This window comes from Manacus candei, unplaced genomic scaffold (assembly GCF_025592945.1).
Source record: "Manacus candei isolate 608988 ecotype Guabito, Panama unplaced genomic scaffold, ASM2559294v1 h1tg000011l, whole genome shotgun sequence".
Taxonomy (NCBI): domain Eukaryota; kingdom Metazoa; phylum Chordata; class Aves; order Passeriformes; family Pipridae; genus Manacus; species Manacus candei.
Genome location: NW_026138059.1, coordinates 29,831,225 through 29,965,095, shown reverse-complemented (window position 1 = coordinate 29,965,095; position 133,871 = coordinate 29,831,225). Strand labels below are relative to the sequence as shown.

Genomic DNA, 133,871 nt, shown 5'->3' with positions numbered 1-133,871 from the left:
TATTTAGGTTTCTTACTTTTCTTGTGCACCCACAAAATATATGATTTGGAGGAAATTATATGGTCTAACAGAATTGGGAAATGAGAGTTATTTTTTAACTAAAAAATTATAATATTATTAAAATAGAATTTGTGTTTATGTGCAGATTTTGGCATTGAAAAATAGGATTGGATTTATATCAACATAAGTACTTTATATTCTCTTGCAAACCTCTTTTGAAAATATGGTATAGTTATATTAATTACTTTTAAAGCAAACTGATGTCTGAAGACATTATCTGTCATAATATTTATAGGCAATACCTATGCCTCTTAAAAAATAGTCCTTATCCTGCAAATACTGAGGCATGCTATTGCAAAGATTTTCTTTCTAGCTTGAAAAAGATGTTTTTATACTATAGCATCTCACAGAAATAATCCTAGATCTGGAAAAAGCAGATGAAAAAAATTTCAAGTAGACAATTTTACGGCATCAGAGAAAACTGGGCATTCAGATGGCCTTGGTGGCTTTGTCCTTTGTGTAAAAGGGTCACAGAAATTTTTACAGAAGTCTCATAAAATATGCCCTGAAGATTTCCTTGATACAAGCCCTAGGGAATACTGGACTGTCATTATTGCAGGTGTATCAGTGAGCAGATACTAATTCTGCAGTTCTGTTCCCCTCCAAATGGGAAGAAGAGCACAGTATCAGTCTGGCACGTCAGGACAAGTTTTGCAGGCATTTATGTGGCAATAGATGCAGACAGCCATCTGCCATGATGCTTAGGAGGAGTCAGGCACTTAACACCTTGACTTAGAAATAGACATTTAGGCATATCTGAAAAGCTCAGTAGGTGCCTATCTCTACACCTTTAAACTTTTAAAATCCAGCCCTGGGTTGATGTGTTTGCTTCATACCTGTCCAGTGGGGATGATAACACCTCCCCATCTTGGAACAGGGGCTTTAGACTGGCCTTTCCAGTCTTTAAACTGGATAAATAGTGGAGCATGATATCACAATATGATACCAGCCATTACGTGTGTCTGACTACAGCAGGTTTTTCTCAAGGTCTGTTTCCTTTACTGAGATTTGTGAGCAATCACTGACAATTTAAACTGAGGGTATAACTTTTGTGAAGTTTTTCACAGTAAAAAATAACATTTTCCTTTGTGTTTTATGTAAAGGTATCCACATCTCTTCTGGCAGCTAAACACAATTCCCCTTATGAAAATCTTCTTTAATGTAGAAACAAGAACTGTGCCGGTTTTATGCACCAGAAACATGCACTATTATTCTTCTCACTAGATGGAGGTCCAGTGCCATGTAAACTGTAGCTTTCTTGATTTTTCCTGTTAGTGGTGAGATTGAAATAATTGCCACAGTGATCTAGGCAAAGCTTTAAAGTGTATCTGTGTTCTCAAAAGAGGACACAGATAAAGGAATGCGTATTTGTAAGTATCTTAAAGCCTATAATATGCTCTGATAATAAAACATTTAGAAAACAGAATGTAAAAAATGCCATGAAATTGTAAAAATTTAGATGCAGATGTTTAGACGCAATGAAGATTTTATAAAATTTAGTTGTACTGAACGAAATCCTTTTGGCAAAAGCAGAGCTGTTTAATAGCCCTCATCTCCCTGGCTGCTGCTGCATTAATCCTGACAGTAAATTACTGTAACTAAACTGTTTTAATTAGGGAAAGTAAGGGCTGCCATTTATTTTGTTTTTCAATTTTTTAAGAAATCATTCTGCCAGTGCATTTAAGTCACATCAGTTCTGGTACTAGAACTAAAGGAAGTAAGACCCTTCTTGAGTGGTACTTCCCAATTGCACAAATAAGTCCTATTTAACCTTCTCCAATCCTACTTTCAAGCTTTCCCTTTCACTTAACAGAAAGTCTGTATCCATTTTGTTCTCTTTAAACCTCTTTAATGTCATGTTAGACTTCTCTGAGAATTATTTCTAGGACAGGAAATATAAAATCAAAACAAAGAATCAAGCAAGTAGGGAGTGGGTTGGTATTGGTATGTTACAAGTTTTCAGGCTGATGTGCTGTAAGGGTGGATGGGACAGTGCTTTAAGTGATGGGAGAAAGAGGCCTAATTTATTTCTCTCCTCCAGATGTTTTATGACAGATCAAATCATATTGGTTCAAGCATGCAAATAATTTTAAGGCCTAAAATATCATTTTAGTCTGGTATTTAAGCAGCCAAATTCAAAACATAAGTCCTGAAAATCAGATCTTTCTTAGCCTTCCAGTGACTGCAAAGATTTACAAAATTCTTCACACCTACAGCTCTCAGTGTGGGCAGTATCTTCCTGGTGAATGCTACATGGAACATGTCCACTTCATGCCCAAACCCCCAAAAATTTCTCAAATTTTAAGTCCTTCAGTATTTTTTTCTAATGCTCCTGCCTATTCTGGACTTGCTAATTTTTTTAAATCTCATCCATGGAGAGAGTCCTGGCTGTTGTGAATTCCTCACCTGTGGTGGAACTTAGATACATAAACATAAGTGCCAAGTGCCAGTGGAGATGTCCTTGGTTACCAAGTCATCAATGTGGAGCAGACAGAGACAGTACAGTATGTTTGGAGACGTTTGTCTTCCTGGAGTGTCATCTGGAGACAAGACAGGATACCCTAAGGCGTCTAAACGCTCACTGTCTGCCCAAATATGGGCACTTAAATTGCTCAGCTTTGCAGAATAAAAAAAACCAAGGACCTGATGAAGATTCATGGCATCTGAAAATTTACTCTAACAATGCTAAATGGCTTTTTAGTCATCTCCCTTGGTGGAGGTAACTTTAGGAGGTATCTTGCATGTAAACTGTACTTGCCTCTGCACTTCACAGAGATGAAAATAAATAGCTTACAGTTTATGAAGTGCTATCTACCAAAGAAATATTGGCTGAGTAACTATTGTCATTAAAATAACTTAGGTAGTTATTTTAGCTCCACATCTCTATCCAGAACGTTTCAGCCCCACCGAGTCCTGCTGGGCTTGCAGCAGACTCAGTGCTCACTGCAAGTCAGGCTCAAGTTATGAGCTGTGAAAACTTTTTTACTTTAGGAATTAATGAACATTTCATTTTTCTGCATTTGGGATGGGCAAAAACCCATATAATAATAAAACAGAACATGAATGCTTCAACTTATAATCATTTTAGAATTCTTAAAAAAAAATAAAAAATTACTGCTATATAATTTTCGCATTGATCCCTTTGCCAAGACCCTTCCCCCCATTATTTTTGATATTGGATAATTTTAATCAGCTTTTAAAAAGGGTGGAGTACCCAAAGATGTTTTCCTACTGGTCTAACAGAAACAAATATCAGCATAAAGGAGAAATTTATGACTCCTCTGAGGAAGGCACAGCTCAGTCATTGTATTCCTCTTTCATAGCAACCTTCTGGCTAATAAGGCATGCACATAACAGGTTGGCCTATCCACATGGACTCAGCTCCAGATGAGTCATAGTAACTGATATCTTTTTCCCAGTGCATGTGGATGAGTTGGAGTGAGAAGCAGGACAGGGCTGAGACATAATGTAGATTGATGTTTCCAGGCCTCTTCTGTCTCTCTGTTCATGTAGCATTTTCTTTTGTTATTGCTTCAGCAATTATTCTCATGTTTACTCATAAATTTTCTCTCTTGCTAATTATACTGTATTTACTTACAAACAGTAAGTGTTTTCAATTATTTGATATTTAAGTCTACTCTCAAAAATGCAGATTATGCAGCATCTACTTGATTATGAAAGCAGGCTCAGGTAATAGCAGAGTTACCCTTAGTGCTATGTAAGTTATTTTTGCCTGACGTATGTCAGACATATGCCTATAAAAGAGAACACTTCTGAAGTTTTTTAGAAATAGGCAAGGTATATTAGTTTTTATGACCCATTTCCAGTTGCTAAGATTTTTTCACACTTTTCCTGAACCCATTATGTCCTTTTTCCAGATTTATACTTTAACAAATGAATTTGAATTATAACGTTGTCTTTATTAAACAAATTAGTCATGCCTTGCCAGCTGTTAACCAAAAATAATAAAAATTCATGAAAATCAAGGCCTTCATTGTTTTTGACACTGCTTAACAGATCACTTATTCAAATATGAGAACTACTATTTGGGTTAGCACATTGTTAGGATTAATATTAAAAGAATCACCTTAAATGAAAGTGGAAAAAAAATATGCACAGTGGAGCAAATGCTGATTAATCCAAATATGAGATTAAAGGATTATTAATTTTAAAGATAAATTTTCAAAATCTCTTTTGACTGTACACCTAATCTGAGCTGTCTGAAAATTATTAGAACTATCCCAAAACTCAGATAAAACGCACAATAAAAAATGTGAATTATTTCATCAAAGCCATCTGAGATAAATACACCCATCTCCATGAAACATTCTCTATATAAAAAGTTAATAACTGTAACAGGCTTTTTTTACACAAGAAGAAGTCATTGTGGAGTACCCATGTGGAACTTACATCACCATCTTCTGCTGAGATCTGAAGGCCAACACAAAAAACCAAGCACCTAGCTCATGTTACTGGAAAGCAGATGGAATTTCTTTCTGCTTTTTTTTTATGGCATAGTTCGAGAGAGTGTTATGAAGCTAGAGAGAATTGCCAGAACAGTGAGTGGTATCCAGTGCTGAAACCCACACAGCAATAATGGAGAAAAGGGAGATAGTTTCCTTCAGACAGAGAGTGCAATATTTTTTGGCATAATCTCTGTCACATAAAGGGGAAATCTAGGGTCTGGTCCCTAGTCCCAGGCAGTTTTGGAATCCAGGTATTGGAGTACCCTTTAGCACATTCTTGGACAGACTAAATTCTCTTCATCCAACATTGTACATTTAGGTGTTTAAAAGAATTAAAGAAGAAAAGTTGTTATGCACTCAAGCAGAATTCCATATCCTGTGCACCTTCAAACACCTACCAGGGAAATACTAAAGCTGGAAAACCAGAAAAATGAAGTGTTAAGGTCTCCCTCATGTCTCTTACAATTCAACGAGAGTTACAGTAAAAAAAACTATGAAATAATTAAAAAAATAAGAAGTTACATGATTTACATTCAAAGAATGTTTTCATTATACATTCTGTCATGCTGCTTCCTACTGTTCTTCAGTTCACTTTAGGCCAGAAAGGTTTAATTACCTACGTTGATAAAGAAAGGGAACCAGCCTGTCAATGAATGTGCAAGGTGAATCTCCAGGGAAGGAAATGCAATTATTCTGACTAACATTGGTTTACTTTATTTGTAATAAATACAAGGGCTTATATTGCCAAAGGACTGCATTACAGTTGTGTAAAGATTGAGTATGAATGATAAAAGACATAGCAAATATAACAGGGATATATACTGAGCCTCTGTTTTTCCCCAGTTGCTATAGTAATGTTTAGCACCTTTGTTAGCTATTCCAGCGAGCTCTCTCATGCTATGTCCCTGGGAGATTTTTCAGTTCAGGAAGACTGAGAACAATGAGATTGCCTCGGATCTGGAGACAGACCTCATTAGTTTTGAGGATTAGACACAATACCTAACACTGACTCAGGTAATCAGCCCACAAGCATGGAGAGGAATCTTAGGATACTTTTAAGGAGGCCACCCAGCCTGGATATTGGATTGCTCTTGGCACTCCAAAGACAAGTAGTTGTAAGGCTGGTTGGTGAGTCTTTAGAAACTGTCATCCTAACAATAGCTGATCATGGTTAATCCTAGACAAACCAGCTCAAAGCTGGTTTGCCAAAGGGGAGTTGCCTTGATATTCAGAGGACAACAAAAAATGTAAGTACCAAAAGGTTGTCCTTTTGTACCAAATGAAGTCTTTGGACCATTTTTGTTCTGAAAAGTCTAACTTCCAGAGGAATTAAAAAGGAGCAGCTCTTTGCAGGTGTTGGTCCTTTCCTTTTGTCTTTTCAATGTGAACTAAACTGTCAGTGTTTCCATGTAGCTGTGGGAGGGATGAGAGAGAAATGGTAAGCAGCACTGCCACTATTCTCCATTTTCCTGCCCAGCTTGTGGTGTAGGTTTTTTCCTTAATAACCAAGTTTTTGGTTGATTCAGTGAGAAGATCAGATATTTTACAAAAGATAAGGCATGTTTCAGTTTCTCTGTGCTGGAGAGAAGTGTCCTTCCAACTTGTATGAAACTACTGCAGACTTTGAAAGCTGAATGCTAACAAAAGCTACAGTAATAACAAAAAGATCTTTTAGTTCTTGTTTTTAAATCCTTTTAATCTCAGGACCCAGTTCTTACAATTTTGGACTCTCTAACATTGGCCATACTCTGTAAATTTGTATGTTTCAGAGTTCCTTGGCATTGACAGGAAGATCAGTGAGAAAAAAAGTATTTTGAAACCTTTGCTGTCAGAGTTGGCTGCAGTTCAGGGAAAGGTTGTTCAGGGTACTGCCTGAATCTATTAATTTAGATAGAGCTGCTCAGGTCCACTGCATGGTTTGGTGATGGGACTAAACTGAGCTATCTCAACAGAAATGATTGCAAAAGAGGAGGAAGGGAATTAAGGTGTATCATCTGCCTAAATTTGGTGTCCACCTTCTCCCTTCATTTCAGATGCCTAGCAGTGCAGTCCTCCTAGGGTATATGCATAAGATCCCCAAATTGTTGGTGAAATAACTTGGACATTTGTTGGTGAAATAACTTGGACATTTTCCAGAAGTCAGCTGAGGACCTACAAATAGTACTGGTGATTGCAGCCTTAGGTTGCCAACAAGAACTTGCTGTAAATACTGTAAATTTTAGATCTATTCTAGTGTCTGTTTGTTCCCATAACAAAAATAAAGCTAAAGTGCAGGGAAATAGAACTCCACAATCAGACACAGTTATTAAGCATCCAATCCCTCACTGCATTGAACTTGAAAACCAATACACGTTTAAAAACTATCTTCCAAAATGTGATTTCTTGTTCCACAGCCTGTTTAAGAAAGAAACCCAGTTTGGCAACTGAATGCTTCCCATGCTTTGGAGTTAGCCAACTCTGAAGTTTGCTAACACTCATTTGGAACCCAGTTTGTATATGGCTTGGAGAGCATTGCAAGATGCTGCAGGAGGAATGAGGGGATGGTTAGCTACTGGAAGTTAGAGAAAGCTTAAGAACAGCTGGGACCAATATAGCTGAGGTTGGAGAAAAGTGTAGGAGGAGGGACAGAGAACTTTTGTGGATAATCAGAGCTGTCAAAGGTTTAGATTGAACATATTAGCTTAAAGTAGTCTGCTGCATTTAATATAATTGAACTGTATTTATATTGCTCTTCAATTTGTCTAAATGTTTTAGGAAACCCATATATTCTGGAAGGGTAGGCATTTGTTCAGTAGAGCTGAATAAGCTACAGAATATCTTGTTTGACTGAAATGAGATTTCATTTTCTACACAGACTTTTCCCTAGAAAAGTGGTGACAGTAAAAACCTCATTTTGTTGCCCAAACTAATAGTGTTTGGATAGGGTGGAAATGGGTAGGAATGATATTATTCCTCTCCAGAATTAGAATCCAGTTAAAAAACTTGGAAACACTTACAGGAACAAATGTTCTCATATACAAGAGAACATGAAGAATTCTTTTTCTTTTTAGTTCAGTTGTATTTGAGATACATTTTTATTATAGCATTTTGTTGCATCTTTAATTAGGAACTTTAGAATAGAACTCCTTTACTTAAATTAGGAGAAATGTCATTGTAGGTTAAAAGGTACAATTCTCTGAATAAGTGGCTTGAAATGGGTTTTCATTAATTTTAATGTGAACTGAACACCAATTGCCTCTGTGAGTCTTGCCTGAAGCTTGGTTATTCTTGTCTAACACATTTTCTCCTTCATTATATTAAATTTATTCTACAATTTTCAGACAATAATCACAATTTTTCAATTGTTGTTATTTTCCTATTGTAACCATTATCTGATATCTTGTTTCTTTGTTGTTGTTGTTGTTTCCATGTATGCCAGAAAAGACTAAATTGCATTAGACTTTGAAGGGGGAAAATATAAGCCTCAGATTTTATGACAAATATATTATTGCATTGCAACAGGGTTTTTTCTTCACTTCCTCCTCCTTCTTCTCGATGAGAATGCCAGACTTCTAGATGCCAAATAGTGAGATGGTCCTATTGGCTCTAGAAAAGGCCTTTGCCACTATATTAGAAATAAACTGGCAGCTTTCAGCTAGAGCACGTTCAATTGCCTGCCTTAGAGCTTTTCTGCTTTCCTTTCCAGACATCTAGGCTATTGTTTTAATGAGAGAGACTTTGGACTTCACTGTCCTAACAAACACAGGATTAACCACAGGAGATTTTTAAAAAAGTGTTTTGGTGATGATGTAGATCCCTTTAGTGAACACTTACATCCACTGAGAATTCATTTTTCTCATCTACTTTTCCACTACATTACTTTTTCTTGACTAAATTTAGGTACTTCTTAGTGTTAGTTCCACCATCCACCAGGCCTCAGATGTTTATTTCTCTGCAATTTTACGTGGTATATAGCGATGGCTCCAAGCTGTGTTAAGCAGAATGATCCAACTAGACAATGAGTTTTCTTTCGCTTTAGTAAATACATGGGTTTATTTACTCAATACCATATAAACTGCATCCAAGCAAAACTTAATTAGATGCTCTGCCAGAAAAAAACTATGAGAAGAGAGGACTGGAGAACAGCTGTTTCTGTCAGCTTTTGCAGTCCTCAGACATACAAAGGTAAGAGAAGTATGACTGGCTTGTTTCCACCAAGGTTGTAAATAGGTACACAAGCATGCATCTTTTATTCAGGTTATCTAATCTAGTAAAACAGGAAGGAAAACAAGTCCATTTGGTGGTAAGTCATATCGAAATTCATGTGCTGGGTCTAAATTCCTTGCAATTTTATTATATCAATAGATGAATAGTTTTTTATTGTGTTTGTTGTTTTTTGGTTGGTTGATTGGATTTTTTTGTTGTTGTTCATACAGTCCTAAGATGCATTGCATTCGGGTGTACTCAAGTTTTGATACTTCTACTTTACATATTTTACTACATTTCAATCTTGATGACTGTTTGAAAAAGCTGTTAATGTTGCAAATGTCCCTTTCCTCCTCTCCCCCAACACTTACAATGACAGCTGCTATGTATACTTGCTTTTTTCCATGAGTACACATTATTGCTGCCATCCCCTGCGTGGAAAGCTGTCATCTGGTTCTTAGTATGTTGTACCTGATCAGGTTTGTGAGCCAGAGGATCACCAGCTGAGAATTATTCCAGAATTAGCATTAAATTTAAGAGACCAGTAAGTGCTGTTCAGCAATGAGAAAACAATTGGTTAAAACTACATAATTTCTGATGCCATAGACATGACATGACATTACATGACATGACAGTGTAAGTACAGAATTGATGCTCTGGGCTGGTGCAGAAGATCAGCCTCTGAGGCTGGCATGGCTGCAAAGCAAATGTCTCTTATTGACAGATTGGCTATCACTGACATTCCCCCAATGATGCCATCTGAGAATATCCAATATAAACATGCTCCAGTGGTCCATAGTTGTTTACTTTGTAGCTTGTCCCATTCTTCAGTCAATCCTGTTGTACTTCCATCTCAGTTTGGTCCTCACAAGCAGCCTCTTGACCAAAGTTTAAGCCTTTGGTAATGAATTGATTTCTCCCATGTGTTTGTGCAACTGACTCACTCTACAGTGAGGTTTTACATGATTCTGCAGTGTGACAAATATGTTAATGTATGCAGAACAATGCTTCCAGTTCTGGCAGACATTTGCTGTGCTCATACCATCAATAAAGATGAATTTTTTTTTTGTGCTATAAAGTACTCCAATATGACTATAATGCTACAGCTCACTGAATTTGCTTTAAATTGACTCTCTGCCTACTGATCAGACTATCAAAGCCCAAAGAACTGTTCTCTTTGCTTTTCTGTAGCAGTAATTTAAGAAGGCAAAACACCATTAAGTTCAATGAGGCGTGATTAACACTCAAACACACGGAAGTGAGAAGCCCATAAAGATGTGATCTTGCACTTAGTTATTATGTCTCACAGGTATTTAGGTGGTTTGGAGAAAATTACTGGGGAGAGAGAAACTGGATATCTTTCAGCTTTTCTGAAAAAACCTCTGTCTGACCACCTATTTAGCAGCCAAATGTGTATTCACATATAGTGGCAGCATAATGGTTGCTGAGATTTTCTATTTATGGGCATATATGTTTATCATACCAGGCATAATTTATGTCCTTGCATTTTGCATATTTAAGAGAAAATCAAGTTGACAAAGCCTATGGAAAAAAAAAATACTCTATGAAATTGTGTTTCTATGTTGGTAGAATAGCTCTTGAGGAGACAGAATGTTCCCAGAAGATGCTAAAACAAACATGCAAACAGAACTCTAAATTAGGACCAAGGCAAGAGTTCAAGTGCTTTATTTTCTTTCTGAGACAGGCAGCTTAACTGTTTGCTCCAAAGATACGGATCAAATAAATCCAAAACGTTCCATTGCCTTGCTGAATCACTGTCTGAAAGGTTATTTTAAAGATGTTGGAATACAAGCTTGAGGGTAAGGTTTTTACTGTATGGAGGAAAGGCAAGGATAACCCTTATATATCAGTAGAAATTAACTAGAAAAGTTTAAACATAGAAGAAAGAAATGTCCATATTGATGGGCTCCAAATGGCATAGCTTCAGCTTTATCAATGATGTTAAGAAATTTTTATTATCAAAGGGTGCAAGTATGGGTTTAGATGATATTGGCTGAGGTAGCCTTGTAGCAGTGGCTCTTGAAAACACAGGAACTCTACATTATGCATATGTAAATATCTATGCATGCAAGTATTTTTGAGATGAGATTATGTTCAACACAAAAGCAGTTTTCATGGTTTTGTTTAGCGCTCAGAGTTATGCAAGAATTTTTAATCATGTGAGTTTAAATGTATGTCTGTACTGAATGGCACCTGACAAGCTTCACAAATGTCTCTAGGAGCAATATATTTAAAAAAATATGGAAAAGTAATGCATCAGCCTGTGAGGTCTAATACCATCTACAAAAGAGGGCCATAAAACAGCTGCTGGCATGTTCACACTTGCTGTACATGATCAAACGCGTATGTACAATGATTTATCTTGGTCAGAGTCAGGCTGGCTGGCAGTAAACTAAATGCAGCTGGGCTGACCACATAAAAGCCATTTCTCAAAACTTGGGATTTGTGCACAGTTCATTGAGGGCTATGTACTCCTCCTGCCTCTCTCAATGGATTCTCATGAAAGAATCAGCTCAAACTGACCTAATTAAATGTCAAAAGTGGGAGGCTGATGCCTGAGATGTATCTGGAATGAGCTATTGGAGGAAATTATTAATCCTGTCTGTAAGCAGAATGTTTTGTGGCATTCATTGATTTGTCAAAGCTTTCCTATAGCAAGTTGAGTTTTGGGACACAGCAGAGGACATAAAAGGAAGGTTGCTGTCTGAGTGGTTATGGTGGCTATGATCAGTGTTTGAGCTTCTACCAGCAAAACCACTGGTGTTTCCAGATCACGGCACAGTCCCTTAGAACAAATCTCTCTGCTCCACAGAGGATGCTTTCAGTTTAGCTGTGGTAACCACAAGAAGAAAGATAGACATTCAAATGGGAGGATAATAATAGCTTTAAACCCAAAACCTCAACTGTCATTGCTCTCACACAGAACAACTGCATAAAAACCATTTGTTCTAGTCTGAAACAAATGAAAGGCAAGCTAAACATTTTCTCCCTATTTTGAAATGAAAATAAGTATTACCAGGATATTGCAATTAATTTGATTAATTCTTGTTGTCGCTTGGATTAATACTTTTTAGATAAAATAATTCTAGTTCTTGTGCTTTCATTTTAGGAACATATAAGTAGCCCTTTTTTTATTTTTAAGTAAAAGATTTACTAACAACTTTTGAAGCTTCTCAAGGGTTTGATTAGTGGTGCACGACCACCATCAGTGCTGTGGCAGCATGTTTGGCTTGGTCTGTCTGACCAAAAGAAGTCAAGTAATTCTTCCATTCCCCTTCACCTTCTATCCTGGTAAATTCTAAATCTACAAATGAAGAAGAAGAGAAGAGCTGTGGACATCTAATTTATCTGATTCTTTTCTGAGTCTCAGTAGCTATTAAGATTATGGAAACCCTGGCATGAAGCATTCTAAGCTCTGACCACTCTGTGCTACCAGTTTTAGGTGTCTGAAGTCCTTTGTAGTTGAACTGTTTTACTACTTCTGTGTCTATTGTGACTTTTCAGAAAAGAGAACTTCTCTAGTAGTAGTAGGAAAATAAAACAGGTGCCCTTTAATTGGTCTTGAAGTAGCTGATGATGCAGTTCAGCAGCATCCTCTGGCAAGCCATCTGTGGATGTGGGTGTAGTCGAGCGTCACTGACTGCTTCTGTTGGGAGTGGGCTCTGCTCTTTTCTCCTCTCCCACAGCAAACTCTGTTGTTGGGGGACTTAAGTTATTTTTTCCTTTTAGATGGATGTGAAGGAGTGTTAGTAGGAAGTAGAGATGAATTTTGTGGGTTTTTTTCTTTTCCTTTTGAAAGAATGAGAAAATCACATGAAATTATTATTTGTTATGTACCTGGGAAATGTCTTTTTCAGTTAACCTTTTCGGCTTGGGTTGCAGGTCTCTATCCCATTCTTTTCTCTTAAACATTTTCTTTTATGCTTTCTCCCTTAGATTCTTAATTCCATTAGGTGACACAACCATTTTTTCTTTATGTAGAGGGAAGGAGTGAAAGTTTTTCCATGCTCTTTCAAGTATCTTCCTTTCTAGTGTCTGTTTCAGAAATAAGAATGGGATAGAGACCCATTCATTCCACACTAGCATAGTCTCTCTTGTACTGGGAACCCCAGAACTGGTCACAGGACTCTGGGTGCAGTATCACCAGTGCTGAAGAGAGGGCAAACATTGACCTGCTAGCACTAGGCCAAGATGTGCTTGACCTTCTATTGTGCAAGGGTATATTGCTGGTTCATGTTCAGCTTGATGTCCACCAGGACCCTCAGATCTTTTTCTACAAAGCCACAGTCTGGACTCCAGCCTGTACTGGTGCACGTGGCTATTCTGGTCTATTCTGTGTTCCTGCCATTGAATTTCATAAGGTTCCTGTTGGCCCATTTCCCCAGCTCATATAGGCTCTCTGAATGGCAATTCAGCCCTCTAGTATGTGAACTATTACCTTCAATTTGATGTGATCCACAGCTTCTTGGGGTACATTCTCTCCTGTTACTTGGGTCATTAGCAAAGTTAAGCAATACCAGTTATAGTGTTTCAAAATGTGTCTACATCATTTAAAGAATTGTATTTTTATGTGTTGCTTTATTCCCTCTGTGTTTCTAAAGATTTTGATTTTGTTTATGTTGCTTGCTGAGGTTTTTATGAAGGTGAGACTTCTGTTTCACCACAGAATAAAGAATTGCAGTTATGTGTCCATTTTCCCCTGCTTCCCAACTGCCCATGACTCTATAAATACATCAATCAATTTATTTAGCTGCTATTCTGTACCTTGAAAATGTGGTTAAGGTTTTTAAAGCACTGTGAAGTGCTATACTGAAAAACTGCCTAATACCATTAAATAAAGATTTGTGCTTCTGGAATTTAAAAATAAAAGCTTAATGTCTTAGATATAAAAAAGGAAAATCACAGTTAAAGAACTGTGTTTATGAATGTAATTCCAATTCTAAATGAATCAATGTCAGAGAAGCCTCCATCTTCTGTCTTATGATGGTCCTGATAAAGCATTTTCTCTCCTATCCCAAGTGGTAAACTGATTCATGAGCATTTGCTCCTGATGAGCTTCAAAAACAAGCCCAGACCAACTAGCCAGTACCGACAGGCTGAATGCAGAATTTCCCTTGACATTGATTAGTCCTCATGACATGGCCACAAGTCTGCAGCTTTTGAGGACAGCCTCAAACTGTATTTTTCCCTTTCCAAGTAGAATACACAACTAGATCTTAGGTTTGCTGACAGACTGTCAGTAAGAGTTCATCCTCAAAGAGGCAATGCACTTCTTGTCAGTATTAGCAGGACCTTATCTCCGGGCAAAGCTCGAGCTCCTGACTCAGGATAGTTTTATCTTTGATTTTGGCATTAAAGATGGTTAATGTTAGTTACCAAGTAGTATTGATATCTATGATGAACCACTGGCTTGATTGACAATTGATAGGGAAGTGAAAAATATTGTAGTTTTTCTTCTTCACACTGTCATGCAGTAAACCTGTCATGCAGGTAACTGGCAGTGTGCTGAGTTTACAGATGGGTTTGGGGTGATGGACTTTTCCCTGGCAGGCTTTTTGCCAAGTAACATGTAGCAACACCAAGCAACTATGTTTCAAGGGAGATGACTTTCAACCGACTGTAGAAGTGGCAAAAGTGTGTCATATTGAACTTCTTGTTTCCAAAGAAGTGACAAGTGTTTTATGATGAACTTAATGATGAACTCAGTGAGAGTTAGTTACAGTCATCTGGCTTTAAATGATGGAATCTGTGGAAGAGCCTTTTGAGAGAGGTACAGTAGCTGACCTGACTGACACATGAACAGATTCCTGTGGTGGGAGAGAAAAGTACTGCACTGCAGGTGATGCTTAACCAATTCTAATAGACCATCCTTTCAACAGCTTTCCTTAGAAAGTTTTGCATTTCTACAGGATAATGGCAAATTAGCTGCATTTCTGCTTCTTCATGCTGAAAGTTGAGTTTCCAGTCACTCCAGAGGGCTGAGCGTAAAAGGCGCTTGCTCTGGTTTTTCATTACACTTGTCAGAACTGCCATCTCTCTTTCATGACCTGACAAAACAGGCTTTTGAGTTCACTGAAGAATGCACTCTGGAAGGCTTGTTCAGCACCAGTTTGATGTGTAGGACAGCAGGGGGCTGCTGAGCGAGCTTCATGTGACCAGGTCAGGATTGGGTGTGCTTGTCTCTGAGCCATCTCAAGTGGCTGGCACATGCTGTGTGACAGAATACATCTGTCACTGCAGTGGTAAATAATTTATCATAGACTCATTTGAACAGAGTAGAGGATGGATTGCAAAGGTGGATTAAAAGTGCCCTTGTTTAGCTATCCAGCTAACTTTCATGCTTCTCTGCGTGCTGTGTAACAACAGAGAAGCTGTGCAAGCTGCTTGCACCCTGATGGGCCATACTTGCATGCAGTGAGGTAAGGCAGGCTTATGGCTATCTGACTGAAATCTTCCATATGTGAATGAAGAAACCACTTCTTCTAAATTGTGCAAAATCAACTTTCCTGACTTTTTCCAGGTCACTGAGAACTGAATTTGTAACTGCTAGTGTGGCCACAAGGTAGGATAGCCAAAACCTCTTCAAAATTTTGTCCTATTTGTGTTAGGCAGGACTAAAAAACATTGAAGGATTTGCTTTTCATACACCCACTTGAACAAAGAGAACACCATTCTTTGTGTATGAAGGCTATGGGACAAGTGAGAAATAAATATGTACACACATTTACCTGTTTCTCCAGTTAACAAGATAAGGAAATCTGTGTGGTAACACAAAATGTTTTCATCAAGTGAAAGTAATCTTAGCTAGTGTGGATTATAATGATAGACTTCTACACACACTCTATTATGGCTTAAATGATGCAAATACTAAGTATGCTGAAAATATATAAATCATTTATAGGGAGAAATATATTTAAATTTGTCAAGGCACTTTGTTGCATTAACTTCTCACCCAGGCAGGGACTGTTGTGACAATACAATAGACTTTGGCTTTTAGTTAGATATTTCCTTTTTATTTTCTTTTTTTTTCCTCCAAAGATTACTGATTCATGTGGCAAGTATTCAGATTTGACATCACCTTTCCATGACTAAATTGCTACATCATTTTAAAATAAGAAAGTTCTGCTTTCAATACTGATTGATGCATTACTGTTATTTTCCTATATTTCATTTGCTTCCTTTCACTTTTCTTTTACTATGCTTGTCACTCTTGGAACATGTTCTGCATGTGTAATATTTGATATTCAGAAGAATTACACATATGCTTTTGGTTCAGTACTTAAAAGGATTATTCTTATAAATAAATCTGGAGGTAGCTACAACAGACCTATTTATTTGTTTTCTGTCTCATTTTGTTAGCTATTACTGTATTTATTTTTTCATTAATGCCATTCTTTTGTTGCTTACACCATACCCTTATATTTGGGAAATTCTCATCCAGCTGGTACTAGTTCTATCCCCTTTAGTACCATCAGAGATTTTACTAAAAGCAGTCAATTTTATCAAATCATTCAGAAGAGTAAAAATAATCCTTTTTAACTTAGCAATTCCTCCAACTGAGAGGTATTCTTGACAGTTTCCATTCTATATAATTTTAAAATTCCCATCTGGCCACATGGAATGAGAAGTGGAAAGTAGACATGTTTAAAAGGTTTCCCAGTTGCCTGATAAAATGTAGGATTTTCCACCTCCAGACTGCCTATAGGAATGTGGTTTAAGAGGAGCTCTCAGGTTGTTTGATCATAGGCAGATCATGACAAACTTCCACCACGGTCAAAGGACCCACCACCCCTTGCCTTGTCATCGTCCCAGCCTCTGGAAGTCCAGCAGCATCTCTGCAAACCCATTTCTCCAGTGCTGTTCAGGAAGAGAGGCAGTTCCTATCATGGCCAGTATTTGAAGTCATAATATTATTGATAGTATTTCTGAATGAGCTAAATTTCTTACTTCCCATGTTTACTGTTTTGAGGAAATAAAGTTAATTGTTCAGAATACTGCAGCAAGTACTACTGATTAATAACCATAGCTGTGAACCACCATGCTGAAACTAGTTCTATGTTGGTTTTGGAGAGTGTCTCAGCTAAATCCACACCATGATGTCCATAGTGCAGCTTCAAGAGGTGAGAAGCTAAAAATGCCCTCACCCTATTGTATGAGTGTTCACAGAGGTAGTCTTTCTGCTGGAAAACTGCATGTGTGATTCTTGGGGCTGGTTGATACAGTCACATAGAGACTTGTCATCTGCTGAAGCTAGAATTGGATACTCCAGATTTCTTGGAGAGCAACATGATTATGAAAAGTAGAGGTCTTCTTACATGTTTGAACCAATGAATGTTTAATTAGTCTACATAATGCAAAATTTTCTTCAGCAAGAAATGTCTTGATTCCAGAATGCACAGATAACCAGTGCTCAGGACGGAACACTTTCTTGAGGAAATTTAAATCCTTAATTAAAATTGCACAAAGAAGAGAGTTTTTCACTTTTCTGGTGACCATGCTCACTGCTAAACACTCACACTTAAAAAAATGGTAATGCACAAATGTCCTGTCAAGATCCTTGAAAAACTTGATAGTCCTTGAATATCTTGGTAGAGCTTTCATGGCTTTGAATCCCAAAGAAAAACATGTGCTGCTTTCCTGTCCTTAATGAATTGGAAATGACTTAGCCTATAACCTTTCCAATTTACTTAATTTTGGATAATTAAGGCACTCCACCATGGGTGTTGTAAATTCTGATTTTGATCATGCAGCCACTCTGTGCCTCTTAAAAGGAAGCCCCTCGTGATTCCTCAGGACAGTGATGTCCTTGTAATCTAGGTAGTACAACACAGACTTTGTAAAACTAGATAAGATGTCTGCAAACAAACATTGGTATTCAGGGTATGTTTTTTCACCACAACCATTGCAGATGGCAGAGTATTTAGCAGTCTTTTCCATTACACTAACTGTCAGATGGTTATCATGCTTGAAAGGAAAGAATGTGCTGCTCTTGCTGTTTTTGTTCCGGGCAGCAAAAAAGAGATGTAAGACAGTAAGGTGTCTACCAGCTACCTTCCCTTGGTGCAAGTGCTCTGTTTGGTACAGAGTGCAAATCGCAGCTTGCTGAGGACTCCTGCTATAAGCAGGAGTTAAGTGTGAAGGGTAGAACAGGGATATGACCTTGCTTCCCTCCCATGATGAAATAACAGCAGTTGTTTCTGTACCATGAATGCAGCAGACTACCTAAGCCTCTGGGCAAGAGGTAGGAATCCTGTTAAGCCTACATTTCTCTTCAAGAATTCTGACAGGTCTAAGCTACTCTTCTTTAACTAACAGACTATAATTGCAGCTGAATCTCCACCCTTCACCGTTGCTTTTTGTCCCACAGACTGACTTTAATTTTAGTACTGAGAATCAATTAGATGCCCATAAAGAACAGTATCATAGCCTGAGTCTTTCCTCTGTAGTTAACAGACATTTATTGTTTCTGATGGGATATCTCCATCTTCCAGACATAGCTCTGTGGAAATCAGAAGACAAGTGGAAAGAGAGGCAGCTGGGTCCAGTGTGCCTCACATCTCGGTGCCTGACAGCACATCAACAGAAGGAGCAGAGAGCATTAATAAATCCAAAAAATAAATATCACTGCATTTTCAAGGCAGTGAACTCATGAGCCTGAGTCCAAAGGCATGCCTCTGCCTCAGAAGTGAGGGAAACTTTATTGGGTTCATGTAACTTCAAGGATTTATGAAGTTTTGGGTTGGTGGCAGGTTTGCGTTGGAATAGCTGCAGTCCAGGAGGCCAACATGCCGTGCTGTGTAGTGGAGGTTAAGGTGAAGGCCTGCCTGGTGCTGTAGCTAATCCTATGTTCTGTTCTTGGCACAGGCACATGGTAGAAATCCTCCTAAAACCCTCTTTTGAAAAGCCGTATGGGCTTTGGTAGGTTACCAAAAATATTAAAAAAAAGTAAAAGTGATTAATCCTGGCAAATTTGGATTAGACTTTTCAGAGCTTCTTTCTGATCCAGATGAAGGAGCACTGAAATTAGAGCTGCCTCTGTGGCATCCTTACCTCTCCTGCATTGCACAAACTTTAAGCAAAATGGCACAAAGTGATTACTTTAATAGGGAACCGTTTCCCACTGTCCATGCAGAGCAGATCATGCTCTCACAATGAACACCAGCCTGTATTTGGGACTCTCAGCTTTCAACACAGACTCCATACTGAAGACTATTCTGAAGACAGAATTGGGAGCTCAGCTCAGAGGCTGACCTTGTCAGATCAGTCTCCAGCAGCCTGCTGTGACAGCGCTTTAGAGGGATCAGTTCTCACAATTATCTAAATTGATTTCTTCAAGGTGGGGACGTATATCCCTTTTACAGCTGAGGAACTGAAACATGTACCCAACCTAAAATGCTTACAAGTGGTTGTCACTGAGCGCATAGTATCTTGACCACATATTTACCCTGTGGGAAATGTGTCTGCAGTTCCTTAATGCAGAAGAGATGTGATTGGGACAACTGGATTATTGTAGGGATGGCAGGAGACATCTCCACGAAAGAAATGTTTCCTTTTTGATGTCAATTCCAAAGCCAAAATCAAACAAAGCACCTGAATTCTTCAAAGAAAAGGATTCAAAGTTTTTAAGTGTAGGGAAAATGTTATATTTTTTCCTGTGCTTTGTTTTGTGAAGTGTAAGGTGGTTTTGACTGATATCTTCTGAGAATAAAAGGAAAAAGGTGAAGAAGAAAGCAGGAACTGGCCTGAGAAAGTCTGGCACAGAGTGCAGCACAAAACATTTAACTTTGACTGTGAAAACATGCCTTAAACCAAAGATCTTGGTAACCAATAATAGACCTTGCCCCCCAATCAGTCAGGGTGGATTTACGTTCCAGTGAGTTAAGACTTAAGATTACAATAACAATTTTTTAGCAATTAAAAAAGAATCAAGCTAACAGGGAATAAGATAGCTATTGTGAAAAAGCCAGGAAATTGAAGAGTTAAAGGCTGAAGAATTCTAAATGTTTAAAAACATTGGAATGTGATGTTAGGGTCACCCAAGTTGTTGTTTCTCCAACTTCTCGCTTCTCCAAGGCCATATGAGAGCAATCTGGCCCTCAAAAGGAAATTTAGTGTCCTGTGTTTGGTCCTTTGGCACAGGCTCATAAACTACATTGCAGGCTACCATTTCTGCTACAGATTTGTTATCAATTTTTTTTCATAATTTGACATAAATCCTATTCTTCATATTAGTAGCCTTTTGTGGCCATCTGCATTCATAGCCATAAATTTCTGCTCAGATTGCTGTCCTTCCAATGAAAATGTTTGACTAAGGGCTTGATTTGCTTTTTGTTATAAGTAAAAAGCTTTTTCTCAAGAAATAAGTAGTCCATTTTTTTCCTTTGGGAAACAAAAATAGCAAAAAATGTAATTTAGCAGAACTTGATAAACTGTTTACATCATTTTGCACTGTGTTTTTATTTTTTTTTAATCCAGGGAAGATGTGCTTGAATGGAAGAGATTTTATTGATTTATTTATTTATTTGATAATTAGTCTAGCAAAAGCTAATCAAAAATCTAAGGTGAAGACAGAGATGGTTAAATGAGGATTTTCATCCAGAAACAATGGCTACCTGAAGTATGTCTTTGCTCTAAAAGTACTCTAAGCTGAGCACTGTGGTTCAAACATGAGCATCTATCTAAGGCTGTTTGGATTTTTGTTACTTCCAGCTGAGCCAATCCTCTATTTAGTAAGCCACCCAGGAGATTTCTGAAGTTGGTTCATTATGCCAGACTGAGATCCTTTTAAAGCAGTCTGTTCTCCTGGCCACAAACGGAAATTATGAGAATGTACTTGAGGACATTTAGGATATGAGGTGTTGGATGCGAGCTAACAAGTGACTTAAGAAAGTGCTGAGATACTGGAGTGAAACATCTGAACACCCAAAAACTTGCTCAGTTGTTTCTTTATTTTGCTAGGTAGTCTTCTGCCTGACTCAGTTCCTTAAACATCTGAGGCCATGCTCCTTTCATTGCTCTGTAAGTGATTTTATCTGAGTATTTTGGTGGTCACATTCATATCTGTGCCCAGGCTACAGACAGGAGCCGTGTGTTTCTTTGTTGTTGTAATGTGATTTGTTCCCAAAGCCTCACATAGACTATGCATGAAAGGGACTCATGGCTCCTGTTTTTCAGACACGTGGTGGTAGTGCAGCTTCTTGTATTCAAAAACTTAAAATTCAGTTCATGCTGTGGAAAACCAGCAGTAAATCAGGTGAGTGTCTACAGTCTTCAATATCTGACTGGAGAGGACAGTAAAAACTGCACAGCAGAGGCACAAGTTAATAAAACCAGATATTGAATTATTTCCAAGACAGAGATAAGGTTTATTAGCTTGGATATAATGCTGTGAAATGGTTGTTCTTCTGACACTGAATTAGTTTTCACTGAATAAATTTGGGTTCTTATGGGCATTGTTTCTCTCTGGCCTCATCTTCAAGGACCCCCAGTAAGGATTTGAGTGGAAAATGCAGGATGAGCATCTACAAAAATGGACACTATTGGACAAATGTTCTTGCTAAAAAACTAGGAAAAGCTTAATGATTCAGGCCAAAGCTGGTATCTCTAGATGCTCCACTGCAGCTGTGTATTGCCAATTGGATAACATCCCTGTGTTACACCTCTGAGTGCAGCCATGTCTGTCCTTCAAAGCACTTATCTCTGGTATTGAACTACTTGTACCTGGTGCTTCTGAATAACATGACTGTACTTTCAAATATGATGACCTGAAACATTGTGGTTATAGTAGTCTATAACCATGCTAGGTGTTTTGTACTTTGGTTTTAATTGCCAGGTTTCCCGTGACTCAGTCCATTCAAGTTTTGGCAATTCCAGGTGAACAAACCTGCATGCACACACACAGGTCTTCTTTGAGATATTATTAACAAGAATGTAGAGGATTTATTGAAGCATGCCTGCTTGATTGGTAAACAAGTTTGTTCAGGCTATAGTTTTGAATCCCATCCAACTTTTTTTGTTTACAGAAATGATCTCTCAGCTTCCACTTAGGCAGTAATTTAACATTACTTTCCTTCAGCTATTGATATCTATCATTGTATAAAAATCACTGTGTTTTTACTTGTCTTCCTAAAATACAATAACCTGCTCTACATCCATTCTATATTGAATCAAGTGAGATTCATAAAACCTTTGACCAGGTGCTGACATTGATGGTCAATTCAGTAGGGTATAAACACATACACATACATACATCCTCCCCCCATCTTGTGATGGGCCTGGCCCATGAAGCATTTGAAACCACAGGTTCAGAAGGCCTTGCAAAACCTTACTACTCCCTTTTTAATGCTCCTCTGATTGCACTGAGCCACTTGTTAGCATGAGGAAAACTTGCTGTGTATCCACTGGTAGAGTACAAGCATCAGTTGAACTTGCATGTGCTGAGATACTGCAGAAGAGCTACATTGTGGTATGACACCCTCTTCACTGACAGGGCCAGGCTATACCTATCTCTTCCCCAGTCTAGGCTCAGAAGGAGGGAGAATGAAGAATGTCTAGGTTTAACCATAGACAGAAACCACGAGTCTGGAGCCTGTGAAGTGTAGAAGTGGTCCCAAGTTACAGAATCATAGAATCAGCTGGGAAGGGACATCTGAGATCATCAAGTCCAACCCTTGATCCACTACTGCTGTGGTTACTAGACCATGGCACTAGGTTCTGACATTACTGTTGCTCTGTGTTGCCTGTTATAGCATCTACTAATAATTTGCCTGGATTTTAAAAGTAATAGTCCAGGAAAAGGCTGATATCTTGCTCTCACAACATGAACTTGCCTCAGAGTGAAAAATGTGACATTCAGAAACATGGGTAAAGAAGGGTCACTAGACAACAATACCCCAGGGCTTATCTTAATATTTTAAACATGTTATTTCTGGGAGTTCTCTGAGAATTAGGCAGTGGTTGAGGAATTTAAACTATAGATGGAGGTACTGAGGGAGGTAATAGGGCACCTACCTCACCCTTAGTCCCGAAGGATAGCCTCTCTGCCAGTCTACTGCAATAACTGTGAGTACAGTGGAGATATGACCAGGGTACTAGAGACATCACTACACCTTAGGGAAATTTAGCTTGATTGTAACAAAAGCGATGTCATTATCTTAGAGCTGGGCTGCTACATGTGCAGGGAAGAATTAGATATATTTTAAAATAAAATAATACAATGTTAAAGAAAAACATTACATTAAAAATTGACTTAAAAATAAATCTCCCAAAATTCCACCCTCTGAAATTTATTAAAGAAAATTGAATTACTCTGGAGTCTGTATCCTGGTCATCCTGTTGCTAACATCAATTCAATATTAGCAACAAAGACTGAAGCTAATAATCTGGTTCATTTTGCCCCGTGCTTTTCTGTACTGGACAGTCATGTTCTATATAGCATTTAACACAGATATCAAGCATCACTTTAAAACTGACCACATAGATCTTACCTCTTGGTTCTGGAAAAAGGCTCCCCTGGAGCATTACTGCTTAGCAGCAGCTGTCACCTTCTAATTTCCAGTTTTCAGTCCTGAGGAGTTTACTTGCCTTTGTTCTTGAATCAAATGTATCCTCTTTGCTTATAGTAGCCATGTAATCCCTTCCACAATCTGCAGTCCTCCACAGAGACACACTGTTCCTTCTTGTAGCCCTTCTCTGCACCTATTTCAGTTGGCTTCATCTGCATAAGAGTAGTTGACCCAAATTGTGCAGAGTTGTATTAGGTTTGCATGACCAGGTTTTAGTAGTGAGGAGCTACAGGAGGGCCTTCTGTGAGAGACTGCCAGAAGCTTCCCTTGTCTCCAGCACAGCCAATGCCAGATGGCTCCAGGATGGACCCATCACTGGCCACGGCTGAGGCCCTTAGTGACAGTGGTAGTGCCTCTGGGATAATGGATTTAAAAAGGAGGGGTTGGGGAGGGTGGGGAACTGCTGTGGAAACAGCAGCCAAAGAGAAGAGTGAGAACATGTGAGAGAAACAGCCCTGCAGACACAAAGGTCAGTGAAAATGGAGCAGGAGGAGATTCTCTAGATGCCAGAGTAGAGATTCCCCTCCAACACATGGAGGTCCATGGTGGAGCTATCTGCCTGCTGCCCCTAGAGAACCCCATGCCAGAGCAGGTGAGTGCCCAAAGGAGACTGTGATCTGTGTGAAACCTGTGCTGAAGAAGGCTCCTGGCAGGACCCATGGCCCAACAGAGAGAAGAGCCCATTCTGGAGCAGGTTTGCTGACAGGACTTGTGACCCCATACAGGACCACACTGGAGCAATCTGTTCCTGAAGGACAGCACCTCATGGAAGAGACCCCACACTGGAGCAGGGGAAGAGTGTGAGAAGTCCTTCCCCTGAGAAGGAAGGAGCAGCAGAGACAACCTGTGATTAACTGACTGCAGTCCCTATTTCCCATCGCCCTGCACCACTATGGGGCAAGCAGATAGCGAATTCAGGGATAAAGTTAAGCCTGGGCTGGGGGGAAGGCAATTTTAAAATTTTGCTTTATTTCTCATTATTCACTCTGATTTGATTGGTAATAAATTATTTTTCCCCAAGTCAAGACTGTTTTCCCTGTCACAGTAAATGCTGAATGATGTCTCTTTCTCCTTATCTAGACCCATGAGCCTTTTGTAATATTTCTTCTCCCCTGTCCAGCTGACGAGGGGAATGACAGAGCGACTTTGGTGGGCACCTGATATCCAGCCAGGGTCAGCCCACCACAAGAGTATCACTCTTTATATTTAGGCATTGGTAGCTGGTGACAGAGACTAAGAAATAGCAATTTGCTATCTAATATAACTTTTATTCAAACTATTTATAGCAATAACATTTATTTCTTACTATTATTCTGAAGTGAAAATGCTCCATTTCAGATTTGACTGTAGTGTATTTACTGCAGAAGAAATAAGTAATTCAGTTGGTATTTCTAAAAATATAATTAGTTGATGAGTCAGAGAAGAATTTCATTTTCATAAATGTTAGGGCTGGAAGACTGGGTTTATCACGATCAGCGTGTCTGACCTGTGACTGCGTCATGTCTTAGGAGTCTGCCTGGTAATTCTTGCGTCAGTTTGTACTTAAGCTGGAATATTGTTCGGACAAGACTGAATAAAGGGCCCAAACCACATTCTTGCAATGTACTGAATGTTATTTCACACAAACAAACAAAAGGTACACCCCACAGACAAGCCTGAATATGGTGATTCATCATTTTAATTAAAAAATTGAAGACCATTAACATTTACTAATAGGCTAATCTCTGATAACTCAGCGCAAACTTTTAGAACATCATACATAACCATGAACCAATAAGTGTGTGTATATGTATATGTATATGTATATATCTGTCTATATACATAATGCAATAAAACATATTTCTATTTATGGGAGTCTAAGCCTTACCAAGAACTTGTATTAGCCATGTGAGATTAGTAAATAGAAAAGAAAGCAGTTGGGATAAAATGAAAAGGCATAAACTCATCAAAATCTAGAATGCAATAAAAAGCATGGAAGAGGAAACTGAAAACCAAAAATGAACACCACGTAGAGCAAAAGATAATATTTTATTGACTGGAAAACAGATTGCTATGTACTTGTTGGTCAGTCATTATCTGTACCGATCTTATGCCACTGCAGTTCAGCCTTGGCTTAGCTATGCACACATATTCTTTTTTTTAAGTCTTTTTTTTCAGTCTCCTATCTAAAGTAATGGCTGTCTTCACTATGAATAAAGGCCACTCAAGTCAGCCAAAAAATTCTATGCACTTAAGGTCGGAGTCTAAAGAAGAGTGACTTAAAGACATGCTAGATGAAGACTCAAACAGTGCTGAGCAGTGCAGAACCTACTATTCTTAACATCACTGCTCCATTCACAATGGCCCAGTACATGAACCAGGCCACTGTAACATACAGTATGGAAAAAGGAAGAAGATATATGTTTGTAACACAGCTCTAGATGACCTTTAATAATAGACAATTGAGTGTTGAAGCTTAGCAAGCAGATAGAACCTTCTTGAAGCCAACTACCTAGAAACCAGGACCTTGTACTGCAAGCAAGAACTGCCTAACTTGCAATGACAACATTACTAATTCTTGACACACTATTGGCAACTACATGTGGCACATGGTAACATGAATTGAGTATTGGTTCTGGAGAACTTATAGCCTGTTGTCCACAAGCAGGCATTTCAAGAAAAAAGATGGACTATGAATCAAAGACCTAGCAGAATTGAAATGGTAAGGCCATTAACAGGGCTTTGATCGCTGTCAAAGAAGCTTTGAAGGGACAAGGTTAAAGGGACAAATGTGAGTGTGCTCTTGTGTCTGCTAATTAAAATGTACACTTTATGCATGTATTTGAAGGCCTAGTGAAGACAATGGAGAAAGAGTCCTAAGGTATATTAGCTATGGGAAAATGTACATTAGCACTATTCAGTCTTGGGCAATCCTCACCTCTTTTTTCAAAATATGAGTTTATTTATGTTCTAGAGCAACTATGTCTGAAAAATTAAGCACAGTTACCCAATTTTGGGAAAGGAACTGTGTTGTAGTGTTTTGAATGCCTGAGGACTATGTTTTTGAGGAGCAATCGCAATCCCAGTAAGAGGAGGAAAATGACCTTTTTTCCCCTTTATCTAGCCCTGGAAGGAGCATCTCTGACTCAGTGGCCCTCTCTGTGGAAGCATCTCCTCCTCACAGTTTCTGCCTGCTTTGTCAGCACCTTTTTGGCCTAAAGTGTGGACGAATATAATATTTATGAGTTGTTCTCATTGATTTTATGATCCAATAGAAAAATGTACATGCCTAGCTCTCCATGCCCAAGTCTGCGTCTGTAAAACAATGTTAATGCCTCATCAATATTCATATACCATACAGACTTTTCACAATCCTCCTTGGTTTCATGGGAGATGAAAGGTAAATTTTTAAGCTTCTAACAGCAGAGTGCAGTGTGTTACAAGGAAAACATAATGTAGTTAGATTTAAAATATATGTGAATCTTTTCTGCATAATTTTCTTAACCAGTATGGGGCTGTTTATATTTTTTTATAAGCAGTTATAGATATTATAAAATTAAACTGCTGAGGGAAAGTTACTTGAATGACTAAATAACTGTTACAACTTTTATGTGGTTTTCTTACAGCAGAGTAATGAACTGTGTTGTTACAGAGTGAGAATAATGCAGCTGTACAGCTTTCCACAGAACTACGAAGCAGAGGCACATTCATGGCAAAGGATGTCATCCTGCCGAGTGAGGAATTCCCTGCTCACCAGTGAGACAGAGCATTTTGCACAGTTAAAGCATTCCCCGTGCCACTGACGCTCTTCAAATGAGATATATTTGGCACTTCCGAGAGCTGAAATAGATTATGAAAAAGATATGAATCCAGTATTTCTGAACATGGTTCAGAAATGTAACAGATTGCTTTCTGATGTGTGATCAGGTTGTCATGCATACAGTGAACAAACAAATGAACAAAAAATCCATAGTCTGAAATATTCTTTGTTGACTGAATTGAAAAAAAACCCATAACTTTAAATACAGTGAGAAGTATTGTAAGTAAAGCCACAAGTCACTTGCTTGCTTGCATATTCCATTATGAGCTCTGAACACAATGGTTTTATCAGAATGTTCGCTCAGATTTGCTGATCTTCCCAACAAACTCTTATGAAAATTATTTGCAATATGCTTATACATATAGTTTCTATACAAGATTTAATGAAATTTATAATTTCCACCTAAGTTTCTTCAAGATGGAATCTTTTGGAAATTACCAGATCATGGAATTCCTAACACAAGTATCTGAAATAAAATCTCGAGGTTTGTGGGGATTTGAATGTTTTTGATTTGTTAGTTGTTGTTGTTTTGTGTTTGTTTGGATTTTTTTTGTAAAATCATGCACATTTGATTGGGTAATCATCGTTTTCTTTGTCCACTGACATATGCAGCATGCACCTGTAAGAATCAGGCAGTATTTTTTTCAAAAGTTTAGTCCACACATAATAGAATTACAATGCAGAACACCAGCAAATGCTCTCAGAAAACTTCAGCTGTCATAGACTAGTGACATATATGTCTAATTATAAATCATCTAAGTACAAAAGGATGCATGTGATAGAGCTTTGTTGCATTTGGCAAGCTTTCTAATTTGACAGGTGTGCCTTACCAGCAGGCAATTAATCTGTGTTCAGCTTGATCACATTTGCATTTAAAAACAAAACTGAAGAAATTACAGACATGAGGGACTTGTGCGTACTGTCCTGGGAAGAGCAAAAAAAAAGCCTTTTCTTATATTTTTAAGGAGGAATTTTAGTGCAGAATCAAATCAAATGATGGAGGAACTCCTTTCGGCACATAAAACGACTCCTCGGCAATTAGGGAACATGTGTAATCAGCATGTCCTAGCAAGGTATATTACATGTGATACAGAGTGTGTCTCTCTAGTAGTGAACTCCTTCAGTCTTTCATTGTGATGAGACTATTTTTTAATGGTGTTTTCTAAAGTAAAGCTTTTGGAAGAGACTGATGATTCATCGCTGTCTAGTCCCCTTTAAAAGATGAGACTCACCTGTAACAGGTTTCTTGCAAGCAGCACACTTCTTTGCATACAATTTGCTGAAACAGTCCACACAGTATGGGTATTCATCTTTGGAAATAAACCTTTGTCCATACAGCTGGGTTTTACACCCAGCACAAACAAAACATTCTTTATGCCAAGGCTGGTCATGGCAGGTCACGCCTCCAGAAGTTATTACCTAATGTATTGACAAAAAAGGATAGAGCAATGAAACAAAGGTGTGAATCAGGAAGGATTGTCCCATCCTTCAAAAGTAATTCCACTTGTTTTCTCTCTTCCCATATGCACAAGAGGTGAGACTGTGGTCACATCAACTGTTTTTCATCTGTATTTTCAATTTGACTAACTGCAGTTGAGCTCAATGAGCTAGTGGTTTGTTTTTCAATTTTCTATCACAATATAGCCTCCAAATTTGTAATAATCATGTTGTCTTCTAATGAAATTTTTCTGTTTTATTGTAGATAAAGGTTTAAAATCAGGGATGCTCTCAGAAGAGAAATTCTCAGTGATGGTCAGTGGGTGAGAGAACTGATGCTGAGGTAACGGTTAATCATCTCCAATTGGAACTGGTATTTTGCTGTCTCACAATTGAAACAGTATTTTAAATAGGAAGAAAGACAGTAAAGAAGTATAAGCAAAACAGAGATTTACACTGTTAGAAGAAGAAAAAATGGTGTTTAGCAGTGTCATCAACTTTCATTCCCAGCCACTCACTCACAGCTCTGCACTGGTTAGTTCTGAAGAGGGAAATTTTCAGTTTTTTATGGCTCCCATATGTGTGGTAAAGAGCTGATTTCACAGAAGTTGTGAGAGACTGTACAGAAAAAATTCTATAAAGATGAGTTGTAAGGTAGTGTTTCTACTGTCAAATCACATGCATGACAGCGAATGAATGAATGAATGAATGAATGAATGAATGAATACAGTTGGAATAGGAGGAGAAAAAGTTGGAGAAACTTAAGGAGAAATAGTGCTATCATCAAATTTCCCTGGGGAATAGAGTTTCAGGGAAATAAAGAATAATACTGCATCATGTCAAACAATAAAAAGACTTAAATAGTTCCTGATCCCTTTAATATTCCAGTTTTGGGCTATTCCAAAGTCACGTTTGCTTTTCCATTAAAATCTAAAAATCACTGGCACAAAATTCAAGGTTTCAGTTTGGCAATTTAATCACTTTGGGCTCAATTCGCATTTATGGGAACTGATGCAAGTTTAAGAAGTACAATTGTTTCAGCTATTATACAGGGGGACACTTTGCATTCCTAGAATTTTTAAGAAGCAAATCTTGATTATTTCACATTGGTGCTGCTAACCTCAATGCCTCTAATAAACATCAAACATAATTACTATAATTGCCATGTGATCATTTAATACAAATTAAAGGCTAGATGTAGAGACATGAAAATATATAAAAGTACTTTCAAAAGTTTAACTACTGAAGAAAAAAAAACAAGTTTACAGGTAAACATTAAATAACTGCATAAATTATAAGTTATTTGATGAAGTGGAAAAAAAAAATCTGTTTTGCTTCCAGAGTGATAGAGGTACTAAAGAATAAGTTAAATTCTACCATAAAAAACAGCTTAAAACAGTTCCCTAGAAAACAGTATCACGTTAGTTATGATGAATAGTATGATGAATAGTTAGTATGATGAATAGTATGATACTCTGAGTTTTTTTATCAAGTAGAGACAATTTTAAAACATGCGAAATCAAGGGAGGGAAGAACTGATTTATTTGTACTTGGGGGAAAAAGGAAAAACTCATTTGAAATCAAGCTTTCTGGTAGCAACAGGGAAAGTGTCATGTATTGAAGCAGTGGGACTCTTGACTACTGTTATAACAGTTGAATGTTACTTGAGCTGATAATTGCCTGATACATTTCAAGGAAAAAAAAGACAAGACTGTGGATGCCTTGCTCAGCTTAGGTGACTTGTACATGTGAACATATGCATAAAAATGATGGAAAGAGAGGCAAGTTTGCCAAGGCAAAAGGAAAGAAGGCTTTTACATAACCTTCTGTTTAACCTTTGCTAAAAATCACAATCAGTAACTAAAGAAGCCCAAAGCATTTGTTTTGGTCAATAAGTGTATTTCAAAGATAATCAGTCTTAGATTAATATTAACCAGAGTTAATATTAATAACAGCTGACACTGTTGCAGTTGGCTTTCAGTGCCCAATGTCAAAAGGAAGACTCTGCTCTTATTCTTAGTTCACCAGATGTTTTATATGACCCAGCCCATTCCACCATGTCTCATTAGGACAGTTTTTACATTACATGTTTAATTACCTTTTTGCAAGAGTAACAATGGTGAGCAAATTGCTTCTCAAAGCAGGGCACGCAGTAATTCTCATTGTCTTTGGTGATTAATGGTTTTGTTCCCAATGGTTGCTGACAATACCGGCAAACAAAACAGGATTCATGCCAGGAACTCCCCTTAAATTCCATTTTACGGGAACCTGAAAAAACCCAAAGTGAACAATCCCCCCCGATACAGCCTTGTAGTATAAGTTTTAAATGTTGAGAATACTCTTGTTTTCAACCTTCGATCTTAGTAGCAGGTTACCCAAGAAAGCACTTATCTTAAATTTAATAGAGCTTCTAAGAATGTACTTGAAATTTCAAGAACATATTCAGATCCATACAATCACCTGGCAAAAGATGTGCTACAATGCCTAAGCTGTGATTTCAAGTCCGTCCTTATAGAATCTTTTGGGGTTTTTTCTTTGTGATTATGCTTCAGTTACTCAGATTTTCTCTCAAGCCAGCCAACCCAGTGATAATGTTCAGATTCACAGCACTTTTATAAATTAGAAATTAATTTCTTGGATGCTTACTACATCTATTATTGTCTTGTCTTTTGTCTTCCTTAACTAAGGCTCCTTCAATTACAAATGCATTATTTATCTTAATTAGCTTAAACTGGCAAGTTTTTAAAAGTAAATATTTTTTCTGTGATGCAGTGTATTACACTGCCTCTTCTTATAGCTCATAATTTCATCCTAGATCAACAGTTTTTTTATCATGTTTAATTAGATGCTTTTGATACAACTCAAGGACAGAAAGTAGTTCAGTTAAATACCTGTCAGAGGAGTTTCAGAGATTTTATCTCTGTGTACAGGTGTCCTGTACACCTTGAGGTAGAAGCATAAGTCTAAGATACGCACAGACAACTGAGAACGAATTTTCCAGTGAATCTCCATCATAACTTCCTTCCCTGTAGGTAGCATTAGATTGCTAAGACAGGTGCAAGGTAATTTACCATCTTTTCCACATGAAGAAGAGAATTGCCAGTATAACAGATTAATCCCACATTACCTGCTTCCTGGACTGTGGGGCTAGTGGAGAAACTACTGGTTGTATTCAAACAGAAAAGGTTTGCAGCTTCATCCCAGTGGTTCCAGTGATCAGAAGGCTAACTTTACTGTCTTTGCCTACTAGGTCTTTTCAACTCAGAGCTAGCGAGCTGATGAGAAGGAAGTTAATGATACAGAGAAGGGCTGGTGTTCCCATGCCCCTTCGGTTCTCTGTTTGCACTGTTACCTTCAGGCACTTGCTGCAAGGATTTATACTCCTAGACTCTGGGGCAATACCTGAGACATGAATATACACCAGAAGACAATTATGCAAACCTGAGTAAATTCTGGTACTATTCTCATCACATCTAGTAAGGTGTGCCTATTTGACAACATTTTTGTAAACTATATACCATTTATACAGTATATAGTCTTTAAACTGAACACAACTATATTGCTACAACATTTATTTCCTCTAATACAGCTTTTACCTGTCATGAAGAGGAAATAAACTGTAAAATTACAAATCAGTGTTACAGGTTGAACATGACATCAGTAACCTAGTATTTATACTAAGACAATAATTCTGCACAGCCTGTACCTTATTGTTTGGTATTAGATCTACTGAAAGAGAAAATTCCTTTGTCACTGCAAAATTTACTGACATCCTTCACCAAAAATTCCCAAGCTAGTAGTCATGAGGCCATAGCAGATAATTTGCAGCTGGTATTTAGAGTTATATGCAGGATCTGTAAAATGTTTTGACCACTGAGGGTAGTTATCTGTTCTGAAAGTTGAGTACTTGCTTGCCTAAGCAAGCAGCTTCATTTTTCCACATTCAGTGCTATGGCTTCTCCTAGATGCCTCTGAAGATGTGTCTTTTGAGCAAACTCTCTGCTGTATGAGCTTTACTGGTGTGGTAGCAATGAAAGGCCTAGAGGATGTCCTGAACAAACGTGATCACAAACTGAGAGGCAGTTTAGTGGAAAGTGTAGAATTTTCAAGTTTGCTGATGGCAGGAAGTAAACTTACTGTAAACACAAATGTATTCTTTTTAGCAAAAATGCTGATAATGATTTGAAGGCAGATTGTCATGTTTTGACAGTTTAAACAAAAATATTTCTGAATGAAAGGAATGGTATAAAGAACATAAGCTCAAGGTCTGGTTAATGTGATAGACAAACATGCAGATGTCCTGTCTCATCAGTCACTCCTGCTCACAATAGCTCAGTTTATCTACCTACTCTCACAGAGGGATATGCTTCCTAAGAACTACAACAGAATCAAGGACATAACACGAACTTGTTTTACCCAGTCTTGAACTCTTGATATTTTTTATAAGGATTCATAAGATCTGTTAGTGCTAGATCACAGGTATCTGCCTGCCCTCTCCTCACTACCACGAGCGTACTACACAGAAAGGAGGAGTAGTCATCTCAAAGCTGTACTGAAAATCAAGGACCTTGTAGCTTGCTTTTCCAAGAAAGTGCTCAAAATTAAAAATGCAGCTCTATTTTTCACACAAGGGTCCCTGTTGTCTTACCAGGCATAATAGTCTTCTGGCAGTGGAAACACTTAGATGAATACTCATCAGAGTAGCATTCTGTACACAGCAAGACCTCGTCCTTGGCAGCAAATGGTTTCTCCACCAGTGAGCGACTGCACTTGGCACACTTGAAGCACCTCTCATGCCAGTGGCGGCCTTTGTAGGCCAGATCCTTGGAGAAAGTAAGTTCATGTTAATGAAAACATTTCTTCACAGTGTTTTTATCCTTCAGCTCCTCACAGAATTAAAATAAAAAATGGAGAGCACTGCAGTGGTGACTTGACAAGATGATAGGTGAATCCAGCCAGGGGTGTGCTCAGGAATGATGTAAGTACTCAATGTCATGCTGTTTTGTAGATCTCTTGCAGAGGCCATTAGGAGCTGCTCTAGCAGATACAATGGTCCTTCCTTCCTTATGTAACATCAGAGAGACATTTTTATGGGAAGAATCATTTTATATCTTACAGTTGGCCTTCAAGGGGAAACAAGTTATAAACATTTTTAATATGCACAGACCACCTGACAAGAAGTCCATTCTCTATAGAATTTGAAATGAACCTCATGTATTTTCAATGTTACTTCTTTTTTTTTCCAGCTGACACTGCATAACACTAAAAGAAAGATCACATTATTGCAGAAAACAAATAATTAAAATCTCATTGAGAACAAAGTGATCATTAGGAAGATTTAAAAAAATCACTGCTTTTGTTTACATCTGATATAAATCCTCCTGAAAACTGAGCAGAAAAATGTTTGTTTAAGGCTCAGCAGGCTTAGGAAATGAAAGAGCTAACAGTGTATGTATGAGACCTTGACTAAGAATTCAAAAAAAGACCAAACAGCATATATAATTTTTCCAAGGTTAAAAAAACAAGGCAAAAACAAACCTCAGCCCTCCTCCCCCAAACATAAACCAGCCTCTTCCAGATCTCCTTTATAAGTAAGAAGCACAAAAGGGCACAAATCCAATGTCATTGTTCTCCTTTGTCAAGTGCCCACCTTTTAAAGTGCTAAAAATGAAAGAAATACCATGCTTCATTTCAGGAGGTGCTGAGCACTTAACATTTTAATTTGTTTTAGTTAGCACTCTGAACCTTGCTGGAAGAAGGCTGTCAGCCCAGACCAGCCTGAGGCAAAGACTGTGTAGGAAGGAGGGGAAGAAAGCCAAGCTCTAACACCTTGGCAGAGGTGGGACATTAGCTGTAGATTTCTGGGGGCCGTTTTTCTAGATTACTCTAACCTGTTGCACTCCTTTCTTGTCACCCCTGCTTTTTTCTCACATTTTTTTCCTTCCACTCAGTCCAAATACACAACTTTTTGCGTATGATCTTTGATAATAGTAATCCTGTCATTAATTTTCAATTTTAAAAGTGAAATTATTGAGTTGAAAGCATATGTTTTCCAGGTGAACCCGACTGGTGCTACGTGTTCAGTTTTGCTCTTGCAAAAATGCTGATGAGAGTTTGAGGAGTGTCTAAATCCAAGCCAGCATTTTCCTTGCATGATTCCTGTACTCAGACAATGTGCTCTGAAGTGCTTTGGCTGGGGAAACCTTCCAAGAGACTTATTTTAGTAACTTTCACCGTTTATTTCAAAAGAATGGAGGCAAAGCGAGCATGGAGAGAAGGTGAACACTGCACACTGAAACTGGCAAGGCAAAGGCTTTTTGCTAGGTTTCATCTGAACTTAAAGTCAAGTATATGTGCTTTAAATTGAAATATGTGGTACTGGAAACCCTGTCAAAGACCGCAGAGGAATTTGTATTATTAATTAATATTGTAAGGAAAAGGAAAGTTGAAAGGAAAGCCAAGGTCGGAAACATTGCCACTAACATGCCATCTGTGAGATGAGCAAAGTAAGCATGGAATTAAGCAAAAATTAAAAAATACTTAATTTCCAAAACCACATGGAATGATAAGTAAATTATAAACCTGTTGTCTTTTCAACTTGGCACCTGCATGTCAAAATCTACAGTAAAAGTAATTTATTCAATATACAAAATATTTTTTCAATGGACATTTCTCAGAAATTCCAAAGTTTCATTCAACCTGATACACTGAATTACATCAGCACCGTATCATCTCTCTGGTACTGTGCAGCTTCTGCAGCCAGTGTGTGACTGGAGGTGAAGTCTAGTTGTGGTCCACACACACAGCCTTGCCGTATGCTTGAGATATATATATGGCAGATTTCCTCATCTTTGGTCCCAGAGCTTTCCTATTCTGGGAAAATAGCACTGCTCCTGTGTGTGGATGTACAGCCGCCGTGCTTAGGTCTCCTCAGCAACACAGGGGTATGCAGAGTATTGGATATAGAATCTGCCATTAAAGAAATTGGATTTGTATGTAATTTAACAAAGAAGAAGAATCGAAAGCTAGATGTTTACCTTGGAATTGCACTCAATAGGTTGCTTACACTCTTCACAGGGGTTGGCATACAGGCTGTCATAACATGCAACACAATAAGCGTATTCATCTCTCAATGCATATTTCCTTCCACGAAGAGACTGCAGGCAGTAATGGCAGTCTGTGTGACTGCTGGTCATTCTGCTGGGGTTCTCCACGTGATCTGGAAAGATGGACAAATCATGTAATTCAGTGGATGGCCATTTACTTGGTCAAATAATAAGTAATGCTGCATTACCTGTGAAAGTTAGACAGGCATTTTTTGGTCATTTGCAGTACCCTAGATTTCTTAATGCTGGGTCATTCTATAATAAAATGGTAGCCTTTAACAATGTATTGTATTGTATTACCAACATGATGGGGAACAAGAGGACTGCTTCAGCTTATTCTAATCGTGCTAACACTATTTCAGGTCAGACACCTGTAAATGAAGCCATCTTCACATTCTCTGTGTACAGCTACTGGTATTATGAGCATTATCAATTGGATTTTAAGACATGGTTTATCCAGAAATCAGGTAATGGACATAGAAGCAATGATCCCAAAATGAAACCAACTGTGGAGTTATAAAAAGGCCAAAGAGAAGGGGCAAGCACTTTATGGTGTTTTCCTGACTTTCTCTTGATATTCCTGTCTTCTGTTCATTCCTTCCTTTTCAAAGTATCCCCACATCTACCTAACTGAACAGAAGGAAGACAAGGGACTCCAGGATATATGCCTGTTTTTCGCATTATCCCAACTGTGCTGCTAATATTTGGTGGCAATGTAAGGTCACACAAATACCCGTGGACAGCAAAAGAGTAAAATATAAAGAGAAATAAACTAAATCATAAGTCAAACAAAATCATAACTCAGAGAAAATTTCCCTTGTTGTTATTGGAAAAGATTGTTTTTTTCTTACATATTTCTTTATTGCTGGGTTCCATGTTGGCAGTACCAAAATAATGTGAGTTAGTTTATATTTCTGTGCCAAACAAGTGCAGGAAATACCACAAATCTATTGAGAGGCAGTTGTACAAATTTCCCATCCTTCAGTTTTTCAGGCTAAAGAGGCTTGGATAAGTATCCAAACCTCAGCTGCTTATAGATCTGCAATGCTGAATGTTTTAAGGATTGTGGAGATGAAGACTTATTTCAGTCTTCTTGTTGCTGATTGGATCATCAGCACTTTGCTAAAATTGGGTCTTGATTCCTGGAAATGAAGGAAGAAGAAACCAGAAAGTTCACAGTGAAGCAAACCCAAAAACATCTGCTGGACTCGTTGGATTGCACTCTTTGTTAAAATCACTGGATGTAGCTGGTTGCAGGCAGCACCAGCAACCACAAATTTTAGAGGAGTTGAAAACAACTGGGGAAGATCTCCTGAAGTATTTACATATCAGTGACTTTGGGCAGCTGAAATTTTTGCACTTTGAATAACAGTGCTAATTTGTTTGTTTTAACCAGATGCAAAGCCTAAGAGTAAGGAAGAGAAGCATGTGGAGGACAAGATTTGAGGGAGTGCTTAGCTATGACAGAGTTTACCTCTAGTCCACTTAAGAGTTATGCCCTCCTACTTTTCACACACTCGCTGCCTGGCTTATACCCACAGTTGAATTTTAAAAAGGCATTTTATGGGTTTCTGTTTCATAAGATCTAAATTGAAATGGTTGTCCAAACTGTGAGAAAAGAACAACTACTGCAGGTCTCCACCAGCACCGATGCATAAGGTCAGGCATTGACTGACCTATTCTGGGAGATGTAGTGGTAAAATGGTGGAAAGGGGCAGGGAGGGAGGCTATTATACTTGTTTTAGACCAAAAGTAATGACTTGATTGTTTGGCACAAGGTATGGAAAACTTGTTGCTCCTGTAAATTGAAAATTTTTAACATTGAATTAATTTACTGTATTTCTTATTGCCCTTAATATTTTTGCCAACCAAGATAGGGTATAGTAAGGAAATAATCTGTAACTCAGATTAGTGGGAAACATGCTTGTTTAAAAATATTTCAGATGTGTTTTATGTGATATCCTTTGAATAATAGTATAATAGAGTTTGAATCTGGACTTCCATTTCCTGAAGATCAAACAGTAATTCGAGTGTGAAACAAATGAACCCACTTATATGAGAAAATTACTTCCATTGGCTTGTACATTTACACAACATGACATATAAAACCCAGACAGAGCTCAGTGCATCTAGTGCACAATTACAGTCATCATCAAAATCAAGGTTAAGATTTTTTTTATATCAGGGAAGGAGTATAAATTGGTGTCTAAGGAGACAATCAAGGAATGTTTGGGGTTAACTGTGCTCCATATTCAAGGTCATATGACAAGCTTGAAACTAGGTTTCAGAGGAATTTTCATTCCTTTTTCTGTGGAAATTAGAGTTACCAACTGCCTCAGAGGATAACCCTGAGTACACCTTCCTGATCTCCTCCTGAATCAGTACTCCAGCTTCCTAATAGAGTTTCAAATCAGCCTAAAAGTTGCAAAAGCAAAATCCTAGCAGGGCGGAGATAAAGAATTTATGTCACTTATAGTGCCTTTTGTTGCACAAAGCTTACCAACAAATAACTTCACTTATCTGCAGAAACATCTCTGTTTTTTCGTTCTAATGAATGTCAATCATGTTTTAAAGTTATCAAAGAGTCTGCATACAAAATAATTTTCTTTAGAAAGTGATTCTCTTGATTACTTCCCCCCCATCCCTCACTTCCACCCCACCCCCCTCCAGGAACTCAATCTGTTCCAGTAAGCCCAGGTTGTATGCACAAACAAGACCCAGTACTGTAATACCTCAGGAACTTCTGAATTTGTAATATAATTACCCTCCTAAAACCCTATATGGATATGGGAGCAAGGTGCTATTACTTCTGTTATACAGATGACAGTGGTTGCTTGAGAATTTTAAAAAAGTACCCCCAAGACCAGAGGCAAATCCTGAGGGTGTCCTTGGGTAAAATGTCCTCTAGTAAAATGTTAGAGTTGCCCAAGGCTTCACTTCAGAAAAAGTCTTCAAAGTTTGATCATGATGATATAAGATCATGTTTGGGAATGAAGCAGTGACGGTATGAAAAAGAAGGAAGATTTTTGCAAATCTTTTAGCAAAGGTCTAGGTAGCCTTTGAGAAGTGCTTTTACCATTAGTTAATGCAATAAAAAAAGCAAATCTCATCTCTCCCAGCACCACTTAGCCTTGCTCCAATAAACAAGTAATGGTACGAGCACCACGTAGTTGAGTAGAATGTTTTTCTTGTGCTTTGATCCTAATCTCTAGAGAAATATGTTTACTTTAAGTTTGCTGGAAGCTAGACTCTGTGTTTTGAAGGTCAGTTAAGAAATCTCTGGAGATCTGATGCTATTCACTCTCATGGAATGAAACGCTGACTCCAGCATTCCAGCTGCTAACTCGTGTCCTAGGCACAAGGAAAGATTCTTGTGTGTCTTCATTCCTTGGGAAAAGATGATTTTGTTATTTAAATTGGAACAAAGCTAAATACTGTTGATTTTTATGTACCTAGTAGGCATGGATACATGATATCATTTCTAGTGTTAGAATATTCCAAGGAGGCGCAGAGGGATGTTGTCAAGGACATGAGGATATTGTAACTGGGGTCCCTGGGGTCAAATTCAGAGAATGCAGCAGTCTCATGGTACGAATGATAAACCAGATGAAAATAAAACAACAGAGCTGGCTAGTCAGCCTGCTGTTATAGCAGATTAATATAGACTCTAGCTACAACAAATAGAACAGGGACTTTCTGTAGAGTCAAATTATTTCCTATAAAATGCAGAGCACTAGAAGACTTCCAGTGAAGAAAGCCATAAGAAAATGGCTGTGAAGTTGTGAATCCTGATAAATGTAGAGTCATCAAGAAAAGAATGCTTGTTTTATCACTGGAGCTAAAAAGCACAGCCACAATATTAATATATCTCAATAATTTATCTTGATGTTTTCTAGAAATACATGTTGATCCCCCTTATGTTATATAGGTATAAAAAGCCCAGAAACATTAATACTACTTAGATGGGACTTAATATATACATCTGCTTGCAGATATATACATACAGGTAAAATATTACATCTTTCACTTCATGACAATTCTAATGGATTATTTCCCAAACTAAATATACCTGCCATTGAACTTCACCATCTTTTTCTTTAAGAACATATAATAATTGGAATAAGGCTCCTTATTAGAGAGGCAGAAAGAAAGAAAAATGATGGCAAAATAAATCCTTGGAACAGGACTGAAGGATATAAAAAAACCAATTTGATCTATTATGAGGAGGACACTCCTGCAAGCCACCCAAGGTACTTGTGCATTTTCAGGTAAGTACATGTTTTTACCTTCTAACATGATTTTGATTATTTGCATGAACTTGCTAACTTCATTTTCACACCTTTTTTTTTTTTTTGTGAGAACTGCTGAACAATTCATCACATACCTTTGCAGACATTAAGGATGCTATAATTTATATGTTTCTAAAATTGGCTAGAGTAGCAAGAGGAACTAGGGGCATATATTACAAATCAAGACAATTATCTACAGGAAAGCAGAGACAGATGCTAACTTTGAACAAGATGTTTTATCTCTGTGGCACGGCATAGGTTCTGGAAGTTTCTGAGTGAGTGCAGAGCTCTCACTGATGACATTCTCCTTGAAGCAGCCAAGATGGATGCCAACCAGGATGCTGCTGTAACAATCCGACTATATTGCTTCAAGGTTCACAAGTGAGACCATTTTGGTTGCCTGTCTAGGGAAAGCAGGTAATTTAGAGGTTGATCTGGTAATTTGTACTGAATTGTACTCTGTTTACACACCCCATGACTACAAGCGAAAAGGACAAGAGTTGTGGCTTAGCTAGGGGATCAAGCATCTCAGGAATTCCATAATTTTCTCCTTAATTGGTATTGCCTTCTGCTTTGTTTACACCATGCAAACTCAAATGTTGGTGTAGTCATCTAAATAATTTCTTTTACTTTTTTCTGATATAATTCTTACCCACATTTTTTGCAGGTTTTCACATAGTGTGGTAAAGCCAGTTTTCTCCTGTGCTCATTATGGAACTCATTCCTTTCTGACTGCTGTCAGATTTATGGAATAAAATGAAGTGATGAAATACTTCAGCTGTGCATTGGTGTACCTTGTAATGTAAAATCCTGTCAGTATTCTCAGTCATACTTCCCATATTAAACCATAAAACAGGCTTAAGGATTGCATCTGGTACAAAAGGGCCATGTGATAAAGTCTATCCAAACTAACTGATGAGTTAGATACTTAGAAGATATTTAGACAGTTTAACATTGATTAGCTTCAACTGCCTGAGTTCCAAAAGCAAAGCAACCATAAGCCCAAGATGTGGATGAGAAGTCATTAGTGAATCCCGTGTACAATATTATAAGAGACAATTTAAAATAATGTTGTTAGTGATGTACCCAGGGGCTGACATGGGGACCAATACTGTTCAACATCTTCATTAATGACTTGGAGATGGGACAGAGCCATGCCACAGAGTCAGGCCACAGCAAATTGGCAGATGACACCAAACTGAGAGGAGTGGCTGATATACTATGTGGGTATGCTGTCTTCCAGAGGGACCTTGCCAGGCCAGAGAAGTGGGGTGAGAGGAGTCTCACCTTGCAAGGGGAGATGCAAGATGACTCTGTAATGGACCACAGAAATGTGTATCACTGCTGAATGACAAAAGAGAGAGGATGAAAAAAACCCCTCAGTATTCCCTTATGGGTGTTTGAGCAGGAGTCAGGTCATTCCCATAACAACAAAACAGATTTTGTGGATGCCTTATTGTGAGTCCCTATCAAAGCTAGATGTGCACATAGTCTAAACACATGAGAAATGCTATTGCTGTCAGCTGAAACAATTACATGCTTGAAGCTGAATGCATGCTGAATGCATATGCGCTGCCTATATCCTTGGAGAACAGGTTTTAAAAGGTATACTTAGAGATGAGTCCCCAAAAGCTGTGTCCTTTTAGATGGAAAGGAGTTACCAGCTTGTTTGTGGTATCTGGTTCACCACAGGAAAGATTTTATTATTTTTATTGTTGCAGAGTCATGCATGTCAAAACTCCTTTTCCTCACTAATCATTTTAAATTTTAAGCTGGTATTAATTGTTACAGACCAGTTTACAGAAGAGATGCAAAGGTCTGGATGCCTTCAGTAATCTTGGCTCTGTCAGAAAGAAATGTAGGCAGTACTCTGCTCTTCTGCCCTATACAGAGGAGTAAAAGAGAGCTTGGGATATGGACATCTACTCTAAACATAGCCCTCACCAGGACTCAGCAGGGAAACTAGATCTAAAAATTATTTTGTGCTGACAAAAACTGTATGAAGGAAAATATCTATCACCGTACATATATGTATATATAAATATATATGTATAATTTTTTTTTCAGTTCAGCAGTCAAAGCCATCCTAAGGAAGATGCAAGAAACTCTACAAGAGATGTCTAGGCAACAACCTGCTCATGAGGAAAGTTTCCTAATCCCTTTTAGAGGATTAAATTCATGCTCTGAAACTTGAAACATTTGTAAGCTTACAAAACTAATATAAATAAAAAGTTATTGCACCTGGGTATTTTTGAAGAAAAACGGAGTTTTGCACTAAGCTTAATCTAAAATACTCTATTATTCTTAAATTTTTGCTGAATTTAAATAGAATATATTTATGAAACACCCCCCACACACACACACACACTTCATGGAAAATGACAGTTTGTTTCAGAAATGTAGGACTCAGAAAAGTGAAACTTGATTTAACAATATTGATCTAAAATGTATTTTAAATTCTCAACAGAAAAATTTCTAGTAAAATTTTAAATTTCATTTTTTATATAAATTTAAAAATTTCATTTGAAGAAGCAATTTTGAAGCTAATTGTGTTTAATTCTAGGAACAGACATGTTGATTTCATTTTGAGAGAAGAAATTTGGTAGCAAAAGGACATTTGTGCTGGGTTACTCTTTCTTAATTAAAATGGTGGGAATGTAGAGAATAACATATTGTACTTATGTGGAAATATTAATGCATTTCCCTTCTATCAATGTACAAGTACTACAAGAGAAAAAGAAACATTAAGTATTTGGAGCTGAACTAGTTAAGATGTGACAATAATAAATACAAGTGACTATGCAGTACAACTTTTTCTAGCTGGGTTATTTAAAACCCTGTGACCTAGTTAGAACTGCTTGAAGAAATAAAATGAGCAAAAAGAAAAAGATCATCATCAGCAGCAATGTTAGCAACAAGCTAAAATTGGAAAGAATTTTCATTACCCTATTTAAAAAAAAAATACCTGCTTCCTCCCAGCCCAAACATAAATCCCCCAAGTGATAATAAAGCATCTGCTGCAGTGGCACAGGCTTTTCCTTTTCTCTCACAACTGTGCTATACCAACCTGACCTGGTTTTTTGAGAAAAGAAATAAACCTAGCCACAGCATTCTTTTAATAAAAATATGACACCTTATCAAAATGAACCGACAGTAGTTTTCCGATCTCAGTCCTGTTAAAAGATTGTGGTAAGTGAGGTGGTATTACAGCTTAGGAAATGCAAAGGCTACTATTAATAGTATCGGCATGTAAGATCCCTACTTCAATTATTGCTGTATTTTGATTTGTAGGCCAAATGAATGGCCAATTTTGCTGCTTACAGTGCTCCATCAGGCTTGTCTGCTACCTTCTTATCAAGCTTTGCACTGAAAACAGATGATATGGTTCTGCAGACAAGCCCTGGGCTGCTTACTACACCAACAGAAATCATAGTTTGTGAAGCCACTGTTGTACTCGGTTTTGCTTTTGGCACTATGATTTTCAGAGTGGATTTATTTCTACGATTATAAATACACACAAACTAAAAGTTGGTTCCAATGTAGGATTGTCCTTTTCTGATTGAAAGAAAATTAAGACTAAAGTTTGTCTGAACACCTAAGACAGTCAACATTTGATTCAGACAAATAAAAATCATCACTAAAATCTTAGAATGCTGGAGGGAATTTGATAAGAATGAAGAAATTCCTTTCTAACACTTAGGAACATTTTAAGAACAAGTTATTAAACTCAAAGATATTGTGAAACCAGTAAAGTCTATTCAAGTGATGATGTGAAGAATGTAGCAACCACGTCGAATGGAATTGACTGGTTTCAGTACAGGATGATGCTCAGAGACCATAACTCTGACCTGCTGTGGGGAAAAATGTTGGTCTGAGGAGGAGGAGAGTGGAATACAGCAGCAGAAATTGTATTAAGGAACAAATACAATCCAAGACCTTTTTGCTAATTTCTGTAAAAACTGGTTAATGTCTTCAGTAAAAAGTCTAAGCAAGCGATTAAACAAATTAAGAATTCTGCTACTGTATTTTAAAAAATCCAACTAACCCAAACAGTTTTTAACTTTTAATTTGAAATGTTTCTCAGGGTTCCTCTGTTTTCAAGCACCAAACTAAACAAAGATTGACAATCAGAAGATCAGCATGAAATAGTTTTTTCTCTATACTTTTTTTTTTATGCAAACCAGACTCACAATTTTCCATGTTTTAATACAAAAATGAATCACGATATGGCTGAATTTGAAACTTGAAGAGCTCACTTGAGAAAGACTGAGCTCCTGATAAGTACATTTACAGCCTAATACTGTTCTGGGCTTCTGATAAATAGAATTATAACCTAATCCTCTGAAGTATTTTACAGGCTTCCTTTCAAAGGTTTCAGAATGTTTTTCTAACAACAATAAAGCAATCTTAAAACACACTTGTCTACAGAAAAGGTTAATAAATTGACTTCCTCAAGGTCAGAGAGCAAACCTGTAGAGTGGGAACAAAAGAAGCCAGTCAGTTCACCTCTGCCACCAGATGGGTCTGCTCATCAGGCTGTATCCACGGCACTGGCCCAGAGTGGTTAAAAGCACTGTACAAAGGTGGCCAACTTCTGGTGCCAGAGGTAGAAAGAACTTCCAAAATTAGCTGAGACAATGAAATGTTCCAGTTGTGAACTTTGCAAGTGTCCTTAATGACTCTGAGGTTGTGATTAATATTCTTACACAAAATGTTCTGTCAACAACTACACTACGCTCTGGCACTTGCTCATTCTTGTTATCCATTCTGCTACCTATGTACAAAGACATTTTACAGGAAGATGAATATTTTTCTGAGCAATAAAGCCTCTAGGTGTGAGGCCAGCAAGTTAGGGCAGTGTGTTCAGATCCATTTTCCACAGTATCCTGAGATGTGCAAGAACTTACCAGTCCTTATATATGGATCTAGAACAAATTCAAACTCAAAGGCAACTATGGCTGAGAAGAAAACTAACATACTAGTATGGATGAAGTAGAATCAAAGAAAACTCTTAGTCAAAGAAGGGGAAACAAGAAGGGACAATAGCTAATGTATGCTGCACAGCATCAGAGAACGCGGATATTCACAGAAACTAACCTAAACCTTCCTGAGGCTAATGAGCAAGGCATGTTTTGTACTTAAAGGATTTCTCTCCGGGGTGATTTCTAGCAGAAATTAAGTTTAGCCATCATTATGAAGGCAACCGAGGCAACTTAGTTAGCCTTTGCAACAGTCTTGTCCTTCACTGTATCTCTGCTACAGAATTTTATGCCATGGGGTTTTATTAACTCGGGTTTTTTTGAGTAATGTTTACATATTTCCACAAAACTCTCCTTATTTCATCCCACTGAAATTTTACAGGAAAAAACAAGTATGAGAAAAAATGTTCTCATAAGAGCTGTGTGTGTGCCTTGTTCCCAGAAGAATGAACTCAGCTGCAGGAGCCCAAGTGGAGCATCAGCAGCATTTTGCCACACCAACTTTCAAAATTAGGGCTTTAGAAATTTTAATAGAACAGTTTAACTGGAAATAATTAATTTTATGAGTGCCTTAGAATTAGGCAATAAGATATCATTTTACCCTAAACTGGCAGGGAAGTGTGCAGTAAAACTCAGCTCGGTTTTCCTCCCCAGGTGATCTAAAAGCCTTTACGGTATCTAGATCTTGAGTTGACAGGAGGGCTGTTTGTTCAAACAGGTTCAGAATTTCACCTTCTTATTTTGGGCTTGACATTTGGAAGCATGTTGGTTAAGACTTTTACATTTCTTTCTATCTGTCCATGGTGAGGTAATACTAAAAGTTTTAAACTATTCTTTTGAGAAATAAAACTCAGGTATGGAAAATAAAGGAAGAAAGCTGGGATTGTTGGTATAGAGCCCACAGAACACGTCTTAGCAAGTCAACCAAAAATACATGTTTTGTAAATTATGATTGCCTGCAAATAACCTCGATACACCATAGGTCTCAGCTGAGAAGCTGAGCTTCTGAGAAGCTCAGAAGCTTTTTCAAGCAGCTCTTGATTTCATTATCCTCTAATCCTACAAGTTGGTTAGTAAGTCATCGAAAGTTTCTACCAATTAAACACCTTTGAATCAAAGTGACTTTCCTAATAGTGTAATGAAATTACATGGGAAGACCATCAGCAATCTGTTATAATGTTAATATATTAAATCCACTACAGTCTGTTCAGTTGCTCAAGAAATGCCAACTTGTTACATGAATAAGAAGAAAAATATGAACACAAATAAAACAAAGGCATCTGAAACTTGCTTTCTAAATGTAAGAGATTTTGTGCCCAGCTCCAGATATACAATCATCCTGTTTTTGAAAACAGGGATGGTTAAAGAAATATATTTTTAAGCATTTTTATTATTGAAGTGAAAATTACATTTGATAGTTTTCTCCAAGTTTAATTTTAAATCTCGTTATTTTTGATAACTGCCATTATGAAATCATGTAGCAGTACAGTTAATATACATAGACTGTAATTTAAGGACTATTGCCACTGTTACCCATAATTTTTTAATTCTCTAATAGAGACACATATTTCTAGCACCATTGCAGTAAACAGTGATATATCCTTTCAATATTACTCTTTCCCTTCAAATTCCAAACATAATTTTGATCATAAAAATATGATAGCTGAAAGCTAAAGTATCTGATGGGGGGAGAACTGGGAGATGATACTTCTTGTTTCCAGCAATATTTTGACTTGTAAAAAAATCAGTTTGGAAACTGGTTTTACTTCCAAAGAAAAAAACCACAAAAAACAAGAACAATCCACATTCGGTGTTAATATTAGTTACGCTAGAAAGAAGTGACTTAACTTGATAGATATCTAGAAATTTTTCTTGCAAAAGCAAATAGCTATGAAAGCTTGAAAGGAGATAAAAATGGGGTTTAAAATGTCACAGGAGACAGCATACACATTGTTGACTTGTTCTTTGGAGTAAACAAAATTCATCCTCATCCCATTACAAAGCAAACCTCAAATAATCTTTCTGTAAATTAGTGAGTGAGCCAATTAATACAACGTAAAGAATTGCATCCAAAGGAAAGGCATGGTATTTCTTTTGGTACACACACACAAAAAAATATTGTTATATGTGTAGGATTCTACATCTAATTTAATTAGCAGTTTTGTGTGTGAGAAAAAAGTTCCTGCTTACTTGCTCAAAATATTAAATTAGGTACCTTGTATACTACCACGTTCAAAGATTATCAGATAAAGTAATAACAGAAAAGAGTCTCAATACTCACATTTTGTTTTAAGCTGCTTCTCTTGGTAACTTGTGCAGCAAAATAAAGGAAGAAATAATTACACGCCTTCACAGAAACAAGCATTCATCAAGTCCAAAAGAAACAGAACACTTTGCCAGAGCTATTTGAGGGTCCCATCAGAATTTGGCTGGATGGGGGAAGGCTGAGGGTCAGTTTGTTTCCCTTAGACCTCATGACATGCAAATAGCTGGCTGCTTTGCCACTGAATCAAATCATTCTTTGACATACTATGTTTACAAATTGCAAATACATACCATGTAGGAGGTTCTTAAAGGAGCATATTTCTGAGAGTTGTCAAAAGAAAAAATGCATTTCTGTTAAAATACCTAAGGAATCAAAACCCCTAGCCCCCAAACTATTCAGTGAAAAGAAAAAAAGAAGGAACATTATTCATCCCCAAATACACTTTGCTTCATGCATAATGAATCCAAAAAGTCTCATGTGGGTTCGTAAATCAGAAAAGTCCCAATTACTAAAGTCTGATTGTTGTGTACAGGAAATGAGGGCCAAGTAGAAGCCTCCTTTAGTTTCAGAGAAGACATTCAGGGACACAGCAGAACTTCTCTGAGACTATTAAAGCAGTTTCTGGGCTGGATCAATTTGCTGAGGTGCTCATACAGCGATACCACCAGAGTGGCAGCAATGGCCTCCTCTAGGCTCTCTCTCAGTTCTAGCCTTTGAATTGCAGTCACCTCCTTTACTTTGTGCTTGGACAGAGCAGGGGCCAGCTAACTTTCACAGACAGGCTCCCACATGCACAGAGCACACAGAGGTCCTTACACTTGGCATAACACTCCATGCAGACCTTTAATCAAACACAGCTGAAAATAAGGATACATGTGCTCATTTAAAAATGCCAGCTGAAGTTAAGCAGAGCAAAAAAAGGATGGCTGCTTGTGGTATGAACCACGACTGACCTCCAGGCAGATTTTTCCACAACCAAGAGCCAATAGATCTGAATCACTTAGTCTATAACGTCAAGTGGGTGGGAGCTGCTTTATATCACAGATAGACAAAAGAAGGAAATGTTTAAATGTTGAAATATGTATTACGTTATCTGAGTACTTCAGTAAAATTGCCAAATCTGGACATGTTCTGGAGGTTATCTGTGTCTAGGTAGTGTCTTGCAGTTAAGACTGATCCTCTGAATATTTTTGCCAAGAATTGATGATCTCTGCTTGTGTATGACTGTCTAGTTAAACCTCTGCAGACACTTATTTTATCATTACTTAAACTAGATTGAACTCTTTTCTCCTATTTTTATATGTGCTGTAAGCTTTATTTATACCAAGCATCTTTTATTTCAAGCCTGTGATTTTTGCAGATTGATGACAGGACAAGTTAGGTGTGAATTTGAGTCCAGAATGAGAATCAAGAATAGTTTTCTCTTGCCTTTGCTTCCAGAAAAAGAAAACTGAAAGTACAATTCTTAATCAAGTACCTTTTCTAGTTCATAAAGCAGATCCAGACAAAAGTACTATCCCAGACAGATCTCTTGAAAGAGCTAATGACACTTGTAACACAATATACTCTTTCCATAAAGGATGAGAACTTCAGACACCTCCTCCAGCACATCACTTTCCTCATGCTTCAAAGACTACCCTCAAATTTGGCTAACAGTAGACAGAGATAATAACTGCATTAACAGAAGACAGGCCCAGAGAATCATTTAAAACAGAATCAGAGTTTTTGCCAACAGTGCAAATTAAGCACAACTGAGGAAGCCAACAAAAGTCTGCTGTTTCTTCAGAGTATCAGTTAGATGTTTCCCGCAGCTCTCGCATCTCTTCCGGAACTTCCTGAAATAGAAAGCAGTTTATTTTGTCTGTTTTCTGACACGACCCATCTTGACCCATGTTCCTCTTCATGTTAAGGATTTGGGAAATTCATCAAACAAATGGTGGTTCTCTTTAAACTACTGAAGTTACTCTTCCAAACTTAGAATATTAACTATTTAAAAAGAAAAATGCAAATAGATGGCATTCCTTAACAACTCCTAAAGAAAATAATAAAAAAATAATGAACTTGTTTTCCTGAGAAAATATCTTTGGCATTTACCGAATATGTTCTGTTATTTGGGCTAGTAGAGAATGGACTCTGGTCTCAAAGTACCTATAAAGTACAATTGTTTTCCAAAAAGTTTGAGTGCTTTTTGAGCCTCCAAATCCATGCTACACAAAGGAAAAATCATTACATGCCTCATTCTTATATTCCTCCCCAAGCGTCCACTTTGGGCCTCTGCTGGAGATACAATACTGGGTTACACTGACTTTCAATATGACCCCCTACAGTCACTCTAGTGTCATCTGCAGGAGTACTAGACTTCCTATTAAATGAGAAAACCCATATCTACCCAGTTTTGTAGAAATTTCCATTTTCTTGGCCTACTGTTACTTAATAGAAAAAAAAAGTTCAAGGAGCAACCACTTCTTGAGTAGCCTTATGACCCTACACAGAGAACAGAACTACTGCAGTTTTATCTGAACGAGCTGCAAGATGGGTTCGTGCTGACAACAAAACTCAGTGACATTATTTAGAAACTTGTGCCAAGTTTTTTTTAGGAAGCTGTGAAACAAGGGAGTTGGAGAGAAGGCTGAAAGTTCTAACAGAGCAACAATTTGCTTATTTCCAGCAGACCTGCAAGTAATCAACTATAAAAGCCCCATTTTGCCACTTAAAAAGAAGGGAAGGCGAGGCTGTTGCTGAGAAAGGTGTTACTCCACCTGTGGCTAATGCACCCATTCCAATCTGCTGAGAGTACCAGCATACAAGGCTGTGAGATGAATGTCTGTAAGAAGTTGTGTATAAATACACACGTGCATCTTATACACATTGGTTTATGAGTCTAAACATATAATGGAGATGTTTAAATACCATAGGTGAAGGGCATGAGAAGGCTGACACTAAATACTTGAAACCAAAGAAGGGTTAATTTGTATACTTTGTAGTGCCTTTCATTTCCCAGATATTCCAAAGGGCAGTTTTGTTTTGTGAATTGCACCTCTGATTAATAGGACAATATTACTCTTCTTCCTGCATACATTTCTCCTACAGAGAAAATAACCCCATGAATTAGCAAAATATTCAGGACTTTGTGAACATTCCTTTTCTTTCTCTTTCAAAATACTTTTATATCATAAAGACTGAATTTCCAAATTTAAGAGACAACAAAAATACCTGTGAAAGTTTTCCAACCTATGTCTCCTTGAATTCTGTTAGTAGCCAGAAGAAATTATCTAAATTTTATTGCTTCCCTTGTATCTACTTCAAAGAATCTATTTTTTTCTTAATTCTTATAACCTTGGCTACAATATAGCAAGTCAAACTTCTGATAAAGTAAATTCTGTAGTAAGTTCATTATTATTTCGCCATAAAAATATCAAACAAAAACAGAGGGACACTCAGAATGGGGTGTTAAATCAGTTGGTGCATATTACCAATTGCTGTCTGAAAGCCGCAAGTTGCAAGATGATCAATCATTGCTGAAGTCAACAGAATGCTCTTTAAATACTTCATCATTTAATGTTATTAAAATAATTTCATATTTGGATACAGAATTTAATATGGCATATTATTTAAAAAATATTTCAATGAAATATAAAATTGTTTACATTCATTATAGGATCTTAATAATTATTCTGGCTAAACAACAAGAAATAAAACCTATTCTCTGTATGCAAACTATTTCTTAAACGAAGTTAAACAACCTGAATATTTTTCATCTTATACTCCTCCTTGTCTTTTACTGTCAGCTAAGATAACCCCCAGCCAAAGAAAGAGGAAAAACTACCTTTACTTCTGCCTTACAACTGGCAACCTGTTTTGCCTTGCAGTTGGTAAAAGGTCAACATTGACCTGAACATTGTTAAACATTAACACCTTTTAATTATGTATAAAATTCTGTTGTTTACCTTACCAAAATAACCTTAACCTTGGTTACTCTGTTACTGAGCTTTCACACTTGGCCTCTTCAATTGCCATTTGTTGCAATTTCAGGCTTGGGTACATTTATGATTAAGCTCACAGAACACATGAATTGTTGGAAAATAGAAATATCTGAACAGAGTAGGGCTTGCACAGAATTTGCTCTCAGCATCAACTTTGGCAAGAATGGGTGAATGACATTTTTAGTGAAAAGAACTCTTTCTTATTATTCAAGCTTGATTTTATGCAACTCCCTGTAATTACACACATGAAATCAATGGGCATTACTGAAGTCATACAACTTAAGTATTTCCCATTTGAAAATTATCTTCTCTTACAAATAAGGTAGAAGTATATTTGCCATAGAAGAATTATGTCATTAATAATGGCAGAACTCTATTTTACACATTTTCGCACTTCCTGAAGATATAAAGTACTGCTAATGTAAAATTAAGGTTGGTAAAAAACTTGAGGGAAACACTGTAGCCAATATTTCAGTCTGTGAAGTTTACGTAGAAAGATCATAAACTAAATTCTTTTCAAGAAATTTGGGATAAACAGAACAAGTTCTCTCAGGAGTTGGAAAATGCAAACAAATGCTTCTAACTGCTATGGGAACTGGATAAGCACTCAACAAGCCTTCCAAATGAACATCTAGCATGTTCAGTACGGCAGGTGTAACAGTATTTATCTGCTCCCAAAATACCAATGCAAAATCACCTCCTCTGTCTGAATCACAAGTTTTAAATGAACATCTATTTTGGACATTAGCAGAATACATTAATAGCATAAGTGTACTGATTTTCCTAAGTTTTCAGTACATTTAGAAACTCACATTAGTACTGGTTCACTTTCTTTTAAGTTTACCAATAAACACTTGCACACAAATGTTTTTACTGCTGCGGTCCAGTGAACAGAAGCCGAAAACACCCACTAATGTATGAGAGTAAAGGTGGCCTTCATTGGTATAGTACTAGGTATCAGTATATGTTTAAAAACTAGTGTTTGAAATTAAGATAGACAGGCCTTATCTCACTATAAATCCAAATCAGAGAAGTGAAACTATTAGCCTGTGTGTGTGTATGGAACAAAATACACTGTTATTTGAAGAATAAACATCTCTTGAGGCCTCATGTGAAGATACCAACTAGAACCCACTAATTTAATACCCAACGTGTCCACAACTGTGCTCTGCCACATCTACATTTAATGTGTGTTAAATGTACACTGTAGTAGCGTATAATAAAACTGTTTGCCACCATCACCCAGCAACTGTGTTCCCTGGCTGTGATTTGCAATTGTTAGAAGCCAAATTTTAAAGTCTGTGAAGCATTTTTTGTTGTTCTTTTCTACGGAATAAAGAAAATAAAATCTGACTATATCATGGAAGTAGATGCACCGAATAATAATTTTATTCCTCTGTTACAGAAAATTTCCTAGGTCTGAGAACAACATCTTTGATAGAGGTAGTGATTTCCTGGAGCTCTTTTCGAATGGTATCTGCTCCTTCCTCCTCTTCCCTGTTATCTGTTGTGTCACTCTCTCCATGTTCAGTTTTCTTAGTCTGACTGATCAATTGTTTCACCACTAATCCCTGGTATTTGACTAACAGAGAATGTTGATCCTGAGGGCAAAAGAAGAGAACAAAACAAAGGGATGTCAATGTTACAGAGCAGGTAGACAGGCCTACAATTAAAGATTAAATTTTTAAAAAAGCATTTCCCCATTCTTGCCCAAAGAGGGTTAGTGATACATATTTTCATCAAGGTATTTGACAACCTAAATTCTGACAGACATTCAAAGAGGCAGAAAAATGAAAGTGCGTCCATGCTGCAAAACCAGGACATTTAACAACTGAAGCAGGAAAGCAATGCAGTTAGTAAACATCACCAGTTTTGGCAGCATAAAATACAGAATTTCAGTATTTTTGCTTCGGAAGAAGTGTATCTTTCTTTAAAACTGAATTAGAAAATTTTAAAAAGGAACCATGCTATAGCTGAGAAAAAAGAGAGTGAAAAATGTTCAGTTATAAGAACTGTAACTTCCCCCAGTGCAGAGCTGCCTCTGTGAGTAACAGCAAAGTACTAATAACAGATTGATTTTTAATTTTATTAAAAAAATATTGATGACAGATCCATGAAAGGAAAGGTTTGAAATACAGTATAGGTCAGAGGGATTGGACATTCTGTACATAAAGTAATGATCAGATATGAAATGCAATGGTGCCAGATTTATGCAGCAGAAATAAATAGTGTCAGGCACAACTTTTATGTTCTGTCATAGATAAAAGGTAATTTCCCCTCAAAAAGCTAGAAAAGAATACCTCTGGGATCTTGCCACTTAGGAAATTAATGATCTGTGGTACTGATCTTCCTGGTGCATGAAGCATACAGTGAGTTGAAAACTGAAATAACAGTACTGATGTCAGGTGCAGAACAAGAGCTGGATCTTCTGTGACTTTCAGCTGTTCAATCAAAGCTTGCCTATGCTGAAACAGGACTTGCCTAAGGAACAAGAATGCATTAAACAAAAATATGATTCTATGATTCTATCATATAGTAGTTGATCATAGACTCTAAGCCATATCTAACATCAATTATTTTAATTTTCTCCTCTGACCGACCATTTATTTATGTGAAATTCCAGAATAATAATAATCAAAAAAAAAGCTAGCACTGGTGTAGCTCAGATTTTTAAAGACCCCTAGAGAATTTATACACTATGTTGTAGCAAGCAGCGAGTCAAGAAAACTAGCTAAATGTGAATGCTCTCCTCCTCTGCTTTCCATGGATTTAGGACTGCTTGACTTTGTATTTTTCCATTAAACAGTTTGGAAAGAAGGACTTTTATACATTCTGTGTGGTTGCTACCAAACTATCTAGCATTTGTGCAGCAATATAGCTACATTTCATAGAATAAATAAAATTAAGGTACCTTTCCTTCTTTTTGTCTCCTTTTTTCACCATAATACCACAAATATCCACTGCAGAATCAAGGCATGAAAGAAAATCTTCTACACTCTATTAAAAAAATGATATAAATATTTAATCTCTGTCAGCAGATTATAAAAAAGTTTAGGCACTGTTCTCAATTAATCACACGAAGAGATGACTGTGAATACACTTGAAATGAACTACAGAAAAAAAGAGAAAGTAACAAGTAGAAATTAACTTAATTTAGTAGAAATTAACTTTGTTCACTTTACAATAGTTCACACACTTAAATACTAACCCAAACTGTAATTCATTAGTCTTAAAAATGGATACATGTTCTAGAATTATTTACAGATATATTTTTCTTAAGAAACGTATTGTCATCTGTATAAAAGAATTAATAAATAACTCTCCTTTGTACCTACACTGCCATAATCTGAATGTTTGTTTTCTTAAAAAATATCCATTATTTTACAAGTTTAAAAAAAACATGGGAGAACAATCAGGAACTTTGGGAACAAAATACAAGAAATATCAACCACTTAACACAGGAAATTCTCTCCCAGTTCTTACTTTTCTCAGCTGCCCATAAAAGATGGCACATATAGGATTCCATCTGGCAGCAAAGAGCTAGGTGACCATCAGTATCAAAACGTAAGATCACCTTTTCACTTCTGAAAATTCAACACACTCTCACTGCCTTACACAAATTCAAAAGATTATTTTGCCTTTATTCTTCACAGCAGCAGGGCTTGTGTACTACACTATGTATGTCAGCTATTTGTTAGAACTGTATCAGCAGAACAGAAAATCTGAACTTTACCTTGCCATTCAGAGAAGTATGCAGTTTAGTTAAAGGACCTTTGGTGTCTTCTGGCAGTTTACCTAAAATCTTGGTCCTGCCCTGTATGGGACCAGAATGGAAATAATCTGTAATATTAATTATAATTTTAGGTATAGGCATATCTAAACAGAAGCAATTAAATACCAAATGAACATCACTGATCTGCTTGAGACTGTTAAAATGCAACTGTTATCTGTGTACCTCACTTGTGATTGTAGAGTAGTTTTCTGTTGTCATCATTGAATCAGATGCTAAGAAGTTGAAAATAAGATTTGTAATGTCTGTACACACAGTCTTCAACAAGTGTTTGGCAAGGTTAGTCTGAGTCTCATCTGTTAAAAGAAATAAGTGATTAAATTCACTTAGTATAGTTATCTGATTCCTATGACATTATCACAGCACTTCCTAAAACATGGAATCAACCATGAGCAGTATGAGAAAGCTATCTGGATACATGAAGCTAACATCCCTCATTTGCTGGTTCTAAAGGAACATTCTTCAGTAAAAAACGTGAGCTTTCAGGTCTGTAAGGACATTGCAATGCATTGTTAGTATTTCAAAGGTGTATCTGTATAAGCAGTAAACTAGTCCTTCTATAATCCTCCTAAACCAGTAATGAACAACCACTGTTATCCATCAAGTAATAAGTATGTAAAGGAAAATTCTGCAGGATAAGCAGTCAAACAAAAGAGCAGACTTTTAAGACTGAAATAGTAGAATTTAAAAAAAAAAGGCTATAGAATACATGTCCAAGAACAAAGGTTCATGAGAAATAATTCCATGTATTCCAAAGCATAGGAATATCAGGGTTTTTTTGCTAGTGTTTCCTTTTCTTAGAAGTTTTCCACTAGGAAAATTCTAGAAGAAAGCTGAATACAGCAGAGAATCTTGGAAATGTCTACAATATTTTCCTAATGCTAACTTTTCTGTCATTTGAATCTACAACTTTTTGACAGACTATCTTCAAGGAGCAGCTACTTCCAGTATCAAACTAAGAGGTTTAAACAGCAGCTTTTCAGAATCAAGTAGTATTCAATTCTTTCAATAGTGGCACAGGTGACAGAATAAAGTGAGCTTACTAAATTTTTTTTTCCCTAGACAATAAAAACTTGGAAGGAATGCAAACACTTGGGAAGGAAGGACAAGAACACAGAATGATCTTGACTTAAGATATAAAAGAATATGGATATGAAATAAAGAGAATGTATTACAATAAGTGTGTAAAGGGATGCACTTCAGCATAAGGGGACTGTTTGGCAGAGTAAACACATCTCAAGTTCTTTCTTTTTAGATTTTCCTTTTTAAACTGTTGCTCCTCTTTGACCTTGAATGTAGATTCTGGAATAATTTTAACAATTTTTACCTGTGAAATGCTTTGTTCCTTTTTCAAATAACCGAATGTTGTTGTACAAGTTTGAGAATTCCTCCTGCAAGTCCTTCATAGTCTGTTTTCTGTTAGCTCCAGAGGAAGATGTTGAAGACGTAAAAACAGAACGCACAACTTCCTGATAAGTTTTTGTTAAAGGTCTTAGAATGGGAAAGAAGAAAACATTAAGCAAAAAGTAAAACTGTAGGTTTTCCCAAATTTATCAGCAATAGAGAAAACTATTTCATTACATAGTAAAAAGGAATGAGATATGAATGTCACACATGAGATAAATAAAAAGCAAATAATAGAAATCAGGAAAAAACACTGGGAAATTAAAATGTACTTTTGCAATTGCAAATGTACTACTCTTACAGTATGCATGGTATGTAAATGCTTGCCATGGTTTTAACTTATAAAAACTCCTAAACGGAAACAAGGTGAAAGATAGAAGGATTTCCAGAAGCAACGCTATTCACAAACTTTCCGGGGTCTGTGGACAGATTTCAGGTCCTTCTAAAGATGCAGTTACTATTACTATTGCACTCCAAGTTTATTCAAGCTTGGCTGTTACAGTCTTACTATGTGCCTTTTGCTCTAAACACACATATTCACATCATCTCTTGTATGAAACATCTTTTAAAAAAATGCATGGATTATCTTTGCATAGATCAGTTTGATGACGTAGGTACTACCCAGTTCACACGGGTAGCAGTGAAGTCACAGAAGGCAGGAAACATGGACATATACCAAAGGCTGTACAGAAGATGGGACTAGTGAAATTCCAGCATGTGTAAGGGGGTGGAAACACACTCATAGAGCTGAAAATAAGCTTGCTGACAAAGATACAGAACCACATACTGCTAAGCATTATTTCTCATTATTGTGTCAGCACAGCTTTCTAACACCTAAGGAGTACGTAACATGAAGCTGTATAGAAAAAGAATATTATGATTCACTTCTATCAACAAATCACTTTTTTCTAAGCGAGAAAACAGACTGAAGATTCATCTGAAGTGAATTAAGAATTTTGTAACTCCAGATGAATTACAGAAATTACCTTCTTAGATGTTCAGCAATTTCCGTAATAAGCTCTTCAGGGCAATCCTGCAGGCGGGTCTTTAAGACATCCTCAATTTCCTCTTGAGACATGAAAGGGAACTCTGGCTGCTTATTCCTACCTGTAGTTGCCATGAACAACATTCAGTGAGAAAACATTCCATTTAGTATTGCTGCAACTACTCTGGCATGAGACACTGAAAATCCAAACATCCACAGAAGAAATGCATTATCAACAGTGGAAAAAAAGGGATGACTATACATGACAGTTAAATTTTACACATCTGAAAAACTAACAAAATTTCTCTTTCCATTACTTAGAAGCTTCTGAAGTAGTGTACAAGGACAGGTATTTTTGACAAGACATTTCAGGCTGCTCGGCCCACCTATAAGTTTAGAAACCATAATCTCTCCAAGACCAGGCAGATTTTAAAGTGCCAAAACTGAACAGAGTGTTCCTATTTGAAGGATTTCACAAGCCTTTTGTTTTTTTTAAACTCCATTTAGTAAGGTACACAATCCTGTAACACAGTATCATAAACTTGAGGTTACAGTATAAAATTTGAGACGTGACAAAACAATAATATTAAACCAGAAGAGATGTTCCAGTAATAAAACCCACTTACATGCTGCTTGTAAATACAAATTAGTGCAGCTGTGTTTTGATTTCGCACAAAACATGAAGTTTGCCTGCATGCTGCAGAATTTACTTTTTACATATAAGAATGAGATAAGGGTGATGACATAGAACCATAAAAGGACAGGCATTCCATGTTCAAGTTGTGGCTTAAAACAGGTTTATTCTGCACATAAAGTAACTGCATGTATGGAGATCAATGATGCTCCTAGTTGTGCCACAGTAGCAATAAGCATACAAAGTTATATAAACAAGTGAAAAAGGAGCTTAAGTCAGGTTTTGAAAGGGTCTTATTTACATTTGAATGGTTTCATCTGAATTTATCTTGAGATTGTGATTCAATCTATATATTACTATACAATTACAAGAAGCAACAGTGGTAACACATGAAAGGTTACACCAAAAAAAAAGTGATTTAACATTGTTTTACTCAGTAATTGAGAAGTCCTGAAAAATAACTTCATTTATATATGAATTACAGCAATCAGTGAGAGCAATATCAAACAAAATTAATATGCTGTACTTCATAACTTCAAATATCATGTTTAAAAGTATTTTTCAGTCAGTATTGAAAGTCCAGGTACTATATATAAAATAGAAGCACACATTTCTAGTGTTCCATTGAATAAAAGAAAGAACACCACTGTTTCATTTGCAACCACTGTTTGCTCTAACAATGCTGGCTTTTACTTCTTAGGAAGCCATCCATGTTCCTTCTCCTAACTGAGAAGGCAGAGAAATGGGTGCCAATAGGGAGTGATTCAAATTCCTTTAAAGAGTCAGCAGTTATAAAGGTAGCTAGCTCAGATGTAAAAGTCTCAGCTAAACAATATGAATATTTTTTAAAATATTAAAACTTAGTTTTGACTTTATATTTTATCCCTATCGAGGAAAACTGTTTGATTGCTATGATTTGTTAATTTAGGCCATTCATTTACTGTACACAGCTGCTACAAAATCAAGTATAACTTTCATCCCAAAATTTAAGGTATTTCCTACTTTAAATAAATAAATAAATAAATAAATAGAAAATGGTCTAATTTCCTTTACTTAAATTTCTTTTTTAAAGACTAAGCTATACTCTTCAGTGAACATGGTATGCCCATTTCATTGAAATAGCAACATCATATATCCACTGATACAATTCTAACTAAATGGTATTCTCATCTTCTTTGACATTTTACCTGACCTTACCTACACAGTAGGAGAAGAACAGACACGAGGAAAAGCAAGTGATAAAAATGCGTTGAATAGACATGAATAGACAGTACCTAAAATAAAACTACAAACCTGTGACAGTCCCCTGTGACTCTTCATCGCTGTCAGCATCCTTTCTTCCTTTCTTCTTGGTTTTCTTAACCTTGATCTCTCTGGCATTGCCACCGCCTCCTGCTCTCACGCTTCCACTGCCCTCTGGTGGGGAATTACTTGCTTAGTACACAGGAAAGTGGTAGCGCTTGAAACTTTTACAATAGTATCATAACTATCTGTGTTATTTGTTAATGCTGAATAAAAAGTCACAACCTGATTCTCAACACAAAGTAGAACACATATTCCAGAATATCAGGACCATTAGTTTCATCCTTAAGAAAACAAAGTAACTGAGTCGAAGCTTTGTTTAAGCCAATGTCATTAATAAACTCAAATACTAATATCAAATGCACATATGATTAAAAAGAAAAAAAAGAGCAATATCTTTCCTCCAGATGAAAACAGATGAAATACCAGTGTCCATAATGCAATGGGAGATTTTCTGTTGGCTGAAAATAGCACCTTAGTAAGCACTTAGCATCTTTATCCAGTGATGCTGAATAACTGAGCTTTTAAAAAATACTTCAGATAATGTAACTTTGTTAATTTTCAGAGGAAGAATGCTGCATGAATAGTAGTTATCCAAAATATTCCTGGAAGCACACACTCAATTAACTAGAGCACTCAATTTTTTTTGACTTTTCCTAGATGACTATAAAGCAGTGAGATGTTCCAGTTCTGCCACATGTAACGAATTACTTTGTTCGGAAGTCCTGTAATCAATGTATTCAACTGCAGACAGAATTTCAATTTGTTATACAGTCCCTCTCCACAAAGTAAGCTGTTCTGCTGTTTGTTCCCTTTTTCATAGTTTGTTGTTATCTTTTCACTTGACAGAAATTTAAACTCCAGAATAACTGGAGTTATGTTCTATGCCTTAAGAAAGTAGGTATTTTTTCCATTTAAATATATGGTCCAAGATTCCAAGTAACTGCATTATGTAACAGTACTATTATTTAAGAAAAGACAAGATGCTACTACTTATAAAGCTAACTGCATCTGTTACATGCTATACATGGATTTTTAAGCATCACTTTGCAGGAACAACAAAAAAAATAATTAGTGCTTTTCACAAGCTTATTTGAAACATAATTGCATTACAGTCATTACATTACATAAACTGTTATGTTAGGTTTTTTTAGGTAATACACCTAACAGTCCATAAAAAAAACATTCAGGGTAGTGCTTGCTGATGGTGCAGCATATGTTACCTGTGGATATGAATTTATCTAGTCACCTAGTACAGGCTCAGTAGAGTCTCACTCCTCAGAGTGCTGAAAACTGAAGCCATTCTGATATGACAGATAATTAAGTTTCAAGCTTCTCTGCCTAAGTTATGGCCTAGAAAAATCTATCGCTTGTTAAGATAGAATATACTGTTTTACTTTGTAGATGAGTATATTCAATTAAGTTAAATGCATCAGTGCTCTAATTCTCTTACTTGCAGCAGCACATAACACTCTGCATGTGAGTTCAATATAGATTGCTCAACTGTGTTGTAGCAACAGAAGAGCCACATACAGTTTTTGGCACTGAAAATACAGTCTCCAATCTGAATAACATTTTAAAAACCAGAAAGATTTCAATGGGTTAAACCCACACATTTTTTCTTCTTAGATTAAAATCCATCCAAACAGCCACCACACACATGGAGTAAAGTTTGGGATTAATTTAATCCAGGATATACCTCAGAGTAAACTGTCTTAATCCCCAAGTAACTGTTACATGAGCAAACAACAGAAAATTCTCTGGCATGGGTTTCTCAGAAAAGATGTCAAATATTCTCCAAAAAAACACCAAGAAACTTATTCTCAATTTACACGAAGTTATTTTAGAATTAATATCTCAAGCCTAGTAAGAAATATTTTAATTTTCCTGGATTCCTGAAAAGTGGAGACTAAAAGTGTATCTGCACTGTGTAATAAAAAATGGTATAGGTCCCTGAGCTAATACTGGTTTTGCTCAGATTTATGTGGCCATACTGTATACAATGGATTCCTTGCTTTTAAAACCAGCTGTCTTGTGTTGGACTCACTCAAGAGATGCTTATGGTAGTTCCTCTGCACTTCTAAATCGGAAATTAGTTCTCATAGACATAGCTCAGATATATCTACATCCACAGTATAATGATAAGTGGTTGGGTTATTTCTCAAATATCTTCAGCAATGGACTGGAGAGTACAAAATACACAAACTTTATATTTGAGTATTTCCAAGGAAAAACAAGGCTTTTTTTTTTTTGGCTTTAGCTAATATTGATTTTTTTTTACCTGTTGCTTTCTTTCTTCTTTCATCCTTTTTGTCTTTTCTATTAGCATATGAATTCTCTAAACCGGAAGCCTGTTTTAAATCTTCTTCAGTGATTAAATTAACAGGGTTGTTTTTCATTTCCTAAAGTGAAGAACATGCATTTAATAGCAAAAAGATACATACAGGATCAAAAGATACATAAGGAAACATTTAAGCTGTTTGACCATTTTCAAGTACACTAACCAAAGACCATGTCTTCCAACTGTAACACACGAAGAGATATTTATTCTCTTAAAAATTTGGCATCTGATCATTCTGTGTGTGTTCCCTGAGTGCACCTGAATATACATTAAATTACACTGATTACATATACATACATTTTCTTCATTTATTTTCATAAGAGATGTAAAGAAATGATAACAGCAAATAGAAAGTTACATAAGTTATCCTCCAACATTCAACGCGCACTGTATCCTGACCACTAAAAAAACTGTACCTTTTCAGCTTTCTGTTGCATCATATCAGAAAAGAGGTCAGCACAGCTGCTTAGAAATTTCTCACTGACTGCAATGGTGTCACTGAAGACTAAACCTGAAGAGTTTTTGTTTAAAGATCTCATCACTTGCTGAAGCAAAATCCCGGCATCTTCTACTGACAATGAACTGGGCAGAAGAGTCTAGGGTAAAGAAAATCAAAATACAATAACCTCACATGTGGATAAACAGAATCCAGAGACGTGCCATTTGACATCTGTTATCTATTTAGAAAACACTGCACTTTTAAAATTAAACTAGTAATTTAAGAGTACACACTATTTGAAATCTTCTAACATCCTAAATAAGCATTGCCCTAAAAATATGTGTTACCTGTGCAAATGCATGGCAACTTCTTGAAAATAAAGCTCAACAGATACAGAGCAATGCCAAACACAAAACAACAGCGAGACTTAAAAATGACAGGGTAGTGCTGTAAGACCTAAAATTAGGGTTTAGTGAGGACAAAATGACTATGATCCCTTTGCTTACTGAAAGTTTTGTAAGAGTTCAGCTTAGACTTTTTTAAAAAAAAAGCCCAACAGAAATATATTGCTCTCTAGCAGAATACTTTAGCACTAATTTTTAAATAAAGTTAGTCTTACATATTTATTAACTGAATATTAGTAAGTCCTTGATGCCTTAAAATCTATATAATACAGGTTTTACAGCTACACCTTTCCCTGTTTTTTTCAGATCAAATCAAAGGCAAATAACGCCCTTTTACTTGTCATTTTAAACTGAATTTTCCTCTTTGACAACATGGAATTTCATTATACATATGTGCAGTTTCAATAAGATATCATTTGACACAAAAATAAAACAAAAGAAATAAATCCAACAACAGTAACTGAAAGGATTGCTTACTGCTACGTCTATCCAGTTTCCAGAGCTGATGGCTTCCTCTACAGAGGCTTCAACTTGATCCACAATTTCTTGACCAACACAAGCTGCTCTCAGAAATAAGAGCTGTGTTGACTTGTATCTTTTTTTAATGTAGCTTGCTGGGTCAGGGATACCAAGTCTGTACAATGCATCAAATTCTATAAAATAGTTAGATGTCTGTTACAATTAAGTTCCTTCATATACATACAAGATCTTAGGGGATGATTTTATTCTGAAAGCAGGAAATGAAGAATTACATATAGTTTTATACAAGTAAATGCAGCCTTAAGCTAATGCTGACCTAAAACTTAGTCCAATACAAACTACACCTGAACACTGTTAATAGAAATATGAAGATTAAATCATGGACATGACTTTGGGTTGAGTTCAGAAAAAAAATGTTTTTTTCCCCAGATTCTTATTCGATTAAGTATATATCTTAATTATATTTTAATTATGTAATTAAATATTTCCAAAGTATTCTAATATAACATGAACAATATTTACAATATATACAATGCCTAAGTGTTTTGTTTTCAAAAGTTACTCCAATATACTCATAGAATCATACAGTGCTTCACAAGCAAAGCATTTCAACTATTTGGCAGTTTATACTTAAGATGTTCAGAAAACATTTAAAGACTTTGACAGATACTCTATCAGTCAAACAACATGACAGAAACACTACTACCACTGTAAATTATGGTGAATCTTTTCAATCTGCAAGACTAACTGTTACTTAGGGACAAGGCCCTCTGGGACATTCCTCTATTTATTCAGGTCCACATTTTCCCATACACATAGGTGTTTTAAAATATCATCATCCAGCATCACTCAGCTTTAAATTACACAGAATTGTCTGGATTTAAATTAGGACACTACTGCTACTCACTCCAGTTCCACAGATATTATTTTGGAAAAAAAAAAATTCTTCCTGTGCACCGCAAATTCAGACTATTAACAGTCAAAGTTTGGTTGTAATCTGGACACCTGCCATGATCATCTGAAAAGTCTACAATGAGCAGTCTAAGAAATGTTTTCAAAGCAGTAATAAAAGTAGCATTTGTAGCTCTGTCTGTGAGATATATACAGTTTAGCAATATGGTTCAATCTGCTGAAATAGTTGTCATAAAGTAACACACATCATTATAAACAAGATGGTCTTTTAACAAAGGAGTATCAACTACTGTATTGATTTTTATTTATTCTTGTGAGGCTTCACTCTAGGCACTAGCTATATTAGGGGAAGATCAATTACCTAAACTAGTTTTAGAAAGATATTTTATCTGTGAGAATATAGATTAATTACCTAAGTAACCATTCTGCTTGAAAAAAGAATCCACCCAGTTGCTCTGTGTTCTGGCATAGATATCTGGAACAAACACAGCCTTATCCTGTCTCCCACCAACCACGGTGCCTTTTAGACGACCAGTGTTAACAAGTTCTTCTAGTAAAGCTACAAGAAGAAAATAAATTAAGCGACAGTTTCCATGCCAACATATCCATTAATCAAAAGACAGCAATTATTTTCCCTAGTTTGCTTTTCCTTTCTTCCCACCAATTAGTTGTTTGTGCTTGTTCTAGTGAAACTTTTCCAAGCTCTATAAATTATTTTTAACACTTATGAGAATGTCTTCTTAAGAGCTCTGGAAATCATACATTTCAAAACAGTGAGCCACAATGGCAGGATCAAAACATTTTTTATATGTAGGCAGTTCAAGCTTTTTATTTAGAAAATGCAGACATAAGAGAATCTTTCTCTGGCCAGACAGTAAAATATATGAGCATTTTATTAAAAATGTTCTCTTTGAATTTATTGCTTGCATGTTAACCAAGATGGAAAAAAAGAGATCTAAACACACTAAAATGACATGAAAAAGTCATGAAAAATTGCCACATAAACTGCGTAACAGTTGCCAATAATAACCTCTTGAGAATGAACAAATACTGCTGGACAAAGAGCATACTGGTAACTGGCAGTACCAAAGTACTAAGCATTTCTTGATGCTAAATAAGATTTTTTTCAATCCTTCAAAGGTGTATAGGAATATCTGATCTGCTTCCTATGTTCTGCTTTTGCCTTTTCGTAATACAATAGATACATTTAAAAAAATCAGTGACATCAACTGCTAAGCTCTGCTAATTTCCAGAGCTTTATTGGATGGGGTTTTTTTATCCTCACTTTGAGTTAATTTCTATTTCATTAACAGACAGGTTTTATTCTGGAACAAAACACTAAATGGTATCACATGGTATGGTTTCTTCCTCATTAAATACAAGCAGCAGTCAACATTACAACATGCTTACTACAGCATACAGAGGTTTAGCAGGAAAATTTACCGGAAAACATGGTTCCAGAAGAAATACTGCATATTAAATCATGATATTTTTGGTCAAATATGCCTATAGTGTAGATGAGCCTCTATAAGCTAGCAGCTATTGAACACAACTTCCACTAGCACAGCTGAACAGTACTTACACTGAAAAAATACAGAAGAAAGAGAAACCGATTTAAGTAAGATATAGTTTTATGTAATCTAAGACAAGAGCTAGAAATCATATTCTGCCACGGTTCAGTTACACTGTATAAAATGGAGCTTATAAGACCAATTCTGGAAATAAAATTAGATTTTTATACTTCCTAATATTTTAGTTACACTTAGAAAATAGAGTCAATGTGCCTATTCCACTTAAGCGACTGTCAGACAATACAGTTCTCTCGTTCTCTTGGTCCTCTGTTTCCAATTCAACTTCTTCTTACTCAAAGTTTTTTAGGAAAAAAAATTAGACTTTAAGGGATTTTCAACCAATTTTGTGAAGCACTAGTAATGAACTAGAGTCTTTAGAGAAAGAAGACATCAGAAGAAAAGAAGTCGTCAATTAATTTCTGTATTATATGAAGTGCCAGTTCTAAAACTCCAAGGCAAAGGAGGTGCTCTCAGAGTTTTCACAGACCCTGCTACAATTATGCCTGGACACTATTTTGTTTTAAACCAACAGGACCTCTGCAGAACTACCATAATTTCACACTTATTTTTAAGGGTGACCAAGTAGTTTGCTGCGTTCTATTAGGTCTCTGTCAAAGTCTGGTAAAGACAGTAAGTATCCCTACATGTCTGTCCCACATCAGTAACATAATATTCAGAAATTAAGCACATCTGTGATTTCATTATGCTTTTTAACCTAAAGAGTTTCTCATTTCTGGAACTATTTTCTATCATAACTTCATGCCAGCTTAAGATGAATAGCAGCACAGCTATGCGACAGAACCAACGAATAATGTTTATCCTGTCTAAACCCAAGTGTTGATTAAATAATTAGCTCTTTGTAAGTTATACAAACATTACAATGAGCTTACGTTTTTATTCTGGAAGAGACAGAAAACTGACAAAGACCACTTTAAAACACATTGTAAATAGTGAGAAACACAAAAGGCGAAAAGTAACATTACAAGGTATTTTTCAGGTTTTCAGCATTCGTGAAATTGAAATGATATCTCAGCAAATGGACACAATAAACTCACATGTACTCTGGCACTGAGTACATGTGATAAAGATAAAAAGATAAAAAGCCCTTTGAAACTTATGAAACTGTAGAAGTAATGAAAGACAGTAAGAAAAACTAAAGAAAAACAATTTCAATAAATAAAAACCCCAGGAAAATACTAGAAATACATATTGTGATGATTACTGGTGACAAGAAAACACTAGAACTTCAATTCACATTAACACTGTCCACGAGCAAAGCACAATGATGTACTTGAAGGACTTGTTTGAAATAGACTGTAACAAAATACTGAAATTTGCTGGGTATAGAAATATTTCTATACTGTAATTTAACAGATTTTCCTTTTGATCTATGAATACCTGGATGGTACATTAAAGAAGAAGTGGAAATTTTAAATTGATTATGTGAAAGTAGAGTGTTTATATGGTTTTATTTAAGTGCTAAGATTTTATTTTTTATTGAATAAGCTTGTTGCAAAGAACAAGAAGGTAAGCAGAGACATACCACAGTGGAGCTAAAGTGAGCAATACCCTGAAGGCAAAAAGACCCAGTGAAACAAAAGAGAAGTATTAACTTTCCGGAGAAGAGACGGAAAACCATTAAAGGATTTTAAAGACCAGCAGCACCTGGTCAGCCAGTCGTACGAGACTAACAACACTTGAAGCAGCATTTTGGAGAGACAGGAGCGGGTACACAGAGAAAAACTGCAACACCAGAAGTGACAAACAATTAAGTAGTGCCTAAAGATTTCAGCAGTTGGTTAGAGAATCTTTATGCATTTCTATTTAAAAAAGGAACTGCAGAAAATAAAACCAAACAGTTTAAGGATATGCTTTATCTCTCAGCACATAAAGTCATTTAACTAAGAGTATAACAAAAGCACTGCCTCTGTTATCACAAAGAAAAGTTAGTAAATAAAATCCTGAGCAGTTAATGCTATTTGAGTACATAAAATCTGTCCCCTTTTGTGTGCTTCACTGATAAAACTGCCAGTAGCTAAGGGCGAATAACGAAAGAGATGACTAAATAAGTACTGTAATTCTTGCATCATTCTGCCCCCAGAGGCATTTCATCAACATATGCTTTCACTGCTTTAGACACAGAGAACATCCCTTCAGTTATGGATAGCACAAAAGGTTTAATACTTTCTACAGTCAAGAGAAACACATTGTTCTTTATTCCAGAATTAAGGTTATATACTAAAATGCTTCTCTGAAAGCACACTTACAGTAATGAAGAATTAATTACCTAACAGACACAAAATATTCTGAATGAAACTCACAGTAAAGTAAATGTTCTTGAAATCCATACCGAGTGATCAAGTTACTTACAGGGGTAGGCCTTGGAAAAAAAAAACAAACAATGAAACAATATAAGTTAATGATGTGAAATCGATGTGGAGAATCCATAAGTAAGAAAGGTTACTCCAGATGGACAAAACTACATAGTGTCTTAGCCTCAGGGTGCTACACTGATGTTTGAAATAGTCTACAAGGTTTTAATTTTGAATTACTGTGAAGTTATATCTTACAAAGCTACTATAATTATTGTAAGGAAACTTTTGCTCTCCCAAGTTTTTCTCTTCTTACAAATTGCCACAGAAGCTTATTGCTTTAATAAGAAAAACTTATATATAATCACATGTAGTGATCACATCAATATGTAACTGACTAGGAAGTCACAATGATAATTAAGAGTGATAATGAGGACAGATATTCTACAAGCAAATAAAAGAACTATGGATTAACATTTTCTTCAGCCAAAAACCCAAAGTATGTTATATATTGTATATTGTTATACTTCCCTTGTTCTCGTTTCAAAAGGAGGTCCCTGTTTCTAACAAGTGAGTCTAAAGTAACTGAATATTTCACTTAGGAACTGAACTTAAGGGAATCTATACATAGGTCTTTATATTTTCTTTTCTTTTTCAATCACAACTGGATTTGGTCCATAAAGACCTATGGTAAAAATCTTTTAACATGTGGTTGCAGGCATTGTAATTTACCGAGTAATCGCAGTGAAGAGACCACGGATGCGTGCTCGATGGCGGGACACAAAGGCTTCTGTAAAAATCACCCCACGGTTTTCCTGGTCTAGTTGCCCATGAATAATTCTGCCCAAACGCCTGGATAATGCCTGTAAATAGACGAATTTAGCTTCTCTTAGAATGTCCTCTTCTATCAGATATACTTGTATCTAATGATGACAGAAAACTCTGCAGAAGAAATAAGTGTGGTTTGGAGATGCACAATGAAAACTAAGATTTAATCTTTGTCTTAGTTTTGTACGAACCAGTGACTGATGAATTCACTGGCCACTTTTTCAAAAATTCAAGATAAAAATTAACAACAATAAACACGAAAAGGTGGAAAGTTTATAAATGTGCATCCTTGCAAAGTGAACTAAAGCCAGGAGATACTACCCAAGAAACAAAGAGAAATCACGTAAAACTTTCTGTATGTTAGAAATCTTTTTGTAGAAACTGATCATGCGACAAATATTAGAGGGAATTTGTTCACATATTGAGAGTCAAGATGGTTGGCTGTGGTACCTAATATGACTGCTCACTTGACACATGTCACGGGATTATCCTTTGAATAAAGCATCTTCCAAATAAAATTCAACCTTGACTGAAAGTCAACAAAACAGAATTCTCCCTACCCTTTTAAACACTCTGCACTCACTAACTAAATGTAAATAGTACTTCTGGTTCTAGTTTGAATGCCTGGCTTCAGTTCCTAAGAATTAATATTTATTTTATCTTTTTTGAATAAACTAAAAGGACTCTACCATCGTATTTCTGCTTCCTGGGTAGCTAATTAGGCTGGTGAAATTACCCCTACATCTTAAGTGTTTCCAAAAAATTTTCAGATCTTATGCTAATCTAAGGTGTTCCTAACACTACAAATCCTAATCTGTTCCTAACAGTCACAAAGATTCAGAAGAAATTTTGCCAGTAGTGAAAAAGCAAACATCAACCCCGACCTGTGAACAGCTGTTAAATTGCAACCTTTATGTACCTGATACTTTTCTGCTTAAAATGACAAGCAGTTCATCACAATTAAAGCAAGCAATGGATAATGCAAAGATAACAAAAGAAGATTAACACAATCAATTCTGCATTTGCTAGATTGGTGGCTTGCATCACCTGTATCAGGAAGTCTCCTGGAAGGTCGTATGCCTTACAAAGTTCTGATATTGTCACCTGGCCAGTTTCCTGAAGTTTATCATTTATTTCTTCTGCTAATTGATCCAGGTAACTCCTTAGTTAAAAACAAGAAAAAAAACACAAACACAACACATTAAGTGTGAAATTCAAGATCAGCCTCGAGGTGACATGCTGAATTAGTTATTGACCTCTTCTAATATACCTCTTTCTGCTGCACGTTTACAAAAATAAACTGAAAGTTATTTTAAATGAATAATGGAGAACAATGTAAGTGAAAAGGTGTGGTTTCTTAAAAAGCCTGCTAACCAGGTATTAAGATGGGTCATTTATCTGCTTGTATGAAAATGTCAAAAAACAGAACGAGGAAAACATGTCAATGAAACTTAGAAAAAGGATAGTGAGCAAGACAGGTCTTATTTCAAGAGAGCCAGGAACTTAATATTCTTGGATATAAATAGATCCTGCAGCTTGATAAATAATAAGAACCATCCATAAGAGTACTATTTCAGTGGTTGTTAGTGTGCTGAAAGCCATGCAATATTTAGCTCAAATATCTTAGGCTAAGAGGTGGGAAAAAATGAGAAGGTTTGTCAACAGCTGAGGTATTTAGCACAGCCATAGAGCAAATGAGGTGTGGCTGCTGTACACAGACACCACACTGGGTAAGAAATGAACTCTCTTAAATGCAGGACACTGGACACAGACATTCCGTAAGGCCCTTGCTCCATGGATTCACTGGATGCTTTGCTGAGATAGGCCTCACTTGCTGTTTGGAAAAGTAGCATTGATCACCACCAAGCAGCCCCAGCACCAGCCAAGAAAAATTTATTTCACTTCAGAAGCAACAAAGGCTGGACGTTATTTTTAGTCTGTGTTTTAAAAAATAAAAAAGATGTGAATTGTACATACTGCTCCTGAAAGTACTCACTCATTTATAAGCTGTCCCAATACAAGCTGAATAGTTTTTTCAGATTTAACGATGTCATTAGCTCTGTTTTCAATGTGTAGAAGGTCCACATTTATTACCTAAAAAAAACCCCAAAACCAACAACAAAACCTCTTATCAGAACTTTAAATTGAAAATAATTCTCAAACATTGAGATATTACTTACACACTTCTATGTCTTGAGGAAAGGTGCTTTTATTTTTTTCTACTATTGCATACATACAGACTTAATCTGTGTTTTGAAATAAAGCAGCAGTGCTTTAGGGGAAAAAAACTCTCTTTTCAACTGTTTCTTTTAACCCTATAACGTTAAATGAAACCTATATAATAAACAAATACCAGAAAGCGATGTCAGAAAATAGTAAATTGTCTTTCAGAGAGGTTTTCTGATTCCAAGTAATTTTGCTTAAGCTAGAAGGGAAAATTAGTCACAGAGGAAGACTACTGGAGGATAAAGATTAGAGGACACAAGAGATTAATGAAGAGGAAAGATCCAAAGAGGCATGCAAAGTTAATTATGCATGCTCCTGCAGCTTTCAATTTAAATGGGAAACCTATTTCTTTTCTGTTTGCCCTCCACAGTTTACAAAGAAAAGAATTCATAAAGAAAATCTGTGTATTTCAGTGGTGATTTCAGAAGTCCTAGATTAGCATTAAGCAGAGAGGAGCTTTCAATAAAGCAATAAATGGATGGATTAAGTAATCTGCAGAACTCTGACATGAGCTACCAGTTCTTCATAAAGTTTGTTCTGCTTTAAAAAAATAGCTGGAGTATAACTAATGAATGTCACATTTACAATATATATGGTGAAAAAAGAAACAAGCACATAGTTTTATTAGTAGAGTTACCTGTTGTAAGTCGACAATGTTAACTCGACCTTTAAGAAAAGTACAAATACACTTTTAGTACATAAAATATATTTGAACAAAATTTAGAATACTGCATAGTCCACTGTGCACGCAATATTTTACTTTTTTTTGTAGACCAATGAAACTAGTCCATGAGTACCAAAAACTTTCGTCGAAACTTTCTACCTTTGCATGATGCTGCTAACAAAAGACCAGCAATTTTGAATTCAATCCAAGCTATCACACTGATATGATACAAAATGGCATAACACAAACAGGCATTCCTGTGGTAATAGTAACAAAATAACTAATCTGTATAAACATAGTAAGAATTTAGTTTTCCAAAAACGTGATGCATGAAATTCACCCTTAATTATAAGTTAAAGTACAGTACACTGCCTATTCATTAAAACCACTGACGAAAAGCAGCCTGAAGAGTATTTGCTTTCTTATATATTTGAGTCAGATCTTACAAAGCAGATGGCTCTTCACACTGGTAAAATAAAAGATCTGTTAATGACAAGTTACAAATATCATGATTACTATGGCACAAAAGGAGAATGATTTTGAAATTCCAAATCAAGGCCAAACATCTGGGCCAGATACTTAACCATATTAAAAATACCAAATTTCCTTCGAAAGGGTTCTTAGACAACGTTATCTCAGAAATTCTGCATGGGTGAAAATAAACCAAGTAACATATCTTGATATGCTTACCTAGAAGCTTGACACAGATCTGAAGTGAAAATAAAGTAACAGTAGGTGAAATAGTGTGTAGGTAAAGCAAATGGAAACAAGCTGACTTTTCCTGAAATATTAAGGCTACTGAAAACTTTCAAGCTCTTTCTGTAGCTCTTCAAAATTAACTTCCAAATCCAAAGGAAGAAACCAAATGCCACACTTACCACCACAAACGTGAAGCTCATCCCGGATCTCCTTACTAATCTGTGCTGGAGTGACATACTCCTTGCCATCAAGTGTGTGCACTACTTCCAACTGCTTCTCTGCAATCAGTTTAGTGACAATTTCTATACAGTTCCGTTCTGACAATCTATCAACAGCACAAAGAATAAGCAGTTATTCTAAGTAAGTACTTGCTAAAATTATCTTTAAATTGATGTTCCCAAAATACTAAGTACAGGAAGTACAATGAAGATTACTTGCTGTTCTGTGCGAATATACTTTCTCAGACAAAAACCCCTACTGCCTGAATCCGTTTTATCACGCACCAAATCATCCATATGGCTTCACTTACTCAGGTCATCTCTCCAAAACAACTTTTAGTCTCCTCCTGAACAGCTGTCAGCCCCGCCAGCTGACAGAATGCACCTGCTGGTGAATTTTGGAATGGTTGTGCTTAAACAATTCGTGTCTTTCATCCTTCTGTCCCTTTCTATTTTATTTTGCGCGTTCGGGATTTATTTTTTTTTCTCTTTAACAAAAACAAAGTTCTGGGCAACCTCGACTGGTCAGCCGGACGCAAAGAAGAAACAAAGCACTGGAGATGTGCTCATGTCGAGCAGCTTGAACACACCCAGTCGCTTTCCTGGGCCCGCACGTACCTTGCGGGGTCCCAGTTGCCCCTCGGGGCTCACGAGCACCAGCACAAGGGGAACTACGGAGGAGCCGTGCCCGGCTGAGTCCCCCGGGTGTGTCCGGGCCGGGGCCGTGCGGGCGGCGCGGGAAAGGAGCGCGGCCGGCGCGGGGAGGGGGCGGCGGCAGACTGGCCGCAGCGACGGCCGGCGGACTCGGCGGCGGTGCCGGCGCCGCCCTGCTCACCTGTGGGCCACCTCGGCGAACTGCGCCCGCTGGAAATCGGCCGCCAGCCGCCGGATCTCCTCCCAGGCGGCCGCCATCGCGCCGCGCCGGACACGTCAGCCCCGGCCGGGCGGGCGGCGGGCACCGGGCGGGCACTGACCTCCGCCCGCAGCGCCGCCTGGCGGGCCGGAGCCGCCCGCGCCTCCTCACGGCCGCCGTACTGAACACAAACAAATAAACAAACAGCAAACCACGGAAAAAGGGGGGGAAAAAGTGGTTTCTCCACGCGGGCCTAACTCCAGGAGCGGGAGCCTAGCGGAGGTGGCCACGGGAGCAGACATACGGTGTTGTCAGCAGCGCCGGCCTGAGAGCGGCCTGTCCGGCGGGGCGGGGACTGCTTAGGGTGGGCCTGAGATGTGAGCCGGGCTTTCAGCGTGTTTGTGGAAATGCGAGCTGCCTTTGGAGCCGCCGTTGCGGGAAACCGAAATGAAATTTAAAGTGCAAGCGAGTTATGAGGTCACTAGTGTCTCCATTTAGCAGCACCGCTGTTACACGGCGAGGAGCAAACCAAATCTCTATGTACGTGAGACCAGAGCTGCACAGAGTTAGAGGCCTTTTCGGCTGTTCCATGCAGTTGGCTTGTCTGTGGCGATGGCGGAGAGCACTGCACAGGGAGTGCTCCCGCCCCAGGGCAAGGAGAGGCAGTCTCAGCCATCAGTGCACAGCAGTCCCCCCGCGGGACAGCAGCAGGAGACTGCGAGCTGCCCAACACCGGGAAAGGCGTCCATGCTGCTCAGGCTGTGTCATTGTCCTTCCATATTTCTTGCATAACCACTATTTTCACTGACACCAAGTATCACGCTGTGACTCTGCCTGCCAGAAGTCACGGGAAAATCTTGCTGGCACAGTTGGTGTCATGCTGGGTGCAATTTAAATAGTGCGAACAAATATTTTGCAAGGTACTGGCATAGTAAGTTGTAACAGCACGTTTATGGAGGGATAAGTCCGTGGCTTCAGTTTTACTGGTCCTTTTGTCTGAGATGAGAAACTAGGCGCAGGATTCATTTTGCTTAGACGTCTGAGGTTCGCTGTTGAAGTCTGGCCTTGGAGCCTTCATAGGCAGCAAGACGCGCTCCTCAAATTGTTGTGAAGCTCTTCCTAAAACATACATCTAAACCGAGTTCGCTCATTACGCACAGGAGGGAGATGCCTGTCTTCCTCCACAGCCAAAGAAGACAGCAAGGAAAATTGCTTAGCCATATCCTCGATTTAGACATATTTCTGTGGAATGAATAGTGTATTGGAAGGATAGGGAAAAACGTGAGAGCAATTGTGGGGGCTATTTTTATGAAAATTATATAGAAACAGGCTACCATAGGGACCATCAAGAAAAAGAACTGAGAACTTAAAACTGGATTCCTCCTACCTAACCTTGAATGTATCTGAAGTGCTTTAATTATGTATATAGTCTACAGGCAACGGAGATTCCCTTTCAGCTAAAGTCTGAATCTGTCTTTGGACTGGCCAAATTGGGCATTGTAGTTAAGATCCAAAAGTGCAATATAATGGTGGACCTTCGCTTCTGTGTATGACTTGAATTCAAGCCACAGTTGCCAGATATTCATATAAATGCAGAACAGTTGTAAGCATATAGATATTTCCAGATTGCGGGCTCTGTTTTGAGTCTTCAGTAAAAGAAATTTTATAAGGACCCTTTTCTTTGGAGATGTATGTACACATGCACAACATGTGCATTAATATTTTCTATACCTAATTGCTATTGAAGTAACAATTCAGATTTATTTTTTTTCTGCAGAAATCAATTTTCTTTAGACAGCTAATAGATTAAGTTAAATCTTCTTTTAAAAATGTAGTAGCTGATTCGTTTTACGATACATGCACAAACCTCTTGCAGTTAACTGAGCACTAATGTTATTAGCATCTGTTTTATGCAATAGGGATGATGCTGAAAAATAAAGTTGATATCACTTATTTTACTGCAGTACTCCTGAGTTCACTGATTTCAGATCCACCACAGTAACAGAAATGCTTTTGTTTCATCGTTGCAGGTATATAAAAAAGGTGTGAAGCTTTTTGTAGCTTTAATGATAGTGAAAGTTTAAATAAACCTTTTCGTAATTATTATAATATGGATTTATGGCTATATTTCATTGACACAAAGCAAAGCAAATAAGCCTTTCTTATGAAGGCCATGCACAGAATTGCATCGATTCCCTCTGGGAATATTAGTTACCCTGTCTTTACTGGGGACAATAAAAGCAAATGATGAGGTTATTAATCCTGTCAAAATGAATCAATGCTGTCTACAAGACATAAAGTACATTATGAAATTTTGTATTCTAATATTAATGTAATAATATTATAGTTATAGTATGTGGATTTTTTTGACCACATCAAGTATTTTTAGCAGTTCATAGAAAATTCATAGAAAGAATGTGTAAGGCAAAATAGAGAAGAACAAAGTTCGCAAGAGGCTTGGTTTATCAGAAAACTTTTCCTTTGGCATAAAAAGTGAATTAGAGGAATTCTGATGTGCATAGTATATTTTCCATTCACTCAGAAAGAGCAGTGCCACACCTTTTTAATCTGTGAATTGAATCTAGCTGATATTTAGAGGGCAGTTGGACTGTGTGCAGACTATATGTTTTTGATATAGGGAATTTATTAACATAAAGGCAGGAAATAGTGGTGTAACCACTGTTATGATGAAAAAGTAGAAATGATGCAGGTGGAAATGAGTAAATAATTGTGTAATAGGATGTCTGAAAATAGTTTGTAAACGGAATGAAATGGAGTATAAATTACATTTTTAAATGGTTCTTTCATTCCATATTTGTCATATTATCTTCATAACTTGCTGGTCACCTTTTCCTACCAAACAGATGAGTTTGTGAATTTAAAAGGTTTAGCTGTCAGGTTTTGCTCATTAATGTGCTTACTTTGATTTTAGCAATCAAAAAGGTTCCCTCACATCTCATTTGCTTTTTACTGTGCTGATATTCAAAATTTAAGTAATAATTTTGATTTGGCAATTCAGAAGGATTACTCTGAGGAAGGAACAGGTGTCTAATAACCCCTTCCTTTATCAGAGAAAGCTGGCAGGATAAAGCCCAAGCTTTTTCTAAATGATAACTGATTATTGGACTTACATTGGAGGGATTTTCACCCTGGCTATGTGTGCCATGGGCAGCTTTGGCTTTTTTCCTTTTCACTGTCCCTTTTTAATACACAGTATAAATAACAGAATGGTTCACTTTTCACTGTACTCTTTTCTTTGTTCCTGTCACATTGCATGGTGGCTGTGCTAGTGGGAGGGTGCTTAGCTCAACCTTACACAACCTTTTCTGCATAATTGGTTCAGTTAGGAAACAGCATACTTTCAATTAGTTAGTGTGATTACCTACCTAACTGTAGATAGGAGAGATTTGGTATTCATTTGGTTCTTTCTTGGCAGTGAATATTCATATCAATAATAAAGTCTTCTCTGAGCCAAATATTTATAGACACAGGGTATGAAACAGCACATGTATATGGAAAGTCTCACAAACAAATCCTAAATGCATCAGCAGCTGCCTTGTTCGTATGCTTTATGCACCTGGTTCAGACAGGTATTTATAAAATTATATTCAGTATCAGTTTTTTTACTGTTTTAAGTAACTCTTTTTCGTTAATACACTTTTAGTGGTAATGAATTTTTCTAAGCTTAAAGTATTAAGTTCAATTTATATTCTTTCTTGGCAAAGACAGCTTAAAAGACTAAATGTAGTGAAATGTTTAAATGAGCCAATTCCCACATTGTTTTTGACCAAATCCCTTTTAATCTTTTCTGAGGTTAAACATAGTATACAGAATTTAAAGTGACCATTTGTTTGACCTGATCTTTGAACATAATTCAGGGGAAGAGGCATGTATTCCTGCAGGTTTCAGTCATATGACCAGTGAAAAATCAGATGTTTGTATCTGTATTTGTAGAACACATTGAAAAGAACAAAAGCCACTGTAAATACCCATATTTTGTCATTCCACTGAATATTTTGATTAATGCTAAATAGAAGACCAATTTGTCAGTAAGAGCATAGCATGTCATGCTGAGACACTGCAAGCATTAAGTATATCTTACTCTGATATACTGAGCTGTCATGGAACAGAGCATTGAAGTAGTATATAAAATTTTTATTTGTAGTGAGCCAGAAGTCCTTGTAAAATACTGCAAACAATATAAAATATATGCTATTGCATAAATAAACAAGCATTTATGTGATCAAATGCAACAGAGAAACTTTTAAGGTCAAAATCCAATGCCAAGCAAAGACTTCAGTAGCATTTAAGATCAGAGAAAGAAAATAAAAGCCCATAAAGATAGAAAGGAAGTACAGATTTATTTTGAATATAATTTCAAAATGCAGTATTGACAAATATGCAAATAAAAAGAACACCAGACATTTTCATCCCCAGAAAACTTCACAGTAGTATATTTTCATAGTTCGATGTGATCTTTATTAGGCCTATGTTGTAGTTGAGCTGTCATTGATCCCATCCTGAAATAGGGAACTGAGATTCTGCATATTCTTGGCAGGCACTGAAACATCAGCAGAAGTGCCAGCTCAGGGCACAGGGTAGATTCAGGTACTAAAGGTGCTGAAAGTCTATTGCCATAAAATGGAAGAGTACTTCATACAAATACAGCATTCTGTATTTCACATAGGAGGGGGAATTTTAATGGAAATGAAGGAACCAGGTTTCAAGCCTGCCTGCCTGGCTCTCTGTCATCTCTTCACCCCTGAAATTGCCCCTTTGATCCATGTGGTTTCCATCACTTTAAAGGGGAAGAGGCTTTTGACTGTAGTTTCTCTCCCATCCTCCTTGGGCTGCTTTCAGCCTTGAATGAGAATAGAAACTTTGGATCACTGGTTTGCCTTCTCTCACATCGCTTCACAGGTGACCACATGTTCCTTATTTCGAAATACAAATAGTAATTGGGTTGTTCTCTCATCCATCTGCAAAGCTGTTTTGGAGTCAGTCTATCTAGATTATTTCATCTGATTTACAGACCGACTTAATTAATGAGCATTAGTGTTTGTGTCACCGTAACACTTTAGTTGAATTAGTCTACTACAGAATCAGTGTGGCCTAAAAAGATGTAATATTTGTGAAAAGTGTTAGTATGACGCAAGGATGCTTCAGATAAGATATTTCTGGTAAAGATGAGAGGGTTGATGCTGCAGAAAATGGTTAATGAAAGACAATGGTTATCAGAATCATGCACAATTCTAACTGTCCAAGCTTAAAAAAAAAAAAAAAAAGGAAAAATATCCTGTAAGACCTGTAGGTACATGTTATGAGGACAAGGGAATGGAGGGTCTGTTTTACAAAAAGGATCTGTCTTTGCTTTTAAAAGTCTGAAATATTATTGAGCCTTTAATCAGAAATTAAAAATATGACATATAAAAAAAAGGTATAATTAAGTTGGAGACAAATTTGGCAAAAAAAATCCCCAAACAACCAGAATAGCGAGGTTCTGTAACTACCTCAAGATGTGAATGATGAGGCAAACAACTGAACTGGTTTTCAATTGGAATTTTCTAGGGGAAATGAAACTCAGTTGTCTAAACTATCCAGGGTCAGGATCACCACAGGAGATGTGTCCTGCGTGGTAACCTGCCAAGTCGCAGTAGCCCAAATGTTTCTGCTTGTGTTCTTGCATACTATTTGCTAATCCATTTCCTGACTGCTTTTACCAAAATCTGTTTACATGTGTAAGTTAAATAACCACTTTGGCTTTTCTTTTGTGAACTGAACAATAAAATTATTTGAAAAAGTGAATTTTAACATCTTTCTAGAAAACTAATTAAACAGACTCAAATAAAAGTATTTTTGGAGAAAGCCTTCAAAGAGTGAATTTTGTATTATTTTTTTGTTTGTTTCAACTTAGAGCAGCATCAAGCCTCTGAAATTATAGGCATACTCAAGCAGAACAACTGTTCTATTTTAGCTCAACATATTAACATATGAAACTTGCTTTCTTGGTGTCTCTGAACATATATTCCCAATGAAAATGGCTATATAGATAACAGAGTTCAGAAAATAGATGTTTTATGCAACCTTCATCCTATCTGACTTAAAATCTGAGAAGTTGTCTAAGTTTAAACACTGAGTTTTATAGTCAGCGAAGTGACTCAAGTGTCAGCAGAGAGTGATTCATCTTGTCTAAAACACCAGATTTAGGATGAGATGAATTATCTTCTGAAGGTGCTCATTTGTTCTCTTCATACATATAGGGCTTAAGATTACTCGTTTTGAAGTAGTCAGCTAACTTCCAGCTGACTGGAGTTGGTGATATTAATCTTCCCTTTTGTAATTGGAATGTGGACTTCTGCAGATGTGCTAACAGGCTCTTGAGCTTTTCATCAAACCTGCAATGACACTGAACACTCAGATTTAGCTTACAGATGGTAGATGTTTCTGCTGGTCGTTTGGTATTCCCTCCAAAGCAGTATCACAGGAAATGATTCAAGTTTGTCCATTACTCAGCCATGAGACTACACAATAAAACTGCTTAGAACAGCTTAAATGCATTTTGGAGAAAGAAGATATGTATTGAGTTTGATTATTCATCACTCATGGAGACTGTCACCCCAGGTGAAATTGGGAAGTGTCTATTTAATTTGTAACCAGTATCTCCATGTGATTTTACTTGAGTTTGCTGTGAGGTCAGCATGGGCAGAAGGAGCATGTGGTGGTAATGGTGTTAATGAGCTAAGTGAGCTGTGGCCATGAGGCGCTTGTGGTCATGTTTCATTTTACAAGAACGAACCTGCTGGTGGAAGGTCTTGCACAAGAGTGGGAGATGATTGTGCCTGGCTCCTGCTTGCTTTTTAACTGGCATTTCAGGAGTGCAGTGACTGGAGTGCTGCAAACAAGAGCCACAAACAGAGGCTTGGCAGTTAACTTCCATGGCAATCGAGTAAGCAATAGTTGTCCCTAATGTTCAGCAAAACTTGAGCTTAGCTCCAGAATTATGAGTTTTTGCTCTCTATCTATATTTTTTAATTTGTTTTTTTTTTTTTTAAGAAATATGTTTTGAGTTCTTTATTTGCCTTTTTGTTTTACAGCCTTTTTGGTTCACTCCTTATGTTTACTCAGAAACCATGAAATTGGAGTTATGGAGGTTGATATTATTCCAAGAATAAAAAATGAAACACATGGAATTAAGGTCTAAGTAATTTACCAGATTTCATGTAATTCATGGTTCTGGACTGTAAAAATAAAAACAGCAGAGGAACTCCAGACTACTTTTTAAAGACTGCTTTTTGAAGACATTTTCCTCCATCTCAGTGGCAGGTGTTGTCACAGGATTGTTAAGATTGGAAGAAACCTCTTGAGGTCATCTGGTTTGACCATTCTTAGAATAAAAAGATTTTTTCTTCTCTTTGGATGGAATCCCTTGTATTACAGTTTATCCTAAGAGTGGGCACCACTGAGAACAGCCTGACTCCCTTTTCTTCATTCCCTCCCTTCAGATATTTATATACACTGATTAGATCCTCCTGAAGGAGGCTGTGACCCCATGGGAAGCCCAAGGTGGAGCAGGCTCCTGTCAGGACCTGTGGACCCATGAAAAGAAGAGCCCACGCTGGAGCAGGTTTGCTGGCAGGACTTGTGACCCCATGGAGGACCCACACTGTCACAGTCTGTTCCTGAAGGACTGCACCCCATGGGAAGGACCCACACTAGAGCAGTTTGTGAAGAACTGTAGCCTGTGGGAAGGACTTACATTGGAGAAGTTCACAGAGTTCATGTCTCTCGTGGGAGGGGCCCTACACTGGAGCAGGGGAAGAGTGTGAAGAATCCTCCCTGGAGGAAGAAGGAGCAGCGGAGACAACATGTGATGAACTGACCACAGCCCACATTTCCCCTGCCCCGAGCCACTGACAGGGAGGAAGTAGAGAATTTAGGACTAAAGTCAAGTTGAGAAAGAAGGGACGGGGGGGGGTGGGGGGGTGGGAAGGGTTTTAAGATTTGTTTTTATTTCTCATTATCCTACTCTGATTTGATTGGTAATAAATTAAACTAATTGCCTCAAGTCACGTCTGGTTTTCCCATGATGGTAACTGCTGAGTGATCTCTCCCTGTCCTTATCTTGACCCCTGAGCCTTTTGTTATATTTCCTCTCCCCTGTCCAGCTGCAGAAGGGAGTGATAGAGTGGCTCAGTGGGCACCTGGTATGCAGCCAAGGTCAACCCACCATAATGTGGAGGTAAAAATCATGTTGTGGGAGAAGTCTTAGGGAATGGAGTTTTAAAAAATGGAGAAAAAATGGAGTTCACAAAATCCTAATTATATAGTCAAAATTTGATATTTCAATTCAAGTGCTGTATAATAAACTCAGATCTGTTTGCTGCAGATTTCAAATCTCAGAAATCAGCTATGACTTCTTTAAACCTTTCTTCCTCTCCTTGCAACAAATTTTATTTAATGAAATCAGGAATCTAGATTTTTAAAGCCAGGCATTCTAGTTCCATGTAGTAAAAAACCTTATGAAATGAAGTATGAAATACCCAATGAGGGAAAATATGTGTACCAATGAATTAAATATGCTTGTATAAAACTCTGATTATTCTGCAATGGGCTATGAGGTGTGTATGTTACATGACAAGAATGCAGCTTTCAGGTTGCTGAGGCAATAATCTTTTAAAAGATTGGAAAGCAGAATGCACAGAAATAAAAGTCACGTTTTATAACTGTTGAACCGATAGCATCATGGTTGGTTTATAAATAAGTTCCATTACTTTACTCCTGGATTTTGTGCAGAAGAATGGTGTAAAATAAATGCCAATGAATTAGAGTAGCTGCAGCATAACACTGATAGTACAGCTTTTCATTCCAAGACATTTCAGAAACTCACAGATCTGTTTTATAGAAAATAAATTCACAATAGTGAAGACTGATTGAAAGTAGAGGAAAAAGAACACCATTTATAAATTTATAAGTTAATTCTTAAATCAGAGGAGTTATTCACTTAAACACATTTGCTTTGCTGCTTGAAGTAACATCTGGAAATTGGAGCCAAAGCTTGGATTCTCCCATTCTATAATCTAAATTGCATTGTTTATTTAAATAAAATAAAAGATCCCAGAGTGAACCTATTCCCTTTCGGGATTTTGTTTGCTGTTTTAATTTTTCTTGTGTTCTCCATAGCTAATCAGCTGCCTGAGAAGAGTAACTTCAGAGGTGACTAGTATGGCCACCAAATCAAATGGACTGATATTGTATAAGAGGAATAGGAAGGGAAATCTGAGACCACATGTGTTGGGCAAAATTTTGTATTACTATGATGAAAAGATTTACAACTCCAGAAAACAGATCATTTAAAATGCAAGATCTGTAACAGAAGTTCCTTTGGATCAAAAGGCGGAATTTGTAATTTCTGAAATGGTGTGTTTTGTCCATGCTTCCCAGCGGGACTGAATTGTTATGGATCATGCAGCGTACAGTTACACAAGATGTACAAGAGATGCTCCGCATGCAAGTGCTGTTTGTTCCCTGTTTGTACTGCACTGTCAGCAGTAGTAAAGCTGTGAGTGTTGAAGAGGCACAGCTGGCCTAGAGCAGAAAGTTGGTCACCCTTTTTTATATATTTCAGTTCTTGACAGAGTGCTTCTTGGGAATATTACACTTATCATCTCAGTTTCCCTTATGGCAAGCCCAGAAGGCACTAACGTTGTTCTCCTGTTCGTCAGTCCTCTGCTGAATAAAGAATCAAAGCAAGTATGAATATAAGAAAAGAATAACTGTGCTAAGATATTGTAATCTTTGCAAGTAGCTGGCGTGTGAGGTAAAGAACAATTAAAATGCTTTAATAGGAACATGTTAAGAAAACAGTCCTTTATGTAGCTAGTTTAAATAGGAACACGTGGGCCCACATTAAGCACAGTATTACAGGTGTAGACTTACTGAGAGGCTAATGGCTTTGTAAACCCAGACTAGGATTTGTCTCTGCCTTTCTAGCCACTTAGGCAGTTAAACCCTTTCCTTGGGGGTAGGGTGGAGGAGTGTAGGTCCGTGAAATGTCCTCACTACATAAGGTATTAATTGTCTCTCTGAAGAAAGCACAGCAATGTTTTCTTTTGTATGCCTATAGTCTTGCTGAGATTGCCTTCCAATACCTTGAAAAATGCTCTCTACCTCACTATTAACTGAAAGTCAGATGTCTTTCAGCTTCATTGAGTCAAGGGTAAGTTGCAAAGGCTAACTGCTGAAAAACCTCAGCTGTGCATCCAGCAAACACACCACAGTGGCTATTGGTTTAGTAGATTTCAACTGAAATATGAAAAATATGATAACATCAATAGCTTTTAACCACACATGGAATTATAGCTCAAAACTGTTACCTAGAGCAGCACTAAAAAATGATGTGCTGAAATAAATATGGGTCGTCTGAGTTTCTAAAGAACTAGCACATGGAATACAGTAGCACTGGCATTGCTCAGTGGAAGCAAATGAGTTTCTGAGAACACAGTCCTGATACTCCTTTCTCTGATCCTCTGAGATGCAGGGAAATGAATATTTCCTCCAGGATGCAGTCTTAGAAATACTTTCTATTTTCTCAAAAAAACATTGTAAAAAACCAAACCCACAAAGACCTTCCAAACCCCTCACCTAACACTTGAATGTATTCCATTTTAAAGCATTAAAACTTGTCTGTGTTGTAAAAAGACTTTACCACTGCTCATGACTGCTGACATTTAATTCTCCCAGGCAGCTACCTTCTGGATTTTACATTTTAATCCTATCACTGTCTGAATCATATCAAACTTCCCTGTTTCTTAGTTTTAACTCTGGAGAAAAGGACTGAATATGGAGCATCTATTATAAACAGTATTGCAATTTAAATTAAAAACTTAATAAATACCCTCTGAAGGAAATATTTTCAGTGATATTGTCTGGTCTAATAATTTTATATTTAACTAAATCTTGTTTTGCTTATTACCTGTGACAATTGTGCCTAATGTGCCGTTAACATCATGTGTTTTGTGATCCTGAAAAATGGCACAAAGGTGGGTGCTTTTCAGAAACATACCTATATCTTTAAAATTTGTTTCCCGTATGAACTGATTTTCAGGATAAATTTATCTCAGGTCATTCCAACCCATCAGCCCTTTGTCCTCTCATTCTCTCATTTGCTGATGTAATCAGAGATGTCTCTGGGATATAGTCAGCCCCTTCCTGCTACAGTTAATGTCAGTTCCTCATGTGAGTCCGCTGTGAGGCTTTGGAATTGTTACCTGTGTTTCTCACTTTCTCTTGTCCTTTCCTCAGTTGGTTTTTCATTTCTCTATCTATACTGTAAACTCCAACTTTTTTTTTTTTTACTAATATTTTTCTTTACATTTAAAAGAATTAAATGTGCACTCAGTCTAGGGCTCCATCAAATAAAGGATTAGCAAGAGACTAGGTGATCAGTGCAGGATAAGAAACTCCGTATTTTTATGCTGTTCTTGTAGAAAAGGGGTTTGATCTTAGCAGTCTACTCAATGACATGGGTTGGTAATAACTATTGGAAACACTGGTGCAAAGTGTTTCCAATAACCAATAACCTAACTCTTACACTAAAGGATATAAATAAAATAGTGAGGAACTGTAACTAGTGAATAGAAATATGTGAATGGAATGAATGGGCAGAATTTGTGAGATTTCCTTTTAAATTGATCTGGTCTGGAAGACTGTTTGCTTTCCCTAGCAGAAGAGAAAGTTGGCCTAAATATTATGGCAGATGCAACAATTTCCAATCCTTGCCCCATTTGGCAAAATTTTAAGTAGTGCATTGCCTGTGAGTCATTTCCGTACTGTTTGGCCAGTGCATTGGTGATGTGTGCAGACAGAGTTTTCCAATACAGTGCAAACTTATGCAGAATGGCTTTGTAGATTGGAATAGAATCTGAGCATGTGCATTGACTGACCATAACATTAACAGGCCAGATGTCTATATAATAATAGACATCACGAACCACCACAATGATAGATGAGGAGAAAAGGTAACTCTACCCAGATATGTGCATCAGTCATTGTCCACTCTAACTTCTTTTTATTCAGTTTGCCTCCTCTCCATTCTTAGGTGTGCCTGTTATTTAGAATGAAGAGCCATGTCCTTTAAATTTCTTTGTGGGCATTTATACACTTTGTAAGGATGCACATTATACAGCTAGCTGATCACCAAGAGACAGTGAGGAGAAGAGTGCTTCAGGTAAGTGGCATAAACAAGCAGACATATCTGTTGTGCTTCAGGGTATATATAGCCCTCAAAGTGGGATGTGACTGTCTGAAATGGGAGTGGCAATATTGTTTTTGTGTATATATATATATACATTCTTATATAGACCACATGATTTATTACATTTAGTACTCTTAAGGAGCTATTTTTCAAGAGATTAGGAGGAATTGAGAAAGATGAAAGGAAAGCTGCTCTCTCTGACATCCCATTTTCAACCAGTTCTGACAAGGAAAGTATGAGGTGATTTGTTGGCAGTTTATTAACATAAAGAGCTACCTTCCCTGTCCCATTCCTTGCAATCCCTGGGAGATATCGTATGGTACTGAATGGACGTTCTGAGAGCATGCCTGTAAAACATGTGTTAGAACCTTACCCTCTTGAGTGTCACAAATGATTATTATTAATTTCAGTAATGGTTATTTATAACACCCCTAGAAAGAAACAGGTAGAATAAGCTGATTTATCTTGTTCTCACATTTGTGAGTACACCTCTCACCTCTCATTCAGGATTCTTATTTTCTCACAGGAGGAATTAGGGTACTTAAAATAATATTTCTAACCAAAGAACCAGCATCCTACTCAGAATCAGTTTCATACCTATTTCCATCACTGTTTGGAGTTCCTGCTCTCTGAGGACACAAAACTACTCAGGACCAGGGCACAGATCCAAGTAAGGTCCAGCACAATTAACACTCATTCTAGCATGATTTGGCCCATGTCAGGTGACAGCTTTTCAGACTTCCCGGACATAGTCTGGAGAGCAGTATAGGCCAGGGAGCATTTCCATTTTGAAGGAGGTAATCCTGTGTGGTGGAAAGAAAATTAAGCAGCACAGCTTCAAGTTGCACTTTGGCACGTCTCTATGACGGTAGTCTCTGCTGCAGGCAGCAGAGGTATGAGTCCATTCATTAGAAGGGAACAGATCGCAGCCTGTGCAGTAAATAATCCCTTTAGTTTTACACAGAGAGGTCTAACCAGTCTTTAGTGCTCAGAGAATCCTCCTGTGCATGGTTCTGCAATATGACTCTTTCAGATGCAGTTTGACAAAGTAGGTGCAAGTGAGGCTTATTAACCTATTGAGCAGGAGGTATTGGGAGTTGGCTTTTTCAGCTGCCACCATCTGTGAGGATGGTGGGGCTCACTGATCAGACACTGAGCAGACACTTGTCTTCTCAAGCCTGTTCTCCACCATGCAGCATAGACACAAAACAAGGTAAGGGAGTGGTGGTTAGTTCAGTCAAGCAGTACCCCAACCAACAGCATGGAAATAATTGGCTTAACCCTTCTGGATCAATGAAATATAGTAAGGATCTATTTGCTGTCATTCACTAGCAAGCAAAAGAGTTGCAGATCAGCCTGTTACTGGGACCACAACCATGTTTAGAGCTCAGTGGAACTAGAAACCATTGATTTGACAACAGGCCAACAAAGAGAAAGGAAAGAGCAATAAGATGAACTTGAAAGAAAACAGCACTTGAGTGTGAAGAAGCAGTAACTATGCAGTGGAGGGAAGAAAGAAGTGAGAGACTTTTCTATCATACTCTTATTTCTTGCCCCAATTCCGCTTGTTAAAGTATGCATGAAAAAGTATGATCTTCTAATGGTTGTTACTTACTCCTAATTGAAATCTATAATCCCTTTACAAATGCATCTGGACACATTTAATCAAACCATATCTTGTTGAGTAAATTGAGACTTAGTTTCATAGCTCATTTCTAAACAAATTACACGCAGTGTGAGAGTCCAGGCACTGAATTAGGCATCTTGTAGCAAATGCTGCCAGGTCCTTCAGGTTAGCTGAGAAACTAGGTTGCTGCTGTTTGCAATTTCTAAAGCATAGCAGTATAACTCATTTTCCAGGCTGCCTTGGATTTCCAGTTAGGCTGCCTTATGGGGATATTTTGTCTTCTGCAATATTCTACTGATGGAGAGAGAGAAGCTTAAATATGCTTCCTTTAAGACTTTATTTGAGAACTGGCAGTCTTTTTCAACAAAATTGAAGGCAAGGCTGCTCAACTAGAATATCTTTTATTCTGCTGACCATTATTTTTCAGACATGGAAATTGAAATGGAAATAAATATATTCTGATAAATGTACAGAATAGCAGCTCCAATTTGCTTTCTCATGCTAAGTTCCCCTGTTCTGCCTTTCAGTGTAAGATCTGATTTTGACCAGTACAGAAGGAAGACACTTACAAAATTCAAGTTTAAGATTGCCTTCTGCCTGCTTGTCTGCTCTTTCACTTCTTCATGTCACATACTCCCCTGAATACCAATACCTCCACCTCCAGACAAATACAATATTTTTGCTTGAAAGTTACTCTATTATTCTTGTGTTTACAATGTCATAATGTTAGACTCTAGGTGGCAGCATCTGGGAGTGAATATTAGATGTTTTACTGAACTGCTGATTTCAAACATGTCTCACTCGGTAACCATTGTAGATTAGTCTTCCTTAAAGCATTTACTTTTTCTCTTCCTGCTCTTTATTTTCATCCTATAAAACCTAGTAATATACTTAACATGCAAGCGCTGAAAAAATTCATATCAGCATGTTAACAGAGTCTTCATGATAGTTCCGTTCTTTGTTGTATCTTGAGGCACAGATGGAGAGCAGCACAGATTGCTGAGCCATTCCAGTCTGAAGGAGGATGGATAAAGCTTGGGTAGAAAATATGCAATTTTGCTGCTGTTATAAAAGGTAAGGTGCATCTCTATGCCTTGATTCTTCATCAGCTGCCTGTGCTGTAGCAGGTGATGCCTTATCAGGGTTATAAAAGCCCAGGCTGGGGGCATATCTATTCAACTATTTTTCACAGCAAAAACTATTGCTCAAGGGATTTCTGGATGTTTTAAGTGCCTGTTTAAGTGTACAGAAAGTGAAGGAGGGTTAGAGAATGTCCGTGGACTGTTTCTTGCACAATGTAAGTCACAGTCATATCCTGACATCAGATTGGGCAAGTGACTATTGATCTCCTCTAAGAAAGAACCTTAGGGAATATGTAAAGGGTTAGGATTATTGGCTGCTCCACAGTAGAGAACAATATGGGAACAACAATGCGCAGAGGGACAGAATTCATTCCAACAAAAACACAGACCTGAGAAAATTAGGGAGGATGATTATGATTGCAGTCTAGTGATGATTTGAGATACACAAAGCAACAAGCAAAACCAAGCTAGGTATAGAGCTGAGCACAAACACATCTACAACATAATTCAGGCAAGGAGCTCAACTGCAGCTCCTGGACATGGGTGGAGGTCAAAGCAGTTAAAACCTACTGATGTACTGAGGACCATGACAATTAATTGTCTAATTCAGGCTGTTATACCACTAAAACTTTAATTCAAATAAAAATACATTCTTAGCTTCATTTATATGTTATGTTCCCTTTTGCCCATAACAGGAGTTTGAGTGTAACAACGTCTCAATCCAGCTCTAAGTATAACCCTGTTGCCATAGGGCAAGTACACTGACAAGCCTATGCCCTGATGTAGTATGAACATGACCACTCACTACCTGGGTAAATCTCTTTTGGGCTGTTTCCAGTGATACTTCTTTAGAGCATTTTAGAGCATTTAGAGCATTCATAGAGTACAGATACTGCCTTAGGCCTGGACAATTGGATCCCGGACTGCAATGAACACAGCCCCAAAATAGTTTTCTTGTAATGATCTGGTGTAACAATGTTACACAGCACTACTGTCACTCAGGTGGAAAAAGAGAAACAATTGAAAAGATAGGACATCAGTCCAAACCCATATCTGCACATGTACATATGCACATAGAGCCACATAAATTAAAACAGAGGATGAAACTTACTTACTAGGTGTTCCAGAGAGAAGGGAGTGACCTTAATATGTGAGCAAAATCAGTTAACCTTTGTTTACCCTCAGCTAAGACTCCTGCTCACCTGTCTCCACACCTATGTAAATAGAAAGTTTCTCTCTGTAACCTATAAAAGATGAAATATAGAAGCTGCTGCAATTCATATTTATCCTTAAAAATGTAATTTGTCTCCGAAGATATCTACACTTCTCATTAATACCAACAGGTAAGGACTTGAAAATGGAGCTGATACTTTTTTCCAGCTGCTAACATGTGTTTAGACTTTCCATTGTGATACTCCTGCCTCTGTGATTAGCTCATGGCTGGGCAGGCATAGATTTACAGACTAGAATACTCAGAATTCCTGTGCAGGTAGAACAACAAAATATACCACATACCTACTTTTGACTCAGTATTATGCTCTAAGTGACAAACAACCTGAAGAACTTTTCAATATCATCTAGCTGAAAACTATCACATTTTCTTGTTCTTTAATATTTTCATTGTAATAATTAGTGATATGCCCAGTGATACTGTGCAGTTTTCTAGGATTCATTTTTTACACAGAGCACAGTGCATATACATTATGCTGTCCTTTGAATAAAATCATTACTGAATATGAGATTTAAATAATAATAAAAATAGGTTAAATGGAAAAGTTAAAACCAGTCATTTAATATACAAGATCTTATAATTTACTCAGAATATGGCTTTAAAAGTCTAAAGATGATAATGCAGAATTTGAAAGAGGATTTCAAAGTAATGCTTGATGCAGAATGCAAAACAGTGGTCTGAATTCTGACTTGATAAATGGATGCTATGCTCAGAAAAGCAGAAGCAACATAGGTATAAACTGGGTCAGCTTCATAGAAAGTAGTCCAAAGGAGCAAACTAAATATGAGCTGTCAGTGCAATACTATTAGTACTATTCCCAGAACCATTGCTGCCATAACCATCCTTATTTATGTCAGAGCCTTTCAGAGAGGCTCCCTATTTCACTTATATTGGTTTGCTCATACCTAGACAAGAAAGTGAGGTAGGTTTTAATCAAGTCCCAGTATGAATGCACTACCCTGTTTGATTATATTTAGAGTTGGATCTCTCTTGCTTTTAATGAGCTAAACTGAAAAACAGAATCTGAGCTCCCTCAAGTTATGAAAATTAGATTCTGCTTCTTACTGCAGAGAGCCTAAGGCATAAGCATCTCCCTGAGAAAAGAGGGGTTTATTACAAGTCTCCTAAACAGGCATGTTCAGACTAGCGCTGTTCAGTCATCCGCAGTTTGTTTATGGAAGATTGTCCAAACAGTCAGAAGCAACAGAAAAGTTATATTTATGTTCTCTCAAATATAATCCATGTCATGTGTCTAGATTTACAGTCCTAAAACTGTTGTTTTGATGCTTTTGCTGCAGCACACAGCAAACATAAACACAGATACTGTGGTGATGAGCATAAATGAAATTATACAATTAAATAATTATGTAGAAGAAATAATTATATAGAATTTATTTATTTCCTTGAAAGTCACTGTAAACACTGATGGTTCTAAGGCTTTTCAGTTGTTATAGAAAATACTGGAGCAGACTTGTGTGCAAGCATGCATATAATGCAACAGAGACTCCATAAAATAATGTCACACAAAACAAGAACATGTAGGTTTTTCAATGTCAAAATAATGTTAACAAGATTACGGTATTTGCTGCTGTATAATGGGGAAAAAGAAGGCCATTCCTTTACAAGGCACCTTGTTATGGCTAGTGTAAGGACTCCTTACTAATGGTACCATGCCAAGCACATGAATCCACTATTACTCTGACGGTTACTTAAGGCTAGTAAAAGTGGAAACGTCTTACATGTTCAAACAAATTACTGTATTTCTTTCAACACAAACTCTAATGCAAGGTGACCCTCAGAAAAAAAGCTTGCCAGCCCAGTCATGACAAAAATTTCCTTGTGGGAGAATTTCAGCTTCTTTTGGCAGTCCATTACCAGCCCCCTGCAAGGCCAGTTCTGAAATTTCTTTCGTGCAGATCTAGCCTTAGGCAACAACTGCAGTTTGACCAAGGACAGGGCTAGTACTCCAACCAAAAGGAATCAATATTCCTAAGAAACTAATTTTCACATAAGTCTTTACTTAACTGTAAAAGATGTCTTCAAAGTATCATTTTATTATTTCTCTGTCTCACAACTGTAACAAAAGCCGTAACACCAAATCCTACACCTCAGTTAAGTGTCACAAAAGACCAGATAGACTTTGTCCATACTGAAAACTGTCCAAAAGAATATTTTTTTTGGAACTCACAGTTCCCTTTGGCAGTCCCTTTCCAGACTTAGTCTTCCTGAAGTTCTGGACTAATTATTTTCCTCAACAACCTAATATTTACTGAGTATCCTAAGACTAGCCTGGACCATAGGAGAGGAAACCCTCACCATTCAGACAAATGCTTAGACAAATATGATGCAATTCTCCAGTTGTAGCATCAGCTCTTACTTAACAGTAGAAGGTACATTGCGCTACAACTGCATCTCATACACGCACATGAGATGCACATACAGGCACACTACAACTACATCTCTGATTTCTCTTTGTCTCTAAACCTCCTCTGCCTCTTCTGACGCTAACCTAAATGCTTGGCTGATACATAAACCAAAAACAGTACTCCATGCAAAGATTCAGTGTTCTTCCAAGGAGAATATTAAGAGTCTACCCATGGGTTTCTTTGTCAGCTGCTGTCCAGATGGAATCAAACTCAGCTGTGGACTTTCAGTCAAAAATAACTTTAACCCAAAGCCTGAAATGAACCTTAGAAAAAAAATGCCAGTGAAGATGAAAAATTCCTAAGGAAACAATTATTTTTGCACCACTTACTTTCTTTTTCAACTCTAGTGATTGAGAGAAAAAGCCTAGAGCTACAGCTTGAGTGGTGCAGAAGAAGGGCTCTCAAAAAAAAAAATCACCCTGTGGGCTAGATTTTCCCCTGAAGTAAATCCTTTTCTGGGTAAAATGAAGAAGGGAAGTCCCTAAACTTATATTATGTTTGGGATTATACTTAGGAATAAAATTGCAGTTAGTAAAAAGAGAAACTGTAGGATAGCTGTGTTTAGGACAGTGAAAAATCCTCTAAGAAAAGGAACTTCTGATACTTGAATTTTCTTCTCAGGAATGTGGAGCCTTTGGTAGGAGCAGGAACCAGGGCAAGGGCAGTCTGCTTATCACTTGGTATTCCTAGGGATCATGAAAAAATATCCACAGAAATCTTGTTGAAGGGTAGCTTCAAAGGGACTGCTACAAGAAAGATATAGGCTGCAGACAGAATTGTCCCCTGGAAAACTTTTTCATCTGGGCTGTGATATTGGTTCTTGGGGTGCAGCTTAGCCAAGACAAAGTTGGTCAAGATCAAAGGTTTGGAAAGGGAGAAAACCACAAAGAGCAGCTGTGCCCAAGGAAGGGGTAGGCTGCAAAAAGGATTGTCCTATGGGAATCTATTCACCTGGACTCTGGCTCAATCGGTTGCAACAGAATCCAGGCAAGACCTAACCTTATGGTTGTGGTTACAAAAAAGAAAAAGCCTTGTGCTGTGGTTGGAGTGATGCAGCAGGGATGCCAAAGGGAGGTGTGGACCAGCAAAAATATTGTTCCAGAGCATTTTTTAATATGGGTTGTCTTTGAAAAAGCCTCAGATGGTGCTAGGATTAGGGGTAGGGAGGAGACAAACCTTAAAAATAAACCATCCAAATTAAGATGAATCCTATGCCAAGACCGATGCCATGACCCAGATGAACAAATTCTCTAAAGAGAATGTTTTGTGCAGCATACATCCCTCATTGGCAGTGTCTCTGTAGACCCACTGTAAGTGCAGCCGAAGGCTTGGTTTCTTTTCTGGCTTGAACCTTAACCCTACCTTAGGTTTTGGCCCCACCTCCACATCAAGTTCTAAGGGGACAATTCCTTCTGAAACCTACACCTTTTCAGGAAGCCCCTTTGTAACCCCACCCCAGTTCCAGCTGTAGGTTTTCTCTCTTTCCTGACCCTAACCTTCTTCCTTGGCTGAGGCCTTCTCCTTTGCTGAACCTTAGCTCAATGCCCAATACCACAGCAGGAATGAGCAAGCCTTGAGGGAACAATTCTTTTGACAGCCTTGTTTTGTCAGCCTCTTTGCAGCCTCTGTCTAAGTGCTGTCGTAGGCTTTGTCTCTTTCCCAACCAATACTCTAACTCTTAATATGGTTCCTGGCCTTAGCTGAGCCTTTGTTCAAGACCCAGTGCCCTGGCCCAGATGAAAAAGTTCTCAGGGGACAATTCTTTTTACAGCTTTGCCCTCCCTTTTTCGGCCTGTTTGCACTCCCAGTCCGACAGGAGCTCTAGGTTTTCTCATTCCCCTAACACTAAGGGAATCGTAATCCAAATCCTAACCTAGAAACATGTTGTGCTCTATATCCCTATTCCCAGACAAGACCAAGCTGACAAAATTTTCAGGGAATTTACTAATTCTTTTACCGCCCACCCCTCCCCTCCACCCCCTTTGTTTTAGCTTTCCCTTTATAGCCCTGTTTCAGTTACCAGAGCTCTAACTTTTCTCTCTTTCTTAGATCTAAACCCTAACCATTGACCCTGATGTGCTATCAGCCTTCTCACAAGTTAAAACCTTACCATGTTCTGACCTTTTTGCCACTGTTTCCACTCCCATTTGACTATTTCCATATGAGAATTGCTGCATCATCTAATCCTTGGTTTGTTGGAACTTTTCCAGAGCCTTCAAGGCTGTGTCTCTGGGGTTTCCCTTTCTCTCTTTCCTTATTCTTATGGACAAAGACACTGTCACACTTCATGGGTGCTAATATTTGAGGACCATTCCATCCATCCAGTCTCAGCTCTTACTTTTAATTATAGGATCTTTTTCTTGACCAGGAAACTTTGAGTTTTCTTTTTGTCTCAACTCTAACCATAACTCAGAATAGAGGAAGTTTATAGGCAAGAAAATTCAACCCTTGCCCAGATAGAATTTTCTCAGTACAGAGATCTTTCTGCAGGTCACACTTTTCTTTGTCAGCCCCTTTCCACCTAGAACTCTGTATTTTGTTTTTCTTTTTTTTTTATGTGGACCAAGTTGTTAGTCTACCCTACCAGCTAGCCAGTGTGTGTGCTCTGTCCCAGTGTGCAGTGTCTTTAAGTGTGAATTTTACATGTGTTCATAATTTCTTTTTCCAGCTCTGTTGCAGACCACCCTACAGTATTATCTTCAGGTGTTTTTTCTTTCTTTGAAGCTGTTACTTCCATTTTAAATGTTACTTCTGTTATACTATGACAGCATTGTGTGTCATTAAAAAACTTGACTGATAAAGGAACATTTGAGGGAGAACAATGGGTTTCTGCCTAGGTTTGGTATGTTTGCCCTTAAGGCAAAACTGTCTTTGAATTCCACAATGGGCTTCACCCTATAGAAAAAGACAATCATACCTGTGTGAGTTTTGGGAATCCTCAACAACTCCAGCCAGGAGGTCCTTAAAACAGTCAGTTGTGAGGCCAACATGCTGCAGTACTCAGTTATAAGGACCATCCTTGAGTTAAGTGATGCTGCTTTTTAAAGAATATTAACACTACTTGCTGCCTTTATATATGGATAGAGCAATACGCAAAATATTTTTCCTTACAATAAGGAAACAGTTCTTGCTAGTTTTGTTATCTGTTTATGAGTAGTTTCCTATTGCTAAATTATTGGTTAATGCCGCTTTTCATTTAACTCTCAGCAAGTTACATGGATATCCATAGAAAAGTCCAGACCTGTAGGGCTGTCACTACAGAATCGAATTAAGTATCCAGAATTTGAATCTATGATATTTTCAATTTGACTTAAGAGAATGAGTTTTTGATGGAGTAAATAAGCACACAAATATTTTTTCCCTTCTGAATTCCATAGAAATAATGACAAACAAATCAGTTTTCTCTGTTTAGGAACCTCGTTGATAGTGTTTGAATTTTATTTTTATTCTTTAGCTGCATAATGAACTAGACTATCGTATTTTATTTAAATGGCTTGACTATTTTCAAGCTTAGGAGAGAGAATTATGGGTTGGGCTGTGGCTGTTGGCCGTGTTAGATGATATATTTGAAGAAACTTTCCTTTTAATCACTAGATACAGATGGTGGCAGGAATAAAATTCTGTTAAGAGTTTACTGAAGGAAGAGTCCTGTTTTATCTATGTTTTCTTTTGCTCAAAATTCTTAAAAGAATATAGCTAGTTAAAATAAAGAATTTTTCACCTTTCCGTGCCCCCTTCCCTGTCTCTTCCCTATCTCTTCATATTCCTTCAAAATACAATCTTCCTGACTGAAAGTGCAGTAGTTTGCTGCCACAGTCATAAGGAAGTCAGCATTTCAGCAACTGTGAGGTGACTTAGTAATTAGTTGTCATTTAACCCATGCCTAAGCTTGCATAACTTGTTCATATACCTGCATATTTTCACACGTTATTCCTCCCAGGTGGTGTAAGCTTCCTGACAGAGGTGATTGTTTTGGGCAAGCAGGTGTTTTTTTCTGAATTATGTAGGTCCTTGCAAGGGCTATACACTGTGCAATTTCTAAACTATGATGAGGCAGAATTGATTTTTCCTTATTGACAGGTACAGGAAAATATGGAAAACTAGCAGAAAGTTAGTTCAAGGAATACAAGAGAAGCCTGGATTTTTGGCATTGGAAACTGGGAACGTTGTGTATCTTTCTGCTATATTAGATCTTGAAACCTTCTTATCTAAGGATTCTCAAGTGAAAATAAAATATAACATAAAACACATACATCTATGTCCTTTATTGTCTCAAAGGTTATTTATAAGCTGAATTGAGCACTTGAGAAACAAGTAGGACAATCTGAAGCTTTCATCGAGAGAATATTTGCTGTGATACTTTTAATATTAGTTGTGATTTCATTGGAAAATAGATATAACTCAAAGAAAACTTGCTGTGTATTGAATCATTGCTCAGGGAAGCAAACTACAACTGTATGTTGTTTCCCGTTATAAAATGTTTCAAGATTTTAATGAAAGTTCCATTTCATCATGGCACATTCATTCACTTCATATCAAAGATTTACACTATGAATTTCATGCAGTACCTGGAGATGAAAACTTAGGCTGCTTTTTATTAGCAGTTGTTTCACTCAGGAAAGCTTGATTCTTTATTTTAACTTATTAGAGAGTATTAGTGAAATGCTTTTTAAACACATTACTATTGTAATTTTAAGTAAAGTGGCAAAAGCGGAATTAGCCTTCTCTATATTTGATTTTGATCCTCAACTTTTTGCAAAGATCAGTGCAACTTTATACATTTCAATTACTTATATTCTGTCACTTCTGGTAATGCAAAATTATTAGTTATCAAAATTGGTGTAAATTCTTAATTTCTATCAAAATATGGAGAATTGTCACTGCACTGTGTTCATATAGCAATATATACCATGCTATTAATTTTTCATGACGTGAAATATTAATTAGATCATATTTGTAGAATTACAGTCCATATAAATGATGACTCCAATTCTTAAGTGATTTCAGATAATAGATTACAGAATATTCTGAGTTGGAAGGGAACCATTAGAATCATCAAAGTCTAATTCCTGTCTCTGCTGCAGAATCATCCCCAGGCATCACACCATGAGCCTGAGAGTATCGTCCAAATGCTTCTTGAACTCTATCAGGCTTGGTGTTGTGACCACTTCCCTGGGGAGCCTGTTCCAGTACCCAATCACCCTCTGGGTGAAAAACCTTTTTCTAATATCCAGCCTAAACCTCCCCTGACACAACTTCATGCCATTCCCTTGTGTCCTGTCAATGGTCACCACCAAGAAGAGATAAGTACCTGTCCCTCCTTTTCCCCTCATGAGGAAGTTGTAACTGCAATGAGGTCTCCCCTCAGTCTCCTCTTCTCCAGGATGAACAGGCCAAGTGTTTCCTAATGGTGTTAAGTTCTGCACATAAATCTCCTAGGTTGTTACCTCTCCTCAAATATGAAAGAATGGCCACTGCTGTCCTGTCAACCCCAACAATGGGTCTTTACAGTTTTCTGTTTCCGCAGCAACATACCTTATTAAATTTGTAATTTAATTTCAAATGCTCTTGCTTTTCTATGAACTCCTTCAAATTCATAGGGATCTCTTTTAGTGATCCTGGGAGATGAGTATGTGCTATCAAAATACCATGCCTTCTTCCATAATGTGCTGCATTTGGGAATACAAACCTGAATTTTACAAATCAGTTTTGCAACCATATCACGTTGCCAACCTCTGTCTCATTCACTTTTAGATTTCACCCTTGGGACTTCTCTATCATTAATCTTACCTAGACCTCTCCACCAGACTGAGTATTTCTGTATCTGTTTTTAATTGGATTCCCCCAGGTGTATTAGGATGATTTTCTTTTCTTTTTGGAAGAAGCAGCTCATTTTGCAGCTTTTGCACAGATTTCTAGTCTTTCCAGGTCTCTTTGTGTCATCTCATTTAACTCATTGCTTTTCACAGCTTCATTAAAGAGTGTTTTCAAATTACTGTTCTGTTCACTGTAGCTACCCAGTCATCCCCAGAGAGCTAACTGGAACCAGCACTAACTGATCTCCAAAGCCAATCAGTAGGCTGTTAACTTTCACTCCTATTTGGGATTTGTTAACCACATGATAATCACTTTTACTACCCCATTTGGATGATTCCTCAAAGCAATTTTTTCCCCATATTATTTCTCATTTTCAAGTATAAATGAAGTCATTCCATACCTGTCTGCTGAAATTGGCAGCATTCCTCTTAGTCCGTCTTCCAACATGGGCTGTGGGTGGTATAGAGCACATTTCAGTTTCATCACTGAGAATTTTACATGTGCCTTGGCCTCCATTCCTTGTTTCCATCTAGGTATTGGAAAAACAGTAAGATGAATACAGTAATGGAAACCTAAAATGAAAGTTAGCAATCATAAATTTATTATCTTCATTATCAGTCTATGGCTGCAAGGGATGATGAAATTGCTGGATTTTGCAGTAGAAAAATGTCTTCTATGTCCAAAATATCCATTATATATTTCTAGTTATTCCTGGATGATTAAACTACAAATGGGGAGGAAATAATCTGATTTGCATAATAATCTGAATGAGTGATTGTTTATTTTTGCATATCTGTGAATGGTAATATTTATTTATTTATTATTAAAAAATAAGTTTTTCCTGACATTTAAGTGAGACAAAGCTTGAATTCCAAGTGACTTTTGTGCTCTTCAGCTGTAACACTTGCAATATAAAGAACTTATTAAAAGACAGAAAAATGTGGAAGATTTGTTTGATTGAATAATTCAAATCTTTTATCTGATTAATATTAATTGCGCATGAAATTTTAAATGGCTACATAGAAAGGGGTGAATAAAATCAAGTGAGATTTGAACTAATAAAAGGCATCTGTCCTGTAAAGTCAAATTTTATTTAATCTGTTAGTGAACCAGCCTTTTAATGATTGTATTCTGCAGCTTTGGAGTTACTAATTTTATCCAAAAGCCATATAGGCTGGTTTTCATCTGTAAGTGCTTCAAATTTGAAACACGTCACTTGGATCTAGCATTCTCTATTTTAATTCCCGCACTGGAATGAAAAGCCACAAAATGTCTCATTGTGCTATATTATAATGTGAAAATTATATCAGATGCTATAAACAATTATATTTTTTTTTTGTTTCCTTATCATCTTCAAAGTCATGGTTTAGGTTCTGATCTGCTGCAAGGTTGTGTGATGCCTTGTTGTAAAGCAATAGTGATTATAGTGAAAATGGGTTGCAATTACATTGAACTAGACTGTCCATACTCATTTTTGGTTATTATCTGCATGTGGAGTGTTTTCATTATCTGCATGCTGGAAATACCCTGAATCGAATAAGCATCTTCTGCTGTTTAATTTGTGCCTATGTATGTGTATATTTATAGAATGGCAGAATAGCACGTGGTCAAACGTGAAATTCACCTCACAGAAACAATGTACTGTCAGAAACATCAGTTTCTACAAAACCTTTTAATTGCCAAGAAACCATCAAAACATTCATAGCAACCACTGTCAGGATGGCTGACCAAGTGAAAAAGTCTGCTGTGAGCTCTGTTACTATGGATATATATAAAAGACATGCAGGAGTTCCTAGTTAAGCTTCATTTCTTATTAATTCCAGACCTTAGGTATGTTGCTTATAGCCAAACAGGTCTTTGATTGCTGCATCAGCCTCATTCAGCAGCTGCACAAAGCCAATAAAAGGACACTGAAAATGAGTAGCTGATAATTCCCAAGGAGAGAGGAATTCTCAATTAGGATATGTTATGGAAATATGAAAGGAATAGGAAGATAATCAAGGGTGTGTAATAGACAGAAGCAGAGTGAGACCTTGGATGAAGTAAAAGATGGGTAGCTATATGGTGTTGCTGTAGGATTGAGACGTGTTCCCCTTAAGCACGGTACAAGTGTACTCTTCTCACCTGCGTGGTACCATACCTGAGAATACTCCTCCAGTTCATACCTTGTGTGGAGGAGCAAACTAATCTGCTTTTGATGAGAGGTGGCTTATGAACGGTTAAGAATCTGTCTTTTGGGGACTGAATTTCCTAAAATTCCTCCTATAACCTGCTACCTGCTGCAAATAACCTTACATAGGTCTCTCAACTCTGTAAGATATGGAGTGCCTCACAATTTTTGCCAGGTATGTCAGGCTTTTTTTTTTTTTTTATGAGGTTACTGGAAAATAGCGGATATATTAATGATTTATATTTTCTCATCTCTGAGTTGAATGTGTGAAATACTAATGCATTAACTATACTTATGGATGCTATAAAGAAGATTAATTAACTTGTAATGACCACTGATGAGCTGTTTTTCCTTAATGCTTCATTTTTTATAAGAAGATTTAAGTACCTAGCACTTTTTATTCCATGGAGAAAACACAAGGACTTTACTCCCTTCTTCTGTTATTTAATATGGGCATGAAAGAAGGCTGATGGCATCTCGTGCTGCAATAGACTGAGTATTGCCAGCAGGTCAAGGGAGGTGATCCTTCCGCTCTGCTCAGCACTGGTGGGGCTACATCTGTAGTACTGTGTCCAGTTCTGGGCTTCCCCCACCAGAAAAGAGAAAGGGCATACTGGAGAGTCTCCTGATGGGCTACAAAGATGATTATGGGACCATATAGGACCTCTCCTATGAGGAAAGCCTGAGAGAGTGGGGACTGTTTAGTCTGAAGAAGGAATGCTCAAGGGGATCCTGTCAATGTATAGAACTATCTGATGGGAGGGTGCAAAGAGGATAGAGTCAGGCTGTTATCAGTGGTGCCCAGTGAAGGACCAAAAGCAATGGGCGCAATCTGAAACACGGGATGCTCCCTCTGAACATCAGCAAACACTTTTTGCCACTGTGAGGATGACCAAATGCTGGCAAAGGTTGCCCAGAAAGACTGTGGAGTTTCCATTATAGAGATGGATGCACAGAACCCATCTGAACATGATATTGGGCAACCAGCTTTAGGTGACCCTGCTTGAACAGGGGGTTTTGACAAGTTGACCTCTGGAGGTCCCTTCTAACCTCAGCTACTCTGTGATCCTGTGGTTAAGCTAGAGTGGTATGGGTGAGGATGGGATTTTGGGAGAGTTACAACAGACTTCTACCCAGAGATGATAAACAAATGCTGAAATTACTCTAATGGGACATGGTATATGACTTTTGCACCTCTGAAAAAGAAATCCACAAATACTTCAAAAATGAAAAGTTTGGTGTGGCAAGAAATAAGGAATTTCCAGTATGTGTAAAAAGTCTTACAGATCCTACTAATTTAATGACTATTATCACAAGTATTCATTTATCCTGTGTCTTCTCATTAATTTAAACTCTTCCGGTTACTTCCTTCTGTTCCACAAACCAATGAATGAAACGTGAAAAATCCCAACAAGAGGTTACTGAATTTATATAAAAAATAGAATTGATCAACCACTGTTTACAGCCGATAGAAGTAGCACTCTTCTATGGAGACTTGCCTCTTGATTCTCTTCCTTAGCAAATCCTGCCCAGAACATCATAGTCAGTAGCCAGACTAAACCAGTTCATATCAGAATACCTTTATCATTGTTCGTGTGCTGAAAGCTTTAAGAAGCTAAAAGGATGCCCAAGTATAGAGGTGGCTCACAATAAGGAAGCACAGAATGGCCAAAACAAAGGACCTGCTGGCTGGAGTCCTGTTCCTGCTATCCAGTAGCATATGACACTACAGGAGAGACTCAACTGTCTACTACTCCTTGCTAATCTGCCCTGAGAAACTTGAAAAGGCATAGAATTTGATAAAGGTTACTAAGACACATAGAGTTGACTCTAACTGAAGGGTGCTACCTATTGTATTTAAGTACCTAGACCTTTCAATTCAGACAGAAGGAACATACTCCTGGAGACTTCAGGTTTGTAAGGGTAAAGATGCAGGTTCTGACAACCTGAATTCCATTTCAGGCTCATTTTATGGCTTCCTATTATCTACTCATCTCTGAGGACCTACCAGTGGGAAACAGAAAATGCTGTGCAGGAGAATTGCAGTGTAATGTACACCACCAGAATCTGTGCTCATGTAAAAGTCCTAATGCTTCAAAAGTCCTAAAAAGATATAAACCCCCAAGTCAAAAAAGGAGAAAATCAGTCATGGAAGAGGTGCATGATAGCATCACATTAACTCAGAATAAATACATACCATACTTACTAGAGGATCATTTCTCTTGGAGAGAAAATGTCAGACAAAAAGTTTATTTTACGGAGAAAAAAGGAAGATAGAAACATCTTTAGCAATCTGTGTTTGTGATTTGTGGTTTGCTGGAGGTAAAACCCAATGTTTACAAGGAAAGACACATGATGTGACAATTCTATGATAAAAAAATGGAATAAAGAGAAACTGAACAAACAATACATTTTGATTTTTTTAAAAACCTAAATCTCAGGCTCTATTTCTCTGTCATCAGGGCTAATAATTTTGCTGGTCCTTGCTGAACAAAGGTTCATTGCTCACTTATGGAATCATTGAGCAAACCTAAAGAGAGCAGATATAGAAGGGAGATTTTTTTGCCTTTGCCTCTGCACTCTCCATCTTCAAACAGGGAAGTGTGTAAAGCTGGAAAAGAAACCTAATATTTTTTAACTTCCCAACATGAAAGTGTTACAGGACTTCCAGGCACTAGTTTGGAAACAGGACCTCAGAGAAGGACCATCAGTGGCTTATCCCAGCTGAGGAGCTGATGTGCTGCATTGCCGTTTTCAAAGTTTGGTGAACAACTTAGAGAACCAAAGATACTGAAAATTGACAACACTACTGCTTGCTTGTTTACCCTCTAGTAAACTTTGCAATAATTACAAATTCTGGAAAAGTGTTAGAGAAAGAAACCATCAGCTTGCAGAAGCAAGCTGTTGAAAGGGGGACTGAGAAGCCAACATGTGCTGGCTACAGTTGCAGAATATATCTAAGTCTTAATAAAGAGGCAATGGGCCATCAGAAAAAAAGATCTTCTTATGTATTACTTAACATGTCATGCAAGAATGTGGCAATATTCAGTTGTGTAATATTCATGCTTAGGAAGAGTCTGTGATAAACAACTGAACATTACAGTCCTGAGGAAGAAAAAAAATCACGCAGCTTCAGCTGAACCATAGATTTAAATATCTATGCATAAAAGCAATGGATGCAAGAGTTGTGTGTGTATACAGAGCTCCCTGTGATAAAGATTTTTAAAAATTGAGGTATACCTTTTATATATTTTAATGAGAGAAAAAATAAAGCAAATAAGTGGAACATCATTTTTAGAAATGGTGCCTGAACACAGTAGAGAGCAATTTGATGATTTCTGCGACAAAAACTGTGGATCAAAAAATGTTCAAAAAACATGCATGGTTAAGAACTTTACTAGCCCTATATGATTTCAGAGAAATAAATCCCTAATCAAAGGCTGAATCTCTTGTGGAGCTTGTGAATCCAGCTTACTAGGGAGATTTATGAGAGGAGAACCTTTATCTCTGTAAAGATATCTCCAATTGAATTTCAATGTGAGCACTAAAGTAAAACAACATCAGTTTGGAACAAGAGTATTAAGCTAAAGGAAGGCAAGAAATAAGACAAAGATAGAATAACAGAGAAAATAACCCTCATAGGCTAACATGCTGGAAAGACCATCAAAAAATTCAGGAAGAAAAAGCACACAGAAGAGGGAGGGAAACAAATCCAAGTAAAATCCCAAATTGCAGGTAGCCTAAGGATAAGAAATTCTCTATGTATCCTAAATGAAAATATGGAGCTATATATTGCACAGAAGCACATGTCTAGCAAATCTATATGTTCTCAGGGCACAGACTTTGCTGCCAGCAATTCCACTGACAGTTTGCTGATCAGTTAGATTCTTGCTGGATAGTTCATAAAGCTCAGCAGAGGTGGTAAGTGGTTATGTTAGCTTAGAAAAATGTGATGGAATGGTGTTGATACTTTTAAAGCATTGCTCTCTAGACAAATAGACATATTGATAAGAATCTCATATAATAATTTAAAAAAATTACTAAACTTTGGGAAAACCTTCTTACACAATTTTCCTTACTACAGAAATTTTTTTCAAAAATTTGGTTGTCAGCTACCTTAAACTTTTATTTTAGACATAAAAATAAAACTAATTAACAATAAAATATTTTATGTTCATTTTGATTTCTATGGGAAAAGTGCTTGGGATCCTACAACACATATTAATACAGCTTTTGGAGTTCTACTCTTCTCTGGTATATTTTCTACAGTTGATGATGACTACTATTTAGAGTCAAGTCTCCTCAACTGAAGACTCATAATGTATTTATCTCTTCACTCCTAGCAAAGAAGTACTCTTAAAGCGTCTGGTTAAATTCCCTGTATAGTTAAGGCAGTGGAGCAGATGGTCTATAGATCTCTCTGAAGAGAGATCTTCATGATCATAGGTTAGGCATGAAGGTAAGCTGGACAATAACTTCTGAAGGCCTTCAGAAACACCCACTCCTTTCCATTCAGTGATTATTATGCTCAAGCATTTAAACAGCATCACTAGGCACCTAAAACTGAGGTTCAAATGACAGGCTTGAATTTGCTTGACTAGACTGCAGGCTAGTTCTCTAGTTTAATGAAAATAGATAGATAAATGTAGGAAAAGTAGTTTTCATGTGTAATACCTGAAGCAAAATCACCTCTGGAAGCTCATCCAGTGGAGCCACTGGACAATCCCTATGGGAAATAGATTGACTTTCAAGTTGGATCTATAATTTCTTTTTTCACACAAAAAGTCTATGATGTAGGTTAAAGTTCATGGGAAGGCAGGCTTCCTCACTGCTGGAACCTGTTAAAGTACACGCTTGTTTGTCATAAGGTTGATCCATAGAGTAGTTGACACTAACAATTGAGTATGGCAGAATTACACATCAGTAATGGGAAAGTGCCTATTCTGTGGAGCAACTTGAGGTGCTATGTTTGTCACTAGAACTAACTGATGAAACACATGATACACTTGAAATGTCTGATATAATTCAAAAAGCTAAAACTCTGTATTTTACAAACTAATACATTTAATTTTGCTGGAAATGTCGAAGGCTAATAACTTCTTCCAAGGCTACAGGATTGCAATCTGAGATCATGAACACAGAAGTGGTGTTATCTAACTTTGAAAATTGTTGGACTGAAACATTATTTCTCTTGAAGCCATCAAATCTCCACTTAGAGACAGTGAGGGAAGATGAATTCGCCTTTTCCCCAGTGTTTAGATTGTTACAAATGTAAGACTTTTTCCAGTTTGAATGCGACTTAATTTTTCTGTTAGATTTGAGACACCTTTAGTAATCATTGTTATTCAGTAACACACATACAGCCTGAACCAGTCATCTTCCATCTGAACAGGGGCTGCATCCACCCTCTACTGCAGTAGTTGACTCAGACAGTGTGAATCCTAAGCCCTGTTCACGGCTTCTATGTCCACAAAACAGTCTCTCCTATATATATGGCGCTTCACACATATTTTAGTGCAATGTATCCTGCCTGAATGGACTCAGTTTACTGAGCAATTTACCAAGTGTGATGGTGTTTCATCATTATTATTTAGCATTCCACTTATTTTTGTATCTATTGATATGATTTTATCAGCGGGAGTTTTATGTTATTTCCATACCAGTGAAAAAGATACTGATTAGTGTCAGCTATATTGTCAGATTACACAGAATTTCCATAGAAAGTAGACATTGGCTGGTATATTTAAAGGTCTTTTGCACTGGATTATATTGATATATTGGAATTAATAATCCTTCATAGATTGTGCTGGTTTTGATGAGAATTTTACAGAGAGGTTTCTCAGATTCAGGAATGTGTAGTGAAAACTAAAAATAACAGAATTCCTTTCCAGAATATTGAGAAACACACCTCTTAGGAATTTGGAGAGTCTAAGTTCAGATTTCTCTCTCTCTTTTTTTTTTTAATTCATTTTAAGAATTGGATTTCAACCCAGATTATCCATATCCCAAATGAAATCTCTTATTACACCGTAGTCATTCTTAAAAGGGTCTTGATAACTGCTTTTTATTTTATATATAGAGCTAAATAATCACTGAGTGAGAGGAACAATGTCCTCTCTGGTGCAAAGCTTTAATTTTGTAACAGTTTTTACCACAAAATGCTGATGCTTTTGCATTGCATTGCATATGTCAGAGACAGGAAAACCTTCTCTACTCTGTTTCTGAAGAAGCACTAGGCGATGATATCTACTGACTCTTGGAGCTTTATCAGTTGGATGATTAGTTCATTGCTCATACAGATGGCTAATTTTTAAATTGGAATGTTATATGTCAATACTTAATTATTCAATTATACTTCTGCAGTTATCTTTATCATCCAACCTGTAATTTCAACCAAAAGGGAATCTTATTTGTTTGACAAGACCTATTTTCATTCTAGCCACACCAAGTGACATTAAATGTACTCTTATAATTTAATTCTCTCTTATCTGCATCTTGTTCCAACCTTTTCAAAACAGCAAAGGCAAGGGGCGTGATTAAGAAATGATGAATTACTTTATTACATCAAATGGGAAACATGATGCAATAGAGGGTGAAATTGCTTATAAAAGAATGTAGTGTAATGAAAGAGACATGACTCATTCACGATCTCAACTACATTTTCAAACACAAACGATAAAATAAAACCAAAAAACCCATCACAAGCAAGAAAAATATCCTGTTCATTTTTGGGAAAGAAATTTGATGTTCAGAAAGCAATAGTACAGGACATGTAACAAAGAGCATAAAAAGACCTCTCATCTCCAGTTTTCATATTGGACTGATTAGAAGATTATCTTTCTTTGCCTTTTTTGTTAAGTGGAGATAAAGCATAAAGCAATACCTCAGTGACCCTTGGTTCTCAACATGCCCTCAATTTTATTATGCTGTGATATGTAATAGTTTTTTGCTGATATATTTCTGTAGAGTTCACATAAATGGGTTGCTCAGATGAATTAACTGCTTTAAATCAGTTAGTAATTTAGCCTGAAATAGATTGTTCCAGTTACAGAGTTATCAAACATCAGAATACTCCAGCCACATTGCCTGACATCCTGCCATCTGACTTTTTTAAATAGTCCAACTATTAATGCTCATCCTGCCTTTCTGAAGCAGTGCCTTGTGTAAAGTCTCTACACAATCAAAGAATCAAAGTGAAAAAGTTTGTCATTTTTTATAACTATCTCACATTTTCCTGCAATAGTCTGAAATCATCAACTTGCATCACACCAAGAGATGGACAGGAAAATTTTGTTTTGTTTCTTTTAGCTAAAGGAGACCAACTTCTACACAACATAAATTTTCTACAAAACCACGGGTTTATGTTGATGATTTTAAAAAAAGTCCATTAGGAATACTTAAACACTCCTTTTTGCCAAATTTGAAATACTAGCTTCAATTCAGCATTAATCTAGATCTCCTCCTGTCAGTGAAATTTCATAACATCTGTCCATTAGGTGCTTGGAGTCCTGCCTCCAGGCTTTCTGGTAATCTATGTTCCCCAGATGGATCATAACTCCCATGATTCCATGTAGTAGCCTTTTGACTGAATATGTGAAGTATGAGTGTCAGTACATTGTGAAAGATGAAGTCCTGACACTGAGCACTGCTTATGAAGTAGATTATGAGCTGCTGATGGTACAGCTCCTGTGAGACCATGTGGGATGACAGATAATCCAATTTAATGTCAAACTGACTTATAACACAATATTTAGCTATTTTTGAATCAGAGTTTTTCTGAACTTTTTGATGAGAAAAAACCCTCAATATTTTGACATTCATTTGGAACGGGAAGTTGCTTTTTCAAAGGATTAGAAATTCAAACTTTTGCTTATATTATTTTTGCAGTATAATGTGATACTGCAAAGGCTACAGAACCCTACTGAAAAGGCAATCTGACTCACAGACTACCTTAGATCATCTTATTCCTTTCTTCTCTATCATCCCACGGAATGTTTTTTTAATATTGTCTTCCTCCTACTACTTAAGGGATGAATTTTGCAATCTTTATAAAAAACATCTTTGGTCAGTGATAGTAACACAACCACATTTGAAACACTGTAAGGGAAACTATCGTAGGTGGAGAATATAAATTTTTTATATTTCAATTTTTTTCCTCTAAAGATAAGATGGTCTGAACTTAATTCAAAACCACTACATCCCTTTTGCTTCCTAACTAGTAACTCTTAGTGGGAAATTGGGCTTCTGTGGTCATTCCCAATTTAAATGATAAATGAGCTACTATTCACAGAAAAAAATTAGTACAGCTTGATCACAGAGAAAGGGTCCAAAGAAGTCTAAAGAGCCTTGCTGCAGGATAATGACTGTCAAATAGAGATAACTCTGGGTGTCAACAAATAACATTAACAATTCCTATTTAATGAATAGTAACTTGAACTACAGTGTGACACTGCAGGGATTAAAAAGCTCAACACTTGCACGATCTACAGCTCTTGTTTTTGGAGTTTGACTGCAATTTGCGGTTTTGACTGCTGGATCAGTTCATAAGTTAAAGGGACAAAGTTTTCTGACAACAGTAGCTTTATATGGTTTGATATAAGAAAGGAAAAAACATTCCTTTAAAATGAACCTGCCATTGTGGCTTCACTCAAAAATTTCAGGCATTAAGTAAAAGAAATTTTATTTTCATATGGAAATTGGAGCATTTGGTTTTTTTCTAATGTTACTTTTTTAAAAAAAGGAATTAATTAATTCCATCATCTAGCATATGTAAAGCTTTATAGTTCCCAGGAGTATTATATATTTTTAGATATTTCTATACAGATTCTACACACAAAATGCTTGGTTGTCAGCTGCTCTTGGCTTCCCCCACAAAAAAGAAAATATAAACTGTGGCCAATTTTAGCTACATTTGACAGACAGATAAAGATATGAAAGGTATATGTTATAGTTGTCATGAAATAGAAAGATAAAAAGAAAGTGAACCAGAGTAGTTCTTCAGTAAAGGAAAGGGCAAAGCCACAGATGAAATTTATTAAAGGCACCAAAAGATCTACATGGAAGAAATAGGTAGGAATGGACTGCAGGAAAAGCTTTTCTCAAAATTCATGTTTTCAGTACACATTGGCTCATCCAAGGACAGGCCGTAGACCCACGGGAAACCCGTTACAGCTTCAGGTTTGTCCTGACATCAGAAGACATGGAAAAATTTTATTCAGGCTTCTGGGACAACACTTAGAAATTTTCTGTATGAAGTCGTCCCAGTTAGTTTCACAATTCTCCAAGGCCAAGAAGTGTAGTGTGTCCTGGTCAGTGTCTGGGTATTATGGGGGGCAGGAAGAAGGGAAGGAGCAGGGGGTCTGCATGGCAAAAGCACCACTCTGCAAGAGGTCCCCATGGTTACGAGCAACTTTCTCATGCCTATCACTTTAAAGGGCTGATTAAATCTGAGACATTTCACACCAGCTGCCTGAGAGGATGACAGTTGCTCAGCAGCTTCTCTGTCTCAGGCACCAAGAGTTGAGTTTCCAGTGATGCTCATTGTAAAAGCATCAACATAAAAGTGAAAAGCTTTCAAAGTGTTTTATCCCATCTATATTATCTATTATCTTTGCACACTACACATCTCTATGGCTGTGGGTATAAATCAAACACCACAGATGAAAATAGAGTTGAAATGAAAAAACAAACCCAAAAAACACCAACACCAACAAGCAAAAGCAAACTCCACCAAAAAAAAAAAAAAGCTCTGCTGCCTGCAGATATCCTTGGGCAGTGGGAGCCCATATCCTCATTTTCAAAAAAAGAAACCAACACATGAATTCCCACATATTGCATTTTTCCACCAGTCTTGGGTCTGTGTCTTCCCACATAGAAAGCAAGTTGAGTTAGGCTTCCCTCGCTGGTATTTTATGTAAAGCATTTGGGACTCCATCTAGTAAGAAGCTCACTTTAGTGTAGGTTGAGCACATTCATGATCTCAGTGAATCAGGTCTTTGGTTCTTATTCTACCTTTTAGTCTGGGAAAATGCAAGAGGAAAATTGTTTAATAATCTGTTCTTCTAGGTCTGTTAAAATGGGAGTCTTGAAAGTTGAAGTTATCAAGAAATAGAATCTGAATTTTTATTAAATTTGCACCTATCCTCACATTTTTCACCTGTGTAACTATACTGGGATTTTTGTCTTTTTGTTCTATTCCCACTTCAGGTTTACATTAAGGAGTCAATAGAGCTCAGACTGGACAGATCATATTTTGCTTTTCTTCTGATTTCTGAGTTTTCTATAAGAGGTGAGAAATTCTGACACATGAAGAGACTTTATACTTGCTTAACAGTATAAAAATTACTGGCACATAGTCAGACATTATCTGCCCTCTCAAGTACATAATACTCTGAGATATATAATGCAGCCTTATGAATGATTTTTGTGTCTAATACTCTGTTACATGCCAATACTTTGACGAGATATGCCAAGTCCTGCACCTGAGGAGGAATAACCCCATGCTCCAGTATACTTTGGAGGCAAATCAACTGGAAATCAGGTCTGCAGGGAAGGGATGGGGATCCTGGTGCACAACAGTTTGAACATGAGACAGCAATGTGCCCTTGTGGCAAGGAAGGCAAACAGCCCCTGCACTGCCAGCAGGATGAGGGAGGCAAGTCTTCCCATCTGCTTAGCACCAGTGAAACACATCTGGAAAACTGTGTCCAGGTGTGCCTCCCCAATAAAAGGGACAGATGGGAGAGAGTGCAGCAAAAGGTAGCAAAGAAGATTAAGAGATCGAAGCATCTTTCCAATGGAAGGAGGCTGAGGGTGGGGGTTGTTCAGCCTGAGGAAGGGAAGGCTCAGGGTCAATGTTTGTAAATACCTGATGGGACAGTGTAAGAAGGCAAAGCCAGACTCTTCTCAGTGGTGCTCAGTGACAGAAGCAGAGGTGATGGGCACAAACTGAAGCACAGGAAGTTCTATTTAAATGTAGGAAAAATCGTTTTTACTGGACCTATGAGTGTGACCGGCAATCAAAGCATACCAGTCTTTTATCCAGACCTTGTGACTATGCAGATAGAGCGTAAAGGAACTATTAATTATTACAAGGGTTTCTTAGAGAAAGATCTCAGTTGTGCAACCAGGAGAACTGGTATGGCAGGAAAGGAGTAAGACATTCTTGAAAAAAAATCTGTGATAGAAAGCAATTATTTTTCCAAGCATAATCAGTGGACATGAACACTACTCAGCATAATTGCTTGTGTACCTAATAGTGAGTGCTCTTGCATGTTGTATATTCTTCGTATCTCTTTCATTTAGCTGTGTTGGAACATACTCTCAGGAAGTGTTTTCACCAGAATTTAAACTGCCCATAGTAGGGGTGTCAAGGTCCCATCTTCTGCCTCCAGTCATGTAGTTCCCACATTCGCCTCTGGTGCCACTGCTGCTTGGGAAGCTGTAAGAGCTGGGGAGATAACAGGTTGGGGAATAAGGGGTGCTGCAACTCCTTGGTTTAAACCAACTGCAACTGCACTTGGATATGATGCCCTAACCCTTTAAAGTCATGTTCAGTTGTATGTCAGTCTGAACAATAAAATTTGACACCAATAACGACTGAGCAGGCAGGAAAGTTGACATGTGATGTGAAGCCAGTCACATTCCTTCTTATAACCTGTCATTGCATGCTAGTATGAGGAATGAACCAAATCTTGGTTTCCTTCAGCTGCCTCTGACCTCTCCCTGCCTTTCTGTCAAGGCTTTTTCAGTCCACAGTACTCTCACAGCACTTTTATTCTTCATAGCTAAACCAAGCTTGCTTATATAAAAAAATGAACTGTAGTGCAATGCAATATACAATTTTATTGCTATTTTCTAAAATAAATTACTCACAAATATGGAGGGTTTTTTGCACTGTTTGATTAGTATGAATCAGAAAATGTTAACTCTCAAAGAAGTAAGAGGTGAACCACGTTTTTGTTTTGTGTCTTCTGTATCTTCATAAAACGAAATCCCACTTTCTCTAGAGCAGACTGAACCTGAATTTTACTGAAGGGTTCTTGGTTTTTGTAGAATTTATGCTCTGAGATTCCTGTTGCAGAAGCAGTCCAATATAAACAAAGGTTTTATTACTGTGAAGAGAGAGGCTATAATCTCTCATGTCTCTTGTTATCTACTCAGAGTTAAATTGTTACAGTCCCTGCTCCACAGTGAGGAAAATTAGTTATCTCTTCCTGGTGACAGTTTTCCTCATAAGAACAGATTCAAGATTTCCTATGGATTTGTTTCTTTGTTTTGACATCTAATAAGGGGTGAATTTCATTGCAGTGGAAACACAAATGGGAGACGTCTCCTCTACTTGGCTTGTCCTCATCCTGATTTCCGAGCATGTCAGAAGTGAGCATCTTTGAACTTTTGTCTTTTTTTAAGTTTGGTAGAAATTGGTCTCTGTGTTCAAATACTTTCAAGGATAGATACATAGATGAACACAAAGAAACAAGATCACATAAGCCTCTTCCTCTGAAAATGAAGCTGAGAAATGGATGAATCTTGATGCAAAGGAAAAGCCCACTCTTATATACTGATCCTGAAGACTGGAATAATCCTAATGGCAATGTGGTGATTATTATGAAAGCACTGAGAGGAAGGAACTGATTATCTAAAGAGGAGAAATCTGAGGATGGGCTAGTCCATGGTGCAAAGCATGCTGTGAGAGAAAGGCAAATGATAAGTGGATGATAGTATAATTTCCTTCATTCTTTGGTAGACTTTCACAAAAAGACTAAACATAGTGAGAGAGATTCTTCTGAGACTGGATCTCTCCCACTCTTTCTTTCTTATGAAGAAAGTGAAAATGACACTTTCTCCATTTAGTCTTCTCAAATCACTTCAGATTACCTATATATCTGTGTGTGTGTGGCTTTTGGGGTAAGTGATACCTGCCCACACACACGGATATATGCATATGCACAGTCAGACTTACATGCAGGCGTGAGGTATGTTTTTCTATGCCAAATATTGTCACTGACAGATTGCCATTAAAGACTGACAAAGCAAAATGATGATGAACAGCAGCAAAGAATATGCTGACTCATTCTCTTTTAAGCTAAAGTGTTTGATGTTTTGCAGATTTTCAGTTTGTATTTTTATTGATTTTTTTCATTACTAATAACGCTGAATTCAACACAGTTTTCAGGTATATATTTAATAAGATATCCTTGTGATATTCTCACTATAGTGTCAGGTATAGTATGGAACTAAAGAACCTTATTTTTTAAAACATGTTCAATCATGTGAAATTAGCACCTAAGAACCAAATTTGATTTGTTGTTCATGATCGGAGGAAGCTGAAGATGAACTCTTATCCCTAATAAATTCATCTCAAATTGCCTTCATCTGGATTCTGTTTAAGTTTTCTTAAAAAAAGGTCTCCAGACCTGTAAGTCCTGGGAGAGAAAAGTCAAATTTTAAATCTTCATAATGTAATAGTTTAATATAAAAGAGAAAGATACACCTAACTTTTTCCATACAAGGTTACCAGACATTGTTCTTCATATAGAATCATCAGTACTACTGGGAGACTGCTTTCTGTTTTCTTTTGTTCTTTTTTCCTCAGACAACAAGGTCATTACTCCCTGGTATCTAATTCAGTCTCTCTTATTTCCAATTCTGACCCAGAAACTACATTTTATTACCAGATTATTAGTATGATTTTGGTCTCTTTTAATTGCAGTAAATTTTGCAAAAAGAACCAGTTCAAGAAAAGGAGCAGATGGAATTTTTTTGACATTCCATGCTGGTTTGGTGATACCTGGATGTTTCTAAAAATTAATTGTTTTTATTGAAGTTGTAATGAAATTGTAGGATAGACCTAATGAGCCATTCTTGACAGATAGCCATCTACTGGAAATTTACCAGAGCTTTTACCAGTTTATTTTTCTGATGGACTCCAGCTTTGCCTTCACTTTGGAGCACAAAAACAGTAGTAGTAAAAAAGTAGTCCAAAACAATGGACTACTGGAAGCTGAGGATCTATTCCCGCTTCCAGAAAATTGTGAACTTTCTTTTCTATGAGGGGAAAAAAGGAATAATTTTAAATACATCTAAATCCCTTTTTTTTTTTTTTGGTTATGCTGTGTTAAGTGTATTTAGTCCTTCTTAGACTGACATTAGCTTGTGCCTTTAAACTCAGTAGTTCCTCTCTCTGACATACAGTGAATAAATACAAAGTAAATATTTATATAGAAAGAACGGATTGCATACATAAACTTCTGTTTTGTCTTGTCAAAGTCAGAGTGTAATGAGGGACAGCTGCTCCCTAAAGAACAGGGAGTTGAGGGGGACACCAGCCCAGGCAATGTCTTCACTGATGGATCTATCTGACAGGGTCTGAGAATGGTGGGACAGGGCTGGGTGCTGGTTACAAGGTCCATCCAGATGTGGCAAGTAGTGGGCCAGGTCCAGGATCTAGAAAGGAAGTCAGATTAGGAACAGGAGACAGGGCCAGAATCAGGACAGCTGACACAGCTACTACACACAGCTGAGGGTCTAACTCAGAAAGAAGTTACCTACATCATGGGAGCTGGGCTCATCCAGCATGCTGGGACAGACACAGGATACTTGTATTTCTGCCATATTGCTGGGTCAGGTGCTGATGACTCCAGGCTGAGCAGAAATGGAACTCCTGGACCCGTGGGCAGAGAATAAACCTGCCCTTGATCTATGTTAGGAGACTGTAAAGCCTATTGGGATCAGATCTGTAGAGCTGGTGCCCAGAACCTGATATCCAAACTGTTGATGTATGAGGGGATTTCACATCAGACAAGGTGTAGTTTCTATATGTGAACTGCTCATGCTTTAGTAGCTAGAGCACAGGTTCTGCACTTGTGGAGCTCATCTCCCATTTTAATATCACTTGAAAGATGTCCTGTTCCTGTGTTTTGAGTCTGCTTTGCTTTGTGAACTGAAGTATGGTAAGTGGGTACAATCTGGAGATTTGCTTAAAAAATACACTCTTGATTTAAACTAAAATGCTAAAGTAGACCACTCAAATCCTTCTTCAGCTTTATCCTACAGAGTTTTATCTCTGCCAATTTCCTCACGAAGGAGAACCGATAAGGTTTGAGCATTTTCTCCAGCTTCTCTTATCTCCACATTACCTCTCTTATTCAAACTTCAGAAATACCACAGAAAAGCACCCAGAAAACACTAATGCAATCTCTGAGACCTCTGGTGCTACTCAGACAATGTTAGGCTGAAAAGTAATTCCCTTTGGTATAAATATGTCCAACAGACAAACCAATTTAGAAACAGAGGGAAGCGGAAGTGCTTAACAATGATGAAATCAGGCAAAGTCAGGAGAGACACAAATGATGTCTATTCTTTGCTAAAGGTCAGAAAGGCTGCCACCTTTGAACCTTTTAGCTCAGGCTTCAAGCTTAAAAAGCAAAGAGTCATGCACAATGGGCCTCTGAGGGTTTTAAATTCTGTGAGTCTCCTGAAGTTTATGTTGAACTTCAAAGGCTGAAGTAAGGCGTTATCCTGTTTACTTGGCATGTCTCTGCCAGACCTGCAATCTGACAGTGATCCATCTGGGTGGGTTGTTTTGCAGGCAGACTAACTAACTTATCTTTTCAATCTCTATGTAATTTATCTGAGTCAGAATGAACTTCATGAGTTTGGTCCAGAAACAAGGCAAAGATTTGGGCCAGCATTTTCTACTGCAGGCAGTGGCTCACCTTTCCTTATTTGCAACCTATGAATTTATTAATTATCCAAATATAAGCAGTGACCTTCTGTGACAGATGGTGAATCATGTCTTACTTCCAGTGCATAAATTAACATTTTAAAAGGCTTTTTAAAACGCTGTTGACTTTAGCAAGTGAAACATAATAACAAGGATTTGCTGAAGTCTGATGCTGTAAGTTTGGATACATTGAAAATTCATTATCTGAGGAAAAATCTAGTATTATAGTGCCAGTAACAAGGACATTGCAAGCTGTCATTTGTTTTAGAATGATGTACAGTTTATGATGTTGAAACTGCCATCGCAGAGAAGTTACAATGATTTGCCTTAAAGATTATTTATGAATCCTGACTCTAGAGGAAATAATTTCTCTCACACAGCTTGTTGGAAGTCAGTTCTCTTGGCATTTGTTTTGATCAGGAAGGGTATCTTCTAGCCTCAAAATTTTGATCTAGAACCTCCTAAATCCCACATCTTTGATTTAATAAAAAAATAAATTTTCCCATTAATTTGGACATAAAGGGGTTACTTACACTATCTTTCAGCCTATTTTTTTTCATGCCATGTTTAAGCAATATTACCAAAATATGGTAACACTCAATGCCCTAGAAAAAATGTCGATAATTAGGGGGAGCTTAAGTTACATATCTAAGCATGACTGTGAAGTAGAGGATCCAGTAAACAAATGTAAATATAAATGTAAATGTAAATGTAAATGCCTTGCAGCATTTTCTCTCCCTCTGAAAGAAAGTTGCCTTTGCACAATAAGAACAATACACACAGACTGAACCCTAAGCAGCTATTCAAACCATAGGGCACAAGTGTTATATATAGCTACTACAGGTTTTTTTGTGTCTTTTCTCCATTTATATCATATGTGGGATAGTGCTCATCATTGTCATCTCTCACACTGAAACAGCAGCCTGCTAAATTTGAACATCAGTGAGAACAGAGAACAACTAAATGCACATTCTTGCCCTTCCTTCACTTCTTTTCCAGCTGCAGGTGGGAGGATCTTTCTCTTGGATACGGAGAAGTTGCTTGATGAGATTTGGATTCTTTTTCTTCAACTGAAACTACTTCTTTGTATGAGACACTGAGATACTTTAGTGAAATGGTGATATGTGAAGACTGGAAGAAGCACAGAGGATGTTAAGTATTGTTATATTTAAATAAAGCAACTCAGAAAAAAAATGTATTTGCATGAATGTAAAACTATTCAGCCTCTCTCTTCATCCCACATCCAAAATAAGAAAATTCAGATTCTAACAAAGAGCTAAGAGATCTCATTAAATTGCAGAGCAAGAAATCCCAGTAGAATTGGAGTACATTGTACATTGTGTATAAGATGTGGAGAACTCAAGAAATCCTCATAAATTCTTGCATTCCTTTTCCTCTGTAGAAGTGCACCCTTGCCAAGGTGTCAGCATGCTGAAGAGGAAAGGACAAGATCTGACCTAAGGCAAATCTGTACTGTCATTAGTAAACATGAAGTAATGATAGAATATGTACAGACTTTTGTGGATTACAGTGTAATTACACTAAGCAGATCTAAAAGTAATTAATTGGTAACTGCAGTGCTGTTTAGAAGACAAAAAAGCCATATATTCATCTCATAATCACACAGATACCACATGAAAATTAATTACCACATAATTATATGATCAGTATTTACCATGTTCAAACAGTATTTGTGCCCCTTTAATTTGAAGTGCCACTTTATTTTAAAATATTAAATTACTAAACCTCCTGTGACTGTGATTTAAATCTAGAGTAGTAATCTCTGTGTGTGGTAAAGCATGTAAGAAAAAAAGTCACTGAATGCTGAATGACCCAGTTCTCTTTTTACATGCGCTAGGAAAAAAATTAATTCTGGCTGATGGAATTTCACAGTGTCCCTCTTTTGGATTATTTTTTCATGTGCTCTTTATAAAATTTCTGTTTTGACAGAGCTCTTTAAAATATTTCTGTTTTAACAGACCTAGAAGTTTAATCTAACCTAGTTCAAGACAGCATTTTAGCACATTCTCAAACCCAGCTAATCTGGTTGAAGACAGGAGTTTTAGATCATACTTTAAGGTTAGGGCAGGATTCAGTGCTGTGTTGCACAGAAATAAGTCATGGCTCTGAGCTTATGTTCTCTCAGAGGTAGGGCAGTGATTTTCAGCAGTGTTGGCAAAATTTAATATGCTGCTCTAAAAAGGCAGTTCACGTTTTGACCAACCCTGGGTTACTCCTGCCAGAGGAACAAGAGAAACAGAAGAAAGGAGACAGAGATGGATAAGGAGCCAAGGGAGGAATCCTGAGGAAACCGGCTTGCTATTTCAGTTGTGACAAGAGGAATGGCAATGGCAGAGCACAGGGTTCAAAGCTTTTATGGGGATTGGAGCACCAAGCAGTGGCCTTCACCTTTCAGCCTGTCCTGGGTGACAGCAGCAAAGAAAGATGATTTTCTCAGGAGTCTGAAATAGTTATCATGGACAGTGAGCCATATCCAGCTCACTCTCTTCAGCAGTGTGCTGCCTGGGGCATCTACCTGCTTTGGGTCTTGAGTGGGCTCTGTTTGCTTGAAATGAAGGATATTTTTGCCTCACATTGGAACAGTACAGTTGCTTTGTACATGAGATCCTGGGTGGTGGCCTGTTACCCTGTCTCAGCATTGGAAAGCAGAGATTGCTTTTCGGGTTGAGAGTTAAAACTAGGCTCTGTTATTTTCAGTTGTCATTGAAATCTAATTCCTGTGGGAATTTGTTTATCTATATTTGTTTATCTATATTTGCCTATACTAATTTATCTGAGACTATCAGCTATCACTGATGTTTGCAAGTTGATAATAATCAATCTTTCATCGACACTTTGGGTCATAGGACAGAAAGACTTTGCCTGCCCTGTAGAAAACCTTGAAAGTTAATACAATAGCAGCACAGAGCAAATAATTGACTTGGATCAAATAAAAGCTAATGAACTTAAGTGGAAAAGCCTGTAACATATTATCTCTGAAACTTTATATGGCTACCTCCTGATCACTGACTGTTTTCATACTTAGTTAACAAGCGGCATATTCCATCAGTGCTTGGCATTTATGAACACTTGCATAACGCTCCACACAGATGAAATTTTGATGACTGCACACAATGCAAGGCAGCAGAGAATGAGGAGGGTGCTTTTCCAGAATCCTGAAGCACAAATGCAAATGTTCATCACTGATTATTCCTTTAAGGCAATGTATCTTTGCTGACCTCTGTTCGAAATCTCCATCATCCAGAGATCCTGGAGGGCAAGTGTAAGATGTACAGAAAATACAAACCAAGATCTGTGTGATATGGCTGGCTATTCCTAAACCCTCTTGATATTTGGGAGCTGAAATTCCAGGTCTTGATCTGAAATCTTCTACTTTCAATAACTGCAAAATCAAAGGCTAGAGGACTGCCATTTTCCAGAGCCAGCTAGAAGTAGCATAATCCCTGAAGCTCCACCTTAACATAGGTCACTGAATATTTTGCTGTTTTTAACTTGTACTTTTCTTTATTGTCTCTTTTTCTTGGACACGTTTTTTGAGCATTTTTTACAGTTTGATTGTAGATTATAGAAGTAGCTATGTGAATGGTATTACTCATCATCCTTTGATTAGTTTATGAAGACATCTATGCAAGTACATGGGTAGGTCCATCATTTTTGTGCTGACAGCATGAAAGGAGGTACAGTGCTGGGCAAAAAAGCTAAACTTTGTATGGATATTCAAGGTTTCATATTTTTTTAGAAAAGAAAGAATGAAAGACATCCCCCCCAAGCAATTTTGAATGTATAAATACAGAATGTATTTTACCCTTTATTTTTCAACTCAGAGTCTTGAAATCTCCACATTCAATGTTCTCCTGTCAAATGAGATTAATTTTTCATGCTTATAACTAACAAGCATGGTGGATCAAATCTTGATATAAATCAATAATTTTGCTTAAGTTAGACCAAAATTAATTGATTTTGCTTACTGCTTGTGGTCACAAAATCTCCTAGCTCTCAGTGGGAGATTTGTTTAAATAAGGCTTGTTGTGTGTCCTCTCCTTTGCCTTTCACCATTTTAATCATTCTCTGCTCTGAAATTCTAAGTTACCAAGCCACTAATTTCTTCTGCCTTTCTACATTGACCAAAAGAATGTTATGTTTAAAAAAACAAAATGCCAATCATTAATCATCAACAGAATGACAAAATGGCTTCAATTAGCTCTAACCATGAGCAGTGAGTGGGATAGAATGAGCTATTTAAAATTACATTGTGGTTTTTAAATATAAACACTTGTTTACTCAAAAAATACTTTTGCATTTATCAGAATGACAGTTTCTTTAAAAGTTCTTACACTTGGGAAATTATTTGTTTGCTTTGTTCTATTTATCACAAGCTGATCAAGGGTTAGAAGCTGTCCACAGTTTTGTTTTCTGAGTGAAGTTTTAGAAGACCATATAAAATATTCAGTTAGGATAGTCATATTTGTCCTCTAGTTGTACTGATAGAAATCCAGAGAGATTGTTTATTGAGAAGTTACTGTAGATTTACAGCAGTACAAAGAGCAGAACTGAAAGTCAGATGGTGCTTCTGTATTTGTATGTCTAGGGGAAGGCATTTATCAAATGACGTACAGTATGAACCAGAACATTCACATACTGATAATGAGCTAAAAGATGCAGAACTCTTGCTACTTTTAAGTATTTTGCTGTTTATCAGAGCTCAACTCAGTTGCTTATCTTTAATATTAGAATAATATTGAATAATTTTGAAGCATATATCCCATTTTCAAATTATCAGTTCAAATGTGTTGGGATTTAACTGCAGCCAGCAACCAAGTCCCACACAGCTGCTTACTCACTCACTCATAGTGGGATGGAGGAAAAAATCAGAAGAGTAAAAGCAAGAGAACTTGTGGGATGAGGTAAAACCTGTTTGACAGGTAAAGCAAAAGCTGCACATTCAAACAAATCACAATGGGGAATTCATTTGTCACTTTCCATGGGCAGGTAGCTGTTCAGACATCCCCAGGAAAGCAGGGCTCCATCACTTGTAACAGCTGCTTGGGAAGAAAAACTCCATGACTCTGGAGGTCTCCTACTTCTTCCTCTTTCCCCCAACTTTATATGCTGAGCATGACTCCTTATGGTACCCTATGCTAGCTGCTACGAAAAAAGTTGACCCCATTCCAGCCAAAACAAGCAAAAAATGAAATTTGATTAAGCATATAGGTAGGGACAAGTTAAAAATGAAGACAGGTATATATTTTGGTATTCTTGATTGATTAAATCCATACTTGTGAAAGTGAAACAATCTGATATAATCTATTATTCATGCATTAAAATGACCATACTATACGGAATTGATATGGGATGCTTGATGAAACCCTTATAAAAAGTGAACAACAGGAAGTGGTGTGCTTTTTCAAGATCTTATACAGGTTTTTGTTCTACAGTAACACACAACATTTTTCCATTGAAGTTTTTTTGCCTGTGTTCTCTAATACTTGCTAAGGCACCTACACAAACTGACAGGCTTTCCAGACAGAGCTAGACTTTAAGGGCAATTACTGTTGCTGAGTATCTGAAACCAGGACACTTAGATAGTCCCATAATTCTTAATGTTAAGGCTAATATTAGGATTGAAAAACTTTGGTTACTGTCTTTTGGAATGAAAATCGAGGATTATGTTCCCAATTTTGCTTGGTTACTATATTTTCTCATCTAGACTTTCTGAGCATAGGAACTGCAGGTCATAAAAATACCTTCTGCTGAGACAAAGTCTACATAATTTGCAAGAAGGTGGCACAGCTACTGCCAGTACTGATGCTTCTTAAAACTTTAAACAAAAGCACAGCAACAGAATTAAATCAGATGTGAAGATAATATTAATACTAGGGAAAACTGTATATGCAGTGACACTCAGGATGACAGTGTCACCAAAGATTGTGCTCTCATCTGTAATAGAAGCTTCCCACAGTTATTAACCTAATAATCATATTAAGGGCTGTATCTGCAGAGCACTTTGATACTCAAAGCTTTGTCCTTGTGGGACATACTGCTCCACAGAAAGGAAATGTAAAACACTTTTATGGTGCAGCATAAGGAGTCAGCATGAAACTGCACCTTTCATCTCCAAAACACTTAATAAACAAAGCCAGACACTGTAAATATCACTACCTCTATTTCTATAGATGAGGAGAATATAATTTAGTTTCACACTGTCATGAATCATTCTGAGCAATTTCAGGACTGCTCACTTTCAATTTCTTTGCTCTTGACAAAAATAAGATACTACTATTGCAGCCTCTCAAACATAATTATTTCAAGCTACAGATTATTTCAAGATACAGTCTGTTTACATCAGATAATTCATGTGTATACAAAAAACCTGTGAAGGTAGGACAGCACATGTATTATGTGGTATATAGCACATGTAAAACTGAGGGAGAATGAATTAGAGATGTAAATTATTTGTCCTTTATTGGAAGCTTAAAATCCCACACTCACAATGTTAATTATTTAATCTGGATGTTTAGTGTTATGGTTGTACAAACTGGTAATTTTAACTTCATATATATTTATTTGATTATAATTAAAAAGAATTAAAGATATGAGACATACAGGATTTAAAATCTAGTGCCAATAACATGATAACTGCCCTAATATAAATGTACAGATGACATCACAGAAAAATTGACTCCTATAAAAGAGTTTAATAGTTTGCTTTATTATTTACTGACACATATATGCAGGTTCTTTGACATCATTGTCTTTCCAGAACATGGTCAATGTGTCCTTCACTTCAATACAGTTATTATGTTTTGGGGTTTTTTTCCAGATCAGTGGAAATTACAGTAACACAAAATTCCTCCTGAAAAATTTGTTGACTTTACTTGCTTTATTCCAGGCCACTTCTATGGCATTATTTATTGACCTAAGGCTGGGTTGAAAGTGGGGATATTCCACTTTATCCGGACTTAATAAGATGAAACTCCTTTTATATTTTTTAAAGAATTTTGACTCATTTGAGAAGAATATTTACTGCAATAACATGATGACTTGTGTATTTTGAATGGAAAGACAAATAGATAAAAAAGCCTGTCACACATGTTGAGCAAAGTTAAGTATTTTTCTAGGTAAGTGGAGTGCCTCATAAGCAAGAGAGGCTGAGGGTGATTTCATTCAGCACAGTTAGAATTCATGACAGGTTCACTTTAAAAAACCAGATCTCCATTGGCAGTTCTGTTTTATTACGAGTCGCCAACCCCTTTTTACAAAGGCACAATTCCTGTCATGACTTGATGAGGAAAGAAAAAGTTTTAACAACATGACTGCTTGACATGGCTACAAACAATGGCATTTTTATTCTTTGAAAGGATTTTTCTTACATCTAGATCAAAACAAAGTGTATAAGGAGACGACAGTGTAGCATGATGAGGTCTTAAAGTTTTAGCAACATTAATGTTTGAGTCCCACGTTAGCAATCAGACTAAAATCAATTACTCAGATCACAGTGAGTTAAAATACACCAGACAAAGAAAAGAAAACTTTAAAGATTTTAGGAGTTCTAAGAAGGCTCATGGGTAACACCTGTACATCTATCTTCACATTCAAGCCATCCAGACTAATAATTCAAAAAGAAACTGCAAAAAGACAAAAAGAGGAAAATCACCTAAAAGCCATACTTTTAGATATATAATAACCTTGCATATTTCATCAATGAAGTTTTAGCCAAAGTAGTCTTGTGCATGTATATTAGAGAGCAAGAGTAAGCAAAAGAGCTAGGAAATGTGATTTACTATAACCAATGAAGAATTCTTGAATATTTAGATCTAAAGATTATAGTAAGTTTGTTTTTCCCTGACAGTCTAATATAGTTGCTCTCATTTGAGTAGAAAGCTTTAAAGGTAAACATATATGATAAAATTCCAATAATTTTTTGAACAATATTGCAAATATATGCTATATATATGCTAAATATAAAATATTCCATTAATATTTTATATAAAATATTCCATTAATACTGCAGCAGATGGTATAGCAAGTATAACAAGAAAGTCTGCAGTAGCCCTTCAGTCTAGATATATCATAGTAAAATACCTGGTAAGAATATAGGATTTACATATTAGCCTATGGTAGAACATAGAGGCTGACATGGCTGACCAGATCAGTAATCTCTCCACGGGACCCATTGACCTAAGTCAGTGGGGTCTAGAGCTGCAAGGTCCATGCAGACACTAAATAAATCTGTGCCATGTTTTGATAATTATCCTGCTTCCTGAGATACCTCCTGCAGAACCACTGCAAGAATGCTCCTGAGTGTAAGAAATATGGATGAATTCAGAAGTGGACATCAGTCTGGTGTTGTAGAGTACTCAGAATACATGTAAAGTAGACAGTGATTTTTATTTTGTTTTTATGGTGGAACTTGTCTGTAGTACAAGTTCTGCATTTACATGTGTAAGGCTCCGTATGACAGTTATAGCCCCAAGCTTGAGCTCCAAGTAGAATTTTAAAATATCAGTAAAAGGCTGCAGCCTGACATCCTGGCTTACAGTGTTAGACTATAAATATTTATACATACACTTTTGCAGATATATTTTCATACTTTTACAGGCAGTTGTTCCACCTGTACTTTAAGCCAACAATGTACAAGCCTGAAAGCTTCAGTTAAACAGAAAGCACCATGCTTGGAGCAATACAGTAAGCCTTGCACAGAGCTATGTGAGGCCTAACGAAGATATTTGAATTCTGGATCACACCTTGCTTGCATTCAGCCAGCTCTGAGTACAAGCAGAACAAGGTCAGGGCTGTCTGCAAAAGATCTGGCAGATCCTGAAATGAGGTAAATTACAAGCTCCTCACTGAGAGCTTAAATAATGGCTAACTCCTCAATTCTGAGAGCAAGGGTAAGCCCAAGCTGCATTTGAGCAACAGTAGCCTTAAGCTAGTATTTTTCACTTAATTGTGGAATGCTCCTATGTAGGCCTAATACTGCATCCTGTGGTGTGAATACAGCATAGATATATTTGAGGGTGATTGTCATGGTTTAATCCCAGCTGCCAACTCAGCCCCACACAGCCACTCACTCACTTCCCTCTGGATGGGATGAAGGAGAGAATTGGAAGGGTAAAAGTGAGAATACTCATGAGTTGAGATAAAGACAGTTTAAGCAAATGCTGTGTGCAAAAGCAAAGCAAAACAAGGAATTAATTCACCACTTCCCATTGACAGGCAGGTGTTCAGCCATCCCCAGGGAAGCAGGGCTCCATCACGCATATCAGTGTCTTGGAAAGACAAAGGCCATCACTTAGAATGTCCTCCACCCTTCCTTCTTCCCTTGGATTTATGATACTGGATATTCCTGTGGTCAGTTAGGGTCACCTGTCCTGGCTGTGTCCCTTCCCAGCTTCTTGTGCAGCCACAGCCTCCTCGCTGCTGGGGTGGGGCGAAACACCTTAAATCTGTGCAAGCACTGCTCTGGAATAACAAAAACATCCCTGTGTTATCAACACTGTTTCCAATCCAAATCCAGAATATAGACCCATACTAGCTGCTATGAGGAAAATTAACTCCATTCCAGCCAAAGCCAGCACAGTGGTGAACACCCTATGGTTCAACAAGTATATTTTTTAGTTATTTTTCAGTTTTTTAGACATCTCTATTTTTTTTTAGGCGTGGAAAGTCTTTTGGGGCAGAAATATGGTATCAGTATATATCTGTCTTTGTGCACATGTGAAATGCATCTGTGTATTTCTACTTCTCAGTGCATATATTTGTTCTTATTCTTAGATGCTCCAGGAGAAAAATAGTGAATGCATTAGAATAACAGAGGGGAAGTTAAACACAGACACTGGAGGCAGAAGGTAGAATTTTTTTAAGAGTATCAGGTGAAAGTAAAGGTAACTTGCTGATCTAAATTCCAATAGTCTGTTGTTTGTTTTTCAGTGTTTGTCCTTGCATCATTCATCAAATATTCTCTTACAGCAGGCAGAAATCATGTGGGAAGAAATCCTGAAATCCTTATGGTCTAGCTAAAAAAACTGTGAGAGAAATCAATTATTCCTGAGTGGATTCAGACCAGCAAATCTTGTTTGTTATCTGTTGTTTTCCATGAATTCCATAGGATATCAGAATGCTACATGCAGATTTCAGGTATAATTAGGTCCTGCTGTGCAGAGAAGTGCAGCAGAGGGGGTTAGACTCTTTGATGCCGAAGGTCTCATCTCTTCACACCTCCCTCCTCTCCACATTGCATTAGTGTAAGGCAGTTGATGGAAGGGGAAGGGAGAGTCTCTGTGACTAACCTGCTGATTTGGTTGTTTTCTCCCAAAGCAAGTCAGATACCAAGGATTGAGTTCTCATTCCCTGAGTCTGAAGATTCAGACTGCTGTGCTACCAGGGCAGTACAACTACATTCTGCTAGTTATTCAGGGCTCATAATAAATTTACAGTCTCGCCCTTAAAAAATACTGGATTTTCTTTAGGTGAGAAAAATATTCTTGGAGAGAAGAGGGGCACGTTTCAAAGTCTTGTAAATAGCTTAGCTCTGATAAACTCGGCGGAATTTGACTGCTCACATCAGTTCAGGATTTTGATAATGTTTTGGCAGAAATGAGCCTTGAGGTTCAACCACAGTGAGTTCATTGTTACTGTTATTTTCTCTCCAGGTTTCACAAAAGGGAAAAATGAAATGACTGTGGAATCTTGTTAGCTATCTGAAGATCATCTGTATTTTCTTAATGAATGCTGCACTCCTCTTGGAACCATGAAATATGCAAAACTGTATGCTGACTCTAAAACAAATTGTGTGGAATTTAAACTTTGCAAATACACTGAACCTTCCTTTATTTAACAGATTTTCCTGTGAAATCTACCAACGTGATATTAATCATTTAGCAGCTGCTACAAGAAAGAGCTCTTAGAAGGTTTGACTTAATGTCTTGCATTGTAATAATTACTTAGTGGCTACAGGCACTTGATTTTATGTAGTAAGGAATTCTGAATTTTAACTCATTGCTTTTTATGATGACTGTGTCCTTTAGTGTAAACCTTTCATTGCTTGTAAGCAACCTATCTATACTACAGCTAAGAAACACAAGGATGGGGGAGGAAGAATTATATGTGCAGCATACCAGAAATCCTTTGAAATCCTTTGAGGAAATCGTCAAATAGTACCAAATGTTCATACAGAATAGTGGTAAAATATTCAACTGAGTTTCAGAAATGAAGATGGGTATTTCATAAGCGTCCCAGAAGACCCATGGAATGTCAAAGCTTGTAAGTCATTAAGTATTAGGCTGCTTTGATTCTGAATTTGGAATTGATGTGGTTTAATTTTTGCATTATCATTAACACAATTATGCAATACACTGAGGTTTCACAGAACCTTTTAAAAACCAAGATGGCATGAAATGTGGTTTGGGGAGAAGAGAGAGTCTGTGCCAGAGAATCTTCACTGCTCTCATCAAAATAATTCACACTTTATTATATGAATATTGTGGGATCTGGGACAGGTTCACAGCTTCTCAGAGCAGAGGCATATCCAAACCACAACCTCACTCACCGTTGACAGAGACAGACGTGAACTACTCTCATACGTCTGCTTGACCCTGGTTTCTATTAAAAGAAAGTTTGTACCACTGAGTGGAAAACCCATGATATACTTTCTCACATTTTCCAGTTCATACTTGAGGGATCAGGGCTGAGAAAGGGGCCACAAAACATATCTAGACTGTGAGCTAAGCGGTCAGGGAGACAAAGAACTTGATAACTCCAATTGAATTCTTTGCTGTAGGTACCTAACACTTGCTTGACCTGGTCTACTCATTAATTGAAGAAGTAAGATAGAACAATTTGACTTTGTAATCTATAAATTGTTGGTTTTATAAGAAACCATCAACTACAAATCATGTATGAGAAAGAAAAACTTATATAAAATAAGAATTCAAACATGAACTGTCAGGGACCATTAACTTTAGACATTGTTACTGCTCTGTGAACATTGCAGTTAGACATCTGCTTGACTTTGAAACATTAAATAGTCCCAAATTAAATGAATTAACTGCTTGCATATTCAGCAGTGAGCTTAAAACCTTTACAAAACCACCACCACAGTGGTGAATATAGACAGCTGCTTTTGACTATAACTTTTGCTTATATGATTAAGTGAAACTTCTCCTATTCATTTGTATTCCTTCACATGGGACCATATCTTGGAGAAAATGCCACATCTGCATCTACATAACTGGAAGGTAAGGAGATTAGGGCATCCTATAATACCTATGTGTAACAGGGCATTTAATTCTTGAAGAGACCTTACCATTGTACTTGATGATCCTCATATGGGTCCCTTCCAGTTCAGTATATTCTGTGATTCTGTGATTTGAGCCTGGAAAAGCAGAAGTCCAGGTGCAGAAGCTCTACAATAATGTTCCTATATTAAAGCATCACAGAGAATGAAAAAAGAAAGGAGCCAGGGGTTCCTTGCTTAACAATTTGACACCGACAATCAACAACACAGCAAGTAAAACTGTGGCTTGAAATAAGTAGAGTGTGCTTACCCTTACTGGCCTCTTGCTTTCACAGTCCCTTGACTTTGTGGAACCATGGAATGTTTCCTAGTCATTGTGTTAGAAGTTTATTGTAATGATAAATAGCAATTAGATGTATATAAGGATTTTTGGACTGAGATGGGTTTGGGTGACTCTCAAATTTTGTACTTTTCAAGAGACACCTGTATATATGCTTGCATAGTATAGAATCTGTTAAATATTGATTTGCATGATACACACATTCCACAAAGAAAGATCAGGCATTTTGGAAATGTGGGTGAAGAATTTGGATATGTTCAAATGAACTGTAACTTCTATTAATTACAACTACTGAACTGTCTGTTTGGGCTGTGTGAATAACTGATATTTTGGTTTAGCAGTCAAACTGAAAAATTCAAAGTTAGGAGGTGCATGTGAATATAACTGAAATAAGCTTATTTTGATGTTCTTACTAAAAAAAAAGCCAATACAAAGTTTGCGTTTGATGCCAAATGAGAGACTTATTTTTCTGCTTGGGTCATATTTAACAAAACCAGATCAGTGGAAATGTCTGTAAGAATTAGGTACCAGGTACAAGCTCAGCTCTGTGTGGATGTATTCTTTTTACTGAATAGAGTCATCTTCTGTTGTTTATGTTTTCATGCTTGATCTCTTCACTGTGATGAACTGGGGTGGGAGTGTATATGTGAGGAAGAAACTCATATTTGAGTGGTGAACTCTTTTGCTGCCTAGCAGTTCCTTCTCCTTTTCCTTCTCCTTCCTGATGTTGGGTCTTGATATTCTCTTTCCCAGAAGTATCTCACAGAACGAAAGAGTGTATGAAAATCATATAGAAACCCCTCCCACACAGATCAAAACACACGCCATTTCAGAAAAGAACAAAATGGAGTTACTGAGGACAAAGAGACGTGCTATTGTCAGGGAATGGAGACATTAATTGATGGGGTGGGATGAGTGGGCAACAGGAGTCTGTACATGACTTGTTTTTTAGTTAGCAGAAAGGTTATGTAAGAATATGAACTTTAGGGGTAGGATTCTACCTCACCTCTATGCCAATCGTTTCCAGGCACAATATGTAACAGCACACCTGGATCTCAAACCTGGAAACTTGGAGGTGAAATCTCACCCTGGTTCTAATTCAGAGCAGAGCCTGTCCAGTGCCCCTCCTGCTGCTGATTGTACTATCCACTCTGGCTGCTGCAGAGGAGGTGCCTTAGCACAGCTTTGGTAGGTGTGTATGCCTCTTTGGTGACTTCACCTGAAGAGAAAACTTCTGCATTAGACAGAAATTAATTTCTGCTGTTGGTCAACCCCTGGATTGTTCCAATACACAACTTTCCAATTAGCTGTGCTGGTGTTTTCAGAACTGGGAGCTACTTCACTCTTTGTCTCCCTGGAATTTCATGCCAGTTCTTAAAAGGAACACTTGCAAAGAAAAAGTGAATATTTTGTGTGGCTTGACTCTCAGTACAGACTCCAATGTGCAGGAATTAATCTCTGTTAAGATCTGTTTAGAATTATCCACCATGTTTATAACACTGTAATATATGTAAGCTGAGGAACTGTGTCATGGGTTGTTGTTTAGATCATATGTTCACTTGTGATATATGCATTGTTAATCCAATATTATCAGGTGCTTGAATGTGGATAGGATTAGTTACAGGCTCTGTTTTTGCAAGCAGGAAGCAGCTACTTAGGTTGCATATGTGTGACCAGAAAATAATATCAAATAAGACCAAATAAGTTTGCTGTTTGAATTAGCCTCTCCTTTTCACTGTTTGGACCTTGCCATGGGTTTTCACGGTGTTGGTGCAGACCTGACGGTCTCTGCACGACCATACAAGGGAGCCCTATGAAGTGGAATTTTGTATCTCATAATAATTCCATATTTTTTTCTGCAGAGTTCAGAAATCCTGAGCCTTCAGTAAAGCTGATTCCAACATGCACCTTTTACCGAACCCACAAGCACACATGTAGCACAGTGAGGGAGAGATTAATTCCATACGCTAGCAAGGAGTTAATCTTGTGACATGTTGGATGTCTATATCTCATCTCAAAGTCAATCAAAGCTGAAGGCACTCAAGCTTCTCCAAGATCAAATAAAGAGAAATCATAATGTCTTACAGGAAGGGAAAAGAAAATACTCCATATTAACCCTAATCCTGCTTGTTTCTAGAGTTAGTTATTCTTTCAAAAGAACCTTGGTGCTGTGTTTTGTAATATCTAATTTACGGTAACTTAATATCTCTTGCCCTGCCAACAATCCATTTGTAAGTACTCTTACTAACAGTATAGAATTTTGAATGAAGTGGGGCCATGAAAAATCTCTCTACTTTAAACTGAAATCTAGGAATTAAATCAGGCCAATTCAAAATTACTGATGGAATTCTTAAGTCTACCCTTACAGTTAAGATGATTTGGGTATTAAATTAGCTGTAATGCCTCTGCCCATAAAATATCAGGTGAAGTTCTACACATACCACTTAATTGTTATTTTTTTCTCAATTCATGATGCTGCAAAGCCAGGCTATTTTTAGAACTCCAATGTTTTATTCATAAATGCACCTTTAAAATAACAATAAATTTTGAATGCTGCTAAAGCAAAAATCATTCAAGTTGGATGCAGCTTTAATTGCTTCCCTTCAACCAAAAGAATTAAATAGAGATTATAGTATTATTTATTTTAATTTAGTCAGAATTATCCTTCCCACATACAGGCTTTCCACATTACCTTTATTTTAAGTTACAAAGAAAACAAGAAGAAAAAATAAAAGTCAAGTGTCCAGCAGACAGCTTAGCTTTGCACACACTTTAGAGCACAGAGAATGAAATAGAAACCATCTTTGCAGGAAGAGGGCTTCATAATTTAAAAGTGAAGTACACAAAAATCAATTGCTATTGCCTCATATGTTTATTGCCTCATATGCCATACAAAGGATGGTGCCACTCAAACTTTTTAAATAGCTCTTCAAAATGGCCTTCTTCTGTATGGCTTGCAGCTGTTTGCAGTTTTATAAGTCTGGAGGAAATGCACAAATTATGGATAGATTTGCTCTCATTCATCTTTGTATCTCAAAGATATTAAAAAAAATTGGCAAGGAAGAACAAACTTGGATAGACTTGACTTTACCTCACAGAAATGGTACAGCAAGACAGCTAGGTTTCCTTTTCATCACTGTTAATTTATCTGAATGTCAGTTCTGAAAACTTAGTGGTTATTGACAAGAATTTAAACACAGAAACTGGATAATAACATTAGGTGATCTTTATCACTGATGATAGAGGAAAGACAGAAGTCAGTTCTCTAAAACTCAGCGCAGGTCCTCGAAGTGCTACTTAACTGGTTTCAGCCACCAGAAGGAGTGTATTTTAGTGAGCACACTGCCTTCCTGCAGCTATTTTCCTGCAGCTATTTTCCTATATCCAGTAATAGTAATCCTTGACTTTCAAATCCCATGCTGCATTTGTCTGTCTGAGACACAAAGCGAAACCCCAACCCCATTTTCTTTAGAATATGTGATACAGTGTCAAGGTTAAACACACCTAAATGTTGAATTTTGTAATATCTTCTCAGATTTCAGCCTTGTATTAAACTTTATAACAGCAATTGTGGATTCCTCTAGTTTCCAAATAGCCCTCAGGTATAACTAGCCATTTCATGTCTATCTTTCAAAACTAACAAGCAGAAAGCTGTTTGCATCTTGATTCTACCCCTTGCTCCAGAAAATTAACATTCCCACAGAAAATCCTCCTCTTCAGTATACTCTGTTTTACTCACATCATAATGCTTTCCCTTCCCCTTACACTCATTAGTCCTCTCTGCACACTACAACAGTTCTTTGATCATTCAAGACTGAAAAGTCTGTGCAAATCAAAATGATGTTATTTCATGCTGGACTTTCTAAGGTAGGATATGCTTCATCTAATTTAACTTCCCAGGTTTTATATATTTAGACTTTCAGCCATTCACCTAAACTTCATTTCCATTTAGTGGAGAGAGACAGGCATCTTCAAGTATATACTGGTCCTATATATCTAAAACACGTATCAGTCATTCCATGGAGATATTTGAAAGGAGAAAGCTTAGGTGACAAGACTTAGATGTTAAATTATATGCCCAGCCTTAAGACAACTAAAGTTAGGTGATATAAAGCAATTTTACTAAAAATCTAGTTGGTTCCTAATTGCTGATTCCAGCTGGGAGGCCACTGTTCAAATTTCGAAATTATTTCCTGCTTTTTATTTTTTCTTTTCTTCCAAGACAAATCAGTTTGTGTACGCATATTTTCAGCCAATCTTTTGCTGGCTGTTGAGATGAGAGGCAGTCAAATTCACATCAGTTAATATAATTGAGGATGTGTTAGAATAGTTAGTTTTTTACTGTGGAATAACATAAGAAAGTAGTAAAAATTTCAGAAAAAGTAATCTCTTCAGGGTTGCTTAGCTCTACCCAGATGTTTTACATTGCTTATGATTTAGATTTTTTTTTTAAGATCTTTGATTTCAGTAACAGTTAATGTTTAAATATCCCTAGAAATCTTGTGTGCAGAACAAATGCATGGAATATCATAACAGGCACTGGCCCTCTATTATTTATTCCTTGAAAATATATGGAAATAGATTAATAAAAATGCAAGAGTCCTATTTGGACAGCACAATACCAATCAGGAAAAGTATTCTTTTTGGTCTTTTTTATCTCTTGAAGTATTCCTTTCTTTAAATTAATTTCTTTTTTTTTTTTTTTCCTAGTTGAACTGAGAAGTTGAATATAGTAAATTTTGTGGATTTTGAATTGTAATTTCTAGGAAAGGTCTTAGTTGCTTTGCAATTCCCTGGAAGATGCTTCTCTGAACCTCTCTGGCTTCTATACCTTTCAATCATTTTCAGTCTCATCTTTTACTCAATAAAACCCAATTTCCCAGTGTTGCTTCCTTCTGCTTATAGTTCTTCCAGAAGAGCAATGAAATTCTGCTCCATTTCCTGCTTGGCTGCTATGACACTGAAATTTCTTTTTTTCCAGTCTGAACTGGTACTTTATTCTGTGCAAGTAGCAGCGGCTGGTGATGAACTGTGGTGCTGCAGGAAGAGGTGTCTACTCTCTAGCTACAGCGTGCATCATAACCTCACATATTTGAGGAAGGATGTGGTAAGTAGGAGTGTTCCCTTGCCACATGATGGGATGTTAGTAGACAGAATTCTATGTATGTTGCAGCCATTCAACCTTATTCCCACTTCTGCTACCTGAACACTTTTGAAAACTACCTAGGCTTTGAGTTTAGACTCATGAGCTTCCTCATCTTCATTTCCTGTTGCAAACTGACAAGTGATGGGTGACAATTCTGTTTCACTCCTCCCAACACACAGAGTTACTAAATTCATGTCCTCATCTTCTGGGTTGAATCAAGGCCAGAATATTGATCACTTCATAGGATAGATCCCTTGATGAATGTATATGATGCACAGCAGCCCAGTCCAGCACACCATATTATCAGCCAAATAACTTTAAAGAAAAATCATGATGTAGTTTTTCAGTTTTAACTGGTTTTGATTTTTGTCAGTAAAATCTGCTGAATTTAATAACATAAAAATAAATAATAATGCAATCAACTAAGGTGGCCAGATTACATTAATTTCTGTCTGTGCTAGCTGTTAAGTTTCTGGAGCAGTCCATTGATTTCACACTGTGAAGCAATGCATATTTAACTGTCAAATCTTCACCACATCAAGTGATACAGAAACAACACAGGGAATGGGATTTTTAGGC

General features: G+C 37.2%; 2 protein-coding genes and 1 long non-coding RNA gene across 4 annotated transcripts; 1 reads left to right on the top strand and 2 right to left on the bottom strand.

Annotated features, from left to right (window-relative positions):
* Positions 1-25,307: 25,307 nt before the first annotated feature.
* On the bottom strand, positions 25,308-50,541 carry FHL5 (four and a half LIM domains 5). Of its 2 annotated transcripts, XM_051778216.1 has the most exons (6): positions 47,188-50,541; positions 35,570-35,751; positions 33,181-33,355; positions 30,631-30,800; positions 28,328-28,514; positions 25,308-27,115 (listed from the first exon to the last, which is right to left on the bottom strand). In XM_051778216.1, the coding sequence occupies exons 2-6, from the start codon at positions 35,726-35,728 to the stop codon at positions 26,964-26,966; spliced, it is 843 nt and encodes a 280-aa protein (XP_051634176.1). In that variant the 5' UTR covers positions 35,729-35,751; positions 47,188-50,541; the 3' UTR covers positions 25,308-26,963. The 2 variants fall into 2 exon arrangements, with proteins under 2 accessions (XP_051634176.1, XP_051634178.1); XM_051778218.1 differs by lacking the exons at positions 33,181-33,355; positions 35,570-35,751; positions 47,188-50,541 and adding an exon at positions 31,660-31,947.
* Positions 50,542-52,522: 1,981 nt separating this feature from the next.
* On the bottom strand, positions 52,523-73,340 carry UFL1 (UFM1 specific ligase 1). Its single transcript, XM_051778180.1, has 19 exons — positions 73,200-73,340; positions 72,326-72,471; positions 71,421-71,449; positions 70,554-70,651; positions 69,605-69,719; positions 68,462-68,592; positions 67,739-67,797; positions 64,259-64,405; positions 62,932-63,107; positions 62,028-62,207; positions 61,552-61,672; positions 59,262-59,384; positions 57,336-57,456; positions 56,273-56,436; positions 55,111-55,241; positions 54,889-54,969; positions 54,067-54,152; positions 53,456-53,636; positions 52,523-52,756 (listed from the first exon to the last, which is right to left on the bottom strand). Exons 1-19 carry the CDS (start codon positions 73,274-73,276, stop codon positions 52,544-52,546), a joined length of 2,379 nt encoding a protein of 792 aa, XP_051634140.1. The 5' UTR covers positions 73,277-73,340; the 3' UTR covers positions 52,523-52,543.
* A 110-nt stretch (positions 73,341-73,450) lies between these two features.
* Positions 73,451-116,695, top strand: LOC127466872 (uncharacterized). The gene is made up of 5 exons (XR_007902892.1): positions 73,451-73,581; positions 85,315-85,443; positions 85,978-86,140; positions 88,071-88,171; positions 116,550-116,695. It is a non-coding gene; the product is annotated as an uncharacterized LOC127466872 (long non-coding RNA).
* Positions 116,696-133,871: the final 17,176 nt, after the last annotated feature.

Bases quoted from the DNA above. Each gene is read 5' to 3' on its own strand.
- FHL5 (XM_051778216.1), bottom strand. From the start codon at position 35,728: ATGACCAGCAGTCACACAGACTGCCATTACTGCCTGCAGTCTCTTCGT. The intron at 33,356-35,569 runs GTAAACATCTAG...ACTTTCTCCAAG, and splicing joins CTATTGAGTGCAATTCCAAG to GATCTGGCCTACAAAGGCCG. The intron at 27,116-28,327 runs GTGAGTCTCATC...AATCTATTTCAG, and splicing joins TTGCAAGAAACCTGTTACAG to CTCTCGGAAGTGCCAAATAT.
- UFL1 (XM_051778180.1), bottom strand. From the start codon at position 73,276: ATGGCGGCCGCCTGGGAGGAGATCCGGCGGCTGGCGGCCGATTTCCAG. The intron at 59,385-61,551 runs GTAAAAAAAAAT...ATTCCCCACCAG, and splicing joins AAGAAGAAAGAAAGCAACAG to AGGGCAGTGGAAGCGTGAGA. The intron at 54,153-54,888 runs GTAAAGTTCAGA...TTTTTTTAATAG, and splicing joins ATACTTCTCTGAATGGCAAG to AGTGTAGAAGATTTTCTTTC.